The sequence below is a fragment of the Hibiscus syriacus genome, unplaced genomic scaffold (genome assembly GCF_006381635.1).
Source record: "Hibiscus syriacus cultivar Baekdansim isolate YM2019G1 unplaced genomic scaffold, ASM638163v2 tig00112856_pilon, whole genome shotgun sequence".
NCBI lineage: Eukaryota > Viridiplantae > Streptophyta > Magnoliopsida > Malvales > Malvaceae > Hibiscus > Hibiscus syriacus.
The window spans coordinates 1-143187 of NW_024063411.1; the positions used below are offsets into that span (position 1 = coordinate 1).

A 143187-nucleotide genomic window follows, 5' to 3' on the forward strand; every position below is an offset into this window, starting at 1 on the left:
GCCATCGTCATATAAATTCATCTTGGCCATTAAAGACCTCAACTCCGATACCGTCTTTCGACTCAAAGCATCTGCTACAATGTTAGCTTTACCAGGGTGGTAATCAATCACGCAATCATAATCCTTTAGAAGCTCTAACCAGCGACGCTGTCTCAAATTAAGTTCCTTCTGGGTCAGAAGATACTTTAAGCTCTTATGATCTGTGAAAATGTAACACTTTCTCCTCCATAAAGATAGTGTATCCATATCTTCAAGGCAAAATTACTGCTGCCAACTCTAAATCGTGAGTAGGATAATTACACTCATGCGGCGCAGCTGACGGATGCATAAGCCACCACCTTACTTTCCTGCATTAAAACACAACCAAGTCCTGAATGTGAAGCATCACTATACACTGTAAAATCCTTCCCGGACTGTGGTTGAATCAACACCGGTGCTTGAGTCAAAACCGCCTTTAATTTCTCAAAGCTCTCCTGTTGTGCCTCGCCCCAGTCAAACGACACTCTTCCTTAACACTTTGTCAAAGGAGAAGCAATGATCGAAAAGCCCTCAACAAAACGTCGATAATAACCAGCCAAGCCCAAGAAACTGCGGATTTCAGACACGTTCTTAGGTCGTTTTCCAATTCATAATAGCCTCTATCTGCTGGGATTAACTGAACACCTCGCGCAGAAATAATATGCCCCAGAAATGACACTTCTTGAAGCCAAAACTCACACTTGCTTAGTTTGGCATATAGACGATGCTCTCTCAAAGTCCGCAGAACGATCTTCAAATGCTCGTCATGCTCTGCCTCCGTACGAGAATAGATCAGAATATCGTCAATGAAGACCACCACAAATTGATCCAAATATGGTCGGAACACCCATTCATCAAATCCCTAAAAGCTGCAGGAGCGTTCGTCAAACCAAAAGCATCACTAAAAATTCATAATGACCATATCTAGTGCAAATGGCCGTTTTTGCAACATCGGGTCCTTTAACTTTCAATTGATAATACCCCGAACGAAGATCAATCTTAGAGAATACAGTAGCTCCTCGCAATTGATCAAATAAGTCTCAATCCTGGGTAATGGGTATTTATTCTTGACCGTCATCTTGTTCAATTTCCGATAGTCAATACATAATTTAGCGACCCATCCTTCTTTTTCACGAATAGAACTGGAGCTCCCCATGGTGAAGTACTATGTCGGATAATCCTCGATCGAATAATTCTTGCAATTGGACTTTCAACTCCTTAAGTTCCTTTGGAGCCATACGATAAGGTGCCATAGAAATAGGTGAAGATCCTGGATAAGTCTCATCTCGAACTCTACCTCTCTATCAGGAGGTAACCCAGGCAACTCCTCCGGAAAAACATCAGGAAACTCGCTAACTGTACGAATTTCCTCGATCGTGGACAATGCACCTTTGGTGTTCAAAATACAAGCAATGAAGGTCTCATATCCCTTTCGGATCATACGATCAATTTCCATCGCTGAAACTATATTGGAGAGATAGCTACGCCGTTCCCCAATTAACACAACAGTCCGACCATCGAAGTCTTCAGAGTAGCCCGCTTGTATTCGCAATCCAGCTTTACCTTGTGTTTATTCAACTAATCCATTCCAAGAATTAGATCAAACTCCTCTAGAGGAAGCTCCATAAGATCAGCGAGAAAAATTTCTCCCTGAACCTCGAGAGGGCAACGCCGAATACTTTATTCACTAATACTGCTTGTCCTACTGGACTCGTAACTGTAACAGTATTTTCAGTGTTCTCTATCGGAATCTAAAGGTTTCGAGATACTGAGCTCGATACATAGGAGTGAGTGGAGCCATTGTCCAGTAATGCAAAGTATGGGATAGAATAAATAGTAAATGTACCTGCAATAACCTCAGGCTCATCTCTGTCATCACAACGTCTAGTTGCATAAACCAAAGCTGGCTGTCTAGCCTCAGAAGCTGTTGGCCCTCTATTTTGCTGAGGTCGGGCTCTACTGTCTGTCCTGGACGCTGATCCTCGAGTCTTTCCTTGACTACGATCTCTAATTGGGGTCTGTATTGTAGTCTGAAACGCACAGAGTTTGGGTATGGTCTGCTCAAACGAAACTAACTGAGGACAATCCCTCCGATAATGACACTAGATCCACACTGATAGCAAGACCCATCTTCTTACGACACTCTCCTGAGTGTTGTTTACCACAATACCACAAAGGGGCCCATTATAATACGACGAGGAACCGCCTCGACTGACAGTTAAAGGTGAGGATGCTGCAGGCCTGAAACGTGTATTGCTTCTCTGAGGAGCTGAAGTACGAGTCCTCTTTCCGGACTGTGCTGATGACTCCATCGGGCCTGAAAATTTCTTAGATCGATCTTGATCAACACGCTCTCTACCAAGCTAAAAACTCCACATCTTCCGCATCTTTGGCTCTGCCCACCAGCACATCAAATATCTCATCCTGATGGGTTACAACTTGCCTACGCAGCTCGTATCTGAGTCCAAGGGCAAATTTACGACATCGATCTCTCTCCGTAGGTACCATACTGAATCCATACTTCAGCAATTTCAGGAACTCGATCTCATATTCAGAAACAGTCATGTCTCCCTGAACCAGGTCTTGAAACTGTTGTCGTCTCTGAGCTAAGTAGCGCTCTCCCAGAAAACGCTCCGAAAGCGATCCTTAAAGAAATTCCAGGTCAAACGATCGGTAGGAACACTACTGGTCACTGACTCCCACCAAGTGTAGGCATTGCCATCTAACATCGCCACAGCACCCTGATATCTCTTAATTGAGTCCAAACCCAACTGATCCATGCGTCTCTGTATCCTGGAGCCAATCCTCAGCTTCAGTAGGAGCTCCACCTATCTGTCCCCCAAAAGTTCTAACTCCATTGGCAATCAAAGTCTGCGAAATAGGAACCTCAGATACAACACCAGTAGCTCTGACTGCTCCCTGTATTAACTGCAGAAATTGTCTACCAAAATTCTCATCCAAAGCAACTCCGGTAGACTCTAACTCAATATCGGTCGCTCCTATTATCGGTGTAGTCATGCCAATACCAGCGGCAGGAGGCAGATCCGTTGGGGTCGTAGGAGCATGATCACCTATCGGAGGTGGGGGATCTACCCGTATCTCATCGATCGGATCTGCGAATCTAGCCACTCGACCTCGTCCACGGCTAGTTCGACGACTACGTCTAGCACTCATTTTGATGGATCTCAAGTTTACTACAGAAGATAAAACTTAGGGTTAGATAAGCACTTGGAGTCTCAAACATAGTTAAAATCTTGATAACTTTGTGACATGGCCTTAGTAACTCGTTTTGTAAAATATTTCAAAACCGTATTTTCAATGTGGACTCATACACAGTCCGAGGGTTTAAAACCAAAAGCTCTGATACCAATAAATGTAACCCCCTAGACCCGGCCTATGCGTTTCGACTAAGTCTAGTGGATCACATTATAATAACATGAAATTATAAACAATTTATACTATCAAAAATCCAACTTGTAAATATAGTACAAATAAATAATAATTTAATTTAAAACATGTCTTCAAATTCAAAATCACAATAAACCGAGCAGTAGTAGCAAAAGTGTTATCATTATAAAATCCGATATTTTAAAATAAGGTCCATGTCACCAAAATAAAGTAACTTGCCAGATAAAAACATTACAATCTGATTTACTTCAAGAGATATGTTGATCCTCCAAGTGCTCGAACCAAGGTATCTACCCAACATATCTGAAAGGGGAAAACATTTTCAAAAGGTGAGCTAGGCTCAGTGTGTCCCAACATTTCCATAAAATCACAATAGGTACAAATCATATTCCAGTAATCTCACAAATTCGTAAAAGAGTTTAACTTTTTGAAAATCATAGTTTAAACCCTTTTCTGGTACACCATCAGTAGTTCCCAAAATTATTTTCCATATAGCTTAATTTATGCACATAGCAAAAAGAAAGCCGACTTAAGGATAGGCTCTGAAGCTTGTATCCTTAAGCCCAAGTCATAAGTCCATATAGCTTACCCTAAGCACACAGCAAAGGAAAGCCGACCTAATGAAACATCTTGGGGCCCTCAAGAGTCACATTAGGCCCAGTTAGCTTGATCAGAGCTATCCATCGTATTTCAATTCCAAAATTCAATTGCACCGTGACATAAACTCCATAAATCCAAAAACATGGTAATCATATACCATTTCAAAACAAAAATTAGATAGCAGCCATATTCCATAAATTGTCACATTAAATTGGTGCATCCATAAAACAATAGCCAATGAATTCGGTGTACCACGTATTAAAACCAATAAAACAGTTCAATACAAGTAGGGAACACACCTCGACAATAGATTCAAATAACAAATCTACTGATTGCTGGTTTCACCACGCTCTGCTACAGTTTTTGAACGGGTAAATACTGGCACACGTGGTTTAACTGATCTAGAAGAGCTGGGTCGAGCTGTCGAACGATCCGGAGAGTCTCTTGTACCTTCAAACAATAATATTTATCAGTCTCAAATCCTATTAATTGTTCAAAGCTAAACTTCTTAAGTATATACGCATTTTTTCGGGTTTGACTATCATTGAGGTATTCGAGTCTGAATTTGGCCAAACGGATTACGGAATCGGAATCAGGGCGTCGAAAACATAAAGTATGACTTTTCGAAAATTCAAATTCTTGGTCAAAGTCAAAGTCAACCACTTTGACCGTAGATTTGGAGACCTTCGGATTCGAATTTGACAAAACGGACCACGGAAACGGATTCGGCACGTCGAAAACTATCAGGATAGGTATACTCGGAAAGATTAACGGTCGTTAATGCTCGGTCAAAGCCATTTTAAGTTTTGGTCAAAGAAGTCAACGGTCAACGGTCAACGGTCAACGGTCGGGTCGGGTCGGTCAACGGTCGGGTCGGTCGGTCAACGGTCGGGTCGGGTCAGACCGGTCAAACCGTTCAGACCGGTCAAACCGGTTCGAACCGGTTGAAACCGGTCAAACCGGTCAGAACCGGTTGAAAACCGGTTAAACCGGTTTCCAGCAGCCACTCGCCCTGCGGCGGCGCGTGTGGCGCGTGAGGCGTCCTCCGGGCCCTAAAAATCCCGAAAAAATTTCTAAAAATTATTTTGAGCGATTTCAAGATACTTACAACGATCGGTTCAAATTTTTGAACGGCGGAGAGCTCGATTTCAAATCGGCCGAATCTTTGACTGCACCACCTCCTCACGCGCCGCCGTCTACGGCGGACAAGGTTGACACCGGTGAACTCGGAACGGCACAAGGAACACGATGGTGCGGGAGGTGTCGTAAACGGAGCAACGATCAGCGGTGAATTTAAGATTTCCTCGGCGATAGAGCTAACAAAACCGTCGCTACTTTGACTGGAAATTCCCGACGTTTGGCCGCGTTTCGCTTCAATTAATTTGAAGGGTTTGTTCCTCGCTCGATGATGAACACAACGGTGGTTTCAAAACAACGATCGGAATTCGGACGGCGTCGGAATCGGCTTTGAAGTAGAGTGCGGGAGGAGGAATTTCACAATTGTTTTCTGTTTTGAAAACAGAAAACCATTCATACCCTTAAATGAAATTTTCTGCCGACACTAAAAGGAGTAATGCAGGGCTTGGTCCCTGAATTTCCTTTAACTTCTAAAATGGCCTATAATTTTGAAAACTTTCGATTTAATCCTCAAATTTTGCCAAATTACTTAATTAAATTTTTTTTTCTCTAAATTTTATTCCGGGTTGTTACATAAAAGTTCCATCGCTTCTTGCGAGAGGATTCCCAAATGCCCAATCCGTCTTCGAGCGAATACTTCCGCTAAATCAACATTTCTCACGAGTCTGTCTCTCGACTCAGCCATTGCTTAAGGATTCAAACCCACAAAAAAAATGCAGAAACAAGCAAATGGGTATCAAAGAACTTGCAATGAAATGTAGGAAAACAAGCAGAAAAGTAAAACGGGTACCAGAAAATTCCCAAGAAAATGAAGAAAAAAAAGAACGAAGAAGAAACAGATCGAGAAAATGGATTCTGCTAGTTCAAATTTACAAAAAAAACTACTAACCTTAGAAGAAATGGGCGATTGCTTCAAAAGGGTTCAACGGTGATTAAGGGATGTACCGGAGGCAGCAAATGATAAAAGAGAAGCCTTTGGCACTTCGTATTCGAAGATGGCGAATTTGGCAAAATTTTCAAACTGAAGAAATGGGCGGTCTTATTGGGTGCTGGTTTCATGTCAGTAGAATGTTTGACACGTGTCACTCAGGGTTCCATGGCCATGCTTTCAAATTTTAGGCTTAGGCGCTCAATGTTTATTTCTACAGTTTTAGGTAGAATTACAGTTTCAGTCCTTTATCATATTAAACTTTAGTTTAAACTTCTAATTTCTATAACTGAACCCAATTTAATTTTTATATTACTGTCTCATTCCATCAACCAATCACGTGAATAACTTTTTTTTCTTCATGCAAAAATAATGATAAATACATTTATCCGAGAAAATAAAAAATGGATAGGACTAATGTCACATTTTTTATAAATTATTTAATGTTTTATATTTTTATTTGTATTTTAAAATACTTGCTATGATATATATATATATATATATATATATATATTAATAAAATATTTAACATGATATATTTACTCAATATACATTGGGGTTTTAAACAATATCAAGCCTCATGGGCCTTTGGTGAAGCCCATAAGGTGGTAAATTTCTAACCCATGTTTTGACCCAACTTAAAACAGTCCCATAACTTACCCAAATTCAACCCGACCCGTTTTTGTCCTTATCGGTTTTACATTTAGTTGAGGATTCAAATATAGTGTAGTATTTATGCTATATTTATGTTTAAGATGTTTTCTTTACGACATGAATCAAGCTTACTCAGTGGTTAAATATATTGTTGTTATCTCTAGAGGTTCTGGGTTTGAACACCAGCGACTGTAGGGTATTTGAGTGTTCATTGTTAAATCATTCAACTAATTTACAATGAACGTTCATACCTTTGCTAGTCCCAATATTTGATACGGTGTATTTTTTGGATTCAGGGTTTGGGGTTTAATTGGTTCGACCAAAAATCAAGATGATCAACTTAATAGAGTAAATTAGGTTTAAATCTCGATCGAAGAGAATCAACATTACCTAATTGAATAACTTAATTCTTGGTAGGGTCTTTTGCTGAATTGGACCCCAAATGTGATTATCAAGTCTCATTGAGATCTAGGTAGAGGTGAACCAGTTGGAGAAAGATGAATGAATTGAATCCACAGACCCCACATGGAATCATTTGCAGCATAGTCCATATTTAGCCTTCAATTATAAAAGCTATGCCATGCCATGAACCACATAAATCATAGGGGTTTCACAAAATATTTTTGGACCGACTCGAATTTCACATCTTTGGCTAATTTAAGGCTAACCCACCATGTCAGTGAGAGTGCCCAACTGAATAGGGTTTCACTCTGTCTTTACAAATATCTCATCATTGCCTTTTATGTTGTACAACTTATTCTTTAACCCTAATTTCTTCTTTGTCATGTTTTCCTTTCTCAATCCTAGCCGTTCATTTTTTTACAAGATTTAAATGATTATCGTAATTCAAAATTATAATAATATTCAAAGATAAATCTAAGAGCAAATATAAAGAGGAGTTAAATTGTTAAACTTTCAAAAATAAGGGTCTATAAAGACACGAACGAAAGATTTTATGTTGGTAGGGCAAATTTAATTTTTTAAAATTTCAATGGATAAATTTGAATTTATAAAATTTTATGAGAGACGAAAACATATTTTTAATAAATAAATAAATAAAAAATAATTTTAGTACAGAATTAAGCAACCCAAGAGAGAGAAAGGGCAGAGGGAGCACAAATGGAAGTTGAAACATAAGTTGAGGTTATGTCAAGGGAATTGGCCACAAATGGAATCCATTGATAAGGTGGGGATTTTGTGCTGTGAGAGTCACTGCAAACTGATTCATCTCTGCAAATGTTGCCTATACTTGATTAATTGGTCTGCTACATCACTTTAATGCCAAAAAAAAACCCTAATGTCTTTAATGACAATAGCTAAATGTAGGGTACTGGAGGGCACTTTCTGTGCCTTGCTGAATCCTAAAGGAAGGTCATGGTTTAATTTAAGGTACCCCAAAGATGTAAGGCTCCATTAATGGATATCTACACTCAACTACTATGGGACAATGTTAAGAAAAGAGGGGTGTGTGTATAATATGATTATAAATATGTTCATAAATTTTAATAGACTATTGATAACGATATACACACTCTGTAGACATAACTGATCAAATTTGAAACAGAATAATATTTTTTTTATCACTGAGGTCAATAAAAGAATTTAGGATAAATTATGTGTTTAGTGCCTAAACTATCAGTTTTGGTCCCTTTTTACCTAAACTTTCAATTTGTTTTTCAAAATCATACCTAAAATATAGTTTTTGTTTTATTTTAGTACCTAGTTCAAAATTTAACGTTAAGTTTTGAAAAAATTAAAAGTTCAGGTACTAAAACAGACCAAAACTGATAGTTTAGGTACTAAACACGTTAAGTTTTTAACATCGGGGTACTAAAATGAAATAAAAACTAAATGTTAGGTATGCTTTTGAAAATAATAGAAAGTCTAAATACTAAATTGAATAAAAACTGATAGTTTAGGTACTAAATACGTAACTTACCCATGAAATTTAAGATGCTCTATGGGACCCTACCCTTTGCTAGGTCTTCTACAATGAGCATATGTATCAAGGGTTAAAAAGAGAAGTGGAAAAGGAGCCCCCCACCAATTATGAACCATTCATGGTGACAATTGATAACGATGCCATATGTCAACCACCAGTCCATCATGCATTGATATTCAGTCAAACTTTTTAACCCTTTTAGTAACCCACTTTACATTTCTTTTCTTCACCATTACATCCACTTTGATTATTCTTCTAAATCCGAAGATTTATTCGATGATGTTTTTAAAAAAATGAGTAAATTACGGGTTTAGTATCTAAACTATTATTTTTGGTGTGTTTTAGTATTTAAACTTTCAATTTTTTAAACCATACGAAAAGTTTAATTTATGTTTCATTTTAGTATTCACCGTTAAAAAACTTTGGTTTTTGTTTCATTTCAGTATCCCGTTCAAAATTTAACGTTAATTTTTTAAAAAAAATTGAGAGTTTTGGTACTAAAACGGGCCAAAACTGATAATTTAGGTACTAAACACGTTAAGTTTTTTAACGACAGGTACTAAAATGAAAACTAAACGTTAGTTATGGTGTTGAAAAAAATTAAAAGTTTAGATACTAAAACAAACAAAAACCAACATTTTAAGTACTAAATGCATAACTTACCCTTAAAATATTGAAAAAAATAGTTCATTTTAAGAATGAGTTTAAATTTAGAAAATGAGTTATATTATTCAAATTTATATTAATGTAAAATTAAATCAGTTTTAATGAGTTCATAACCTTTAATACGATCAATATTTTAATAATTCAACAGTTATATTTCATATTATATTTAAGATAGATTATGCACTTAATTTTTTTTATCTCATTTAATAGTAAAACTACCAACGGTAAAATATTTATTTATAAACCCAATAATTCGATGATATGATAAAAATATCTGTTTGATTAAAAAAATACGTGTATATAAATATAAAGGTAAATTACGCATTTAGTACCTAAAGTATTGTTTTGATCCGTTTTAGTACCTCAATTTTTAATCTTTTCAAAATCATACCTAACATTTAGTTTTTGTTTTATTTTAGTATCTCGCCGTTAAAAACGACACTGCATTTTTTATGGGTAACTTATATCATTTATCTCTCAACTATCTTCTCCCTCCTATTTTGGTATTAAAGTTTAAAAATTTTCAATTTAACTACTAAACTTTCATATTGCTCCTATTTTAATCACTCTAGTTTATTTTATTAAATTTTTGTAAAATAACATTTATTATTATTATTATTTATTAATATATCATTAAAAAATAAAAAAAATTAAAGCTAGAGTGATTAAATTAGGAGTAATTTGAAATTTACGTAATAAAATTAAAAAAACAAACTTTAGTGATCAAAATAGAAGTAAAAAGATAGTTGAGTAATAAATGATATAATTTACCCATAAAAAAGGTGTCACATGCAAACCACCCGTTAAATTTTTAACAACGAGGTTCTAAAACAAAACAAAAAACTAAATGTTAGATATAGTTTTAAAAAATTAAAAGTTTAGGTATTGAAATATACCAAAACTGATAGTTTAGGTACTAAACATGTAATTTATCCTATATATAATTATATTTACCAATTTAACAGTCGGATCATTAAAATAACTAAAGGTATGATATATATATGGGTAAAGTACACAAATGGTCCCTAACTATAGGGTATCTATAGGGTATTGTTTTTCAAGTCCCTCAACTTTTAAAAATTATAAAATGGTCACCTGACTATTCATTATGTTCGAAACTTGTCCTTTTCTGTTAAAATTTAATGATTTTTTGAGCTGAATGTTAACATGTTGACTGTGATATGATAAGATTTCATCCTAGAATCTCACCCGACTATCATGTTAATGTCCAACTTAGACAGAGTATTGCTTTGTTGAGTCCCTCGACTACTAAAAGTTACAAAATAGTCACCTGACCATTCATTATGTTCCAAACTCGTCATTTTCTGTTAAAAAATGATGGTATTTTGAGTTGAACGTTAACATGTTGACTGTGATATGATAAAATATGATCCTAGACCCAATTATCATGTTAACGTCCAACTTAGACAACTGTCAATTTTTAACAAAAAATAATGAGTTTGGAACATAATGAATAACCAAATGATCATTTTGTAACTTTTAATAGTCGAGGGACTTAATAAAGTAATATTTTAGAGGATCAATTTGTAACTTTTAATAATCGAAGGACTTAATAAAATAATACTCTGTAGTCAGAGGATCATTTGTGTACTTTGTATATAAATGGAAAATGGTTATAAATAAATGTAAGAAAATGATGGGTCATGAAAAACAGTGTAGAGCTTGGTTTGTGGGCGGTCCCCGCCGTTTGGGACCGAGTCAGTGTCTTAAGGCCTACGGTTCGTCTTTCCGGTTCCCCCACTTCACTTTCACATTTTTATATTAATTAATTTATTATAAAGAATTATATTTTTATATATTTTTATACTATACAATATTAAAATTTTCACTTTAAAATTTTGAAAATATTTAAAATTTTAATATGTTATATTTGTTTAATTAAAAATTATATTATCGGTTATACATAATATATATTTCAATTAATTTTATTAAAAGAATTAAGGTCTATCTTATTTTAGAGATTTTCTTGGAGTTTGTGAGGTAAATAGAGGAGTGAATGTATAAGAATATATTTGTATTTTTATTACCAACATAAGATGCATTCATTAATTAAAACAAATAACAAATAGAAAGAATATTTAAAACGGTAAAAAGGCATCAGAGGTCCCTACACTTTCTAAAAAACTAATGTGGTCATCATATTATTTTTTCTCTAAATGTGACCCTCTTACTTGAAAAACAAACACAATGTGGCATGTTGACCATCATTTTTCGTCATTGACCGTTACAATACTAGCGTGTCAGTTCATAGTAATGACGTGGTGGTCCACGATGTGATGTGGCAGTCCCTCTGCCATTTTAGAATTATCAATTTAGTTCATCTATGATATCATCCGCCATGTTAATCTGTTGCCTTTGACTGCCATGTCAGCATCATGAACTGTCACGTTAGCACCATAATAGTTAATGACGAAATTTTTTTGATAAACTTAACTAGTAACGAGACAAGCAACGAGGTGAGTAACAAGCATAACCGCGATTTACTCTCTCAATAAGCATCCCTACACTTAAATATAAAATAGATATACTTAAGACATATTTTATAGGATAAAGTACATAAATGGACTCAGATTATAGAGACGTTGTTTTGTTGAGTTTTCTAAATATTAAAAATTACAAAAATGATCTTCTAACTATAAGTTTTGTTTTGTTGGGTACATAGACTATTAAAAGTTACAAAATGATCATTCGTTTATTCATACATTCCAAATTCATTTCTTTTGTTAGAATGACGATCATCTAGGCTATACATATTATTATTAACATGTTGACAGATATATGATAGTCATTTGAGATTTTGAGATCAAATTTTATTATATCCTAATCAATAGGTTAACGTCTAACACAGACTCATTAATTTTTTTAACGAAAAAGGATGAATTTGAAACACATAAATAGTCAGATAATCATTTTATAACTTTTAATAGTCGAAAGACAAAATAAAACAATACCTTATAATCAAAATATCATTATTGTATTATACTCTTTTTTTATATTAAGCTTATATAATTATTTTATCATCATGTTAAATCGAACCGTACCCCCCCCCCCTATAAACTTTCTTTCACTCTCAACGAACTGTACAGTTGAGGCTGTACGATTTTAATAATGTAGTTCGAGACTGAGACCCCACTTTCACCTCTCTCTTTCAATCTCTCTTAATGTAGAAATTAAGAGACAAACATCATGAAATCTTTTCCCCTGTTTATTATTAAACCAGACAATCCCTGCTACGTTGCTTTCCTTATACTTCAAATGCCCCAGAGCTTCATCTCTCAATGACAATTAACTCTTTTTTATTAGCTTGACCTTACCGCCATTGATGAAGCTTATTGAAGCTTAAAAATCTTTTGAAGACGCTGTTGAGACTTAAATTTGGGTTGAATTAACCAAGTGGGTGCTTTCTATTTTCGAGGAATCGAAGTGGTTGTTTTTCAGAATTTCGAATTTGGGTATTTTTGGTTTTCTTCTTCTTCTTTATTCTGCCATGGAGTTAAACGAGGGGATGGCTGGAACTGGATCTCATAAAACGGCGTCGGAGAGGGATGAAGTGGCGGCACTCGAATCGCTGCAATTTACCGACGAAATCCGCCGTTTGATGTCGGCTCCGGCGACCGACAATGCGAGTTCCTTCACGGCTCTGCTTGAACTTCCGGCTCCCCAGGCCGTTCAGCTCATTCACTCTCCGGAATCGGCTAAGCTTATTGCTGCTCCAGCTCCGTCTCCGAACGTTGATGATTTTAAAGGCAGCTTTCATTTTCCTTTTAACAGTGAGTTAATCGAACGAGCGACGAGGTTCTCTGTGTTCACCGGAGATGGTAACATCAACGACAATAACAAAACCAACTCACCTGAACCGACGTCGTACAATTCAAGCGCCAGTCTCCAGAAACCGGTGAAGAGTGAGCCGACGGAGACCGAGTCATCTCAGCCGTTAGTTTCCGGTCCAACGGTGGAGAACCGGAGTATCAAGAGAAAAGACCGAGAAAAGGTGAAAATTTCTGATATCGGCTCTTTCGGGTGTTTCCATTTTTTGTAAAATTTGATCAAGTCAGCTGATAAATTCGTTTTTTGAGCTTTTCAGGTGAAAGGGTCGACAAAGAAAAGCAAAACCAAGGCGAAAGAGAGCTCCGACGATGCCGATAAGCTGCCTTACGTTCACGTTAGAGCTCGCCGGGGACAAGCCACGGATAGCCATAGCTTAGCTGAGAGAGTAATTCACTAATTTTGATGATTGGATCCTTAATCAGTCTGCTTGTTATTATTAGTTAATTTGTCTTTATTAAGCTAATAATATTTGTTTTTAGGCAAGGAGAGAGAAGATTAATGCACGTATGAAGCTCCTACAGGAGTTGGTACCAGGATGCAGTAAGGTCAGTTCATTTGGATTATTAGGTCGATTAATGATTTGATTATGATAATGACTATGATTATGTGATTAAGCTAAGAATATCTGTTTAAATGGGTACACAAAAAGTGGGATTACATCTTTAGATTATATTTCTTTAGTAACGGTTTATGTACTTCGTCACCTTTTTGCACAAAAGTGGGTTACTTTTTGCAACAACAAAAAAACTCAGCTGGTGTGCCATGGCACTTTGATAGTTTTAATGTTTTAGCCCTTCTTCCTTTGTTGGGTGAGTTTGTTAGGAGATAGGAGTCCTTTGTGAGGTTAACATCGTCTTTCCGAATGGAAAACACGATTTTATTTGCTGTTTTAGATTTCATAGTTCTGATCTAATCTTCCCAATTGATGTCTCGGGCGTTGAATTATCTTCGGACAAGATAGTTATGTGGAATGCTAGCTGGATATTACCGTGAAGTGCTCTACGAACTTGTCTAGTGGTTTGCTTTATTAGATATTTTTATGGGGTCCCATTTCGTTGATGTACAATGGTTGCCAACTTCTCTTGCAAGTTAGGCATCCATACTCTTATGGGATAACAAGATAAAAGATAACAAAAGAAAATGCCTTTTATACACCAAATGGCTGCCTAACCATACGAGTACACGATGTGATAGTGCATGGGAAATAAGTTTAATCGTGCGAAACTTAATCTTGATCGTACCTTAATAGTTGAGAAGACGTTTTCGACAATTGAAAGGGGGGTTTGAGTCATTTTCTTCAAGATGTGACCACAATTCAGTGTAAATTAGATGGCCAGAGCTGTAGATAACCTTTCTTTTCTAGGACCACTGTCATGATCTCCTCATAATTTGAAAGGATGGCGATGCCTAACCGTTAAAAGGAATATTGTTGACATTAATGACTCACAGTCAATCCCTTGGGAGACTGGAAATCTGTTGCTTCTGGATAGGTTAATGTTTCTGTTTCGAGAAAATCACTTTGGAGCTCATCTATCTGCATGCCATGAATATGCATTCAAGTTAAACTTATATGAGTGTCGGGAAAGTTCAACTTTTCAAACAATCAGATGTTGACTTGTAGTTTGAGTTTCATTTATAGAATCATTGGATTGACATAGGACCTTTCCTGATTTGCGAAATACCATGTGCTGCAGATCTCGGGCACGGCGTTAGTGTTGGATGAAATCATCAATCATGTGCAGTCCCTACAGCGTCAAGTGGAGGTGAGATGTTGCTCTGTAGTAAGGGTCTTGTTATTGAAGATTTTCCATCTTCTGCAACCCTCACATCGTTGATTTTATCTCAGTTCTCATTGTGAACATCCCAATAGGCTGGCATGTTTCATTTTGCGCTTTATTCTTAGGTTTCGACGCAGTATCTTCCACTCCACTCGGTCTGAATCTAGTTATCATGTTTCTTTGGTTTCAGTTCTTATCAATGAGACTTGCTGCAGTTAACCCGGGAATTGATTTCAACCTCGATAGCGTATTCACAGCAGACGTAAGTATCGTACACCTTTTGTCATGTGACAAATGGCTCTGCAAAGCTTGTTGCTCTAACTCTTCATTTTCTTGAATTGATTATGTGGTTGTCCATTGAGTTTCTCTTCCGAGGGCAACACAATAATTATTGGATTCATTGCTTGAAGACTTGAACTGACATGTTTGATCATCTTTAATATGTGTAGAGTGGATCTTTAATGGACAGTAACTTCTCCGGCATCGTCATGCCTACGATGTGGCCCGAGGTTCAACTCAACGGAAACAGACAACAGTATCCACAGCAACTGCATTTTGATGCATTGCAACAGCCTGCTTGGGGGAAAGAGGAAGTCTGCAACAATTACATCACTCCCGAGAACTCGCTTCTAAGCTACGACTCGGGAAATTCTGGTAGAAAAGAAACAAACTCTTTTGCTTCATAAACTATCATCATTCTTATAATTACTTGTGAAAGGGACTTAGTTTTATAGCACGATTTTGTTGCAGCATCGTTGCAGTCGAATCAATTGAAAATGGAGCTATGAAGTGCTAAAGAAGTTCGAAACGGTTAGATTTACGAAAAACATCGTTCTACTAATAGCTACCATTGTATATATATTATATTAAATCAAATATTAGAAATTAGTAGGGAGTAAAGGAGAGGCCTCACCACATAATCTTTTGGTTTCCATGTGGTTTGTTTAGACGAGTCAGATGCAAACCTCCGATATATCACAGGACCGGAGACGATAAACGTCGGTATGCTGTCGTTAAATATATATTATATACTAACTTGGAGTCATTCAATCGAATACTTGGCCTGAGGTTGATTGATTCATATTGTAAAATCATAGAACCAACTATGATGATTCAAACTATTATGGAAAATCTGCCTTCTTTTGCTCTATATTTTGCTGTCATCTTCTTTCATTGATAGTTCCACTTGTTGGCTTGGTACCCAAGTTGATTTGTTAGCTTGATATTGATAGGGGTTAAGGTCTAATTTGTATAATTTTGGAATTGATAGGGATCTAAGAAGTATTTAAACCGAGCAAATACCAGACCAGATCAAAACTTAATTTGCCTAGTTTCTAAATTAAGGAGGACCTAAAAAGCTGCCCAAGATTATGAGGGACCTAAAAACAATTTGACCCCAGATTTAATCTTTTTATTTATTATATCTTAATATTCAAATTATCAAGATAATGACACTAAAAGCTGCCCAAAATTTAAAAAAGACGACCATTATTATATTAATATAATAATTAAAAAATGTAATGTCACAAAATTTTTTAATAAAATAAATTATTATTTTTTTGATTAATTTGGGTCAAGTACAAGACAATATATGTTCAAAGATAACTCTCAACCATTTGACATTGAACGTTAACACCCTTGACATTCCTGGTGCTCGAATCAGGGACCTCAAGGAATAACAATAATTCCTTTACCATCAAAGTCGCTTGGTTCGTACTAATAAAATCAATTATAGCTATTAAAATAGGAGCACTTTGAAAGTTGAGTAGTTAAATTGAAAAAACTTTAGTATCAAAATAAGAGTGAAAAGATAGTTAATGGATGAATGATGATAATCTACCCATAAAAGATACCGTGCTTTTAACGGCAAGTACTAAAATAAAACAAAAATTAAATGTTAGTTATGATTTTATAAATATTAAAAATTTAAGTATTAAAACGGACCAAAACTAATAGCGTAAATACTAAGTGCATAATTTACCCAGAAAGACTATTACCCCGGGAGGAAACCTTTAAAAATAAACGTAAAATATAATTTATTTTTTAAAAATATTATTTTTTGTAATAACTTTTCGTGAACTAAACATTGGAAAGATAACGACCCTATAGGTACAGTCCCAACCATGATCTGTCTTGATACAGTTTCAGACTCCATTCATAAGCTGAAACATTTGAGGTACCTTGATCTGTCTTGTAATGACCAACTTCAGGTCCTCCCAAAGAGTATTTGCAAGATACAAAATTTGCAAGTGCTGAAACTTGATTATTGTTTTCAATTTAATCCTTACACTTTAGATGTAAAATTAATATAACCATGAATTCGATAAAAGTCCCCTCCCGCTAGTCGCTTTTCACCACCATCGTCGATCACTGTCCACTGCCGTCATTGACGACTATTGGATCCCAAATATTACTCATTTCTACTTACTAAAAGCGAATCTGATCATTTTACGAAAAAAAATCTTAAACTCCACAAATCTATCACACAACTCTTACTTTTCTCTAAAATTAAATAACAATAATAAAAAAATTACCAATTTTCAAAAAAAAAAAATCTAGATTTATATGAATAACAAATCCATATTTCTTTTTTGCTTATGATGATATAGATTTAGATAATTATAATTCATAAAATCTGTACAAAATGAAACCAGGATCAGTGGTTTGCTAAAGCATTACAAACTCATCAATAAATAACTTCAAAAACACAACAACTAAATTAATTTCTTCAATTTCTAGGTGCCCTTTCCCCCTAAGCAATCATAATTCATAAAAACTTAGGGGCCGTTTGTTTACTGCTGAATGAAGCCATCCAACGTGTTTGATTCTCACATCTGAATGAAGAGTATGCTGAATAAAATAGCAAAACACTGTTGAATGATTCAACATTAAAGTTCATTCTGAATCATTAAGCACCCGATATTTTACCATAATACATTTTTTCACATGTTGTCTTATTAAATAATCATATCTTATAATATAATAAATCAATATGAAGGTAAAAATGAAAATATTCATAATTCAGATTGTACATTCAGAACCATTATCAAACAACATGTCACATTCAGAGTCAATTCATACAGAGCTTTTGAATCATTCAGACGATTGAATCATTCAGCGCTTAATCATTTTATTTTATCAAACAACCCCTTAATAAAACGAAATAAGAAATTAGTGCATTACGTGGAAGATCCGATTGTAGATCTCCATTGTTATTCGGGATATCTAATTTTTTTAATAAAATTAGCGGCTTTTATTAAAAAAAAATTAGTGCATTACCTGGAAGATTAGATTGCAGACTCGAAGAAATTTCGACAATGTCAAGAGAACATGCCACGAGCTAACCCACAGAAATTTACAGCAACTTGGTCGGTATGAAGACAGCTGCTTTGGCCTCCAATTCCGACCCTTTAACTTGTCAAATGTCTGCATGAAAATATAATCTAGCCAAAAACATGCTTAAAATATATTTTATTAGATGTGCAGACCAAAATTGGAAAATTTGCACAACTTGTTCTTTTTTTATTATTTATTTTTAAATCCAAAAATTCCACAAAGAATACAAAATAGTACAAAGCCAACCAGAATTGAAAAACTGTTCTAGTCCTTTCGTTTTCCTATCTTTTATTTTCTTTTTATTATATATGCTTTAGGTCTAAAATTCTATAAAAATAAAGAATACAAACATTAAGGACTAAATTTATTATTATACCAATTGTTTAACTGATCTGGGTAGAAACTTTTGGCTTTGTTTTTTTAGTGTTAAGCTGTTTTGTACTTTCATGTGACCATTTGTGTTCAATGGTTTACTGTTATTAGTAAAAATATTAATTTTTTGCTGTGAAAAGAAATTAATTATTTAACGATCATGTCATCGTTTTGTTAAAAATTAACGGTTCAACGGCTGAAATAATAATAAAAAACGATTCGTTAAATGACGGAAACACATTGTTTTAAAGTTGAATGCAAAAAGCGTAATTTTGTTATTAGTCTAGTGAGTGTGGGTGTAGTTATCCAAAATAAAATAACGATTCTATGTGCTTAAGTAATACTAATGGCTTACCATTGAAAGCTTTTAAGTCGTCTTCTAAGGCCAAAGGGCCTACTTTGCTGCAACTATTGCTAGTGGGAGAACCGGGAAGCACCCCACGAAGGTGATGAGTCTTTCAATGGAATATATATATATAAATATTCTATGTACGTATGGACACAAACACTTCATCTTCTTCTAATCGCTTCCAAAAACTTCGCCTTTAGTTTCAGTTTGAAGCAACGATTTCATCTTCTTCTATGGCGGAATCAATTATTTATGACATCATCACTAAGCTGAGCTCCCCTCTTGTGCAGCAACTTGGCTTGTGGTGGAATTTCAAAGACGACCTCGTCGACCTCGAAAGCATCGTCTCCGCGATCAGAGCCGTGCTCCTCAACGCCGAAGAGCGATCCGAAAGCAACAATGCTGTCAAACACTTTCTTGAAAAGCTTAAAGTTGCACTTTATGACGCGGATGACCTTTTGGATGATATCCATACCGAAGCCTTGAGGAAAGATAGGATGAGTGGGAGCAAGCTCACTAAAGAGGTACGCCTTTTCTTCTCGAGCTCAAACAAGGTTGCTTATGGTCTCAAAATGGGAAGTAAAATTAAGGCCATTAAGGCCAGTTTAAGTTCCATTCAAAGTGAGACCAAGTTGTTGAAATTAGTACAACGTGAGTATCCTAGGGAAACACCTTTCATGGCCAAAAGGAGGCAGGAGGCGCACTCTTTTGTGGCTAAAGATAAAATAATAGGGAGGGACGATGATAAAGCAGCTCTTCTAAAACTCTTGTTGGAGTTTGACAGTGAAGAGAATGTTTATATCATTCCAATTGTGGGGTTCGGAGGGTTAGGCAAGACTGCATTGGCACAGTTGGTCTATAATGATGAAGTGGTCAAAGATCACTTTGACTTGATGATGTGGGTATGTGTCTCGGATGTTTTCGATGTGAAAACGATAGTCGAAAACATTATTAAATCCGTGACTAACCATTCACCCGATCAAAATCTCGAAATGGATCAACTGCAGAAACAACTTCGAGATGAGCTTAATAAGAAGAAATATTTGCTTGTCCTGGATGACATTTGGAATGAGGACAGGGAACGATGGGATAGCTTAAAGGATTTACTGATGGGTGGGGCTAAAGGAAGTAGGATCATAGTAACTACTCGCTATCACACGGTAGCAAAGATAACTAGTTTATGTCAGCCCTATGTTTTGAAAGGCTTGTCTGACGATGATGCTTGGTCTTTGTTCAAAGAGATAGCGTTTGAGCGAAGACCTGCAGACTCGACAAATTCAGCCTTTGTGGAGACAGGAAAGCAGATTTCAGAAATGTGTCGTGGGGTTCCTTTAGTCATTAGGACAATAGCTGGTACCTTATCTTATATAGAAACCGAACATGAGTGGCTTTCTTTTAAGGATAATGAACTTGCTAGAATACCCCAAAAAGATGATAAAATCTTGCCTACACTTAAGTTGAGTTACGATCATCTCCCATCCCATATGAAGCATTGCTTTGCTTATTGTAGGTTGTACCCAAAAGATCATAAAATCGATGTAAAAACACTTGTTCAGCTTTGGATTGCACAAGGCTTTGTAAACCAATCGAATTCGAGTCAATCACTTGAAGAGATTGGGTTTGGGTATTTTAAAGGTCTAGTCGAAAGAAATTTGTTTCAAGAGATAGAAGAAGATGAATTCCGGGGAATAGTGTGTAAAATGCATGATTTCATGCATGATCTAGCCGAATCAGTAGCGGGTAGAGAAAGCAGCCTTTTAAATTCAAATTCAGGTGCAAGTGAACTCGATGAAAATTGTCGTCACTTATCTGTCGATTTTTCATTAATTCCTCTGCAAAAGGGGAAGAAGTTGCGAACTTTGTTTGTCGCAAACAAGAAAGTTCATAACATGAGTTATGCAAACTGGGATTGGATAGTTTCGGATTGTAGATGCTTGCGTGTGTTGGAGTTGTGCGATTTAAATATTTTTGGAGTCTCAAGCTCCATTAAAAAGTTGAAACATTTGAGGTACCTTGATCTCTCTTGGAATCCCAATCTTCATCTCATCCCCAATAATATTTGCAAGATACAAAATTTGCAAGTGCTGAAAGTTGAGTATTGTTATCAGCTTAAAGAATTGCCAAAGAAGATTGAAAAATTGGTGAATCTTACCCATCTTTCGTGTGCTGGTTGTTGGGGGTTAACTCATATGCCTCGTGGAATCGGGAAGCTGACTTCGCTCCAGACGTTAAGCATGTTCGTTGTGGACAAAGACGGTTCCCATGGAGCTGCTGCTGCAGATCTAAGTGAATTGGGTGGCCTTAACAGACTAAGGGGAGAGCTAATAATAAAAAATTTGGGATTCGTGAAAAATGCAGGGGACAAGTTCAAAGCTGCAAATTTGAAAGAGAAGCAACATCTGCAATCATTGGTTTTAGAATGGAGAGGTGATATGAATAGTGCTGGCAATGAAGAAGAAGATGATGATGAAGAGAAGTCACTTGAAGACCTCAAGCCCCATCCTAATCTGACGAAGCTCCATGTGAGAGGATGGAGGGGCAAAGCCAAGTTCCCAAGTTGGTTTTCTTTGCTCACAAATCTGGTGGATATTCGAATAAAGGGTCCAAGCAAATTCAAGCATCTCCCTTCCTTTGCTCGATTGTCTCATCTTCAACGGTTGAAGATTTCCAAGTTAATTGAGCTGGAGTACATGGAAGATAATGGCCACAATGGAGGACAAGGAGATTCAGAACCATTCTTCCCGTCGCTCAAGCTTCTTCACCTCAAGGGATGCCCAAATATGAAGAGTTGGTGGAGGGAGAGCCCGATCGAAGATGATGGTGATAAGGATGACGACAAGGATAGAACAGCATCAACCGTGGCATTTCCTTGTCTTTCCACTTTATGCATTAAAAATTGCCCTTTGAGTTCAATGCCACTGTATCCATCAGTCGACGATGAGCTAATCTTGATGAATACCAGTTCAAGACCATTAAAGCATACCATTCAGATGAGCACCACTACAACATCAACTTCTTCTCTTCTGTTCAAGACCAGTTCAACCTCTTCTGTTCCCCTCTCCAAATTGAAATCTTTCGAAGTGGAGAATATCGAAGAACTGGACCGCGACATGCTAGATGAGTGCCTGAAAAATATGACTTCCCTTAAAAGGTGGGGTATTGGTTCTTGCAGTTGGCTCAAGTCATTATCAGAGTTTCTGCAGCAGATGACTGGTCTCACAAGTTTAAAGATAAAAGATTGCAAGGAGCTTGATTTAGAGGGCATGCAGTGGGAACCCCTTAAGAATCTCTCTCATTTGGTGATCGATAATATTCCGCAGCTCGAGTCTCTCCCCCTTTGGCTTCAACATCTGGATCAACTGAAAACATTAGAGATCGAGAATTGCAGTGGATTGAAGTCACTTTCTCCTGGCTTCCAATATCTCACTTCCCTCGAAAAGCTTCGAATAATCAACTGCACGGAGCTGGAGTTTTCTGCAGATGGCACCCAAATATTCCAAGATTATATGAGCCTACGTCATATACGCCTGGAAAATATTCAGTGTCAGCATCTTCCGGAGTGGCTGCAACATGTAACGAATCTGAAAGAGCTTTTACTCGTATTTTTGCCCAATTTAACATCGTTTCCGGACGAGCTGCAATGCCTAACCAGTGTGGAACAGTTACATCTGATATACATTTCCCAGTTGCCCAATTGGCATCAGGTCGCTCACATTCCACGCATTTGGCTGAATTGTGTGGGTGCTCTCTTATCCTTTGAATCATTCATCTATCCACTTTTACAACAACACATTGTTTTTTCTATTTTCAAGCTGTGACTACATCTCTTGTTTTCTATCTTCAGGTTCAGGTGCAATAGCTACCGGAGCGCATCCGAGTATTTCAGGAATCTATATGCAGAAAAGAGGAGGTATTTTATCTAATTGCTTCACACTTTGAATTCATAATAATCTCAGAAGTAACTGCTATCATCTAATAATGAATGTTCCTTTTTGTCAGCATGAGCTCAATGGAAGACATACATTCTTAAAGAGTTGATCATTTCCTCAACGGAGGACTTCGAGATTTCCCAAGGAGGGGGTTATCCGAGCAAGGAATTCGAGTTGTCCATGTTGGACGTACATGGGAAGAAGAGCATATATGTCATTTCATGACCAGGGACATCATTATGTCTGCAATATGCAGATTGTTAATCAGGGTGATAGTGAGTGAAACACTTTCATTTGGAAAGGTGTTGAGGGAGATAGTTCATACTAGGGCTGCAACGATTATGAGATCGGTTGGGATTTAATCATTCTTTGTACTATGATCTTAATATTGGAATTTTTCTCTGGGCAAGGCCCCGCAGACGTAGGTGTCACACCGAACTGCGTAACCAATGTGTTTGTGTTCTTGAGCATTTTCATGCACTTTCAATTCTGTTTAGTAACGGTAAGTGTTTCTGTATTTTGATCCTGCTCAATCTCATAAGGATAATACTTAGAGAGTGAGCGCAATAAAACAGGGGAGCCAGGTTCTAATACAACATCCACCGATGAAGTATCATTATCTCCCAACTAATCAGGGAGAGCGAACCGTGCTGGTTGATCATCATCACTACCACTCAGACCACCATAGCAGATACCATCAACTTTTAACGAATCGATGCAGATTAAGTATTCACCATATATGGTTTCAGTTCTTGCGAGCCCGATACAAAGTTATTATGCACCAATACCACCGGACACGACGATATCAGCTTCATATGCATCATTCTTAACATCTTGTTCGATTGAAATCGTGAGTTATTAACAATTGCAGTGGATTGAGGTCACTCTTTCCTGTATTCCAACATCTCATTTCCCTGGAAGAGTTAAGCATATAGAACTTCAAGGAGCTGGAGTTTTCTGCAGATGGCATCCAAATATTCCAAGGTTTTACGAGACTACGCTATCTACGGCTGGATCTGACTTCTCTAGATCATCTGATCATCAGAAATCTTCCACGAATGGTGTCTCTCCCCCTCTCGCTTCAACATCTTGTTCGATTGAAATCGTTAGATATCAAGAATTGCAGGGGATTGAGGTCACTCTTTCCTGTGTTCCAACATCTCACTTCCTTGAAAGTCTTCTTACAAGTGACTGCCAGGAGCTAGAGTTATCCACTGATGGCATCCAAATGTTTCAAGATTATACAAGCTTACGTCTTCTACATCTCACAAACATTCCCAAGTGTCGGCATCGTCCGGAGTGGCTTCAACATCTAACAGATCTAAGAATCTTTGTTCTCTCCGATTTTTCGAATTTAACATCATTTCCAGACGAGATGCGTAGCCTAACCAGTTTGAAACAGTTTTGTATATTTCAAATGCCCAAGTTGGAGAAAAGATGCCGGAAAGACATCGGCGCCGATTGGCATAAGATTTAGGGATGGTAACGGGTCGGATCAAATTGGAGTTTTGACCCATCGAAATCCGACCCAAAAATTGAAATCCTTCTTATGCATCATACTCAATTTTTTTAGGTTAAAACTCACACTACCTAATATATATTCATTTATTATTGGGTAAAATAAGGACCTTCGAAAAAATTTAGAAAGATGTATTACAATATTATGTTGGGTTGGTTCATGCTTTTTCACCATAAATTCGAACCCGATCTAAACACACTCTAAAAAAACTAGACCTGACTCGATCCTGAATTTTTAAAATAAAAATATCGATTCAACCAAATAATTTTGGGTCAGGTCAGAATCCGTCGGATTCGAGTGAAATGATCTGCCCTAGACGTATTTAAAGGAGCTCCATCTAGCCCAATTTTTAGGGTAAAAATTGGCATCTGACTTGACACAAATATATATAATTCTCATCTTCATTAGGTAAAATAAATACTTAATTGAATTTTTTTAGAGAAAGATATTATAAAATTATCCCTCAAAACACATCATATTCAAGTTAAATATTTTTTTTTGGTTTCCTTTCCGGTTTTCAAGGCTTTGTCCCGAGTAATTCGGATCGACCCATATCATACACCTGCTTTGGTAGGGTTAATCTCCCAATGGAGAATTTTTGCATACACAAAGATTTGAACTTAAAATATATTTAAACGATATCAAATTGATTATCACTTGAACCAACACGGTTGATAGATTTAAGTTAAATATTAATCCCAAATTGGAGATATTTTGCCAATAGTAATAAATTATTAGTTCTAATTTATATTCATATTTAATTTATGATCATTAATTGAATAATTTTTTATAAATACATCCTACTACACAAATCTTTACCAACACTTTGAAGTGATCTAAAATTTATTCAACTATAATGGGATTAAAAACACCGAGAAACACAAATGTCGACAAATATTCATCCATTATCGACACTAATGGTCAACCCGTCGGGAAGTTTTTTGTCTGGCATCCGCCTAGCCAGTTCGTCCGACGGTTCTGACTATCAGTAAAGCTTTTACCGGCGGTTTTTCCCTTTTACCGACGCTCATAAACGCCGGTAAAAATGAATTACTTTATAGCACGTACTGACAAATATGTAAAACTAATAACCCGACGAAGGAATATCGTCAATGGCATACAAATGTAAGCATGCAGCAGATTCCACAGTAGAAACGATTGGGCAAGGTCTTACAGTACAGTTTTTACACGTAGTAATTCATGATTAGGCTTAAACTGTAACGTAAGTTGACAAACCTGGGGGAATCCCCCCCCCCCCCAGAACAACATTTACATTCATGTGCTCAATACACACACTCTTTTCCTCTTGTGTCCTCTGAAATGTTGAAAAGGGAAAAAAATTTCTCCTGTTGGTAAAACTCTGCAGGAAAAAAATTCTTAGTTTTTGGAGATTTTAAGGTTAATCTTCACTTTCAGACATAATCAGGTCAGTTTGGATATTTTCATGTTTCTTTTGTGCCAACATGTTACGATTTGAGGGGAAATCATCAACTAGGTGCTTTCAATTCTGTTGGTTTGGTTAGAGTTGGTCATGCATGTTTATAGAATGTTCGATCCCTAAACGACAACCTTCATAAAAATTCGAGCGACACATATTATCTTTTGATTTGTCGTTTTCGTGAATGTTTGATCCTTAAATTTAAATCTCGTAAGATTTGAATGCCACGTACTATCATTTGATTTTTCGTTTTTAAGGTGTGTATATAGACCATCTTATTTGTGATGATATTTTTCTATATTAAGATACATTAAGAAACTTGATTATACAAATCTTAGGTTAGGTATTTGAGGTGAAGTCATCTCTTTCATTTCTATATTAAAATAGATTTAGGTCTTTTTCTAGGTGATCGTCTTTGTAAAATTTGAATGTCACGTATTATCATTTGATTTATCGTTTTTTTATAAAAGAAATGACACGTGTTCAGTTTATTATATTGAATACGAACACTTTATATGTCTATGTATTTGATAAGCTTGTTTCATTAATTTTACTCAAATCCTCCTACGATAATATTCATATTTATTACATTAAAAAAATTCTCTTATTATTGTTGATTTTTTATATTTTGTAGCCATGAGTTCACCAAACTTTGATGAAAGCCTTTATTTTCCCTTGAGTCCATTAATGTCCTTTCCTTTGTCACCTCTATTGGACCCTCACCTTGAAGAACCAAGTGCAACATCCATCAATGGTGGCTTAGATGCTTTGAGCATCAACGGTGATGAAATTTGCATTGGTTTTCTTAGTAATGATGCACAAATGAACCGAATCGAGGATCCCACATCGACAATTCCGAATCCAATTGAGACCCCTTATAATGTGACTCAAGAGATGGTTGATACTTTCTTTCCATTGGAGACAAATGGTGAAGGTGACACAAGCATGGATAAATCCAAATGTGTCAAAAGGAAGCCTTCAAATAAGCAACGTCAAGGTGATGGAGAGAGGTTAGAGTCTCTATCACATTATCCACTCTTTTATTTAATTATAATCGGTCGTACTTGATATAAAGAAACGACTACTTATGTTAAGATTCGAATATTGAAAATGAAATATGGTAAATAAAATTATACTATTTGAAATTTGATTGGTGGAAATAATGAAAATAGGAGTAAAAGTAAGAGAAGGCGTCAACCGAGGCAAGAGCCAAAGGTTTTTGGTGTAAGAAGCTCTATATACCGAGGCGTAAGCAGGTCTCATCCTATCCCATCTTTTTTTAAGTCGATCTACACTTGTTTGCAAATACATTGTATCCTTTGATCTCGGAGTGCTTCAGTATCGAGTTTTAGTTCGATTGATATCGTTATTATTATAGTAATTTGAAGGCTTTGGTTCGAGGCTTCGAGTATGCTTAAACGTGTAACAAATCGAACTTGTTGCAGACACAATGAGCGGTATGAGGCGTTTTTGTGGGATAACGACCAAGGACAAAAGCCAAGGACAGGTTTCATAGTTGTGTTTTTGTTCTGTTTTTCTAATATTATGAATATTGGTTATCATCAGCTCATTCATGAACTAACCCTTATGTTCTTATTTTTGTTGTTGTTTTCTTCAATTCATGCAGTTTATATAGGTAAGTGAATGGTCATTCATTGCCATTTTTTTCACTGATTTAATCAACATTGCAGTAATTTCAATTACGATGAATATCGATGATAAAGAGAATCGAAAATGGAAAAGAGCTTACGATTTTTCGGAACTTTATTTGGTCTGATAGGTGGATATGATGATGAAGAATCTGCAGCAAGGGCTTATGATTTAGCTGCTCTGAAACTATGGGGCGAATCTGCACCCCTAAACTTCCCAGTAATGTTTCCTTTAACAGCACACATGTTATATACATTGGATGTCCCCGGATTATCATTCTGATTTTAAATTGATCTCTAAACTTCAAAACGGTTATCGAGTCCTCTTGGTACTGCTATTGAGCTAAGTCCAGAAGGTCTAGTATTACACGTTTGATTAATCAATGAAAGCTTAATTAGCAGCTAAATGTTGTTCATGTATGTCTGCAGATGAACAACTACGAAAAAGAATTGGAAGAGATGAAGTATTATTCGAAAAATGAGTATTTTCGGACCATCAGAAGGCAAGTTTATAATTACTTGAAGAATTTATTCCAATTTTCCATTGTGAATTCAAACTGCTAAAGGTTTTCATTTCATGGCTTCAAACATCACAAAATTTCAGAAAGAGTAGAGCATTTGCAAAGGGTGCTTCAACCTATCGTGGAGTCTCCAGGTAATATATATATATATATATATATATATATATATATATATATGTCGAAATTCGGATTTGATAAACTCTAATGAAAAATAATGGAACAGGAATTCGGATTACAAGAAATGGCAAGCAAGAATTGGAAAAGGAAAAGATATCAAAGGAATCTACCTTGGAACATTTGGTAAGCATTAACCTTAGCTTAATTATGATTTTTGTTCTTCTTCTATACGAATTTTTCGGATTTATATGGTTTTTGTACTTTGATTTGTCATGATGCTTTGATTTAAACAAAAAATCAGATACAGAAGAGGAAGCAGCTAGGGCTTATGATGTAGCAGCAATAAGGCTGAAAGGTGCAAATGCAGTTACAAACTTTGATATGAATGAGTATGATTTGATGACCATTCTTCAAAGTTCAAAGCTACCAATTGGAAAAGGAGTTTCCAAGTTACTGATGCAATCTTCGATCGATGATGTCATTAGACAGAGAAGCAATCTCAGTGAGAAAAACAGATTTGTTCCTTTCGAAGACGATGAACTAGAGTTGCCATTATCGTCCCCTCGAGAGTTTCAGGCAAATCCTAGTCTGGTCCAAGGATTTAGCACCTTTGGAACTGATATGAACATTGATGGGAATCTAGACTTTGATTTTAATGCGATTCAAGCCATGGATAACCAGCATCAAAACCCGAGTTTTTCGGCGAGCAATGACTTTCAGACGCTGTTAGGTCTCCAAGGACAAGATTGTCTTAACTTGAACCAGGTTGAGGATGTTGTTGCAGACCAGAACCTGAAAGAAAATCCTAATGTTTTTCAGACAAAATCCGTACCGGCCGGTCAATCGAGTGACGGCTACAATGGAGATGGGATTTTGCAGGGGGTCCCGAACTCGATGGAGATTGTGGATGATGCTAATGGAGGCTGCAATGGAAGTGGCAATGTCTTGGACAATGGAGCAGCCACGGTTGAAAACACAATCCTGGGAAATGCAAAAAATGGAGTGAATTTGTCTGAAGATGATGACATGGACCTTCTTTCAAGGTGCTTGGAACTGTTTAATGAACTTGGACCATTGTGCTTGTAAGTATGGTGTATATAAACGGGACGGCTTCCAGTACAGCTTCCAGTGCAGGATCGGGACAAAACTCATCCGGAGTAAAGTTGCAGAGAATATCACTCAGGGCATTAAGAAAAACAAACACTTCACGTTCATCTCGATTTTGTCCGGAATCATCTCGACTGTAATGCTGGTTTTCTTTTAAAGCCTTGTTACTATCAATGCCAAATTTATCAATCAGACATCTAAACCGATTTCCAACCTGCAGAAATAAGCATCCCTCCATATGACTTTGCATATGATATTTTGCATATAGAAAACTACAGTGACATAATATGTACAGAAATTTTTAGCGGAGCACTTGATCCGAAGCTAAGATCTCCGGCTGGAATTGGGAGAACCGTTGAATATACGATAGGATCAGGATCTGCTGGGATCACATTGGCTGATTCCCAAAAAATAGCATTGAACATTGCAGTTTAACATCGCTACCTCAGATTAGGATGGGGCTTCAACTTCGCTTCCGGACAAGCTGCATTGCCTAACCAGTTTAGGATGGGGCTGGAGGTCTTCAAGTGACTTCTCTTCATCTTCATTATCACCGCTCCATGCAAAAACCAAACTTCGCAAGTGTTGCTTCCCTTTCAAATAGGCAGCTTTAAACATGTCTTTTGCATTTTTTTACAAATCCCAAATTTCTTATTATTAGCTCTCCCCTTAAGCTGTTGAGGCCACCCAATTCACCTAGGTCTGCAGCACCAGCACCATGGGAACCGTCTTTATCCACAACAAACATGCTTAACGTCTGAAGCGAAGTCAACTTCCCTATTCGACGTGGCATATGAGTTAACCCCCAACAAACAACACACGGAAGATGGGTAAGATTCACCAATTTTTCAATCTTCTTTGGCAATTCTTCAAGTCGGCGACAATAATCAAGTTTCAGCACTTGCAAATTTTGCATCTTGCAAATACTCTTTGGAAGGATCTTAAGAAGATAATTGAATGACAGATCAAGGTACCTCAAATGTTTCAGCTTATGAATGGAGTCTGGAACTGTATTAAGATTTAACATACCCAATTCTAAAACACGCAAGCATCTACTATTTGAAGTTATCCAATCCCAAGTTGTATCACTCGTATTTTTAAACCTACTCTTTGGAGAAGGTAACAAACTCCGCGATTTCTTTCCCTTGAACAAATGAATTAATGAAAAATCAATCGATATGTGACGACATTTCTCATCGCAAGATCATGCATTTTACATTTTACACTCCAACTTTCATCTTCTTCCACCTCTTGAAAGAAACTTCTTTCAACTAAACTTCTGAAATACCCAAACCCGATCTCTTCAAGAGATTGCTTTGGATTTAATATCTCTATCCAAAAGATAATAAATTTGATGTGCAAACACTTGTGCTTGAATTTGAATCTAGAACACCCCTTTTATTTTTGAAGACTTTAGACTTTGGCTAGGTTTGATAAAAAGGAATTCAAGAAGGAAAAATCGAAGTAGAAAAGTTGTTCAACGTTGGCTGGCATTATACCGATCAGCCTCAATAGAGTCGTTATCTTTCAAACTTACCTCCGAACCCGAATAACAGAAGCCCAAATTATGAACATAGCTTTCGAACTCGTAGGCATCTTAAATTAGAAAGAAATGCATACCACAAAGAAGCATTACAATGTGATCGTATCGATGTCCATCCAACCAGCACAAATAAAGACTTACACAAACTGGGGAAATCCAAACTTACACTTCAATCGTGTCCCATCGTATGATGGACCCCAACATGTAATATCGAACAAGGGGACAACTGACGAGACAAACAACCGACCTACTTAAAACCTTCACACTTATCTTGATCCGGATCTCTCAGATCTTATCGAGCTTCTCCGCTCGGACCACAGGGTTGGCTTTTGCAATAGCATCACGACCAGCAGCTCTGTAATCGAAAGGGCATTCATGTTTGTCAGAGTAGCGGTGAGCAGCACAGAAGAGGTTCCCACACTTGCAGTTAAATCCTGTCAAACCAACACGTTTGCAGCATTTGGTACACCTATTAGGACCCTCTTTCGGCTTCATCCCACTTGAAGTCATTCCGGATGGATCAACAATTAGTTCCGCCGAGACTATCTTTGAGTCAGCATTTCCGGATTGAACATCTAAAGCAGCAGCCACAGCTGGTTCCTTACCATTCCCGGTTGAGCAGCCGTTCACAATGCTTCCAATGGATGCTGCTGCGAGTTGCGCCTGTTCCTGCTTCAGGATCATCTCCTTGTGACATTTGGAGCACATATTCATGGTAGCCGCACTCCCGAAGAAGCCACAGTTGTTGATGCAAAGGATGGGGCCTTCAGGGGCTTTGCACCCTGTCTCATCATGAGATTCCATATTCTCCAATCCCCAGCAAGGATGCTACCTTACTATGAGTAATCTGAAACAAAAGGAGGAGCCTAAAACAAAATATAAGAAAGAGATGAATGAATGGCCAGAAGTGATTCAACTCTTCAAGATGGATATGAATAAACCTCAGTCAGAAACAGGGAGACCGATTTAGGTACCTAAAGGACACATATACTAAACATGTAATCATCAATTTGCACGATACAACATTATATCAGAATCAAGCATAAATATCATTGCTAGGAGTAGAGACATTAGGTGATGAGGATAAGTAGTTTATTTACAATCGAGCCTTAAAAGAGGCAATACCGAGTCATCTGACAATAAAAGCAAACAAGAGAAAAAAACTGATTAAAAGAACAGGTATGAACATCAATGTGCCAAGGGAGCAGGAGAAAGAGATAACATCAAGAGGAGGCCAACACCGATATTGCATAGATATGTCTAACATACACGAACCTTGCACTAGTTTAGCAAGGTAACATGCTGGTGTCATTGGGAAGACAGGTTCCCCATTGACCAAACGTTCCAGGCAAAAATCCAATAGACTATACTCTGAAAATCACGTCCGTTGCATCTATTTTACACAGTTCACATGCTGAACAATCAGTGGATTGGATAGCGCTTTGTTATTAGTTTCCCGTCGAGTCGTGGAATAGAAGCATCTTTGTCATTGTTAAAAGGCAATAATTTTCCACTACAATGAAAATTAGTTCATTTAAAGCAGAAAAAGTAATTTAGGGCTCTTCCCTATATCTTCTGTATCAAATATTTCCCCCCTTTTTTTTCATTTTTATGAATATTATTAGCGTCAGAAGCTAGCATATAATCCAATGTACCTTCTAGCTCATAATTAACAGCTAACATCAACAGCAAACCAAATTTAGAACAAAAACCCTAAAAATCCAATTGACCCCAAAACTCCAAAGCGCAAATCAAATTATAATCAGCACAAAAGCAACCTAAATCAACAAAATGAAGAGAAAAAACTAATCGGAGAATTAAATTTCTTTAAACGAAGGGAGGAAACAATTAATTAACAAAACCCCTTACCTGAAATTTTATTTGGCCGATCTTGTCCAACAAAATCGAACCTAGAGGTTCCTATTTCATACAAATTAATGGGAAAAAATCAAAATTTAAGAAGAAAATATTAATAAATTCATCCCTTTCTCATATCTGATTTCCACCAAACTTTATTCAAAAAATCAACCAACCAACCCCCCCAAAAAAAGTTAAAGTACAGCATCATCTAAATAAACAAAGAAAGATAATAATTAAAAAAAATAAAACCCATACCTTTATCGAAGAGGTTATGTATAATAATCGGAGAAATCTAGACGAGGAAGACGATCTTTGATCGTATGATTTTTATTTTTTATTTTTTGAATTTCGATTTTTTCCTATTTTTCTTTTTTGCTTTTATTTATAAAGACTACAACTTTTTCGCTGCCAGCGAATGCTTTCCCACTGAGTTATTGGTGCTTGACTCACTGCCCTTGAAATGTTTTATATTTACAATTTATGTCATCAATTTTTAATAGGGTAAAGTATATAAATGGTCACTGAACCTTTCAGATTATTGCATTTAGGTCCATAAACTTTTAAAACTTGCAATACAATCACTAAACATTTGGTTCATTTGCAATATGATCCCTAACGTAACGGCCATTTCATTGTTGTTAGGGTAAATTATATAAATCTGAACTTTTCAGGCTCTTGCATTTAGGTCCCCTAACTTTTAAAACTTACAACACAGTCATCAATTATATTCTAAACCCCAAAATCCAAAATACTTCAATTACATTCTAAACCTCAAATTCCAAAATACTTCAATTACATGCCCAACCCCAAATTCATATCCATTATCAAAATCTACCATAACAAGCTGAACTTGATGCAACGTCTCTAAATTTGCCACAACATCCTATAATCGAAAAACCATTTATATATTTTACCGTTACAATTATATTAAAATTGAATATTTAGGGATTTTTTTAACTATAAGTATAGATGTATGAGCAACAGCGGGAGGCAAGAGGGTGGGCATCCCCCCATTTAAAAAAAATATAATATAGACTCATAAAATTTTCAAAAAAAAAATTGATTCCTTCAATCTTTTTTTAAAAATTTAGTTTAAATTTTTTGAATGTTCTTGATTAAACTCCTCATAATTTTTTAAAAACTCTCAATAAGTCTCTCATATTTTTAAAAATTTTAGTTAGACCCTAATTTTTTTAAAAATATAAACCAAACCCTTCAACCTTTAAAAAAATTAATTTAAACTTTTGAATTTTTTAAATTTATAAATTGATCCCAAACTCTATCACAATGTTCCGCCACTGCATATGAGTTCCAATAGATGAATTTATGTAATTTGAGTGTTGAGTTTCTTTTATTTAAAACTGTTATACTATTATAGTTTGTTCAAATATATTTCAATTTTTTATTTGATTGTATAATATAATGTTTGATTTTAATCATAATGTTATGCTCAAAAATAAAAGCCAGAAACATAAATTATTCTAGAAAGTTGACATTATAAACACCAGCGAAATGCTCCAATTGAACACCAAGTGATAATAGATAGTTCATATTAAAAATTAAAGCTCCATTTTCTCCTTCTTCAACATCCGCTCGTCCTTAATCATGCATGTATCAGTAGTTTACTGCAGAACATAAGAAAACAAAGAAACAATCGAAGCCCCAACGATGGATCCAAGCACGGGCAAAGTGGCGGCGGCGGCGCTAGCAGCGGGGCCCGGGGCGGGTGCCGAGACCGAGGCGGAAGCGGCGCTTGCATCTAATCCACCGGCAGAAGGGGCGGGAGATGGGGCAACGCTGGCGGCCATGACTGCGCTCATGGAGGCGGCGGCGGCAACAATGATGGCGCGGGAAACCTTCTTCATGTCCATGACTCACCGTAAAAGGAAATTTAGACCTGCCCTTTTATCGGTGACGGATTTTCGTTGGTGTTCTGTTTATTATTTGCTTTGCTATTGCAGGTCGGAGGAGAAAGGCGATGGGAAGGGTGATTTTATTGGTGACATTTGTGGCTATTTTGGGTGACGGTTTTTGATTTCGTCGGTAAAAATGTTTACGTGTTTAGTTTTTTTTTTTGCATGGTTTGCGGGGATCAGCAAGGCAAAATTTTGAATGAGTTTTTAAGATTTGATCGATAAAGGATAACGGATAAAGGATTTTAAATTTTAAAATTAAAAGATAATTTTTTTAAAAAAAATAATAATATCAATTAAATTATATTAAATATTAATTTTATTAAATATTTTTTCAAAATGATAGAAAAATCAATCTCAATTCGAATTTAGGCATGACATTTTTAAAATTATTGTTTAGTATATCAGTAATGAAAAAAATAACTGTAAAACAAGATTACTATAATGGGTTTTTTTTAACTTTTGTTGAGAGTTGAACTCAAGACCTCCCGCTTACTAAACAAGTACTCTAACCAACTAAGCTGCAAGAGTTAATTCATAAACTTATCATGAGTTAGATTGTCAAAATATATTTAAGATGAGAGGTGGAGTAGCTATTTTATGGATTCAAATAAATTTATTCTTTGAATTTCTTTATCTAAAATACTTTTTAAAATTTGTTGTGTGGTATATCGTTTGAAAGATGTTTAAGTTAACGAAGTACCGATTTGCTCTTGTTGAGAGTTGAACTCAAGACCTCCCGCTTACTAAACAGGTGCTCTAGCCAGCTGAGCTACAAGAGCTAATTCATAAATTTAACACGTGTTAGAGTCTAAGAAATATATTTAAGATGAGAGATGAGGTATTTATTTCATGGATTATTCAAATAAATTTATTCTTTGAATTTCTTTATCTAAAATACTTTTTAAAATTTGTTGTGTGGTATATCGTTTGAAAGATGTTTAAGTTAACGAAGTACCAATTTGCTCTTGTTGAGAGTTGAACTCAAGACCTCCCGCTTACTAAACAGGTGCTCTAGCCAGCTGAGCTACAAGAGCTAATTCATAAATTTAACACGTGTTAGAGTCTAAGAAATATATTTAAGATGAGAGATGAGGTATTTATTTCATGGATTATTCAAATAAATTAATTCTTTGAAAATTTTCATCTAAAATACTCTTTAAAAATACTGTGTGGTATATTGTTTGAAAGATGTTTAAGATAAAAGAGTAACACTTTGATTTTGTTAAGAGTAACACCTTGCTCTTGTTGAGAGCTGAACTCAAGACCTCTCGCTAACTAAATAGGTACTCTAACCAATTGAGCTACAAGAGCTAATTCATAAACTTATCATGAGTTAGTGTCCAAGAAATATATCTAAGATGAGAGACGAGGTAGATAAAAGAGTAACACCTTGCTCTGTTGAGAGTTGAACTCAAGATCTCCCGCTTACTAAACGGGTGCTATAACCAACTAAGCTACAAAAGCTAATTAGTAAATTTATTATGAATTGCAGTCTAAAAAAAGATATTTAAAATGAGGAAGGATGTAATTTGTTCATATATTCAAATAAAATTATTCTTTGGAACTCTTTATTCAAAATGCTCTTTAAAAGTATTATGTGGTACACTATTGTTTGAAAGATAATTAAAATGAGAGAGTAACACTTTGCTCTTGTTGATAGTTGAACTCAAGACCTCCCGCTTACTAAACGAGTGCTCTTTACATGTATTATGTGGTACACTATTATTTGAAAGACATTTAAGTTGAGAAAGTAATAATTTGTTGATGTTAAGAGTTGAATTAATTCTTAAATTTAACGGGAGTTAAAGCCTAAGAAAGATATTTAATATAAGATTTAGTTCTTTATCTAAACTAATTTTAAAAAAATTACACGGTATATATTTTTATTTGAAAAAGATGTGATAGTAACGCTTTACCCTTGCTTAGAGTTGAATTCAAGATTTTATTTTTTTTAGTTGCCCTCCGGTTTTAAGGGGCTTTGCCCTTACTAATTTAGACCAACCCATGTCGTAAACCTGATTTTGGTGGGTGAGTTTCACAGCGGGGATTTGCATACACAAGGACTCGAACCTGAGACATTGCTTAAACAATATCAAGTTGTTTATCACTTGAATCAACCCCGTTAGTTAATTCAAGATCTTCTTACTAAACTCGTGTTCTAATCAATTAAATTACAAAAGTTTATTTATAAATTTAACACAAATTAGAGTCTAAAAAAAGATATATTATTTTTTTGACTAAGTTAAGACGATTATATGTAGTATATATTTTAAATACTTTCAAATATTTGACAATGAAAATTCAATCATCATTGCATTCGCCAGTCCTCAAACCCGTGACTTCTATGAACAATAACAATTGCTTTAACCAATAAGGTAAATTATTGATTTTGGGTTTTAGATTATTTCCACACACACAAAAACCCACTCCAGTGAAGTAGGTTTGAGCTTGGGAAAACTACCAATAAGGTAAATTGGTTCGTACTAAAAAGAGATATTTGAGATGTAAAAGGTAGACTTATATCATAGAGTGTTCCTTTTTTTATATTAAGGTAAGATGATTATAAAGTAGTATTTGTTCTAAATACTCTTAACCATTTGACAATTAACTCTTAATCACCCTGCTACAGTTATTGGTGCTTGAACGAATGACCTCTAAGAACAACACCAATTCTTTTAACCACTAAGATAAGTTGATTCGTGCTATCATAAATTGTTCTTTTTTTATATTAAGCTAAGGTGATTATTAAGTAATATTTGTACTAAATACTCTTCATCATTTGATAACTGACACTCAATCACCCTGCTATAGTTGTTGATGCTTGAACCAATGACCTCTAAGAATAACATCAATTCTTTTAACCACTAAGGTAAATTAATTCGTGCTATCATATAGTGTTATTATGTACTAAATATTAGAGTAACCTAACAAAAAACAATTTAATGTAGACAAAACTTTATATATAGCATTACAATATACAACCAGCTCAAAACATTTCTAAAACTAGCATCGATCAAATCTTTATATTCCAACCTCATGTGTCGAGTCAACAAATGATTTGATGAACATTTAAAACTATTTTAAAAGTTCCAAATAGAAGTAGGAAAAGCTAGCTCTTCTTCATAAGTGTGATCATCATGAACTTGGAAGCTGGACTCAACTCCTCCATGCATGTCAATCATGGCGTCCCAATTGAAATTATTCTCCGCGAAAGCTGCAAAATCATCGTAATCTTTCATTGATGAATCCGTTGGTGTTGAACTTTCCACATTGTCGTTATCATCAGCTGATTCTCCAGATTTCTTTTCTTCCTTCTTTATCCCTAGCTGCTGAAGAAACTCATGCAGATCGATCTGCGGCTTCTCCGACGAAACTTCGACGCCTTTCTCCATCCGATGATCTTCCGATGAAGATGAGCTAGGTCTCGAAATCCCATTTTGCTTGAGTTCTTGGAGCCGCTGGTGAATAACATGAACGCTGGGTTGAGCGTTGATGTTGAGCAAACCGGGAGAAGAAGAAGGAAACATTGAGATGAAGTTCTTGGAAGGGATCCACTTGAACTTGTGCAATCTGTTGGAAGGGTTATTAACCGGAACTTGTTGAAGGTGTGGGAGGTTAAGGTAAGCTTCGGGGCCGTAGAGTCGCCTCGCGGCCTCGTCGTACGCCATGGCGGCTTCCTCGGCAGTGGCGAAAGAGCCCAACCAGAGCCTGGTTCGTTTCTTGGGCTCTCGTATTTCGGCCACCCATTTTCCCCAGGTGCGTTGGCGGACGCCTCGGTACTGGCAGGAAGCGTTTTGAGGGCCGCCTTTGCCTCGAGTTGGACCTTTCTTCCATGGCTTCAAAGGCGATCGTTTGTAGGTGTCCATCGGAAGGAAGAAGATAAGAGTGGAGTCGAGTGAGTGAATCATGGGAGTGAATGGCGCGGGATTTGTATGCAATGGGAGAAAGGTGTAGTTTGGTTTAAATGTTTTCACGTTCATTCAAGCTCTTGTGACCGTTAGCAGGAGCCAGAAATATTTTCAATATTTCTCAATGGAAACCCCATATTAACTCATTTTATAGTTTGAAATATGTTGAGTTTAGAATTATTTAACTTAAGGTTCAAGTATTTTTGAAGTTTAGTTTTAGAAGGATGTAAATTTATATAATTTTAAGCGATTAAAACATATTTTCAATGAAAAATATTAAAAATTAAAATAAATAATAATTTAAAATTTTCAAAAGAGTGATTATCCCGATCATCCCCTTGAGTCCATTCCTATATATAACAATTATGAAATTATTTATGGATGGATAGGGATGGGCACGAGACTTGAACCTGACGGGTTCGGGTTCAATCTTATCGGGTCAGATTTTTTTTTTTAAAAAAAGTTTAGATTCTAGTCGATTCAAGTTAGGTTTTTTAGAGATTATGTTCAGGTCGCGTTATGTTCGGGTTTAGGGTGAAAAATATTCGACCCGAAAAATGTAATTTTACCTTATATTTAGGGATAATTACAATAAGACTCCTCTCTCTATATATTTTTTAATAAATCCCTATTTTTTATTGAATAAAATTAATATTTTTTATAAATACATTATTCGGGTTGGGCTGGATCATGTTGAATTTAGGTTTTATATCAAAAAGATGAGTCGAGTTCAAATCGAACGGAAGGTGTATAATTTTTTAGTCATATAAAAGATGTATAATTTTCGAATCAAGTCAGATTTACTAAAAATTCAACTCAACCGACTCATGTAATGTGCCTAGGATTCTATGAGGAATTTGTAATGTAGTAAATAAGTGAAAGATGAGAATGAGAAGTGCGTGTAGGAAATCCACCTCACAAACATTGGAGACATTCACGAGCCAACCATCACATGTTTTACTGCCATTCTCCACCTGATTCCCACCATTCACCTCTCTCTCTCTCTCTCTCTCTCTCTCTCTCTCTCTCTCTCTCTCTCTCTCTCTCTCTCTCTCTCTCAACGTCTTCATATTCCTAAAGATTTTAACATGCTGAATTGGTAGTTACTACCACTCTTCATGCACTACTACTTTTGACTGCATCCCTATGCATACATACATAAATATATATATATATATATATATATATTAATTTAGGATATACAACACATTATATATTTAAAGATAAATTCTTAACCTTTCGACATTGATCGTTCACACTCTTAACATTTATGGTGCTCGAACCGAAGTTCTCAGGAATAACAATAATTCTTTTACCACGGAGGCCACTTGGTTCTTGCCCTGTGCATATTTATAAATAAACATTATTGTAAGAAGATAAACACCAACATTAATATGATAATAGAATAGGTCAATGTTAAAATTAGCTATTTTTATTTGTATTTTTTTTTAATATTTGGGCCCGAATGTTTTATGACAAAAAGATTCTTAACATTCAATTGAATATGATTTTGACATTTTTCTTTTTTCAAAACATTTTGGCTTTTAATATTTTATTTTAGGATACATAAACTCATATACTATTGTATTAATCATTGTTAACTAATGATTTCTATCCATAGAGGGATCATTATGTCCTAAAATAAAATTGGGTAAATTATACGTTAGAACCTAAACTTTCATTTTTTTCAAAACCATACCCAAAGGTTAGTTTTTCTGTTTCAATTTAGTACCCGCCGTTAAAAACTTTAGTTTTTGTTTCATTTTAGTACCCCGTTCAAAATTTAACATTAAGTTTTGAAAAAAATGTTTAGGTACTAAAACGGGCTAAAACTGATAGTTTAGGTATTAAACGCGCTAAGTTTTTAACGGTGAGGTACTAAAATGAAATAAAAACTAAATGTTAGGCATGATTTTGAAAAAATTGAAAGTTTAGGTAAATAAACATACAAAAACTGATAGTTTAGATACTGAATGTATAATTTAGTTTAACTAATAAAATTTTGTGAGTCAAAATACTAAAAAATTAAAATGATTATTTTAATAAACATTCGAGCTAATTTTATCATTATATTAATAGAATATAGTAATACGTTAATAGTTGATTTTCCACAACTCAAACGCTTTGTATTTAAGATGATTGCGAGCATTTTTTTTTTGCTCGGTAAAATATAGATTTATTAATAAAAAAGTTTGAGTCAATAGTATCGTTAAAAACCTCCCTAAACTTAAGTGAAGGAAAATAGTACTCTTGACTAGGATCAAAATACAACTCCAAATGATACAAATGAAACAAAACACAAAACACTGATGCCCTTAAAATTTTGAAGCCCCTAGACCAAAGACAAGGCTGAGAACATGTCAACGTTAGACAAAACAACAGCCTTTGTGCAACAGCAACACCTTCAACTGACACTCTAAAAGACTTTACACATACATAAACTGCAAGAACCAACACATACAAACCGAGCATAACAAAATAAGATTACTAAAATAAGAAAAATTAATAAGATTACTAAATGACAGATTCTACATTTCTACTCGGTCTGAATCCCTCAACTCATAATGTCACGTGTCCCCCACCATGCCAAGAGTTAAATTTGGTCATGGATTGCTTGCTTGGGGTTTGGTTGCTTTGGGCCCAACAAATTCACAAGCTAAGCTTGGGAAAATGGCAGAAGATAGACCTGTAAATAAACTTAACTTTCAACGAACCGTTCATGAACTGTGCGGTGAGAAGTTCATTTATGTCCGTTTATTTATTAAATGAACGAACATGAACAAGATTTTGCGTTCGTTTAATTAAATGAACGAACATGAACAAAGGGCTCGTTCGTTCATTTACGTTCGTGAACGTTCGATTATATGTGTTATTTTGTTCATTTATGTTCGAACAGAGGGCAAGTTGAATATGTTACGAAGATTATTGAAGTTGTTTGAATTTCAAGAAGATTGTTTTGTTGAACAAATTAACTTTAATACTTTATTATGTTCATATAGCTTATTTATGATTTATATATGTTTGTCGTATTCGAACAGAGGGCAAGTTGAATATGTTACGAAGATTATTGAAGTTGTTTGGATTTCAAGAAGATTGTTTTGTTGAACAAATTAACTTTAATACTTTATTATGTTCATATAGCTTATTTATGATTTATATATGTTTGTCGTATTCGAACAAATTAACTCTAAAGTTGCATGTTATATTAATGACTTTTAAGTTTTTATTCTTGTTGTTTACTTTTATTTACATTCGTTTGTTGTGTTCGAGTAAGTTTTTTGTGTGTTTGTGTTGTTCGTTTATGTTCGTTTATTGTGTTCGTTTATGTTCGTTCGTTCGTGTTCGTTTATTTATTAAATGAACTAGCATGAACAAGCTATATTCCTTAATGAACGAACATGAACAAAAAATTTTTTGTTCGTTTATGTTCGTTTATTTATTAAATGAACGAACATGAACATACATCCATTCGTGTGCGTTCGGTTCGTTTACAGGCCTAGCAGAAGATATTGCCCAAAGTTTAAGTTGACTTATTTATAGCTGATACTATTTGATGTGGACCAAAACAACAATTAACTAAGGGCCTAAGCCCTTTTTCACAATACTCATATAAAGATCATGCTCGAACTTAGAACTTCTAGAGATAACAATTATTTTTTATCTATTAAAGTCGTTCAACTCGTGCATGATTGAGTTTACATTTAATAATGATGAAATAAAAAATAATGGATAGGAGCTTGATCCTAATTTGATGCTAAAAGGTATTATTTTAATAAGTTCCTCGATTTTTAAAAATTATAAAATAGTTTTCCGATTATAGGGAGTTTTTTTTATCAGCAAGAGATTTTATTAAAAGTTGAAAAACGATTGGATGCATGCCTCGTTAAAAAAACCCTAACTTAGATGGGGAAAGAGTACAACACCAAGCACAACAACAAGAAACATCCAGCTAACAACCGGGAACATCAATCGACATGGGGAGTGAATACACAATGGTCCAACACCTTAAACAACCTTTGAAAGAAATAAGAAAACAACACCGACTCGGCAACAAAACATACTAAATTGAGATGTGATAAAATTTTATCTCATAATCTCAAACGACAGTCATTTCTCAGTCAACATGTTAACATACAACTCAGATGATAGTTAATTTTTTAACGAAAAAGGACTAGTTTTGAACGTAAGTCGAGTGACCGTTTTATAACTTTTAATAATCAAAGAACTCAATAAAGCAACTCTCTACAGTTGAGGGAAAATTTTGTAACTTTTAATAATCAAGGGACTCAAAAAGCAGTATCCTATAGTCGAGAGACCATTTGTGTGTACTTTATCCTATATTTTAAGACAAATGTCGGAATTCGAACCCATGCAAAATGAGACAATATGAACATCATTGATCATTCGATCAATTAATGAATCTCAACCGTTATTCAATCTTATCTACCTCACGTACTGCTTAACATGGAACTATTACAAAGTTTGCAAAAGTCGGGCACCTCAGGCTTTATCCGTATGTTGACATTGATGCATTCATCAATCTCCGCAAAAACGTGTTCCATCCTTATCATGATTCGGTAGAGGTTAGGAATAAACATTTAATTTCTTCTCAGTGGTAGTAGTTAATTGCTGCTGTAAGATTTCATTGGATTTTACTTGACAAAAATTGTTTAAAACCCTAGCAACATTCCTTGTTCATACACAATCCATCACCATTACCAGCCTCATCCAGTTAGCAATACCTATCCCATTCTAAGTTCCTCGAAAATGACCCAAACCACGACGAGAAATCCGAGAAGACGTTATCGACAACGTAGGCAGGAGGTCGGAGGAGATAGCAATATGGGATCGTCGGCGGTTAACGATGGTGTTCATTCTTTGCAGAGTGACAAGGGATCATGTTGTACTCCAAAGGGGAAAGGGTTCAAAATACCGGAGATTTTGGCTTGTCCGCCGGCTCCGATGAAACCCAAAGTTGCTCAGAAGCTATTGTCGAGTACTAGGAACTTCATTGCTTCCCAAGATGTGGAGATCTTCTTCTTCCTTGCATTTCAAAAATGTCATTAGTTCTTTGTCTTGTTTAAGTATCTCGTATCGATGAACTACTACTTCTGCTTGTTAAAAAGGTCTAAATCTTTAATGTAATGGCAATGGATGATGCATTTTCCTCTATGCTCAACTAACATTAGCATTCTCAATTCTAAAACTCGAGCATGAAATTTTAAACCCTAAACTCTAAATATTATGTTCCGATATCTTAATACTAACCGAAACCCTAAAGTTTTGAATTCTAAACCCTAATCCGACCCTAAATGTTGAATCTTATTTTATCATTGTTGCTTTTTATTTATTATTGAATTAGTATATGATACACTAATGATGTTTTGTTAATCAGATGATGATGTGTTATAAAAAATTAATGTTCGTACGACGCGTTTTATCATCTAGTTTATTGATGATACATAAAATCATACACCACCAGTGCATCTAATATTAATCTTTAATTAAATATAAAATAATTATAAAATATTGTTATATATAGAATTGATTTGGCGATACAAATTTTAAAATAAATGAAGCCTCATTTATTTAACAAAGGCTTAAAAATCGACATTTTAGAATCATAATTAGGTAAGGACGCAAGAAACCACATCAATAGTACAAACTTTTAAGAAGTTAAATTAGAAATTTAATAGGTTTAAGTTATATTTTTTTTATTAATATGTCGTAAGTACAAAGTAACATCTATTTAAAGATAATTTCTAATCATTTGAATTTGAACGTTCACATTCCTGACATTCATAGTGCTTGAAACCGGGACTTCAAGGAATAACACAATGATAGTTTTATTACCGAGGTTGCTTGGTTCGTGCAAATCGAGACTATAAAATAACAATATCTAAATAATCAATAATGCTTATGCTTCAAATATTATGAGAAAAAAATGAAAACCGCATGCTAACGATGCCATCTCGTAAAATTCAAAAAAGAAAAGTAGTTGTTAGCTGTTGCTTTCTGTTTATAAAATTAGAGAACAAAATTTAAATTATAGATTTTTAGTTGGGGTCAACTCCTTAAAGAAATATGTGGACAAAAGTTACTTTTGAATGAGAGTTTTTATATTCATTCAATATTCTTCAGCTTTCTCACACTTTCCTTCATAAACTTTTCCCTCTTGATAGGGACATTATGACCTTAATGACTAATCGGAACATATGATTTTATATTAGGGGTGAGCATAAACTTTTAAAATTCTGGGATAAACTTAAACTTATATAAAATTTCAGGGGCGAAAACATATCTTTAATAGAAAATACATAGAAAAAAATCTAAAACGCAAAACAAAATTCTTAACACCCAAGTAAGCAATACAAGATTGTATAATTTATCATTCGTAGGAGTTTGGAAGCTTTCTCGGATTTGATGGGTTTAGTATTCGTTCGAAAATTGGACAACGGGAATAAATCTTTCGAGAAGACAAATAACAACATATTTTGGAATTAGTCTCATCAGACGATCATCGAATGAGATCAGAGCATTAAAAATTAGGTCTTTAGATGGATTTAATGAGGAGGAAAATATGAGTTTAAAGTGTTTTAGTAGTTAACTTTGTTGAGGAAGTGGCAAGGGAATCCAATGTAATGAATAAACCTTCAAGTGAACATATTGGTTAATCATGCGTTAGGTAAATTATAGAAATAAATTATGTAATTTCAAATTATCTAATGATAATAAAATAATGAAAAAAAAACAGCACATAAATTCAGAATAATTAATAACATTACTTAATTATATTGAATATACAAAATAATTTACCAAAAACCATACTTCAAATATTATAACAATTCTTGAGACAATCAAGTCATATATGAATAGCTGCAACACCTCCCATCTTCAAACTATAAACCCAGAGCTCCAATCATCTGTTAAACAAGCAAACAAAGATACTGTTTTAATTAACATATAGTTTTAATTAATGAAGGATTATTCTTTTTAATTTATTTTCATGCAGTGTTTGATCTGTTAGTGCAGCACCTTCCTCTCGTGGCTGATTGAATGATCACCTGCCCGACGCCTTCTCCGATCCCTTCGATCAGCCCGCCGATGAACTCGATCACCACTTGCGAAGCGACCCTCGCGGCGGTCGCGACCCTGCTCGGTTTGTCCAACCCTTTGATCCCATTGGCTTCGAGTCCATTCACCATGTTCTTGGCACACACCGCGTGGAGATGGTAATCGCAGACGGTGCAGTGGTACACCCGACCCGACCTGCGACGGTTGCACTCGCCGCACGCGATGCCGGTGGGATCCGAGCTCGGCGAGAGGCCCGGCAAGAGCCGGAGCGTGTGCGGGTGGACCGAGATGTTGATTTGGGTTGACAACATGGCGCAGCATGGGTGCATTTGGAATGTGCAGGCATTGCATTTGAAAACGCAGCCTTTGGTGGGCTTGGCACAGATATCGCACCGAGATTTCAATATTCCACCTTTGACTGAAATTTCAATATTTCATCATAAAATTATATCAATAATATTAATATTATTTTAATCTTTTACTTTTAATTCAAAAAAACATGTTTTATTTATTTCAAAATTTATCAAAAATGTCATATGTAATTCTATTACGCGGTACAGCGGTTACATGAAAATAAATTAAAATAAGCTTTAAAATATGAAAATAAATTGTCAAAATTTATATTACAAAAATTATTACGTTATAAAAATATATATAATATCTTAAATATTATCATATATAAAATATACTAATACAAATACATGAATTATTAAAATAAATTAATATCTTTCGATATTTAATGATGATTCTATCCTTGTATATATGTATGTATTGGAATCTAATTCCCTTTATTAGCTAGGTATGCTATTGTATTATTTTTTAAATATATTTTTTTAAACGTCCATTGCATCTATATTTTTATGTATGATATAGGGATGAATTCGAGTAGAATGTTGGGAGTAGTCATATATTTTTTTTTGAAAATTTAAATTCTTTTATAATTTATTTTTTTTATTTTTTTTATTTTTTTTCATTGGTGATCTAATTTGTTTCTCTTGTAATTTTATATTCCTTAAATTTATAATATAACTTCTTAAACGTTCATCCTAGTAGTGGTACCTAACATAAATTTTGTATTTATTCTTTTATATATACAAATATATTTGTGTTTATGTGTATTGAAATCTAATTTCCTTTTATATATATATATTCTTTCATAAACCCATTGCTTGTATATCTTATGTGTGTAAGTATAGATGAACAATCTCTCACACCCCCAATAATTAGAGCTCAAATTAAATTGTTTTAATTTTCATTCGAGGGATCAAATTGTAAAGTTTTGTCAAATCTTGAGTTGTTTTGTAGACATCTGAACAATTTAGGGACTTGAAGCTTGATTTTTCCATTGTTATTTGGCTAAGAAATGAATGAATGAAAAAAGGTTGTTGGATTTTGAACACACATGGATAAGCATGCCTCTACCATTAGGATAGGTCAATGTTTGATATAAAAATATTCAAAATACCTTTTAAGTTTTTAGATTAGTTTTTTTTATGCCCAAAACCCATTTTTTCCACTAGAAAAATCACCTCAATGTTTTAACCTTTGCAAAATCGTCCCCCAAACTTGTTCTTCACCTACGAGCACCAACACCGTTCAGTTACCTCTGGCCAACAGTGGAGTACACCGCCACCTCCAGCTGCATGGCCACCGTCTCGTGACCCTGTACCTGACCATTAAACACCCAGATCAATAGTCGTTCTTTGCAAAACAAGAAAGGGAAGCTCAAAGGACCTATCGTCGATCTCGACCATGACTCACCGGTGATCGGTATTGCCCTTAACCGTGAAAGTGTCTCCCTTGTCCAGTTATAACCCAATGACCCACTCACCGAGCCTCACCGTCTTTCGTCGTGGAGAGCTCATTGAAGGTTTGACGGAAATCCAAATCTCTCATTCGATTTTTGTCGATTTTTGACGATTTCTGACCACACCGACTGTCTGTTCGCCTCATCGCCTATTTCGTTGAACTCCTTGTGTTTTTCGAGAAAAACCCAACTAATGGGTCGTTCCATCATCGTCGGTTTCTTCGTATGTCACCGGGGTAAGCTTTCGATCATTTGTCAGTTATTTCGACGTGGATTTGGCTCATTGTTTACGTTGTTTTGGGTTGTTTGTAGTGTAGTAATGCATTTGGAGTGATTGTATCATCGAAACTGACCCCGTCATTACCATCACACGCCGCTATGCACCGCTGTGTGCGCGTGGAGCTCATTTCCTAACTTGGAACCTCCTTGAATCGGTTTGAATCAACTCGAACCGACCTGATTCAACCCGAACCAGCCTGAGTCAACCTGAACCAATCTAACCCATTGACTTTTACCATTTACTTTGACCAAAAAGTCAAAATTTTTGAAAAGTCATATTTTATGTTTTTCGACGTCCGGAGTACGAATATGAAGTCCATTTTGCCAAATTCAAACTTGGTAAGCTATTTTTCGGCATTTTATCTCCCAATTCAATACGATTTTTCACGTTAAGTTATGTTTCTAATGTAATTGGTTTTTCCATGTATCCGAGACATTATGGGACGTGGACTTAAAGTTCTAGGGTGATCAAACGAAGTTTAATTGGTTAACCAATATGTCTCATAAATCGAGGTAATTCTCTAATACCTTTTGTATGCTTTTTGGAACTCATTGATAATTAGTAAATGCATGAATGAAAATGATTGGTCAATTAGGTGTATTTAATTATCATTGAAAACAAAATGAATATGGAATAAAGGTAGAACATTGTATAAGACTCAGTCGACTCACAAAAGAAATTGGAAGACCGATCGAAAACAATTCTAAGTTCAGTGATTAGTTAGTAAATAAATTGACCTCAGGATCCAAAATTCTGATTTATTTCTTTAAAGGTTAAATAGCGGGAATACTTGGTTAAGAAATTACAAAAATAGCTCTATGGAGTAAAATTACAAAAATGCCTTTGTAATGTAAAAAGACCAATATTGCTCCTAAAAGTGAAAAAATAACCCAGAAAGGACATACTTGACCAATTACCATAAAAAAATGCCTATGTTTGGATTGAAAAGAATTACCGAAATATAATTGAGCTGCGAAATAACTAAAATAACCTCTAATATTCAAATGATTGAAATACCCCTAAACCCTAAAAAAATTGAAATACCTTGAACTCTAAGATGACCGAAGTAACCTCGAGTGTTGAAGTGACCTAAATATCCTAATGACTTGGAATAAGTGAATATTTTTGGATAAATTTTAGAAATATCAATAAACGTAAATCTTGTATCATCCCTAAAGGTTGTGGGAGCACGACCTAGGCATGCCTAGCATTCTTGATATTGATACAATACAGAAATAAATAATACCATCAGAATACTTATTTGTCTCTTTGAGAACTGATCTATGATGATTCTAAAGGTGATCAGTTCAGCTAGTGCAATTAGTATTAAGAAGAGAATATTGTGAAGGGTCTCGGTCTGAATTATTGGTATGTATTGTATTGTTGGGGATCTGATTAGTCTGATCTGACTCAAAATTTAGATAATTCAATATAAATCCTGGATATCATAAATCATCATTTACCATTATTAGATTAAGTTACCAAAAATTCTTCAGGAATTAAAATGTTAAAAATGACCTGATCAGACCGAGCAATGGAATTCCTCTTGATATATTTATATGAATGCTAACTTTTTCCAAATATATTTAAACCTTAAATAATTTTGATATAAGGTTTTCGAATAGCTTTCTAATGCACGTAAAGTCCTAAATGTTCATGAAGTATCAATTCATGAATGTCTGGTTAGATCCATTAGTAATACAATCTTTTTTATAGGGACCACATAAATGAAATTCGATCAATCTACAGAAATTCTACGTTTTCCCTTCTTGATAACGATCAAGTACCTTTGAAAAAAATAACTGAATCTTCTAGTGTGTTCCTTATGTGCTATATGAATGTTTTATTTGTATTAAAATTATAAATTGATATATGTTTGATTTACGATTGTTTTTACTGATTGATACACTGATTTACTGGTTACTTGTTTTACTGGAAAATAAAATATGTCTGATGTATGGATCATGGAACTACTACTTGCTACTTGAATTATTTTATTGGGACACCATTTGGGTAGGTTGGAGTATGGAGGTTCAGCTCTGATCAAGCTAGTAAATCCTTAAGGAGCTAAGGTGACCCTTGGGTAGGCTTTTAGGCCTCGAGATGTTCCATTGGGTAGGTTATGAGACCCCCAAGGTATTCCTTGGGTAGGCTCTAAGGCCACAAGGTATTCCCTTAGGTAGGCTAGCACTTTTGGGGAACTGCATATCGGTGTTCGGGTAGAGGATACTACATTGGTTTTAAAAACATGTTTACTGAAATAAACTACTGTTTTGTTTAATCTATGATTACATTTTATTTTGGTTTTGAGGGAACACACTAGACGTCTATTTTCAATCTCCTGAACCTGGTCTCATCACAAAAACATGTAGAAGCCTCGATCAATAATGAAATTTTATGCTTGTCATTTATCTGGATGTCCTTCAGCATCATCGGATAGTTTTGTATTACTGAGCTTCCCAAAGCTCACTCTTTACTCACCATTTCAGGTTAAAAGAATCGATCTAGTGCAGCTAACAACTTCAGTATTGAGAGTTCCTTCGGCTTTGCTTACAGAGTACGATACAATGTGCAATTAGGGGGCATGTAGGTCAGATTTGATTTTTTTATATATTGAGTCTGTAATTTATATGATTTTAATTTTGTTTGTAATATATGAATGATTTTCTGAACTTGTATTTTATTTATAAATTATTTTATGATTTTACACGTTTTAACAAAAAAAAATATTTTTTCCTAGATTTTTATTGTGGATCGCTTTGGTGGCCCTAATGTGACACATCGGATCGGATAGGGTCATCAACATCGGTCTGAGGGTGTTACACAATCACTCCTGAGAATTTTAAATTCTCATATAAATTTCGTTATTTTTTATATTTTTATTGATAATTTATTTTTATCTCTAAAATTTTATAAGTTTTTCCCTCTTAACATAAAATCTTACGTTTTTAGTACCCAAACTATTCTGAAGTGTAAAGTTCATTTGACTCACTCTTTGTAAGCTTGGTGGGTTTAGGTCTTTTTTGTTAGGGTAAATTATGATTTTAGTACCCAAACTATCAGAATTTAGTCTGTTTTAATATCTAAACTTTCATTTTTTAAAAACTATACTTAAAGTTAGTTTTGTTTCATTTTAGTACCCCGCTGTTAAAAACTTTAGTTTTTGTTTCATTTTAGTACCCTGTTCAAATTTTAAAGTTAAGTTTTGAATTTTTTTTTGAAAGTTTAGATGCTAAAACGGACCAAAGAAGATAGTTTAGGTACTAAACGAGTTAAATTTTTAACTGAAGATTACTAATAGTGAAATGAAAACTAAATGTTGGGTATGGTTTTGAAAAAATTGAAAGTTTAGATACTAAAATGGGCCAAAACTGATAGTTTAGGTATTAAATATGTAGTTTACCCTTTTTGTTAATGGAAGTTTGCCTTAGCTTGAGAATATCAAAATATATAACTTTGAAAATGAGACTCATTATGGATAATATTTTCTCTCTCTAAGTATTGTGGATATTTATTATGCAAAGAAATGAATATGTTAATTTTAAAATAAATTATCGAAGGTATCAATTATTTTTGAAGTGGTATTAATTTTTTAATAATTTTCATATAAAACTTGCAAAATATTTTTAATAAATGAAATGTACACCGACACCCTGATCTTACATATAACTCTATTAGTGATTTGATTTGAAAGTATTTTTCTAATAATTAAATAAAAAATTCAAAATTTATTTATTATGAAAAGAAAAGTAATTCAAAACATATCGAAAATGTTGATATAATTACCCTAAATGTAAAATATTAAATTAATTTTGTGTTGATAATTTGTATTTATAATTACATATAAAGTCATGTTTCCTTGTTTTTTTTTTCCTTTCATGTTTACACTTAATATATGCTACTTAATTACATCTTTACGATGGAAAGATAAAGCAAAGAGGAAGTAAATACCAGATTTAGTGATGAAAACGATGTTGTGAAGAGGGTGAATGGGATGTCTCCTAAGAGTTGCAGGAGCCAGAGCACAAAAATCATGGAGCTGATAGTCACACTTGGTGCATGAGAACCGTTCGCCAGCACCGTACTCCTTGCATGCGCCGCATGTGAAGAGGTCCGGCAAGCTGGTCTGCATGATCGGGTGCTGGGGGTGAGTCAAATGGAAGATCCCATCCTCCATAGGAGGAACCTCGGGCGACGTCGGGAATAACTCCGCCGTATGAGGCGATCTCCGGCTCGTCCTGCGACCGAGGAAACCCGTGCTTTGCTGACGAGGAAGATGATGGTGTTGATCCATGGAAGGATGGGACTGGTTTTTTGAGAGAAGTGAAGTGGTTTTTCTCAAAGGAGATTTGGTACCACTCAACATCATCATGTAGGTGAGCGTGTGAGTGAGTGGTGCAATTTTTTTCAACGATTGATGGGGGAATATTTATGATGGGAATTAAAGTATTGGTGCCATTAGACGCTATGGGTAAAAGGCATTAAGAAAAGAATTTCTAGCAAAAGCTTGAAGTATTCTTTGTTTTGTTCCATTTTTAGGGTTATGATTTAGGGTTTAATTGCCAATCACTAATTCTCTTGAGAGATAAGAATCATTTAGGGATTCAAACTTTCTAAGGTGTTAAATCTTGTTAGTAGGAAAGATCAATCATAGACAATTCCAATTGTTTCTATCATAAACAATGTCTCGAGTTCAAGCCCTTGTGTATTAAGAAAATCTCTGTTGGAAGACTCACCCATCAAAACCAGGCGTGCGATAATCAAAGAAATCACCGTTAATGTATTTTCCTACAAAATATCGGATTTTTAGTTCAATTAATAAATTTTAAAGGTTATAAATTCAAATATGATCAAATTTGGATTAGGAAATATTATTTTTTTTTTCTAAAAAAAACTTGTTAGGTTATATCCCCTAAAAGCTAACATGAAAACTTTCATAATCACCAATCCCTTGAAACAGTTTGATTCTTGATGACAAGGACTATTCTGGAATTGAAAAGACTGCAATTTTTAGTTTTGCATGTCGACCCCAATCAGACTTTATTTTTATTTTTCAAAAATAAGATTAAATAGGATACGATTTATAATTTATAAAAATGTTTATTTATAATTTATTAATTATATTTTTTAAAAAATTAATTTTTTAATATATTAATAATATTATGATAAAACTAATAGTAATTTTAAAATCAAACGTCAAGATCTACTACCAATAGTAGTAGTAATAATAATCTGTATAAATCTAACTGTTTATTGAGATACCATTGGCAAATAAGTCAAAAGGTTTTCCTTTTCTTTTAGCACTTAATTATTATAAACACGGATACACTCTATATTTATAAGGACGGATATATGATTTTATGCTAAAAATATAAATATTTTTAGAAATTATATTAGAAATGTAGCTGGTGCAAATTAAATCATCAATAAAAGTTCAAAAAGTACTTACATAATATAATAATTTAGGGTAAAGTGCACATATGGTCCTCGATTTTTTTTAAATTTTCCTACTATTAAAAGTTACAAAATGGTCTTTTGACTATAAGATACTATTTTGTTGATTCCGGACTATTAAAAGTTATAAAATGGTCAACTTACTATTCATAAGTTTCAAACTGGACGTTAACATGTTGATTGGAATATGATAAGATCTGATATCATAACTGTTTGAGTGTGGATCGACTCTCTGTTTACATAATGACATCCAGTCTGTGCTTAAAATATTATGTCGTCGAGCCAATGCTTGAAAGCAACGGCGATGCCAGTAGATAACTTTAAAATATAATTTTATCATATCTCAATTAGTAGATTAACGTCCATCTCAGACGACCATCAATTTTTTTAATGAAAATGAACGAATTTGGAACATATAAATAGTCGACGAATTATTTTGTAACATTTAATAATCAGTGGACCTAACAAAATAAAACCTATAATTGAGGAATCATTTTATATCCTTTAATAATCAACGACTCAACAAAACAATATCGTATAATCAATAATTTTTTTTACATATTTGCACATGCATGTAATTCAAAGATTTCTTCACTTTACGTGCCCCATACGACCATATATATATATATAAAAGAAAGGGAATCAAAATCTTTTTAAGAGTTGTAAATATTCGATATGTGTAAAAGCAAGCAAATTAAATGAAGAAAACATGGCAGCCTTTTAGTTTATTTGACAGTATTTCTTTTGAAATGAAATGGTAATAAATGGCTGCAGCATCATGGAAAATTTGAGATGTGATGGTCCCATATCTTGTAAATAGAGAATCATTGTACATTAAACATAATAGGTTACCTTTCTCCATCACATTGACTAAGTGTCACCTTTGATTCCCCAATTATTTGTTTCTCTTTTGTGTTTTCTAAGTTATTCTTCATCTTATCATCCCTAATGGTTGATGCAATATTTAGATAATTTTATAAAATGTGCAATAGTTCAATACTTAATAAAATAGGTAAAAATACATAAAAGGTCTATATACTTTTGATAAAAAAAATTAATGTGACCCTCCAACTCAGAAAATAAATTCAATATGGCTCTTTGATTAACGTTTTTTCATCGTTGATAGTTACAAAACTGATGTGACAGTTCTCTGTGCTGACATGACGGTCTAGGGTGACATATTAACATGACAAATGACATGGTTAATTGGCTAAATTTGTAACTTAAACATGGCAGATGAATTGTCACATCAGTACTGTGGACTGACATGCCACAACTGTAACAGTCAATGACAAAAAACTTTGGTCAAAGGATCACATTGGATTTGTTTTCTGAATTTAAGGGTCAAATAGAGAGAAAAAAATAATATGAGGGTCACATTGATTCTTTTTAAAAGTATAGGGACCTCTTATGCCTTTTGCCAAATATTGTTTATAGGCATCATTTACCCAGGGGCGGATGTACATATTCTTTAGGTTGATCCTTTCATCTTGATAGATGTTTGCATTCATTTCAAATATGTCATGTTTGAGTTGTGACAAAGTTAGTTGTTATTTATTATTATTTTTCTATTAGTATTATTGATGTTTATCTTTAACACCGACACTAACATTTGACTATATTTTTATTTTTCTTCAAATATTTTATTAAATTTTTAATTATTTCTTTGTATGATTATATTTTAAATAATCTTTAACTCTTTGATTAACGTTTTTTCATCGTTGATCGTTACAAAACTGATGTGACAGTTCTCTGTGCTGACATGACGGTCTAGGGTGACATATTAACATGACAAATGACATGGTTAATTGGCTAAATTTGTAACTTAAACATGGCAGATGAATTGTCACATCAGTACCGTGGACTGACATGCCACAACTGTAACAGTCAATGACAAAAAACTTTGGTCAAAGGGTCAATTGGATTTGTTTTCTGAATTGAAGGGTCAAATAGAGAGAAAAAAATAATATGAGGGTCACATTGATTCTTTTTAAAAGTAGGGTAAAGTATAGTAATAGTCACTGAACATTTCCGAAACTTGCATTTAGGTCCCTCAACTTTTAAAACTTTCAATACAGTCCCCAAACATTTAATCTGTTTGCAATATGGTCCCAGCACCTATGAATATTAGGGTAAATTATATAAATGGTCACTAAACTTTTCAAGCACTTAAATTTAGGTCCCCCAACTTTTAAAAATTACAAAACAATTCTCATTTTCATTCTAAACCACAAATTCCAAAGTAATTCAATTTCATTCTAAACCCTAAATTCCAAAATAATTCAATTACATTCTAAAACCCAAATTCTAAATACTTCAATTTCTGTCTTTTTAAACGACGCCAATGTCCTAAATTATTAATTAATTACTTTTATATTTAAAAACATGATAATTTTTTATTATTAATTTAAAGACATGAAAATTTTTTCAATAGTAAGAATATGATAATAATTCATTTATTTAAAATAATATATTTCTGATTATTTGTGTATGTTTTTATATCTAATCATACGTGTTATATTTTATATCTTTCACATAAATATTAAGACTACATAAATAACATAGTCAAAATTTATATACGAGTTATGTTAATTATAGTAATGATGTATAAATATTTTTTATTTTTATACTATTTCTATATAATTAAAATATAAATATTACCATGATAATTAAATATTATTTACTTATTACTCGGATGTTTTTTGTAGAAAAATTATTTAATAAATCATAAAAAACACAATAAAAAATAAACACTGAAGTTGACTACTTCAAAAATAAAATAAAAAATTAATAATTTAATATAATATACCCTAATGATGATAACAATCAACTCAAAAGAGATGGGTTTGTGCCATGTTTTCGTAACATACGTAAACTTTCTATTTCATGGTCACGTATTCTTTTAGTTCTAGCATGATCTATTTTTTTAATTTCTAATATAAGTAAAAAAATGTTATTTCTTTAAAAGTTTTAAATTCAAACAATTGTGTTTGTAGGGTATATCTATATTGTTAATAAATTAATTTTTTTGAATAAATACTATCTTATAATTTCTACACAAAAGTAAAAAAATAAAAACGCTATCACGTTCTTAAAGATAATCTATTATATTTCTCCTTAAATTGAAGTATTTTAGAATTTAGGGTTTAGAATGTAATTGAATTATTTTGGAATTTAGGGTTTAGAATGAAATTGAATTACTTTGAAATTTGGGATTTATAATGAAATTGAGGAATGTTTTGTAAGTTTTAAAAGTTGGGGGACCTAAATTCAAGTGCCTAAAAAGTTCAATGACCATTTATATGATTTACCCTAATTTTCATAGGTGCGGGGACCATATTGCAAACGGATTAAATGTTTGGGGACTGTATTGCAAGTTTTAAAAGTTAGGGGACCTAAATGCAAGCTTTAGAAATATTCAGTGACCATTACTATACTTTACCCTTAAAAGTATAGAGACCTCTTATGCCTTTTGCCAAATATTGTTTATAGGCATCATTTACCCAGGGGCGGATGTACATATTCTTTAGGTTGATCCTTTCATCTTGATAGATGTTTGCATTCATTTCAAATATGTCATGTTTGAGTTGTGACAAAGTTAGTTGTTATTTATTATTATTTTTCTATTAGTATTATTGATGTTTCTTTAACACCGACACTAACATTTGACTGTATTTTTATTTTTCTTCAAATATTTTATTAAATTTTTAATTATTTTTTTGTATGATTATATTTTAAATCTATCAATAATCAGTCGGTCTAGTGGGATGAGACACTAGATCATTAAGTAAGGTCAAAAGTTCGAATTGTGGTGATTGCGTATGGAGTAAACCGATATTATAATTCTATCAATCAGAGTGCATCATTCTGAGCAATTAACTTTAATGAAATGAGTAAATGACGTATTAAGTAATTCAAGTTTTATTTTTGTTCATTTTAGTTCTAAAAATTATTTAATCTAAAATTGAACTCTATTTATATTTTATTTTATAACTTAATTCAACATGATTTTATAGTTTTATTTTTATTTAATATATTAATACCATCTAATAAAAAAGGGCATGCTATATCACATTATTTATTGAAGGAAAAAAAAACCAAAAATACAAGTTAAGAGAATCAAACCACTAAAACAAACCCAAAAGCTTTTATAAATCTAAATTTGTTACACAAGTTCATTATACTCTCTCTTAAGTCCTTATAAATAATTAGGGTAAAGTATATAAATAGTCCCCAAACTTTTAAGACGCTTGTATTTTGGTCACCCAACTTTTGAAACTTACAATACAATCATTGAACTTTTAGTTCGTTTTAAAATGGTCCCTACAGTTACCTCTAGTCCGTTTTTGCTGACGTGACACGTTAACTCCATTAAAACAACACCCCCAGGTCTTCTTCTTCCTTCTTCTTCTTCTTCTTCTTGGAAAACGGTTTCCTTTTTCATTCTTTCATTCCATTATCCACCAACACATTATTTAAATTAAAAGGATTTAAATTATATTCTATTTAAATAATTGAATAATTTTATGATATTTTCTACGGTGGTGTCCCCACAGATAATGTAGACAAGACAATGATAAGTACTAGTGAAGCAAGTTGTGGTGACAATCTGAATGTAAAGTCTTCCTGCTTGTCTTAATATTCAACCTTCAATTTTCGCAATCACTGTGTTAAGCAAAGACAATAATCGCACATGGCTCCGAATTCAAACCAAAGACAATTCAACCGCATCGTATTATCGGTAATAATATCTAAACTTTCAGACCACAAATCCAAAAATCCTGTGTGAGGCAAAAGATGAGTCACACTGGACAAGAAGCTGAGGATGATGTTCAACCAAGAGCCTACTGGAGATGGAGCAAAGATGATTTCTTGCCCGAAGAATCGTTCCGAAATCGGAGCACCTATGTGTCCGCGCTGTCGCAGACGTGTTCCCGGTTCAAGGACCGCCTCGTGAGTCGCTCGGACGATGCGAACGAGATCAACGAGCTTCGTAAACAAAGCGAGAACGACATGAAACGTTGTCTCACCTGGTGGGATCTCACATGGTTCGGGTTCGGTGCGGTCATAGGCGCGGGCATCTTTGTGTTAACCGGTCAAGAGGCTCATCGTCATGCAGGACCGGCCATCGTCTTGTCCTATGTGGCTTCGGGAATTTCGGCAATGCTTTCCGTGTTCTGCTATACAGAGTTCTCGGTAGAGATCCCGGTTGCAGGCGGATCGTTTGCTTATTTACGAATCGAATTAGGAGACTTTGCGGCGTTTATCGCAGCCGGGAACATACTTCTCGAAGGCATCGTCGGAGGCGCCGCGGTCGCGAGAGCATGGACTTCTTACTTCGCCACTCTCATAAATCGTCAACCGAACTCGCTTCGTATCGATACGATGAATTTTCTCTTGGACCCTATTGCAGTTGCAGTTTTGGCCATTGCTTCAACCATTGCAATGATCAGCACAAAGAGAACTTCACAATTGAATTGGATAGCAACGGCATTGAATGGTTTAGTGATCGTGTTTGTGCTGATTGCCGGGTTTTTTCATGCCGATCCGTCAAATTTGAAGCCTTTTTTACCAAATGGAGCCAGAGGGGTCTTCCAAGCAGCCGCGGTCGTTTACTTCGCTTACGGTGGATTTGATAGCATCGCTACCATGGCTGAAGAAACAAAGAATCCGTCAAGAGACATACCATTAGGATTACTGGGATCGATGTCGATCATCACGGTCGTATACTGCTTGATGGCACTTTCCCTAACTATGATGCAGAGGTACACCGAGATAGACCCGAACGCGGCCTATTCGATGGCGTTCCAGAGTGTCGGAATGAAATGGGGCAAGTATCTAGTCGCTCTCGGTGCTCTTAAGGGTATGACCACTGTCCTCCTAGTAGGTGCACTCGGGCAAGCACGATACACTACTCATATCGCACGAGCACACATGATCCCACCCTGGTTCGCACTAGTCCACCCGAAGACCGGAACACCGATAAACGCAACGCTTTTGACAACCATTCTGAGCGGTCTCATCGCGTTATTTTCGAGCCTCGATGAATTGGCGAGCTTGCTATCCGTGAGCACTCTATTCATATTCATGATGATGGCCGTAGCACTACTTGTGAGGAGATACTACGTGAGGGAAGTCACGCCGAGAATGAACCTCATGAAGCTTATAATATGCTTGTTGATTATCATCGCTTCCTCGATGGGAACTTCGGCTTACTGGGGACTAAGGCCGAATGGATGGGTCGGGTACGTCATAACGATACCCCTATGGTTCGCGGGGACGATCGGAATAGCGGTATTCGTGCAACAACAGAGGACACCGAAAGTTTGGGGGGTGCCGTTGGTTCCGTGGCTTCCGTCGTTGTCGATTGCGGTAAATATCTTCTTGATGGGGTCTTTGGCACCTCAAGCTTTTATAAGGTTTGGGATTTGTACAATGGCAATGATGGTTTACTACATTTTTATTGGTCTGCATGCAACTTATGACATGGCACATCGACAACAAAAATTAGACGACCTCGAGGTTAAGAATAAAGATGAAGAGGAGAAACCTAATGTTTAGATTTATGTTCAGATTTTAAGTTCGTATTTAAAATCCGTGAATGTTTCTTTTAATGTTTATCTTTAAAGTTCGAATAAGAATTTTCGTCCGGACCGGGATGGGGTTTACATGTAAGAAATTTACGCTTGAATGGAAGAGAATATGAAAGTCTCTCGTTAGGGTATCTTACGGTTTTTTGTCGATGTTTTCATTTATCTTTTTATCTCAATGTTGAATTTGATATTGCCATGACTGATCAAGATGACTCTTATTTGTTATCATGACGATCTTCCCTACTTTGCACTCTCGGATTGATTTGGATATGCGTTTTGCATTCGTAGATAGTTTTTTCACGTTGCTTTACTCTGATTTGTGATTTGTCGGTAGCCTTCAGTAGATTCATCCCCTTTTTCTGTTCGTTTGCCGATGTAGTCAGATTTATTCGTATTTTTATTTTGTTCGAGTTTTTTTATTAGGTTTTTTTAACCTTTTTCTTATTTGGTACTTATGTGATCTAGGTGGCTAGTTTTTGTGTCAATGGTTATAGGAAAATATCCTAATTATAATTTTTTTACGGTATACTTATAAATCTTAATTGTAATTCTATATATTTTCTGTTTTTAATAAAATTAGTGATTTTCTGTTAAAAAATTGGTTTAATTCGATTTAAATTCATGCCATAAATTGAATCTATAGAGTGTTTTTAATGTCAAAATATGTTATATTATGTTAAATTATTGAGTTAGAATAATTTAATTTATAAAGTGTGTGTTGAGTTTCATCCGTACTATAAATAAGATAAGTATTATGGGAAGTTTTATCTCAACTGAAAAAAAATAGATATTATCATAAGATAAGATTATAGTACTAAAATGATTAATCTTTAAAATTTTGAATATTTCAATTCATTCTTAAATTATGAATCTCGTATTAAATTGGTCTTCAAATTTTTAAATATTTCAATTTCAACCCTTAACTATGACCCTCATTCTAAATTCATCGCCAAACTTTTTGAATCTTCCAATTTCAACCCCAAATTCATCCAAATATGTATTTAGTTTCAGCCATAGTTTAACCTAAATTTTATTTTTATCAAACATATAATAATATAGCTTGACCTAGTGATTATATTAACATGGGATGTGATTAGCTATACTGATAGTTTGGGATGAAACTAAACTCCTTAAAATTTTGGGGACTAATTTAGAATAAGAGTCATACATTGGGGATGGAATTAATTCAAATTTTTTAAGATTAATTTAAAATAAAATTCATAATTTAAGGATAAAATCAAAACGTTCAAAAATTTAATGACCAATTTAAAAAAAATATAATTTGAAAATGTATGATACAATTAACTCATAATTAATTTTGCAACCATATACAATTAACTCATAATTAATTGTACATCAATTTTAGGTAAACTAAGTATTTAGTACCTAAACTATCAATTTTGATCCATTTAGTACCTAAATTTTCAATTTTTTAAAATCATACCTAATGTTTAGTTTTCGTTTCATTTAGTACCCAACCGTTTAACACGTTTAGTACCTAAACTATCAGTTTTGGTCCGTTAGTACCTAACTTTCAATTCAATATTGATGTTAATTTGAACATGAATACTAAAAAACAAAAAACTAAAGGTATGATGATAAATGTAATTAAATGATTTTGATATAACAAAGGACTAAATTGAAAATTTTGTAAAGTTAATATTTATTCGATTCAAGAATTTTAAGTTTGTAAAAATAAGTTTTAATGTTCAAATGTCAAAAACAAATTTAAAGTGTTCATGAATTTTATAAAGGTTTTAAAATACTTTTTTAAAATATGAAACAAGACTATTTTAAGCAGTTTTTGGGTCTGGTTTCGAAACCCCCTCTTGAAGGTTTCGAAACCCCTAAGGCAGTAGCCAAAAATACCATAAAGGTTTTGAAACCCTTGCTGCAACAATCAAAAAAAATTTAAGGCAAGTTTCGAAACTCCTCTTACAGGTTTCGAAACCTTTGTGTAGGATTGTATTCAATGCGCGAATTTATTGTTCCAAACGACTCCAAACTCCTTCCAATAACCCCAAAAGGCTAGAAATCAATGAGGACATATAAAAGGGGTCTTCAAACAACCAAGAAAAGACAAGAAAGCTATTCTAACAATCAAAGAGCATTTAAAGTCAAATTTGTAATCAATTTTGTCTTTCTTACATAGAACACTATTCCATTCTTTGTAATTTTCATTATAGTTTTCTTGGGTGTGTGAGAGCTTCAATTTGCAAATATTCTATCTTGTGAGGATATTCGAAAGTTTGCTTCTTTGTAATTTCTTCTTAGGAAGGGTTGTACACTTGAGACTTTGGGGTATAAGTCTAAGTGTGTTGTAAGGTTACACCTTGTCCTAAAAGGTTAGAACAAATTAGTAGATTTGTTGAAATCCTTAGTGTGGAAGCTAAGGTAGTGGACGTAGACTTCATTGAAGAAGTTGAACCACTCTAAAATTGCTTGTGCCAATTTTTTATTTTCTTGCAAAAAACTTCCATCATTTTTCTAATTGTCAATTCACCCCTCTTGGCCATTCCATTGATTAAATTGACTCAACAATTGGCATCAGTGCTAGACTCATTGGAAGGTTTTACCACTTCTTGAGGAGATCTTAAAAGATTCAAATCATTATTCAAGTCATACATGGCCTCTACACCAAGCTTCGACGACATCAATGATTCCCAACCTATCAACAAGTCTCATTTCTTCAATGGAGCCAACTATGCCTATTAGAAGAATATGATATGATCTTCATCCAAGCTAGTGATTTGGGAGCTTGGAGCATAATTTTGAGTGGGCATTCTACTCCAACAAGATCGATAATGGAATAGAGTGAAGAAGAAGAGAGGAGATTGTTCCAACTCAATGTAAAGGCAATGCACATTCTATTTTGTGTAGTTGGCCCCAATGAATATGTGAGAGTTCATCTTGTTCCAATGACAAAGAGATTTGGGACAAACTTGAAGTTACTCATGAAAGAACTAATGAGGGAAGAGAAACTAAGATTAGTCTTCTCAATCACAATTATGAAAAATTCAAGATGAGACCAGATAAGGATATTAAAAGCATGACCGATCGATATTCGGTTATTGTAAATGGTCTCAAAGGCTTTGAAGAAGTCATTCCTAATAATAAGTGTGTTAGGAAATGATCTATAATGTAACACCCTAGTCTAGTTAGACCCGGAAATCCATGGATTACAATGTTATATGGGACTATCGAAATAGTGACCCAAAATTTTTCTTTTAAAACTGCTTGTAAATCTCTGAAATTTAGACATTAATAAAGTAATATAAAAACATAATAATAATACGAGTTTACAAATAATAGGGAGCTCCCAAAATACATCCGCTAAAAAATAAAAAATACAGAGTTTCAAAAGAGTTATGACTGAATACATAACAAGATCCATAACAGTACATGCCCTCTAAAGATTATTCAAGACGTACTCTGAAAGGTCTCTGGAAATCTGCTTTGCTACACTAGAATATCTGATGACGATAGCTCCCCACTGACAACTATCGTTTTCGATGTCAAAATAAATTCTTTTTTCTCAATTAATAAATAAGGAAATACATAGTACAGAGAAATAAGGGTCGAATCCTTAGGGACTTAGAAAATCTCAAATTTATGTTTGAATGGTTTTAACCAGGCGAAAAATAGTAAAATGGGGGGTTTGTAATATGAGATTTAAATATTAATAAAAACGATTAAATAAATAAAAGCAATTAAAGTAAAAATAAGAGAATAAAGATTGTGAATGAATACTGTAAAAATAGCCTCAAACCTTGCTTTGACTCAATTTCCTTTAAACCATTGAATAAGATTTTCTCTCCGGAATTCACGTCGGTTACTTTGTCTACTAGGGCAATCCCTGTGACTCTATCTTGTATACCGAATACCCAAGGCAGTCTTTGATTCCGGCTTCGGTAATTAATTCTAACAACATCAATTGTCGTAGATTAATACCGTTTAAGTTCGTGGCGACCGACTCGGATTGTTGCTTCAATAACCGTCAATTCCGATCTCAATTCCCTTTCAACGAAGCCATCTCGCCAAGTGTGTTCACAGGAAGTCGAATTGCTTTCTATAAGCTGAATCTTCCTCCCACACATTTAATCGCAACAACCTCTTGACCAAAGTCAATCTTTGATTTTGAAAACTGTTTTGATTTTGAAAAATAAGTGCAGAGATTAAAAGAGATATTCTGAAGATATTAAGGGCCTGTTTCAATTCTCCCGTTGGAATTGAGTCATCGCGTCAGCTCTCGGCTTATGAAAAATTTAGCTAAGCATGACAAAAATCATACTTAGCATATTGAAAACTGTGTTGACAAAAGTCAACACTATCCTCAGATGACCATTTGTGTAATTCCCTAAAATCTTAGATATTCCAGGAACGTGCCTAGCGCCAACTTCTGCCATGGAAATTTATTGCCTTATTAAGTCTCCATCACGGGGCCTACAAAGCATATGCCAATTGCCAGCTATTTCCATCTTGGTACCTTCAATCGAAAATTCGATCTTCTAGTTGATTTTCTCATTCAATTTTGGCCATAAAACTCTAAGGATGCGTTTAATTCACAGAATGTAAGATTATTTTTTAGAATAAAATTATCAGAATGTAACGTTATTTTGGAAATATTATATTATCATGCTTAGTTTGCTTAGCGGGAATGTAATATTACAGTGTTTGGTTAGATAAATATAAGATTACTTGGATGCATATTTTACCAATTTATCATTGTGATATATATTTTTTAACAATTAAAACTTTAATATTAAGTTATAAATATTTGAATAAAAATTTATAATAATATTTTATTTATTACACCATCTAAGTTTAAAAAAAATACATTTAACATATAATTAATACATTTTAGTATATCAAACTTATAATTTTAAATAATTTTCATAAGTGTCATATTTATTTATATAAAATATAATATAATATAAAATATAATATCGTGATCTCGAGTGGACAAATATATTAGTTTTTAATGTATAAGTTTTATTTTCTAATAACTCAGAATTAAATATTATTTTAAATAATTACATTTTTACAATAATAATATTTTCATCTCATAAAATTATAAAATAATTAATATACTAACTATTAAAAATATAAAATAATTTTAACTACTCAAATTTATTAATAATTTATTAATCTTCGTTGCACTTTGAATAATCTTTGTTCTGGTTGTAATAGAATCGCATTTGATTGCTGCACGAATGACAAATTCTCTCGTATTGGCCTTGTGGGAACACTAAAATGTTACCTTCTTCGTTGTTAAACAAGCCAAAATAATTGAGTAGGGAAAGAAGGGGGATGAAATCGCATGCAAATGATCTTTAAAACACCAGCAGCTAGGCATCGTATGGTGTTGCAGTCGTTAGCTCGGTTTATGAAGCCCGTTTATGCGATCCGAACACGAGTCAATGGCATAAACGTTCAGTCCTCTGGTCCGACCAGGTGCACCGCCTTTAAGCGAGGATATATCAAGAACGATCCTAGATAAACAACTGCAAATTCTCAGTTAAGAACCCCAAGTAAGTTGTGAGATCTTAATACTACGAACTTACGAGTTCTTTGTTGCATTTCCCGATTCCGGAGCCTCACGCTTAATAAGGATCTTATTATCGATCTTTGACACCGAATAGTTCGGAGGCAGATCGATCCCTTCGGGTGCTGCATTTGAGTTTGATATAAATTGTTAGTGCATATGCATTGAAGGAAAATTGGGAAAATAGTAGTCACAATCTTACATGGTTTAGTGTTGGTTGGTACACTTCCGTCCAGTCCGAGCAGTTTCTATAACAGAAATCAAACTCATCAGATCGGGTTATACGAACAAACTGATCCGCTCGGAAACGAATTACGACAGAATTTTAAGATGAATGTGATAGTTCAAGGGGAACAGAAGTCACCTTAAGATTCTCGTAACACTTCTCAAGATTATCGTTACATAATATATGATCGAAGATGCCTGAGGATTTCCCTTGCTCGATTTCTGCCTCGGCGTTGCGGAGGCGCTTTTGGACTTGCTCCTCTGTTTCAGTCCCCCTGTTGACAACATTTCTACATTTAAAAAAGCTTGGAAAATAGCATAATGGTACAAAACATCGAATGGACGGTTCGGATTCACCTTAAGCGGAGCCGCTCTTCAAGTTCTCTCATCGAGGGTGGACTGATAAAGATGAAAACGGCATCGAGAGAACTGGCCCGTACCAACTTTGCTCCTTGAACATCGATGTCAAGAATGCACCTCTAGATTTAAACCGAGACAAAAAACTGAAAAACTATAATGTGGCAAAGAGATCATTTGGAAGCAGAAAATGCTACATTCACAAAGAAGTGCAATGTTCGGAATTGATTCGATAGTCCAGAATAGCAATTTTTCGATGTTCAACTCTCAGAGCATTATATAATCACGATTGATAGAACAGTAAAATGCATGACGTTTACCTTTCCCGAGTCCGCTACTGCCTCTACTTCTTCGATACTGGTTCCATAGAGATTTCCATGAACAGAAGCAAACTCAAGGAATTTACCATCTTTGATATCTTTCTCCATTATACTTCGCTCGGTAAAATGGTAGTGAACTCCATTCTTCTCCGTCCCCCTGGGTGCACGGGTTGTATGGCTGACAGAGAATCCAAACATGGATGGAAATTCCTTCATAAGCATATTGATTAATGTCCCCTTGCCAACTCCGGAAGGACCGCTGATAACAACCGGCTTCTCAGCATCACCTCTCACGCCCTTACTCCAGGCAACGACTTCAGTCCCCGACGCTCCTCTCTGCTGCCCAACATATTCAGTGTCCACCTAAAGATATTTCAATCAGATCAAGCACTTTCAGGCATCAAAAGAGAAATGAACTATTCCGACCACAGCTAACTTAGAACGATCTTAAGCTTTTCGAAATACCAACCTCGAGAAACCAAATGCAGTCATCGGGGTTGGAACCCTTTATGATAATCATTATTTGATCCTCATTCAAAAGAACGGCTGAATGGCCTTCATATGGCTTCGGTTTCGTTCCCAGAACAGCAGGAATCACCCTTAAAATATCACCACAAACATTTTAACTCAAAACACTAAACCAACACTCGGAAAAACAAGCTCAACGAGTCAAATTGCGATTGCGGTAAATATCGACTGTAAAAATCGACGGCCGAAGCTGTAAAAAAAGGTTCCCGGCATCAACTAACCATTCCCCTCTAGATTTGTCATAGATCTGAACCTCAAGGGATGATGCAGAATCATTGCCATTGCAACCAATCACAAACTGCCAAAGAGAAATCCAACACCAATCCTCAATCAGAAAAGAGATGATTGAAACATATCAACAAACACAATAAAGACACGCAAATCATAAAGCACTTTATGAGGACAAAAACACCAAATTTAGCCATTAAAACATCTTACTGTCTTGTCCCCAACATCAGTACATGTCTTGAAGCCTTTGGATCTTAAACCAAATCCATTTGAAAATCCTTCCTTTAGATCCTCAACAAACAATGCTGGGGCTTCTCCCTACAATGATCATAACATAACCACAAAACCCAAATCAAATCACCATACATGTATACATACATATATGTATGTATGTATGTGTGTGTATGTATGTATACGTATGATGATTTTAATGGCTCACCATGGAGAACCAATGCCTCCAATACAATATTCAGCCTGGTAAATAGACAAGGAGAGATAAGGGATCAAATCAAAATAACTCAAATTTCATGGATCTATCATATAAAATAAGCTATAAGATAAAAATGAAAACCCAGATTTCAATCTAAATCATCACAATGCAGGAAATCAAAAGTGTAACCAGACAAGAGAAAAGAAACAACAAAACAACCCAAATCTCAAAACCCAGAAAAAAAAAAGAAAAAATACCTAAGATAATCAATGTGTTTATCCAATATTACTAAAAAAAGAGGAAACAGATTGGCCAAACACCAAAGTTCATACCTTTGATACTATTTTTAGAAGGGTGAAAAAGAAAGAACCAGACTTTGTATTGGTTGGGGAGATTATGCAAGCAAAAAGGGGTAATTATAACAAAAAGAATACGAGGGAAAAAAAGGGGATTGCTTCAAATCTATGATCTTTTTTTATGATAAAGTCATTGATTAAGGCTAAAGGATTGGAATTTGGGGAGTGTCGTATCAAAACCATAACTTAGAATTGAAAAAGAAATTTTAAAATAAAATATAAAATGAAAGAGATGAAGAAGGGTAACAAGTGAAGTGAAATTTCCTTTCCTGGTTGCATTCAATTCACCAAAACCTATAAGCTGGCCCTTATTTTCTTGTAAATTGCCTAGAAACTTAGCTTTTCCAAAAAACAAAACAAAATAATAATATTATTCATCTAGATGAATTTGGAATAAATTACACTAGTTATCACGGAATATTATATGTTGATTCGTTTATATCATTGGGTATAAACGAGTCGAGCTTGAGTATTGTTGAGCTCCACTCGACTCGAAAATTCTAAAATGAAATTCAACTTGACTCGAAAATTCGTGAGCTTGAAATTTTCAAGTTCGACTCGAACTCGAAATCCTGAACTGAAGCTCGATAGCAGCTCGAAATGAGAAAAAAATTATTAAATTTAACTCGATTGAAGCCTCACACTCGAACTCGAACATGAACCTTAAATACATGAAAATCTTAATATATATTTTTAAAAAAAATCAATACATAAATATTAATATTATTGATAATTTATTTTTAAAAAAAATAAAATCTTAATATATTATATTTTCGAGCTGCTCGCGAGTTTTTCGAGTCGAATATCAAGTAGCTCGTTTCGGCTCGTTAAGAACTCGAGTCGAGCTCGAGTCGAGTCCATTCGATCCTAGTATTTATCGAGCCTTGATCGAGTCAATCTCGAGTAACTCGCGATCTGTCTCGTTTAATTTACACCCATATATATCATTGAATAATTATATGGTTATCGATTGTTGATGTGGTTTAGTACACTAAAATATTGTCATTTTGGTAATGATTATTAATGTTTAAAACAATATCCTTTTAGACATTAAGTTTTAGGAATATATTGATTTTTTCTGTCAATTTTTAAATAATTTATCTTTTTATCATTATACTTCTCGATAATCGTTGGTAATCAATCACCGTCTGTCACTGATCGTTTTTTACAGTAAGATCGATATTAAAATGTTTGTATTTCACTATTCTTTCTTCTCCTAGTATTAATTTTGTAACCCCCACAGACCGATACGGGTAACCAGATCCGATCTGGGGTGTCACATTTGGGCCATCGGAGCGACCCACTGTAAAAATAGCGGAAAATTTAAAACTTTTTATCAGCACATGTAAACTAATAAAATCAGTTGTCGCTATTTAAAAATAAAACAGATTTTCAGACTCATATATAAATCAAAATACAATTACATGCCCCCTAATCACATGTACCATACTCTGCAACAACGCCGGAAGAACTCCCTTACTGAAGTCGATAGATGCACTGATATAATTCTTTTAACCTGAAAAGGTGAGTAATAGAGTGAGCTTCGAAAAGCTCAGTAATACAGAACTACCAGATGATGCTGAAAAACGTGCAGATATAGATAAACATATTTTCCTTATTGGTTCAGATATTTACAGATCTTTATGTTGAGCTGAGGTCCATTGATATCGCATGTAGAACAAATAGTATTCATTTCAGATGGATATTTCGAATGTCTAGGTTCAGGAGATCAGAACAGGTTTTCTAGTGTGTTCCCATAAAACCAGTAAAAAGATACAGATCTTTTAAAACATATATATATATACCCCCATCCAACAAGTCCAAATTGTGTAGGTTCCCCAGAACCATACACCCACCATCAAGTCCAGTAGGCCCTGAGCACACAGCCGAGGAACCGGTAAATAAGGCCCTGAGCACACAGCCGAGGAGCCTCCAGGTATACTTCCTCCAACATTACCCCCCAAGTAAAACATGTTCCGTCCGTAAACGGATATATCAAAAATCATAAAATAATTCAGGTCAAGTATCAGATCAAAATCCAGGTCAAGTATTCAATCAGAATCCAGGTCAGGTATTATAATAGAAATCAAATCGGAAATCAGGTAAAATATCCAGGTGATTAGGGAACACACCAGAGTTTACAGAAATTATTCAGAGGTACTGGATAATCTTAGCAGGTAGAGGAACACAGATCTTCAGTATACCGATAGAATATCAGAATTCAGAATCACTATTGGAAGAGTTCAATAACTGACAAAATCATCAATTATTCAGAATATGACTTGAACTGGTAAGGAAGAATTGAAGGTTTCGGACATCTACAATTTATATCGATTGATCGGATTATCAAACAACTCTAGATAAATAGCCCCAAAAACTAATACTTATCAACTTGTCAATTCATTAACTTTCCAGGGTATTTACTCTTTAATATCAAATATTATTATCCATAGATCATCTTCTGAGTCATCACTGAACAGATCTTAAGGAGACTAACAGATATTCCAATGCTCTCAATTTCATGTTCACGCTTTCACAATATTATGAACTACTGACGTGTTTGATTTGTAGTTCATGACACATAAGAACATTACATCATGTATGTTCATTAACGTTTCCAGACTCATCCAAACCACTTACTTAATCCTTAGTCCTTGAGGTTACTTAATTCAATTAGTAGTCAAGTCCATTTCAGATACTTCGGGATTTTCCAGAGTAATTCCGGACGTTTCTGAATTTCAGATACATATTGTACTTCCGTTCAGTTCAGTTTGGTCTTCGTGGTTGATTTGTCGAACAAATATCCAATTCTTAGTACCGAATGCAATCTAGAGTTGAGCTGAATACTTCCAAAATTATCATTGAGCTAAACTTGAGTAGACGAACATGCATTCAAGTAATATCTATGTCATTCAGGTACTGACATATTATTAAGGTTGATTGGCTCATTTAAGTTATGTTCCATAACTTTTAAAGGTAGTCCAATACCTATGCTTATTTGGATTCCTTGATTAATCCAAGACATTTACTTAGTTTAGACCATAAGGTTATTTTGGTAATTTTGGTATTCAGTTTTATTCCATTCATTTCAGAGCTCGAGGATATCAAATCATTCCTGAGCTTGGTGATATTCTTGGGTCATTTCCATTACAGGGGTATTTTGGTCATTGTACAGATTCAGTGTACTTTAATCATTTCCTTCTGTCTGATCTTACTATTAAATTCAATCTTATCATTTATTTCAGTCATTTCGATCAATTCTGACAACAGAACACCCCCGACAAATTGTTCTTTAGGTATTTACTCATAACTCGGATATTTCCGGGTCAAGTGCCTTCTCAGATATTACAAACGAAATATCAGTAATTTTCCTGCACTAAGTCAGGATTTTAACAATCAAATACGTACTTAATCGAGTTAAGTACGAATCCTCTAAGTATTTTCTCATTCAGGGTTAACTCAGACTATTCTACCTCTTAAGGGCATTTCCGTAATTTCTTAACCAGATAATTTCGATATTAGCTCTTAACGAAAATAATATAATTTACAAATCCATGTCTGATTTCTTTATCACTATTCACAAACTTGTAATTTAATTATAACAATCTTTCAATCTCTTATATTAGTCATTCGATCCGTATTCAGTTACAGAATTTCTACCACATTCATATCGAGTGAATAAATTATTCAACTCCACAAAAGTGACCAACATTATCTCATGCATTTACCAATATCAACATGTTCCATAAAGCATAAAAAGGTAGTAAAGTATTACCTCGATTTCCGTGCAATATTGATCGACCATAAAAATTCCATTCGAACGCCTTTGATCTTCAATTCAACTTCCAATAATTCCTCAGATACATAACAACATAAATTATATCAGAAACGGAGCTTAATTGCGATAACGGATCGAATCGGGTGATAAATCAGTGAAAGACGGCTTACCGGGTTAGAATTTGGCGAAACGGACTTCGGATTCGAATTCAGGACTTCGAAAGCATAAAATATGACTTTTCGGAAATTTGGAATTTTGGTCAAAATCAAAGTCAACGGGTTTGACCGGCAATTTCGAGGCCTTTGGGTTCAAATTTCGAAAAAAGGACAGTGGAATCGGATTTGGAACGTTGAAAAATGTCAGGATAGGTATACTCGGTCGAAGTCAAAGGTCGTTTAATGTCCGGTCAAAGCCAGTCAACGCCGGTCAACGGGTCGGGTCGGGTCGAGTTATGATCGGTCAACTATGCACCAAAATCGGTCATTTGGACCATCCCCACGCGCAGTGGCGACGCGTGGGGCCCCTTCCGGCTGCCTAAAAATCACGGAAAAATTTTTAAAAATTATTTTGAGCGATTTCAAGATACTTACAAAGTTCGGTTCACAATTTTGAACAGCGGAGAGCTCGATTTCAACAAATCGGAAACTTAGACCGCTTCACCTCCTCACGCGCCGCCGTCTACGGAGACCAAGGATGACACCAGCGAACTCGGAACGATGCAACGAACACGATGGTGCGGGAGGTGTCGTAAACAGATGACTCGATCATCGTGAATCGATGAAAACCCAACTAAAACTGAGTTATTACCGACGATACTTCCGACTGAAATTCATGAAGAACGGCGACCATTCACGCCGAAAGGTTTGAGGGGTTTTGTTCCTCGCTCGACAACGAACACGATGGTGGTTTCGGCTCGTCGATCGAAGGTCGGACGACGAGTAGATCGGAGTTGGAAGTTGGGTTGTTGGGGAAGGGAAAACCGGAAATCTGCAGAAAAAAACATAAGGGAGGGGTTATCAATTTTCTCATAAAGAAAAATGGCTAAATTATGAGTTTAGTCACTGAACTTCCTGTACTTCTTAAAATGGTAAGCCAACTTTGAATAATTTCTTAAAATTTAGCCCATAAATTGGGGTGTTACAGATTTTTCATAAAACTCATTCAGAATCGATGAAAATCTATTTGAAAGTTCTACGTATTAATACTTGAGTCTCTTTCAATGATCGTTTATTTTCATTCATCTAATGATCTTAAATTATTGAGAAAAAAAATAATTTTATATTATCTAACTGAATGCTACCTCTTATTATATATATATATATATATATCTCTTTTAATGGGCTTGACTACTTTGATGCGTGTGTTTCTATTGTCCAAGTTCAACCTTACATCTCTATATGAACTGGGCACATGCCACGTAGATTTGACATGCAGGCTGCTATGTTTTTGGGCCAAACCTGTTTCTAGACTTGTAGTTTTGCTCTATTTTCTTCAAGTTCTCTTCAAATTCGTAGACTAAAAAGAATATTTGAGGTCAAATAAATTTTAATTAACATAATTTCATTCAATTGATTAAATATTAATTAACACTTGAACTCATTAATTAGTTTTAATGGTAAAAATGAAATGTTATTCTTTTTAAAGGATCTATGTTCATTATTTAAGTAATTATTATGTTTGCAAAGTGTATATGTATTGTCAACATGGTAAGAAAATCTGAATAAATCCTAAATTATAATTATCATGTATTATTTAAAAAATAGATTAAAGTACACAAATAATTCCCCGACTATATAATACTATTTTATTAAGTCCCTCGATTATTACGAGTTACAAAATAGTCTTCCAACTGTAGAATGTTGCTTTATTAAGTCCTTCGACTATGAAAAGTTACAAAATAGTCACCTGACTATTCATTATGTTCCAAAGTCATCTTTTTTTTTTTTGTAAAAAATGGTGGTTGTCTAAACTAGACGTTAGCATGATGCTTGAGATACGATAGTCGTTTGAGATTCCAGGATCATATTTTATCATATCACAGTCATCAAGTTAACGTTTATCACATAATACCATCAATTTTTTAACGGAAAAAAGGAGGAGTTTGGAACATACTAAATAATTGGGTGGCCATTTTGTAACTTTTAATGGTCTAGGGACTCAACAAAGTAACACTATATAGTCAGGTGATCAGTTTGTGACTTTTAACAATCGAGTGACTTAATAAAGGAATACCCTATAGTCGATGGACCATTTATGTACGTTACCCTAAAAATATTCCTTGACACCTTATTAAAAATTAAAGTTCAAACCTTGCTAACAACCTATTTGACATTTAAAAGAAATTATGATGCTATACATTATAATGCCCACTATAATCTTTTTAATTGTCACTAAATATATGCTTAAATTAAGGGATATATAAATAAATTTCTTATTCAAGTGAATTAGGTAGAAGTTTTGTAAAGCTTTAGTTTCATGTGCAAACCTCTTTAGATATGAGTTTAGTTTAATTATGTTAGTGTGTTGGTTAATGGCATTGATATGACTTGTTTGTTAGTTTATTGTTTCTTAATTTAATAAAGATAGAATTACTTTTTGGTCCCTTAACTTTATTAGTTTAACCATTTTGATCTTTAAACTTTGTGTTCTTTCTAGGCCTCAAATAAAAATAATTGACGTTAGTATAAATATGTTGCTATTGTTTCACCATACTTGATAAAAACAGAAACCGAAAGGCCAAATGGAACATATTAAAAGTTTAAAGACTAAAGTGGCTAAACGATAAAGTTGGTGTTAGGGTTTCGTCTTGACTAATTCAGATCGACCCGTATTGCACACATGACTTTGGTGAGTGAGTCTCCTAACGAGAATTTTCTGCATTCACAATGACTCGAACTTGAGACCTACTTAAGCGATATAAAACTGCTTATCACATGAATCAACCACGAAATTGACCCACGAATTCAAAAAGAAAAAGAAAAGTTAATTATATTAAGCTCCTATTTGTCACTATAATTGGATTAGGTTTGAAAGAAATATTATCTTAAATTTGAATGATTTATTTATCATTATTATAATAAAAGAAACTATTTCATCTATTTATTATCAATATTTTAAAAAAACATTATCTATTAATTGATTTAATATAATGCGACGTTGAATTATTTAAATAAAATCATAATTTAGATCTTATCATTATAGATAAAATAGATCGAATTATTGAAAATTTTGACCTATAATAGATATACAATAATATTTAATCTAAAAGAATCTATTCATAAATTGAATATTTATTATTATAAAAAACAATATTTAAAATACATATTTTAAAAAATATTAAAAAAGATATGATGTTCTTAAGAGTAAACTACAAATTTCATCACTAAACTTTAACTTCTCTCCTATTTTACCCACGTATCTTTAAAGTTTTCAATTTACTCATTGAAATTAATACATTAGGGTTTCTTGTCACTCCGTCGTTAAATAGTTAACGGTGCTAAAACAACACCGTTTTAAAAAAAATAAAATTTTCACCAAAACGACGTCGTTTTGCATCTATATAAAAGCCCATTTATAACGCTATTAGCAAGGAAACATTTGAGTAACTAAAAAAAACTTAACGTATTAAGTTCACTGAGAAAATTGAAAAGATTTAAAGTATAACGAGTGAAATATGAGAGAGTAAAATTCTATTGTGAAAATTGTAATTTACCCTATTTTAATTTTGATAATAAAAATTTTAAATTTTATTAGTTTTATCACGTGACACGTGGGCATCATGAAAACCTAAAAAATATATTTTTATAAAAAATAAAAAAGGGATGAACCGTACACGTGGAAATCACAACTGTAGAATGATTATTATGCGTGGCGCGCGTGTATTTTTTTCAATGGTCCACACGCCTTTACCTACTGTTGATGGGGATTCTCTTCAAACCCCTTTTGCCGACACTGATAGTAAAAAAACCTACATTTCTTTTTATTATATAATTATTATTTTTTGTATTTATTTTTTATTAAAATTATATTACTTGACTCCTTCTACCACCACAATAATAGTTTAATAATATTTTTTAAATAATATTAATTTTAATGTTGAAGTGTACATAAATCAGGCTCTGCATGGTTAAAGAATATGATAAAATACAATCATAACCACTTAATTATATGATGATTATGTACTAATCAACTTATCTCAATGGTTAAAGAAATCTTTATTATATTTACAGATCACGAGTTCGAACACCATTAACTGTAATAAAGTTATTAAACGTTCATTGTCAAATGATTGAGAGTGTTAAAAAAATTATAGGGTAATCATAATTTTATCATTCGCTTTTTAAATTTTATTAATCGTATTATTTAAATGTTTAAATGATGCCAGTTAATCATTTGTAGTTAATATTAGACGAAAAATTTGATATGTCATGTCACATTTTTTGAAGGGATTATATCACATGAATTAAGCAACTTCAGTAGTTAGGAGGACTTATTATTATTCTTAAAGATCTTGAGTTCGAGCACCAACAAAGATATGAGCATTCATTGTCAATTGTTTGAAAAAGATTTTAAACAGATACTATATTACATTTATCTCAAATTTATCAAAAAATATTAAAATATATATTAATTAATTAATTAATTATACTCCAATTGAGACAATTCATCATAATAAACTTGAATTAAATTTTAAATATATTAAAATCAACTATTATAATCACCTAATAATTAATTAATTTAATTTACACTAAACTAGTAAACTTACAACATCAAAGCCTTTTAGGGTGCGTTTGGTTCACGGAATGTAAGATTACCAGTGGGAATGTAAGATTACCAGGGAATAGGATTACTGAGAATGTTGTATTTTGTGTTTGGTTGGCTTAGCAGGAATGTAAGATTACCGTGTTTGGTTAAAGGAATAAAAGATTATTGGAATGTATATTTGACCAAATTGTCCTTATTATATATTTGTATAATATTACAAGTTAGAAAATATTTATATATTTTCTTTAAAAAAATTAAATTCATAATATTTATATATTTTTTTACAAAAGTACAAATAAAAAAAAATTAATGAAAGGGTAAAATTTTATTTTAACCCTTGAACTTCATATAAAATTTTAATTATAGATTTTTTTATAAATCTAAAATAATTTAAGGATAAATTTGTAATTTAACCTTCGTAGAATTTTTATTATTCAATGACAGAAGAAATATATTTTTGAAAAAAAATAAAATTTTAAGGGCATTTTAGTCCAAAACGCCGGTAATCCAACAATACTTAAAGAAAGGGAGGTAATGACATTCCCGGTAATATATCCCAAAAAATCTACTATTAGTAATCTTACATTACCGGGAATAGGATTCCCGGACTAACCAAACGGAAGAATGTTGATTTCATTCCCATGAGAATCTCACATTATCCCATCCAAACACCCCCTTATTGTCAATGATAATACTGGGTTCAAAGCATTAATTTAAAGTTAAAAGAATAAATAAAAGAAAACCCAAAACTACTTTTATGTCTAATTTATTTGAATAAAATCTATTTTAAAATTTTATTACGAAAATAATACTTAGCCATCAATATTTAAAAATTATATTATCTTCTACTACGTACGACAAAACACGTGTCAAAAATCTTAATTTTAATTGGTTGAAGAGAAAAGGTCCGCGTTACTCCTGACAGGACGTATCTTCGCCTTACATAGTCTAAAAGTGTATCAATCATAAAAAAGAAATGATATTTTTTTAAGGGCAGTTTGGTTGGGGAATGTGAGATTCTTCGGGAATGTAATTCACATTTTCTCGTTTCGTTGGTTGAAAATGTTATTATCGGTAATATTTTATTACTAACAGTGGATTTTTTTGGATATATTATCGAGAATGTAATTATCTTCTTCCCTTAGGTATTGTTGGATTACCGTCGTTTTGGACTAAAATGCCCTTAAATTTTTTTCTTTCAAAAATATCATTCTTCTGTCGTTGAATAATAAAAATTCTACGAATGTTAAATTAAAAATTTATCCTTATACTATTTTAGATTTACAAAAAAAATCTATAATTAAAATTTTAAATGAAGTTCAGGGGTTAAAATAAAATTTTACACTTTCATTAGACCTATTTATCTTTTCAATTTTGTAAAAAAAATTATATACATTTTATGAATTTAAATTTTTTAAAGAAAATATAAAAATTAATTATAGTAATATTATAGTAGAATTTAACTTATTAACAAAACAAATATATAATAAGGACAATTTGGTCAAATATAAATTCCAATAATATTTTATTCCTTTAACCAAAGACGGTAATCTTACATTCCTGCTAAACCAACCAAACACAAAATACAACATTCTCAATAATCCTATTATCTGGTAATCTTTTATTCCCACTGTAATCTTACATTCCGTGAACCAAACACACCCTTAGAGTGCTTATGTTTAAACAGTTGTGTTTATAACGTATATCTTAATAATTAAGAAATATTCTAAACTGATATCACTTTGTAATCGTTCAAGATTATTAGATGAAAATTATTGTATTCACAATTTTAGAATTCAAATCTCTAAACTATTTTTTCAATAGGATTTACTTGGAGTGATATTTCTAGGGAGGATAACGAGTCGGGTTGGATTTTTGGTTGACCCGACCCGAAAATATGTATCGTCCTCCCAAACCTGATCCAACCAGAGAATTATATATCATTCACCCAACTTGATTTGATCTGAAAAATATATATTATCCACTCGACTCCGATTTGACTTGAATTTTTAAAGTATAAATTCGACCCGTTCCGGTATAAAGTAAGAACTTAAGTAAAAAATAATAAAATTTTAAGGAAATTACATTATTATCCCTAAGTCGGGTCAGGTTGAAGTTTTTTATCCTCCACTCAAATCCTCTGACCTCATCCCCTTAAAAATCCGATCCGATCCTACTCGAACTCAACTTTTTTTTTATGAAATTCGATCCCGTTAGTTTAAGGTTAAATTGCCAACCCTAGCTATTCCCCATGTGGGGGATGATTATTCTTGAAGCCTCAATGATTTAGTGCCTCATGTTTCTTTCAAAACACAAGTCAAAAGCCTCAAGCAAAGCTGTAATAGCTACAAAAGATCATGTCAGAATCTCTCACAATTCTCCTCCTCCTTCCTAGCTAAAACCAAACCTACTATGTTAACCCTTCAAAGTGCCATCAACAATGGCGAAAACGACCGAAACCTCGACGATCATCACCACGGACACGACGATGAACACATCAGGGACATCCATGCTTTGACCCCGCCTCATCCTCCGAACGTAAACCGCCGCCGTTGGGACACCTCCAGCCGCGCCTCGTCGTCGAGCGAAGCCGCCTTGAGCGAGAACTTCACCACCATGAGTCGAGAGTTTAACGCTCTAGTCCTTGCTGGTTCCTCCATGGAAAACAATGATTCGGATTCCATACATACTTTGAACGATCATAATAATCACTTGACTAGGATCGGAGAGGACCATGAACTGCAAGAGGAAACTAATCCTCTAGCTATAGTGCCGGGTAATACCTACTCCGATCAGGGTTTGGATCAGCAAGGACGGGTCGGGTCAGGAGAGCCGTCGCATACCGTGACGGTGGGGAGTGGCGGCGGCGGCAGCCACGGCGAGGTTTCGGTGCTGAGAGTGAGGAAAGAGGAGGTGGAGTCGAAAATATGTGCTTGGCAAAACGCTAAGGTTGCAAAGATTAATAACAGGTTTAAGAGGGAGGATGCTGTGATCAATGGGTGGGAAAGTGAACAAGTCCAAAAGGCTACTACTTGGATGAAGAAAGTTGAGGTATGTTTGGATGGTGAGAAAATCTTTTTTTTTTCTTTCGTTCTCCTTTCTGTGCTTTGCTCAAATGGTTTAATTATGGGCTAATGATTTGATGTACTCCATAACCCTAAATTAGTTAAATCATTGATTATTTAATTGGTGATTCAAGTGTCTAGGAAACTTTCATGGTAGTTTAATAACTAAATTATCTTCATGTAATGATGATGATTTGTTCTTGATTTTAAGTCAAATTCTTCATTATGTGATTTGTTTTCTTTATGTTATTAGTGGAATATGATGATTCTTTTGACAGAGGAATATGATGATTTATATATACCTTAAATTATGAACTATATAGTTAGTGTCTAATAATGTCATGGGTAGGGATGAACATAGTATGTGTCCGATTTTTCAGTCGTCTCAATTTTGATATTAGAATTAATATCTTTCACTCGATTTCGTATGATACCTACTCTATTATTTACAAAACTTAAACATGAATTTAAAAGAAAAGTAACCTTATATAATTGAGTTAAGTTAAAACTCTTCATATTCGAATAATTTGATCATTTCTAATCATGTTCGAAAAACTTTAAGTTAGATATATATATATATATATATATATATATATATATATATATATATGTAACTAAATTATGAGTTATCATTGGTATCATAAATCAAATCGAGTCAAATCAAATTTACATAAAAACATTAATATGGTGTATGTGTGTATCTAGAGGAAGCTAGAGGAGAAAAGAGCAAAAGCCCTAGAAAAGATGCAAAACGACGTCGCAAAAGCACACAGGAAAGCAGAAGAGAGGAGGGCGTCAGCTGAGGCAAAGAGAGGGACAAAGGTCGCAAGGGTTCTTGAAATTGCCAATTTGATGAGAGCTGTAGGGCGACCACCCATAAAACGCTCCTTCTTTTGAGACCCTTACATTATCCAGTATTACATACATGTGTACTTTAATTGCTTCTTTAAGAGAGTCTACCTTCATCTTTTCAACTGTTGGGTACCCTATATCAGAGGGCATGCAATCAAGAGTTGCACCTAATCATATATACATTGCATCATGTATGTGTGTATGTTTTGGATCATGATTGAGCGCATGAAGTGTGGTGAGATATTTGAGGTTTTGTTAATGGTGAAAGGTGGTGAGGGTGGAACCACTTATTTTGGTGTTGTACAGTTGAAATATCAATGCTTCTTTTTGTCTGGTTTGGTGCTTTTGTTTAGTGGCCATTATTGCAGTTGTTTAAGCTTAATTACGGATATTTTAACTATGTATTATCATTTTTTATCGATTTACAATAATTGGTGGTGCGTCTCGATATTTAAATTGCCCGTCCAGCTCAGTTGGTAGAGCGCAAGACTCTTAGCCTTGTGGTCGTGGGATCAAGTCTTACGGTGGGCAATTCATAATTGTCGGAGGCCTTCTACGAAAGTTGTTCTCAACCTAACGTTGGGGACAGCCTACTATCATATCTCTCCCTTATCTCATTACATATGGAAATAGGGTCAATTAACTTTTATTTTATTTTATTTTATCGGTGTCAATCTTAAAATTTTATTTTGCTCATTTCATACGAAAATTTTGTATTATTAACATATATTACATACTTTCAAAGATTTTGGCAATCCTTGAAATATGTCTTCCCAGTTTACTATTTTGCTTTTGGAGTTTATAATATATATAGGATTTTATTACACTCGTGATTATTTAGTTACGGGAATTCTAATCTGATCATCGATATTTTAATTTTATCAATCAAATAACTTAATTATTTAAATAGTATTAATTAAGTTATCGGTCTTTAACAATTAATGAATGATGTGACGAGATAATTAAAATATTTAATCTCTATAACTTATATATTCTATCAATTTGATGTTAGTTTTAAAGAAATTTGGTCATAATTTTAATTTAATTAAATAAATTTAATATTTCAAATTGATAGAATATATATACATATTTATAATTTTTTAAAACCAATTATAATGCGCGTATACATTACAGATTCAATTATTCGAATTCAGGAGTTCAAAAGAGGATATTATTTTTTTTTACTATTTAATGAGTCAATTATTTGGTTTCTTTAGAGAAAACCTTATTAGTGGAGAAAGCAATTGATTTTATGTTTTGTTTTGGGTACTTTAAGAGACGTAATTTGCGCTGTCTGTCTCAAAATTTGTGCTTTAGTCACTGTCTTAGGAAGTATGATTTTCTTTTCGGGTAGTTCTGCTATGCCGGATAATAATAAAATACTAAAAAACGTTATCGAAAATATTAATATTTTTTTTAATATTTTTTATAGATCGTTATCTAAAATATTATTTTTTATATCGGAAATGTTAATTTCGTTATCTAAAGTGTATTTCTTATATTAACATTTCCGGTAAAAAAAATAACATTTTAGGTAGTGCTAATATTAATATTTTCGATAAAAATAATAATATTTTATGTAGTACTTTATCGAAAATATTAAAAAAATATTAATATTTTCGATAACAATTTTTCTTAACTTTATATTAAGCTGCATAAAACAGATCCGAACCGACTCTAACAATACAAGCCGCAAACCAACACTTATGGGAAGCAAAGCTCCCCAAGCCATAAACCAACAAACTGTGTGAATTATAGCCCCTCAAACCTAGAGAATAAGAGTTTACATTCGGTTGGTAGAGCACAAGGTTCTTAACCTTGAGGTCGTGGGATCGAGTCCCATGGAGGGCATTTCATAATTCGGAGGTCTCTTACGGAAGCTGCTCTCAACCTGGTGTTGGGGGTAGCCTACTATCTTACCTCTCCTTACCCCATACATATGGGAAAAAGGGATAGCCATTGTTTGTTGAAACGGGTTGTGTCCACATAATATATTTTAATAAAAATCATGTTTTATAAAATTAATTATGCATACATGACGAGTTCCTAATTAAATATATATGTCTAAATAATTTTCACTCACAACATATGCCAAAATAATTTTGAAGCTTGGATTATTCTACCAAATTTACCAAGAGATCAAATATCTAATTCCTTTTTGACGTTGGGCTGAATAAATAAGACCATAAGTCATATAAGGTAAAATTGGCCTAGCATTGTAGGCGGGTTAATTATTTAGACACGAAGTAAATTGTTTAGGGATTTACGATACTTATTATAGTCATTTAGAACTCGTCACATCAATTTTTTTATTCAAAATTTTCAAACTGATGAGATAAATCCTGATAAAAAAATTATATTTTATTGAAATTCGTCACGTCTATATAATGAGTTTGAATAAAAAAATATTATATGCGTAAACTCGTCATGTTCGACGTGACAAATTTGTCTTGCACGGTAACATCTGACGTAGATTATAAAATAAATTTAGAATTGGTCTATTGAGCCAATTAATTTTTTCGCCTATCCTAATGGGACAAAAAAACCATCATATATTTACAATTACTAAATAACCCATTAATCAAATTGGTTTTTGGTAAGTCCACCCTCATTTGTCATGTTTGAAAAATTATATCTTTATTTGAGTAGATTTAAAAACACTGGACCTTTATATGAACATTTTGAAAGATTATACCCTTAAGTTATGTTTTTAAAACAAAAACATAATAAATATGAAACAAAATTCAAGACCGAATCATGTCAAATTATCAAAAATAAAAATACTAAATTTTCGGAAGCATATTTGAAACCAATATTGGAGATTATCTAGAAGATTGAGATTTGAAGATTACCTTGAAGATTGAGATCTTTCAAGAAGATAGATTTCTCTTGAGTATAAACTCTGTGACGGGATATGAGAAAATATAAGTTGACATATTTCTTAGGGACCACTACTTCTTTAAACTGAATTAAGAATCAGTTATCGTATGTATTTATAACTCCGTCCCGCATCAAATTATAAATATGATTTTAATGGTATCTACATTTTTATTTCTATGATACTTCTTAGTACTTTATGAGATGTGTAACATAATTAGTCATTCAATTTTATGTCATATTTTATGATAATATTACACATATTTGTTCTTAATTATGCATTTTAATCCGACAATGTTATACTAAATTATATATTCTTTCACTAACCAAGTGACCTCATTGGTTAATAGATTTGTTGTTATCTCTCGAAGTCTCCGATTTAATCATCGCGTATTTTGAGATATGAATGTTTATTTTCAAATAATTAAAAATCTTTGAACAAATATTACGTACATTATATTCTCGACAGATTTATCATTTTTTTTCCTCAAAGACTTGGTTAAAATCTTATTCAAGTTGCCAATAACTTAATGACATGGGCAAATGCCACATTTTATGTTGCAATTGAATACTTTGTAACCATACTACCAAATTTTGGTCGAAAACAATTTGACAAAAACGATCAAGTAATGCTTCTTGTTCCTTTTCCCCTTTCGATGTAAGAAAAAGAAAAGCATAACGAGATGTGTTGTCATGAATTTAAGGTTGCAAGGAAGATGTGTTGCCACCAGAAATGCTTCCCAATTATGTTACTTATAACAGAAAACAAGAACTTCATCTTCTTCTTGGCATAAACTCGTTTGTTTTATAATTTTAGCACTGTTGATTAACTATGAAAGAGATAATGATTGTGGATATGGATAATGGTTTAATCCTTTTGAATTAAATGGAGACTCATCAATTATGATGATTAATCTAATTATTAAGTGTAAACTAGGAATTTAGTACCTAAATTATCAGTTTTGGTCCGTTTTAGTACCTAAACTTTTAATTTTTTCAAAACCATACCTAACGTTTAGTTTTTGTTTCATTTTAATACCACATCGTTAAAAACTTAAGCGTTTACTACCTATAAACTATCGGTTTTGGTCCGTTTTAGTACCTAAACTTTCATTTTTTTTTCAAAAATTAACGTTAAATTTTGAATTGGGGTACTAAAATGAAACAAAAACTAAAGTTTATGTATGATTTTAAAAAAGATTGAAAGTTTAAGTACTAAAATAGACAAAAACTGATAATTTGTGATGTAAGGTATTTCTACCTTGTTGATTGATTGTGGATCTAGAAAGGAAGCAAAACAACCTGCATAAGTAAATGGCTCAAATAGATGGTTTGGGTGGTAATTGTAAAGGTGAAATGGTAGGCTATTTATGATATGAGAAATGATAGCGGAAGTATGTTGTTATGGTTATGGTTTGGGTGAAGAAACAATGGAAGGTTGTGAGGATAGTATCTTAGAAATGACCAAGGAAGAACCAATGCTATAGAGAACAAAGACTCAACCTTACAAATCCTTTCTAAGGGGGGTGGTAACAAGGACTTGGACCCACTATCTATATAGAGATAGGAACCACATGTATCAAGGGAAAGGGATTGACGCCACAAGTAATAAATTACTTGATAAGTCGATAAAAGTCACAAGGACTTAAGCAAAGATAATAATCTCACTTTTAATTTATAAGAAAGGTGTGTACAAATGAAATAGTACTAGCCTATTTATAGTTTTTGAAGGGACTTGGTTGAATAGGTACATAATGGTTTGGCCAGCCCTTGTGTCTCCCTATAATGACATAAATTAATTAATAAATAACTTGAATAAAAAGGTGTTGGTTCGGTTGGAATGGAGGGGCATGTATCATGGTCGAATAGCACTTGAAACCCTTCAAGTTGGCGCCAAATTAGAGGAGAAATGATGCTTGGCCGAATGGATAGGTGACCATTCATCTTGGTGCCTAAATGGGGTCACACGCATAGCACATGGCTTGGCTGATCACAAGGCATGCACATGGCTCTCTAGGATGCTTGTGGTGCAACTTTATGCATAGGATGAAGGCCAAGCATGGGCAGTAGCCTTGGGCGTGACTTGAGCTACCTTCAAGCTTGCATGTGCTTAGCTAGCTAACAATGTTAATGCTGGTGGTGAACGAACTCCTTAGTCGTGGCCTCCCAAGCTTCATAGCATCACATTCAACTACAATTGATGTCACCTTTTGCAACCTATCTTCAAATAGTCCAACTAGCTAAGATTAGCTAGCCTTGAGCTCCTCCAGCTGAGTTGAGCTTTCCTTATTGTTCCATGAGCTGCCATGATGTTTGTAAGCTGATTGTGAGCTGCATATGGCTTCCAAATACTTTACCAAGCTATCCCAATGTGTTCCATGCTCTAATGAACCTACATGTGCAAGGAAAACAAGGTAATTCAATGACAATGAGCTTGTATGAGCTAATTACCTTGATGTCGTGCATGATCATGGTCTTGTGAGCTATGAATGCATGACATAAGCTAAGTATATCATCATATAAGATATGTAAGCTAATATATAAGGTCTAGGAGCTAAAATGAATGCATATGAGCTAATAAATGAATGATACACATGCTGCCATTTCATAAATGTAATGAATCATGCTTAATATGAATGCAATATTATTCTAATATGCTAAACATACTTAAATATCAATGTGTTTCAATTGTAAAGATGTGTACATGCTAAGTTATCTGTTAGCTACATAACTAGTAACCTTAACATGATATGTATTATAATAGCATATATGATCAAACTAATATAAAATAAATATAACATAGAAATGTTCAAGAATACTCCCTTTGTATGTGAAAACGTGCTTGCATCAATTTGGGTATTAAACATGTAATTTACCCAATTATTAATGTAAATGACTGTGTGTATTACTTGTAAATAAATTATACTATTAATTGGTTTATTAGTTTGAATTTTAACATTATGAACCAGAAGATTGATTTGAAAGAAATATATATATGTAGATATGGATAACAATTTAATCTTTTTGAAATTAAACGAAGAATCACTAATTATGATGATTAATCGAACTATTAATTTGCAAATAAGTATGTGTATTAACTGAAAATAAATTATCAACTATTAATTGGTCTATTAGTTTAGATCTTGACATTATGAATGAGGAAGATTGAGTTGAAAGAATCACTTTCAGAATATATCTATGCAATATCAAATATAAATTAATTGGTCAACATATGGTAAATTATACGTTTAATATCCAAACTATCAATTTTGGTTCGTTTTATTACCTGAACTTTTAGTTTTTTCAAAATCCTAAAGTTTAGTTTTTGTTCCATTTTAGTACACTCGTTTAAAATTTAACATTAAGTTTTGAAAAAAAAATATGAAATTTTAGGTATTAAAACGGATTAAAACTGATAGTTTAGGTATTAAACACGTTAAATTTTTGCCCCATTTTCGTTCGTGAATTCTATTTTTCCTAGTTGTGAATTCTCTTTTCATCCATTTAGGCTTAGGGAGGTTTTTAATAAGGCTTACGGTCTATGTAATTGCTATTTTAATAAAATTATCTTGCTGAGCAAAAAAAAAACTTTAGGCAGGGTTTTGAAAAAATTGAAAGTTTAAGTACTAAAACGGACCAAAACTGATAGTTTATATACTAAACGCGTAATTTATCCAAAATTATGTATATATGATTATACTGAAAAAAATTGAAAATATAAATCATATAAATAAATTTATGACATGAATATGATAATAAATTAGGTATTCTTGGTGAGTGCCCATCAAATTGAGATCAAAGAATTGGACTTTGTTGTTGTGCAATTCAAAGTTGCCAAGAACTTCATGGTATGGGCAAATGGCAGTTAGATATTCAAACCGAATATTTTGTACCATACTACCTTATTTTGGCCGAATACAATTTGACAAAACAATCAAGTAATGTGTCTTGTTCTTTTTCCCTTTTTGATGTAAGAAAAAAGAATAAAGACATTTATTATGCCTGTACCAGATTTGATTCCCAAATGTTGCTTAATAACTAAAACCTATCTTCTTCCTAAAATTCAAATTTTTTTTAGTCAATAACAATGCACATATATTTTACAGACACAACTGCTTGAACTCGAGACAAACAACATCCTTTAATCAATGAGCACTACAACAAAGTGGGTTTATAGCGGCATTTTTTTAATAAACGTTGGTAACTTTATTGTTATCGTGGCGTTTTTAAAACAAACACCACAAAATAACAAATTTCGCGGCGTTTTGATAGAAACTCCATTAATTTTATGCATATCACGGCGTTTTAAGCAAAAATACCGCTAAAGATTCGTACTTTAGTGGCGTTTGTATACAAACGCCGTTAAAGACTCGTACTTTAGTGGCGTTTTTATACAAACACCATTAAATACTCATACATTAGTGGTGTTTTTATATAAACGCTGTAATAGGACACATATATAATGCCCTTATCGTTTACGATTCTCCGCCATGAAGGAACTTTTTTGAGAACTTTTCGCGACTGAGTGACACGACTCTCCGTTCTTTGCACTTCATGCACCCATCGAGTTTGGCCACCATTAAGGTCCTCTACATTTTTCTTTGGGACTCCATAGTTTTCCAAGACAACTGAAACAATCTATGGGTTGATAATTGAAGACCCCTTCAATGCAAAATGGTACTAAACAACATTCCCTAAACTAAGATAAACCGTGCTTGCTTTTCCTTCTGGAATGCGGTTGAAGATTCTATCTTTTCTGTGTAAAAACAAGATATCTTGTGATGTCATGGTTCTATGATTCATAGGCTGATCCATTTTTGCGATTGGTGGACGACCGAAAGCTACGGTTGGTTAACACCATCCCCGACTAGCCGACTAATGTTTATGGATCTAAAGAAGATGATACTTTCGCTTTAAAAACTCTCTCGGAAATTCAGATAACCCCGGAACAAAGTAGGGAAATTCTTGCCTCTGAAATCATGAAAAGCTTGGGAGATTTGTTGGAGGTAAAACATTTTATCCCAAATTTTGACAATCTTTCACCCCAATGCATCATCAAAGAACTACTATTTTGTGTTGTAATTACCTTACTATAATGTTTGGTGAATTATATGGCAGCCTGAATTGTCCGTTATACGGGCGCAGCTGCTGAGCGAATTCTCGCCCGACAATGTGTGTCCACTTGGTGCTCAGTTGCCTATGGATGCTCAGCATAGAGTATATAAAGCTGGAACAGGAGAGAATAAGTCTATTGAGGTAAATATCCTTGCATCACCTTCTAAATTTTATCTTCCAATGCTTCGAACTCAAGCGATTTCTTCGGCAGGGAGCTTCAATTTTGTCAATAGATGATGATGACGACGAAGAAGAGGACGATACTTTTCTGGAACCATTTGAAGGTCAAGTCAAGGATAGTTCGGAGTTTTCTGGAGAAATTCCAAGACTTGAGGGTGTCAATCAACTCCTGGCATCGGTATGTCCACTATGACATTCAATTTTCTTTATCTGCACAGCTATTGGAGGCGGCATATCTAGGGATGGGGTCGGGTTGGGTCGGGTTTTTGGTCCATCCGACCCGACCCGAGAAGAAGGGGACCTCCACCCGTGACCTGATCCGACGAAATTAATTTTTCACCCGACCAAATAGATAGTTTAAAAAACCCGACCCGAAATAATAAAAAAATTTATTTTTATTCTATAAAAACAGTGACTAAATTGAAAAAAAATATATGGAGGAGTATTATTGTAATTATTCTTAAATATATAGGGTAAAATTATATATTTTTTCCGGGTCGGGTCGGGTCAGATTTTTTTCACCCTAAACCCGAACCCGACCCAACCCGAACACCACATTAAAAAAACCCGACCCGAACCAGATTTTTTTAAAGAAAAATCCGACCCGATCCGATCGGGTCGGGTCGGAACCCGTCGGGTTCGGGTTAGATGCCCATCCCTAGGCATATCAGTTCGGAAGAAGTCCAAGCTCCACCGGTCTGGACATGTCTTACAAAGAAATAGCCCGTCATTGAGAGACACCGGTGACGGGGAAGCAGCAAAAGATGTCTCCTTTGATGAGTACCCAACCGAGACAAGAAAGCTCGATTAGCTTCTCTTTTCAACATCCAGATAACATGGCAATACAGGTAAACATGTCATATACACCACGCACATGCCTCATTACTTCGAAATTGTGTTGCTTTCCACGCAAGAATAGTACGTGTTTTGAGACCCTAAGAACACGAATCGCTCTAAAAAGAATCTAACGTTCACAACCAAACTTAAAATGCAGTCGGAACTGGTCCTCGGGCAAATCAACAGTACCGATCCGTTCAAACAACTGATCGACCCTCTTCCGATGCCGTGTGCAACTGTGTACCATAATCATTCCCCATTCTTCTGTCTACCAGACTCGACTCCATATGATAACTTTCTAAATGCTGCTGGATGTTGATCCTCTAGAAGTATTTATAGAGTTAAGTTTTCGAGCACGAAATTCCGGGGTTACGTAGAATGTAGCTTTCTAAACGCCGCAAGTATCCAACTTTCTAAAAATTCTATCTAAGTTCTCCATAATGATTAATGTGTTGTTGACTATGTTTTATGTTTGAACTGATATTAGAATGGATACTCTTTTTCCCGTTTAAATTTGGAAGGTTTTTGATGAGACCTATACTAATATTTCCCTGTGTATGATCATTTCTTAATGGAGTCATACCTTTCACCAAAAAAATATTTTAAATAAAAATAAATTTAAATAATTTAACTCAAAATCAAATATAATCATAAAATATGTATTTTATTAAGTGAAGGAGCCTAATCAAACTGTTCATATTTCTATTTTAATAAATTTTTTGTATATGATTTTCTTTAAATAGTCTATGATGATTATAAGATAATATTTATGGATAACATATACATTTTTCTACAAATATACTTATTCAAACTTAGAATAATTTATCTTTAACCATTAAGGTTACGAGTTTGATATATATATATATATATATATAAGTGTATATCCTGAATGGTTACTAATATCATATGCATACGTCCATATTTACCGTTTACACCTTGCATTAATGTCCAAAACAAAATTAAGAAAAGAGTTAGCTAGCTCTATACTAATATATACGACAATATTTAGTAATTAATATATCAATACCTTTTAATGTGACGCTCTTGTTATGGTTCTTACCTATCGGTTCGACCAAAATTTTACCCGGATAGCTGGTGGAATTATTTGTTGACCGGTCTACAAATGCCACGTAATCCTAGCTACAGTCCTAGAAGCTGTTCTCATGCAATCTGCAATGAACAACGTGTGCCATACCAGAAACCAAATTTCTTATAATTAGTATATACATGGTGCATATAATAATAAGATGAATATGAGGTTGTATCAATTTAATTTAAGAGTTATGTCACATATATTTACTATTTTTAGAACTGGTTTGGTATTGAAATATGGAGAAGAGGTAAAGTTATATAATTTTAATTCATTTTTATGTATTTATTTATTGAGTCCCTTAACTATTAAAAATTACAAAATGTTCCCTCAACTATAGGAGTTGCTTTGCAGAGTCTCTCGACTATTAAAAGTTATAAAATGATCACTTGACTATTCATTATGTTCCAAATTCGTCTTTTTACGTTAAAAAATAAACGATAATCTGAGTTTGACGTTAACATGCTAACTGGGATATAATAGTTGTTTGAGATTATGAGATAATATTTTGTCATATCTCAGTTAGCAGGTTAACGTACAACTCAGATCACTGTCAAATTTTTAACGGAAAATGAAGGATTTGGAACATAATGAATAGTCTCAAGTGGCCCGTTTTGTAACTTTTAATAGTTAAGGGACTCAACAAAGCAACTCCCTATAGTCGGAGGATCATTTTGTAACTTTTAATTATCGGATGACTTAATAAAATAATATCCTATAATCATGGGACTATTTATGTACTTTACCCTTATTTATTTTCATTATATTAGATAACTAATCGCTAAGCCACTACTAAATATAAAATTATACATTTTTCAAAGCATATCAGAGTTAATAAATAGGTTTTTTTTTAAGAGTTAATAAATAGTTACCGTGTAAATATAAGGATCTTTTTGCCCTCCTGTTCCTGATCTCTTCACTTCTTCCTGCCTTAGCAACCTGCAGACAAATCATTTTTCTATTAGCATATCTTCCACCCTTAACTCGTCAAAGCTTTATGATCAATGACAAAATTTTGCCAAGTGGATCCATTGAATAAGTTTTCTAGATGCATTTCCAGCCGTTCAATCATACAACTTGGTTGCATTGATCATCTGTGCACCCTACGAACTTATAGAAATGGACACGTGGGTGAGATACTATGGTGACACGTATCAAAGAATAGAAAAGGAGAGTGACTGTACATTCGAAGGGCTTTGCTAGTGTCCGGACTGTCGCCAAGCACTCGACGAATGTTAACCTCAGAGAAGCAACCACCGGAGAGCAATTTCAAAATGGCTTCCGCTCGGCGGCACATGTGATTCGAGCCGCCGCTGTGCCTCTTCCTTTGTATTTTCTCAGCTTTGGCCGGTTTACGTTGGCTTCGCGCGCTTGAGATGCCGCTGGATGAGCTGCTCGACAAGCACGACGTCGTCTCATCCTTTGCAATATTCGATGAGATCAATGACCTGAAGGATGATATTTTCCGGTTATCGGAGCTCAGGTAGATCCTCGATCGCCTCTTCTTTACGACCTGCGTAAGTTTATCAAAGAAATTAAACTCCAAACATGAAAATGAAAATTGAAAAATTACAAAAAAACTTGAATCGAACTTTGAAATTCAAAATCCAAGAGAGAAAACATAAATCAAAGGCACATAATCAAATGTAATTCGAATAAGATTGCAATCAAAGAATTATAAAAGGAATCATCTACAAGGCTTGCTTCGATGCTCAGAGAAAAAAAATTAGAAGTAATTAATTGCTATGAAGCTATCTGGTTTGCAGATTGCATAAGGAGGAAAGTTAACGTAAACTTCGAAGAAAGTAAAGCAGCTCGAGTTTTGAATCGGAACAAGTTCGGAGAAGTCGGCGATCGATCCGACTTGGTTGAAATTTTGAATTATTAACTCAGAGTGAATGATCGTACCACAAAAATCCATGCTAAATCATTGCGTATTAGATGTAAGAAATAACAGTCAGATCCTGCATATCAAATATCATCCAAACACTATTCCAAACAGAGTGTTGATCAATTGAAGAAGGTAATAAACACTAACGAAATTGACGAAAAACAAACAAAACGCCGCGTAAAGAGGAGAAACAGAGTAAGGCAAGGGAACCTTGAGCTTGAACTCATGGCAGCGAGCCACAGCAGCGATGATCCTTAGCATCTTCCGCTGCTTCCGAGAGGACGACTGATGAGTAGTGAGAGAGGAACCGCAGGATTCGGATTCTGTCGAAGAGATCAATATGTTTGTTTTTCCTTTCGTCTCGCCATCACAACAACCGATCATCAACCTTTCAAAAAACGCAAAAGAACAGAAAAAGGCTATCATCAATTGAAATGAAATTCGAAAAACAATCGATCGATAATTTGAAATTTCTTTTTCTTTTGAACTTACTTGGGAGGCTGAGTGGAAAGGACGAGAAGAGCCGAAGCCACTGTTCGCTCTAGAGGAGATGGAAACGTAGCCATTGTTTGAAAATTGGCGGGCTGGCTTTAATGATTATTTGCGCTTCAGGCCACTTTGGGCTCGCCGTGTCAAAAAGAAAATTATGAGAAATTTTGACGTGTGACAGTCTTAATATACGATTAAGGAAAAACGTTATCGGTTTTGTTATTATTTTTTTAATAAAATTGGTAAAAAAATTACCGAAAATATTATTATTTTTACCAGTTTTGTTATTATTGGACGCTTTACCGGTTTTATTAACATATCCGGTAAAGCGCTACATAAAAATTATTTTTCTATCAGTTTTGTTATTATTGGACACTTTACCGGAAATATTAAAAAATATTAATGTTTTAGGTAGAAATAATAATGTTTTAGGTAATTTTTACTGATTTTTTTAAAAAATAATAACAAAACAAATAACGTCTTTCCTTAACCGTATATTAAAACTGTCGCACTGTAGAACTTCCCGAATATTATAGGTTATAAAATCTAGTAGAGTTAGATTCTTAAATGAGAATTGAATTTTCTCGATATTTTTTTCATTTATAATACTTGCAAAAAAATTTAAAAGATATTAAATTATTTTTTATATTAATTATTCAATTATTTTTTAAATCATATATAAAATTACGTTTTGTTTCTATGTTCATACTCCTATGTTAAATTTTATCGTTGACTTCACCTAAATGGAGACATGACATGATACAAAACATTTTAAATCCTTAAAATTTAAACACTTTATCAAATTGAATATGAACTATTAAGTTGTTAATAATTCGCTTAATTATTAAGAAATTAAATATTAAAATAAATAGTAAAGTGTATAAATGGTCCCTTACTAAAAGATGTTACTTTGTTGAGTCTTTTGGCAATTAAAAATTATAAAATAGTCTTTCGAGCATAGGACGTTATTTTGTTGAGTCCATCGACTATTAAAATTCACCTAACTATTCATATGTTCCAAACGCATTCTTTTTCGTTAAAAGATTAATGACGGACTGAGCTAAACATTAACCTATTGATTAAGATATGATAATTTGTTAAGATTTTGGGATCAGATTTTATCATATTATAATCAACAGGTTAAAATCCAGCTTAGATTACCGTTAATTTTTAATAGAAAATGATGAGTTTAAAACATATTAATAGCTACGTAAAAATTTTGTAACTTTTAATAGATAAAGAACTCAACAAAACAATGTTTTATAATCAAATGATCATTTCATAACATTTAATAGTCCAATGACTTAACAAAACAAAAGCATATAATCGAAATCATTTATATACTTTACTCTAAAATAAATCTAAACTTATATTAGAATAAATTTAGCTCCATCATAAGACAAGCATAAACTATAAAAGGACTAGTGTCATCGTCGCATGACATTTGTTTTTGCCTAAAATAGCGGCTTTGCCTCTGCCTCTCAAAGTATTTTCCCACCATCCAAACGGTAACCCAAGTTACTCGTTACCTGTCTTAACCATCATAGTCCATTCAATCATTTTTCCGTTTCCTAATTCAATAATCTCGGGAAAAACTCCAAAAAAAGCAATAATAATTAGATAACAGTTAGAAAGAGAAGCACTCACCCGACATTAACCAGTGCTATATAATCCACGTTTATTTTTCGAAGTTTATTTCCTTTTCGTTCCCACCTTTTAATTTGCCAGCTCTGTTTGGTTCTTTCCCTTCTCTTCCTCAAACCCAAAGATCTTTCTCATTTTTTCATAAGCTTCGGAGGAGGTGTCAGTGGTATGATATTTTTGTTTTTCAATTTATTATTCATTCGGTTCTTCATGTTGTTCATGTTTGATTTGATGTTTGTTGTTCTGGGTATGCTTGATTTTGCCTTCATTTTAATGTGATTTACTTTTTTTCTTGATTTTAATTCCCGTGATTGATCATGTTAAATGATGCTAAGACGAATGGCTCTATGGGGCCAGCTCTAAAAATCCTTTGTTGCCTTGCAAACTTCAATTTATTTGTGTGATCAAATCGAACAGTACATTGCTTCACTCGGAGCGTTCATTACGAGTTTTTATAGGATGCCCCCGTGTTTTGAGAAAGATTGAAGTGGTTATTCTCTAAGGGCTTGGAACAATTGCAAGCAAACTTTTGAGACTAGGCCATTTTGGGGTAAGTTGTCCTTTCTTATTTTAGATTTTTAGTATGAAAATGATGGATGATTGTTTAAAGAACAGGAGTTTGTTTTATTTTTTGGCATGAGGAATATGACTATAGGATCATGTAGCGTCGGAAAATCTGTGCATATAGGGTAAGATGATTATTTTTGCTTTAATGAAGAATGCTGATTAGATTGTTGATTATGGGAACATCATCTTGATGTTTTGGATTCTGCATTGTTAGACGCATGGACATAATACATTGCTCACCTTCATTCAAGCTGAAAAGCTGCAATTTATATTTGCAATTTGTTTTCTCACCTTCATGCAATGCACTCATTAATAACTTTAGAAAGTCCATGGTTCTAATGAAATTATCGTGCGGTTTGTGTGAAATTTCTTTTGCTGAAGATTGTTAAAGCCGGGACTTCTTTTTGAATTGATGCTGTTATTGAAAGCCAAACTATTTTTTTTTTCTTTTTTACTGAGTACTAGACTCACATCTTTCGTTTTCTGCTTATATAACGATTTTCGAAAATAGGAACATATTTTTAGGCATTGTCCTCTAAATTAATTGTCCTTGCATGACCTGGTACCTGTATTATCTCTTGTAAGTTTTTTACTTCCATAATGCCAAAGGTTGGATTCTAAAGTTGAGTTTTTGCTTAAGAAACAGTGACAAGGAAAACTCCAAGAAATGTCTAGCTCTGTAAAACTTCTGGATCCTGCATTTCATGGAGCGGGTCAGAAACCGTATCCTTAAAATAAAGGGCATATAAGTTGTGATGTTATTAACCTTTTTTCCTTTTAACTTTTTCATTATATAGGTGTATTGGATTTTTTTTATCGAAAAGAGAGACTGGAATCAGTCACTAAGTTTTGTCCAATCACAGAAAGAAAAAGGATAATGCAAATGCTCTTGTTTCATTTTAAGATGTGTGCTTATGTTGCATATATGTCCTAATAATTTTTTTTCACTTTAAGGCTGTTTTCCTTGACATCTTCTAGTGGGACTGAAATTTGGCGTATTGAGAATTTGCAGCCAGTTCCTTTGCCAAAGTCTGACTATGGAAAATTCTACATGGGCGATTCTTACATTGTCTTACAGGTGCCACTCTTGTATGGATTCACATTTTATTTTTAATTTGCATCTATATATACAAATATATATATTTATATATTTGTAGACAACAGCGGGCAAAGGCGGTTCAAATCTGTATGATATACACTTCTGGATCGGTAAAGATACCAGTCAGGTGTGCTTTTGCTTCATTTTCTTCTACTTTAACTTTTTTGAGGATTTAAATTTTCTTCCAAATGAACTATAAAATCATTTGAGATGGTGTTGGAACATGCAGGATGAAGCTGGAACAGCTGCTATTAAAGCCATTGAGCTAGATGCAGTATTAGGAGGGCGTGCCGTGCAGCACAGGGAACTTCAAGGTCATGAATCTGACCAATTTTTGTCCTACTTTAAACCTTGCCTTATACCACTGGAGGGTGGCATTGCTTCTGGAATTAAAGAACCCGAAGAAGGAGAGTTAGAGACACGTTTATACGTCTGCAGAGGAAAGCGAGTTGTGAAATTGAAACAGGTAGATGAAGCTCTTTACTAAGTTTGAAACACATTTATATGTAACTATTGTACATCTGGGGAAATACCATTTTCTATTATGATGTTTCAGGTTCGGTTTGATCGGTCTTCACTGAATCATGACGATGTATTTATCCTGGACACTCAAAACAAGATTTATCAGTTCAATGGTGCAAATTCTGATATCCAGGAAAGGGCAAAGGCATTAGAAGTTACTCGGTTTTTAAAGGAAAAGTATCACGATGAAAAGTGTGATGTTTCAATTGTTGGTGAGGATCCATGCATTCACAATATAAACAATGTTGTTTCTTCAGCTTTTCTACTTCTCACTTCTATGTGCATAAATATAATCACCTTGCCAGATGATGGGAAATTGGGCTCCGAATCCAACTCTGATGAGTTCTGGGTCTTCTTTGGTGGTTTTGCTCCATTAGGCAAGAAGGTTACCAGTGAAGATGATAATATTCCTGGTACTGCTCCTGCTAAACTTTATAGGTAATTCCATAAGTGTGTCTTTTGTTTTCTTTACTAGTAGGGACATGACGATTTTGTCATGTCTAAAAAGGTATATGTCTTTATTAATTGCTAAACTGGAATCATGGGTTCCTTTAGCATAACTGACGGTGAGCTGAAGCCTGTTGAAGGCAAACTATTAAAAGACCTTTTGGAGAACAAAAAATGCTATCTACTAGACTGTGGTGCTGAGGTTTTTGTTTGGGTTGGACGGGCGACACACATAGACGACAGGAAAACTGCCAGTCAAGTTGTTGAGGTAGAACTAGAGCCTAGAGGCTTCGATTTCTTCATGATTTATGTATTTAAAGAATGTTAATTCTCGTTTCTTAACTTTTATCTCCAGGATTTTGTCACTAGGGAGAATAGAGTACAAACAGCTCGTATAACCCGTGTCATCCAAGGATATGAAAGTAATTCATTCAAGTCAAATTTTGATTCATGGCCGGTAGGGTCAAAACCTCCTAGTGTTGAGGAGGGAAGAGGAAAAGTAGCCGGTATGAGTTATGGCCACTTAATAAGTTACAGATAACATGTTTTTATGGCTAACTTCATTGAATGGTATGTTTTTTTTCCTACTCCTTAGCTTTTCTGAAGAAACAAGGAGTTGGTGCCAAGGGAATGAGCAAAATCACTCCTGTTCCTGTGAATGTAGAAGTTCCTCCTTTGCTCGAAGGCAGTGGAAAGATGGAGGTTGAGTGCACAGTGTTCTTTTAGTTGGTTTTTAGGTATTGGACTTGAAGGCACTAACAATTTATATGGCTATGGTGGTGTTGCTTGTTTTTCAGGTATGGTGCATTAATGACAGTCTCAAGACGCCGTTGCCGAACGATGATATCGGTAAATTCTACAGCGGAGACTGTTACATTGTGCTTTATAACTACCACTCAGATGAGAGGAAAGAAGATTACTTCCTGTGCTGTTGGATTGGGAACGACAGCATTGAGGTAATCATGTTCTTAGTCTTGATGTACTTGATTCTAGTGATGATCATTTTCACTAAAAAAGTTTTACTTGATGTACTTGATTCTAGTGATGATCATTTTCACTAAAAAAGTTTTACTGTCTAAAAGTATATGCATTTCTCGATTCAGGAGGACCAACAGACGGCTTATAAGTACGCTACTACGTTTTGTAACTCGTTAAAGGGGAGGCCTGTTCAGGTATCATATTAAATTTGACTGTGTATTATGATTCCAATGCTTTTGTTTCTAATAGATGCTTCTCACAGGGTCGAGTGTTTGAAGGTAAAGAGCCACCCCAATTCATTGCACTTTTTCAACCTATGGTGGTCCTTAAGGTATTAGATTCTACCTCGAAGTTTAAGAATCTTGTTTTTCAATTGCTCAGAAATTTTCGGTTTGAATTGGTTGGTTATCAAGTGATCTTCTTGTGGATTTCTGTTTAGGGTGGTCAAAGCAGTGGTTATAAAAAGAGTTTAGCCGACAAAGGCTTGACAGATGAAACCTACACAGCAGATTCTTCTGCACTATTTCGTATATCAGGAACTGACGTGCACAATAATAAAGTACTGCAAGTCAATGCGGTATGTTTGGTCGGTCACTCGGTTTTAAACGTCGAATGCTCGAATGTGTTTTTCCTAGAAACTTACATGGAAATGAAGAATTGATTTTGTTTTGCATGCCAGTACTTTTTAGACCTCCAATCACCATCATTAAATGTATGATATTGTTTGATATAAATTGTCTTATGAATAATGAGATACAAGCTACTATATTGTTATGATGCCTGCAGCATGATTACCTATTCCTTTTGTATCCGAATGCCAATTCCACCTTGTTATTTACAATTAATTTTCAGCTGACAACGCTGTTGAACTCGACCGAGTGTTTCCTCCTGCAATCTGAACAGACGATTTTCTTATGGCAAGGAAACGAAAGCACCAATGAACAGAAGCAATTAGCTGCAAAAATTGCCGCATTTTTTAAGGTAGATACTTTATAGAAAGTTGTTTACTTGTAGGATTTTCTGTTAAAAATCCATATCAATTAATGTAATAATCTTGTTTGCATTTAGCCTGGAGTTTCTGTTAAAAACGCTAGAGAAGGAAAAGAGAGCAATTCCTTCTGGCTCGCACTCGGGGGGAAACGAAGTTATACCTGCGAAAAAGCATCTTTTGGGAGTGCCAGGGATCCCCACTTGTTCACTTTCACCTTTAAAAAGGGTTTGTTTTTTATTCATAAATGAAGTTATTAATGAATCTTTTAGCATTCTAACTATTCTTCTTTCGATGATCGTCTGTTTCCTCGTGGACGCCTCAGGAAAGTTCGAGGTGAGTCGGTGTAATTGATATTGTTCCTACAGGTATCGAGCGTATTCAATGTGTAAGTTTACATTTTTTTTGCAGGTGGAGGAGATCTATAATTTCTCACAGGATGATCTCTTGACAGAAGATATCTTGATACTTGACACACATGCAGAAGTGTTTGTCTGGGTTGGTCAGCGCGTAGATGTACTAGAAAAGCAAAGCGTTTTCGAAATCGGTCAGGTGAAGAACGATTATTGATTCCTTTGTCTTGTTATTGTTCCAATATGCATTATTCATTCTAGAAGTTCTTTGCAGAAATATATCGACAGGGCTGCATGTCTGGATGGTTTATCTCCGATTGTTCCACTTTACAAGGTTACTGAAGGAAATGAACCCTGCTTCTTCACAGCATTCTTTTCATGGGATCCCCATCGAGCTACTGTATGTGCTAAGAAATCATTAATCACGGTACCTATGTCGTTGCTTGAGGGTTAGGAAATCTTCAATTGACATTGCTCTTTGGAGAACAGGTGCAAGGAAACTCATACCAGAAGAAGATGGCATTGCTCTTTGGAGCTAGCCTGACATTGCTCTTAGGAGCTAGCCATGCTGCAGAGGTAAACTCTTTCTTTAATTCACATGAAGTTAAAATTTTGGTTTAATCAGTTCGATTTAACTGGTTAATTTGATTTAATTGTTCCCTGAATGATGGAATTTATTCTCTCGAGACAGGACACGTCCATGGGGCTCCAAGGGGGTAAGACTCAAAGGGCTGCGGCTTTAGCTGCCTTATCTTCTGCATTCAATCCATCTCCGGCCAAATCGACCCCTTCGGTAATAAACTGCTTATGCCTCTATACTCATTTCTGAAGTTTTTCAGTGTATGTTTGTATGTATCGGTGGTTCGACATAGATGTGCCTTATTATTGTTTCCTTTGGCTTTTGCAGCCAGTTCCTTGTGCTACACGCAAAACAAAATATTGTTTTCTTACATAATGATTATGACCGAAGTTCGTTGTGTCTGTTTCTTTAGAATCCAAACCATTCATTACATTGCTTACAAATTAACTTGTTCGACATGCACTGTTATTTAAGCCCAGGATCGCTGCCATGAAGGACCGACACAAAGATCTGCAGCTTTAGCAGCTTTAATGACTGCATTAAATCCATCAGCAGAACCCAAAACCTCATCTCCAAAGCCTCCCAGTTCTAGTCAGGGATCGCAAAGAGCTTCAGCTTTGGCAGCTTTAGAGTTTGCATTCAATCCTTCATCGGAAACCAAAACCTCAGCTCCAAAGCATATCAGTTTTCGTCAAGCATCGCAAAGAGCGGCCGCAATAGCGGCTCTTTCCTCTGTTCTCACTGCTGAATGTAAGAAACAACCGCCTGCCTTGTCACCTAAGAAACACTCTAGGAGCACCTCCCCAATAACCAGCCCACCTCGTAAGAACACTTGTACTCTGTCGACCATTAAATTCGGTACATTTCATATGATTCTGAAACTATATCTAATGCATTGAAATCATACAGCCGTGGCAAAGAGTCCAGCAGACCCTTGTGAAGGAAAGGATTCTGCAGAGGTTGCTAAAACCAACGACGATCATTCGGAACCAAAGGAACAGATAGATCAGGACCAGGATGAGGTGCATACAGCCCTCTAAGCACATTCAAATACGATCAACCAATGACCAGTTCTGAAAACCCCGTGACAGATCGAATCCAATCGGAAGGAGGTTTGCTCTGTTGTTTTCTTTTCCCCACTGATGTTCGTGTTCATAGCTCATACTCTTTGATTCCCAGGCTTATTTATCAGATAAGGAGTTCTATACGGTATTCGGGACCGAGAAGAAGCATTATACAAATCGCCAAAGCGGTAGCGAGATGCCGAGAAGAAGCGAGTCGATCTATTCTACAACCATGGCTGCATTCATCACTACCTAACTCACAACCCAACTGCGTCGAAAATCGAGGTTTCGCCTGGTATATATATATACATTAGATGTTTGGATTGCTTTGTGTTACATCTTCTTTGGGGTTAAATGGACTGCTCAAACTTATATCATATGGTTTGCATTTGTATTTGTATTGATCTTCAATTGTAATCTACTGAATATCTGTTTCTATTTGCAAACCTTTAACAAGTTCCCCTATTTTTATTTCATTCATATTTTATTCAAATTATTTTCGAATCGAGTTTAGAAACATTAACTTATTTGATAAACTAATACATAAAAATTTTTTGCTCTCACCTATTCATTATAAAAGTTTAACTCGACTCAGATTCAAAAAACTGAAAAAACTTATTTGAGTCGATTTAAAAAATCTACTAACACGATTTAATTAACTTAAAATTTAGTATTTTCAAACAAAAATTAGATTCAAATCGAATTTTACTCGCTCTTAATTCGCACGACTGATAGCATTAAAAAATAAACAAGCAAATTATATTGTTGACTTGACAATAGATGATCAAAATATAATCAAAATTCTTATGATTACTAAACACTAGATGATCTCGTAGAAATAACCTTTCCTAAAACTTATAATTTGTTGACTTGACAATTCAATTATATTGTTTTCATTTTCCCTTTTTCTTATAAAATTTTGCTTTTAATAATTTGATGATGGATAATATTAATTTCTCCTAATTCTATAACTATATTTAGTTGATAAACCAGGTTGAATAAAATCCATTTCTAATGAATTTGAACACAGGTAATGTTAATAAATCCCAGAAAAATGTGAACCAAATCCAAAAAACAAGTGTTGTTTACATGGTTTCAAAGTTGAAACAAAATCCAGATTGCTTATACCCTTTCAACCATGACCCTTAAGTAGAGTTGTGCATTTTCGAATATCGGATACTATTCGATCCGAAATTTCATATATCTGAAAATTCAGATGACTAAGATTGTGATTCATATCCTATTCGGAAAAAAACCGTGAGCATCGAAGGAAAATTGCCTCCCTGATCCTATGTCAGAAGTCCAAAGAAAAGTTATGATATAAAGTATCTACTCATGTATGCAAACGTATCATCAGAGGATGATCAGGCCAGCTTACCCAATGAGGATGATCCGGATTCGAAATCATCGCATCGACATCTAGGTTCAGACTAGAAAACGTTTTCAGAAAACGCCGTTATATACATGTTTTGTAGTGGAATAGAGCAGCACAGTACATGCATGCTCCACGTGAAACTCATCTTGCAATGGTCATGTCGAAACGATTTTTTTTCTTAAGGGTGAGAAAGTGAGATTTTAAAAACCACATTAATTCGTAATCATCCTCTTTTTAATTTAAAAACAAATACGATTTAAAAGACCTCTCGTTTCGAAAAATTTTGAATTTCCTTTACGATCGAAAAATACGGTTCGAAGAGTCGCCACCAATCTTTGATTAGGGTGTGATTGGGCACCCAAAAATGCTTTGTCATTTTAAATAAAAATTAATTTTAATTAAAACAACAAATTGAGGTCTGCGTTACCAAAACATGAGTTCGGGAGTCGGTTACGTGTGGGGAAGGATTAGCACCCCCACAACGCCCTAAATCGGTACCTAGTCGATTAATTAACGTCTTTGCAATGAACTTTACAAATTCGAATTTAATTTGGTTTTTGATCCCATAAAACAAAAATGTAAATTTTAAAAAATTCAAAAGCACTCAAATAAATTAAATTAAAATTACCGAGTCGCTTTAGAAAGATAAAGAATGTTCGATTATTTACAAATATCGAGACCAGATCTTAAAAGTTATAACAACCTTTTCTCGATAAATTTAAATAAACGAACATTTCCTTTTTTTCGTTCCCAAATTTTAGGCGACAAATCAATTTTTTTTGTTTTACTTTCGGGATACACTTTTAATTTAAAATAGTCAAAATGGCTCTCTAATCAGTTAAGACAAGCCACCCAAGATAATTTTAAATTAAAAGGGTATTACCCTTAGTCCGATTATGTAATAGGCCGAGTTATGCACGTGAAGATATCATACAAATTCATGCAACAAATGCCGTCATACACTTCGTAAATAGATCACTCACATACTTCCACACATAAACTTATCACACACAAAACAAATATAATTAAAGATAACCCTAACAATGGACCTAAATTAAAGAAACTTAGATTTAAGGAATTAATCTAAAAATAAAATAAAATAAAGTGATCTAAATCTAAAGGTTGAGCTTACGGTTAAAGCTCTAAGATTGAATTTAAGTTAAAAAAAGGACTAAACATAAACTAAAATTCTAATTAACCATAATTATTTTAAAAGAAAAGTTATCTAATCTAGGGATCAATTGTAAAATATAATAACCTAAAAAACATATTCAAATATCCACAACTATATTTATTTAAAAAATAAAACTAAAGAACTACAAACTAATCTAATTGATTAACATACCATAAAAATTTAGTTCTAAATAATATTCAATCAAATGAAATGATTAAGAGACTAAATAAGGAAACATAAAAGCAAACATGGATTAGATTCAAATTATTCGCAAACTTAACTAAGGGCTTATTTAGAATAACACAAAAGTCGGATACATAATCAAAAATTAAGACAATGATTAAAACAAAAAAAACATATACATTAAGGAGTTAAACATGAATAACCCGAAAATTGCAATTGAAACCTAAATTTGGAAAATAACGAAATTGAGACAAATGAAATAAATAATTAAAAAAACAAATTCATAAATTAACGCTTCAGATGACTGTTTTTTTAAAAGGATTTACCTTGAGGGACCAAAAGCTAATTTAACCAAAACCTAAACTAAAAAATAAGCCTACTTAACTACATACAGAACATCCCCAACCTCACGTCACTCTTCACTTTCCCTTACCCACACCCATCGTTGCTGTGAACCTTGATGGTTGCCTCCCAACACCACTGCTTCAATCCTCTAATTTATTTTACTATTTTCTGTTTTAATCTCTGATTAGATTTGTGACTCCAACCCCTAACTCATGTACAAGGTTTCCCGATCGACTATCAACATTTGAACACCGACTCCGGCGACATTGGCTCCAGCGAGAGACCACCAACAAACGGTAACCTCAAACGACCCATTTTTCTTTGTTTTTACTAATTACTTCGAAACAAATCACACACCACAATCACTAAAAATTGAAAATGGATTAAAAAATACCTCAAGAAAATGATTACTGCTTTCTGTTAATCCCGTTGAATTGCTCTCTATTCTCGCTTATGATGAATGATTGATGGTGGTTTTTTTTTTTGTTTATTCCACTGCCTGAGACCTTGCTAGTTTAGATGGCCTTTTTTGCTTTTGTTTTTGAATGAGTTTCCCTTCACTTCTTGTTCTCTTTGTTTCTCGTCTATTTTTTTGTCCTCCTTTTCCAGTGGTTAATCCTAAAAACTAAACTCTTTACAGTTTATTTCCCCCAAAATACTCTTCAAGTCGTGCCCCCACTTACAAACTGTTTCCATCAGTTTTTACCCTCTTTTTCCATAACCGTTTGCCTCATTGCTTCTTACTTGGCTCCCAAAAAATCTGACTTGGTTATTTGCTGCAGTTATAGGCGAAACGGTTGAAGAGAGACAATTGGGTGTTACAAACTGTTATATTTATTTTAGTCCTGCAATCCATTTTGAATCTTGTATTGGACCCTGGACAAAAACGAGCATCTACAGCTGCCCCTCTTTGTTCATTGTCGTGTAACGAGAATAGAGCAAAGATCAATAGATGATCAAGTTTGTCCGGCCATTAGAACTTCAAAAGATTAATCCGCTTCTCTGTTACTTCAGGATAAGCAAGACTTGAAAAATCTTCGAATGACGGGTCTGCTCCCTATTCTTTCAGGGAGTATAAGACTCAAACAATCTTCGGCAAACGTGTCTGCTCCCTATTCAGTCGGGGAGTATAAGACTCGAATAATCTTCAATAAACGAGTTCGCTCTCTATTTCTTCAGAGAGTATAGAACACGAACAATTTTCATAAAATGGGTTCGCTCTCTATTCTTTCAGAGAGTATGTGACTCGAATAATCTTCTGTAATCAGGTTTGCTCCCTATTGCTTCAGAGAGTATGAGACTCGAACAATCTTCAATAATCGTGTCTGCTCCCTATTTCTTTAGAGAGTATAAGACTCGAACAATCTTCAATAAACGGGTTCGCTCCCTCTTTCTTTCAGGAAGTATAGAACTCGAATAATCTTCAACAATCGTGTCTGCTCCCTATTCCTTCAGAGAGTATAAGACTCGAACATATTCTCTTACAGGTTCGCTCACTCTTTCTCTAGGGAGTATGGAACTCGAACATCTTCTTCTTACGGGTTCGCTCCCTCTTTCTCTAGGGAGTATGTAACTCGAACATCTTCTTCTTACGGGTTCGCTCCCTCTTTCTCTAGGGAGTATGGAACTCGAACATCTTCTTCTTACGGGTTCGCTCCCTCTTTCTCTAGGGAGTATGGAACTCGAACATCTTCTTCTTACGGGTTCGCTCCCTCTTTCTCTAAGGAGTATGGAACTCGAACATCTTCTTCTTACGGGTTCGCTCCCTCTTTCTCTAGGGAGTATGGAACTCGAACATCTTCTTCTTACGGGTTCGCTCTCTCTTTCTCTAGGAAGTATGGAACTCGAACATCTTCTTCTTACGGGTTCGCTCTCTCTTTCTCTAGGGAGTATGAAACTCGAACATCTTCTTCTTACGGGTTCGCTCCCTCTTTCTCTAGGGAGTATGGAACTCGAACATTTTCTTCTGCTTTACTACTTTCTTGTGAAGACTTCAAGATTATTTGCTTCACTACTCTCTCGTGAAGACTTAAGTTTGATTTGCTTCGAAGGTCGAACCTGAAAATCAAACATTATCAATCATTAATGTGTGCTTGAAAATTTGAAAATCATTATACTCAAAAAATTAGAATTTAAGAGAAACTTTTCGAATTCATTTCTCTTGTGAGAGCTTGTCTCGCCGCAACTAAATGCGATAGTCTTCCTTGACTTGACTGTCATTTGAACCTCTCCCTTCCTGGGACATTGAATCGGTTAATAACTCCTCGCATGTTTCCTTTTCTTTGTACTCGAGAAATTTTGCTTTTTCTCCTACATCTGACAGTCTGATGGTTTGCTCAAACACTCTTCCGAGAAGGCTTAAAAAGGATATGCTTCACTACTCTTCGGTGAAGGCTTAAGATGGTTTGCTTCACTACTATTTGGTGAAGGCTCAAAATGGATTTGTTTCACTGCTCTTTGGTGAAGACTTGACTTTGCCCCAATCTCCTGATGGTTATCACTTCAGAGTAATGCTTCTTCTGTGGATTGGACCCCTTAATTCTTCAGGGTATGCCTCTCTAAACACGACTCCTTGCGTTTGATGTTTGAAATCTCCCTTTCAACTTACTGAGATTTTGGCATTCTGCATCTTCTCTTTTTACTGGAAGATCTGTCAAAATCATGTATTTATGCATGAAACACGAACACAAATGCAATTAAATGTATTAGTGTAATGCATTTTCTTTTATGCAAATGATGTTCTCATGAATGCATAAATGTCGATTTCATCTTTATTTGACTTCAAAGTGGTGAACTTAGTCTTCTTATACTTGATCATTCCTTTCCAGGGTCTGCTTTATATACCCGTGTAGCAACTCATAGTTTCCAACTTGTATTTTTGACGAGCCCTCTGATCTTCTTCTATCTCCTTGTCGTCTTTGTTATCTATCTTTATTTCGGAGAAAGTGTTTTCTCTCTCAACTTCTTGCTATGGTCAGAAGCATGATTGTGTTGCCCCATTTTTTGGAGACTATGTATATGACTGCGCCAAATTCCACAAAGATCAATGGGATAGTAGCATCTATTCTGCTTTAACTCATATCACAAGGAGGATTTATCCCAATTTTCCATGTCACCACATCATTTCTCATTTTAACCTTGAATTTGCGTATGACAACCTTCATCTCGGATAATGGAAACAACACATGATCGCAACCTTGATTCATCATCATATTTACTGGTTCACAAATTATTTGTCAACACATTCATCTTTTCTTGTGACTTCTGCCCATATCTTTTAACCAGAGAAGCTCTTTGCATAACGTCCAGAGTTTTTGTATGGGATTACAAGAATACCAAAACTCAATGAAGATTAAAGTGGGATGTTTCGGCTTGCCAATATTGATGCATGTGAAATCACCAGAATAATGCAACTGATGATGGACAAAATGATAATATATAGTAAACTCCACTATCACTGTTTCACCATTTTCATTCTTCATACATTTTTATCCCCTTGGAACCATTTTTCAATTCAATGATCGTTCCACAGGTCTTCATTGGCTTCTAAAGATGCCCCACAATAATACCTCTAGCTGGAATAAGCCTTCACTAATGCCGCAACATTATCTTATTCAGGTACGAGTCTTCAAAATGCCCCAACACCTCAAATTATAAGGCTCATTTTCAATGCCTTCTTGGTCTAAATCTTATCATCTCAACATGATGTGGGTTCAGTCGTGCCCCGACTTTATCTCATACTAGTACGGTCCTTCAAAATGCCCCATCACCTCAATTTGTAAGGCTCATTCTTCATGAATCCTTGGTCCAAATCTTGTCATCTCAACATTATGTGGGTTTAGTCATGCCCCAATATGGGTATTCATGGCTCCTTTCGTACCAAAATCTCTTGACTTTGAATGCTCAAATTCTCATGCCGCTACAGTATTGTCAAATAGCTTGAGAGCTTTTCTTCACGCTGTCATTGACACTTAAGAAGTGATCAACCCTTCTAACGTAATGTCTTTCTTTTTGTTATGAGCTGGGATATGCGTGCCCTTCTCTTCAAATAAAGTGATCATCTTATTCTTGACTGGTCACACTCTTGCGTTTTTACTATGCACTGGGATATATGCCCCTTTCCCATATGGTGATCATTTGCTTGACTGGTTACTGACAACGTCACAAAGGAGTATTACAAACTCCATTCCTCAGTCCTTCTGATTTCTCGGACTATTTGCTTTCAACACTGTGGAATGCTTCATGTTCTGGCATCGCTTATTCTTTCTTCAATGGAGGCAAAAAGAGCCTCGACACCTTTCACATTTGAGACCATCCTGTTTAAAAATATTTTTCCCCTTTCTCTTATTTTAGGGATCAAAGAATGAAATAATTTTGTAAAACACTGCCCCTTAATTTAGGCTCATAATTGAATCAAATCATAAACAAGAGTTCACGAAATATCAAAAGAAATCAATAGTTCTTTAATATTTTTAGGGTTATAGCTCTTTGACAAGTGTCAAAATTGAGGGGTTGGCTTCAGGTTGGCTTCCTATTTTCTAATGTTTCAACCACCGAAATATCATTTCTTTCTCGGTCATCGTGACTATTACAACATGCCCTTCTTTCTTGGCTTGGTATTTTAATCGGATGCGGACAAAATGATGCAACTAGCATAATCCATTACTATACTTTCTAGAACACTTCCATTTCAGTTCTCTGAAATCTTTCATTTGTTCAAGCCTCGTAGACTTCTCTAACCAAGGCAGTGCAGAAATATTGATCTAAAAATGAAATTTCTGAGTGCACGTGTGAAATTGACTATAACAGGTGTTCCTTATCTCCCTTAGTCCATTTTTTGCCGCAACTCCTTATTTATAAAATTGATTTAATTTTTCATTTTCTGGCTAGCTGAAATCAGCTTTATTGTAAATTGCCTTTATCGGGCTAACTGAAGGATTCATCTCATCACAAAGTCTTTGACTTGACAATCACAGTGCAGCATACACCGAATTGCCAAGTACCCGATCAAGGTCATGGTTTGAATATAATCTATTCATAAAGCCAGGGCTTTCGAGTTTCCTCCATAACCAATTGCCTTAGTGGAATAGCTCAGCTTTATTGTATAAACATATATTATATATTTATATATTTGGGTATACGGATTCCATTTCTTAAGCTTGTCAAGGAGAACCTGTTATAGTCTCGGTGTTTGTTGAAGGTCAGAAAATCTCATCGTTAGAGTTCAATTACCAAGCAACTGACCCAAACTAGACTCGTCTACTCGACTATTCCATCTGTAAAGATCATAATCATCATTAAACGTCATCAACAAAAGCGAAGTCTAGTCAGTTTTGTAACGTCATACACGAGAGATGCCCCATATTGTCCGCTCCTGTGCATACCTGAATACCAAGCCTATTGTTCATCCCCTTATGAAAGAAGAATGCTATATCAATCCCTGTAAAAAAAAGGGTATGGTGTTCGAGTACATCTTATGGGGTTAAGGTCAAGGTCCTTGTTTTATCAGGTTTCAACCTTGTCATTTTGTCAAAGATTTATAACTCTAATCATTAAAGAGCTTTTAATTCAGTTGATATTCAAAGAATTTCAAGTCGTAAATTCGATTCAATGCTCACCATCCATAAAGTAACATGAATTTTTTTAAAGAATTTTTTTAAATATCATTATAAAAAAACTGAGAAAGGATGAAAAACAAGTTCAAACATGATGTTGCAAATGGAAAATACGATTGTGGTGGAGCACAACCTTCACTTGTTCAACCAAAAGGCCCTACTTTCCCTATAATGGCGGGTGCCCCGTTAGATTAGGGTTTTTACCCTCACTTACTCCCCATTTCTCGATCATTTCTCTTGTCAGGACTCCCTTGTCAACGAGCCTTTCTATCTCTTCCATCAATGGTATGCACTTGTCAGTGTGATGGCCCAATGCCCCTAGATGAAAATCGCAAGCACTATTCGGGTCATAGCCATAAGCGGATGGGCTAGTCTTCATTCTTAATGGCCTTGGAGTGAGGTACTGATTCTTGATTAAAGGGGATAACAAGTCAGAAATGGGCACTTGAAAAACCTTGAGGGTCGTATTTTCCCAAGACATCTTCTGCGGCCAGTCTCGGACTACCTCTCCTTTAACTTTCTTCTTGTCACTTCCCACTTCTATCTTCTTTTTTAGTGTCAGAGAGGTCTCAAGAGTTGAGTCATTTATCTCTGCTTCACATATCTCGCTTTCCTTGATTTTATTTTTCTCATTTTCAACACTCTCTGTGGCATGTACTTCACTTGTTTCAACCCCATCAACTTCATTATGGCGATTGACTTTCAACTGCTGAGCATCCACCTCTATAACTCCATGAGCCAAAAGATCTCAAACCTGTCGCTTGAAGTTGTTACAATTCTCGATGGAGTGTCCTCGGGCTCCAGTATGATATTCACAAGTAACATCCTCATTATACCAACTCGGATAAGGGGGCAGCAAAGGCTTGGCCAGACGTGGGACAATCAGTTGGGCTTGGAGCAACTTTGGATATATCTGGCTATATGAAAACTCTTTTGATCCCACTTTCTCCTTGCCGTTATTATGATCATATTGAAGGCATTGTGACTGACCATTGGAACATTCGCTTTGAAGGTTTAACGTTTGACTAACATCTTGGGAGAGACATTGATTTGCATATCTCCCTTCATCGACAAGTTTTGAGCTTCCGGGGAGCTTCGGTTTTCCATTTTCAAAGCATAACAGCCCTTCCGTGATGAAGTTTTGAACTTTAAATCTCAGGATTGTACAATCTTCTGTAGAGTGGCTAAACTCTTGAGAATGATAACCGCATGATCTTTTGACACCTTGACAGTCTGGATGCAAATAAGTGTTGTACCTCGGAGGAAAAGGCTTTAAGAGCCCACTTTCAAAGAGAAAGGGTAACAAGTCTGAATATGAGATCGGAATCGGAATCAAAGGTGTCATCTTCTTCCTTTTTCTATTCTTTTTGGCCTTCTTTACTGGCATTTGAGCCTCCTCTATGCCTCTTTTCTTTGAGTCTGGCTCCACTTTCGTATTAGAAGTCTCACCCTTAACTTCTACTTTTCCCAGTATGATCTCCGTAGCATCTTCTGGAATCTTACTTGATTTTTGGAGTTGACTTGAATTACCACATCCCCTAACAGGTTCTTGATTAGTTGCTATCATCACATTGGCTGCACCACTAACATTCAGATTCTCACCCGAAGTCTTCATATTTTCTTGTGTAATAGGGTCATCTGATGATTTCTCCCCATATATCACTGTAATCATCATGCTCATCAACTTGGACATCTGTCCCCTGGATTCAACTTGGAACTTCCTTGCTTCATCAATCATTTCTTGTTGGGTCCTTACGAGCTGTTCTTGAATTCTCTCGATCTTACTAACTCGTGCTAAGATCTCATTCATTGTTGTCTATCTTTCTAGAAACACGTCTCAGGGTAACTTCAATTTTCTTCCAGAGCTTCTGTCACAGTATCTTTCATGAGTTACTCTCACGTTTTCATGATTGATGCGTGTAAAAGTGCTTAAATTAAAGCGATGCGAATGCAAATGTGGATGCAAAATGCAAATGCAAAAGTTGTTAATCCCAAAAGTGACCACTATAGAACAACCTTCATTTAGAAAACAAGATTTCATTACACCATGTAGTCAAAATACAATTATGATTCTTCATTTCTTCATTTCCTCGAACTGTACTCTTTATGGAATCTAACATTACACCCTAAAGTTGTCGGCGTATTTTATCACATTTGACGACGTCGGATGCCCCTATCTTTACTTTTAATGCAAAGTGTTCTTCATGTCTTTGTGAAGGGTCTTCTCGTCCTTGGTATGATTGTATCTATCTCCTGAGGGAACATCTTCAGGATGTCTTTCTTTGTGGATCGGTCTTCAATTAGTTTCAAATTTCTTCATTCATCGAATGTCCTTCTTCATGAATCATCTGAACGCCTCTGGAGCTCCCGATTTTGACTACATGGTTAAGAATTTCTTGTCTCATTATGACCAGCCTTCTTATTAGTCAATCACTTGTGAATTAACACCTTTGGATGAAGATGCAAATGCGATAAATTCAAAATAAAATATACATAAAACCAAAAATGGGTTAGTTCACAAAATATAAACAACAAATTAATAAGTATCAAAGTCATTAAATAAAACCTACCCTCACATGCTGGCTACCCAATCATGTTTTAGCAAATCCTACCCAACATGATATCTACCCCCATGCCTTATCATTCACAAAAAATCCTAACCGCATGATATCTAATTCGTATGCTTGTTTGATAAAAATAAACCTAACCACATGATTTCTAGTTCGCATGTATTTATTCGAAAAACGAAATTAAATGACTCAAAAGCTTTTCATTGTGTTCCCTCCTCACGGGACTCTTAAGGTTCGGGTTAGGCTCGACCTAAATTTGGGCTCTATGTTCACTATATGCTGAGTTCAGTTCTAAAGTAATAGGTTCTCGAATTGTCCTTGCCGGTGCCCCCTTGGGCTGTCGAACCCTCAATCCTGGCACAGGCTTTAGGGGATCAAGTTCAATTTCGAGGGAACACACCTCCTTATGTCCATGCGGAGGTGAATACCATCACGAGGACCATAAGGCGTGAGCTCCAGGAGCGATCCACTATCCCATGCGGAGGTGAAAACCACACGAGGGCATAGTCTCTCACTCCTACTTAAATAGGACGGAGCGAGATTTTAGCTCATGTTATGATAATGCAGCTGTGCAGTGTGTGAGGAAAAGCGAAAAAACACACAATAAAAAACACTCAAAAATCAATTCTCAATTCACAAATAATCTGAAACCATTAGCAAACAAATCAGTACAACTATTTAATGGTTAATCAAATTACGAATCAATATGCAAACCATATTTAAAACCAAACAATGGATCAAAAACCAAATTAAAACGAATTTATAATTTTCAATTGTAAAGACAATTAATTAATCAACTATCGGCCTGACTCTCTAAAAAAAAAAGTCCCCAGCAGAGTCGCCAAGCTGTCGAAACGATTTTTTTTCTTAAGGGTGAGAAAGTGAGATTTTAAAAACCACATTAATTCGTAATTATCCTCTTTTTAATTTAAAAACAAATGCGATTTAAAAGACCTCTCGTTTCGAAAAATTTTGAATTTCCTTTACGATCGAAAAATACGGTTCGAAGAGTCGCCACCAATCTTTGATTAGGGTGTGATTGGGCACCCAAAAATGCTTTGTCATTTTAAATAAAAATTAATTTTAATTAAAACAACAAATTGAGGTCTGCGTTACCAAAACATGAGTTCGGGAGTCGGTTACGTGTGGGGAAGGATTAGCACCCCCACAACGCCCTAAATCGGTACCTAGTCGATTAATTAACGTCTTTGCAATGAACTTTACAAATTCGAATTTAATTTGGTTTTTGATCCCATAAAACAAAAATGTAAATTTAAAAAAATTCAAAAGCACTCAAATAAATTAAATTAAAATTACCGAGTCGTTTTAGAAAGATAAAGAATGTTCGATTATTTACAAATATCGAGACCAGATCTTAAAAGTTATAACAACCTTTTCTCGATAAATTTAAATAAACGAACATTTCCTTTTTTTCGTTCCCAAATTATAGGCGACAAATCAATTTTTTTTGTTTCACTTTCGGGATACACTTTTAATTTAAAATAGTCAAAATGGCTCTCTAATCAGTTAAGACAAGCCACCCAAGATAATTTTAAATTAGAAGGGTATTACCCTTAGTCCGATTATGTAATAGGCCGAGTTATGCACGTGAAGATATCATACAAATTCATGCAACAAATGCCGTCATACACTTCGTAAATAGATCACTCACATACTTCCACACATAAACTTATCACATACAAAACAAATATAATTAAAGATAACCCTAACAATGGACCTAAATTAAAGAAACTTAGATTTAAGGAATTAATCTAAAAATAAAATAAAATAAAGTGATCTAAATCTAAAGGTTGAGCTTAAGGTTAAAGCTCTAAGATTGAATTTAAGTTAAAAAAAGGACTAAACATAAACTAAAATTCTAATTAACCATAATTATTTTAAAAGAAAAGTTATCTAATCTAGGGATCAATTGTAAAATATAATAACCTAAAAAACATATTCAAATATCCACAACTATATTTATTTAAAAAATAAAACTAAAGAACTACAAACTAATCTAATTGATTAACATACCATAAAAATTTAGTTCTAAATAATATTCAATCAAATGAAATGATTAAGAGACTAAATAAGGAAACATAAAAGCAAACATGGATTAGATTCAAATTATTCGCAAACTTAACTAAGGGCTTATTTAGAATAACACAAAAGTCGGATACATAATCAAAAATTAAGACAATGATTAAAACAAAAAAAAACATATACATTAAGGAGTTAAACATGAATAACCCGAAAATTACAATTGAAACCTAAATTTGGAAAATAACGAAATTGAGACAAATGAAATAAATAATTAAAAAAAACAAATTCATAAATTAACGCTTCAGATGACTGTTTTTTTAAAAGGATTTACCTTGAGGGACCAAAAGCTAATTTAACCAAAACCTAAACTAAAAAATAAGCCTACTTAACTACATACAGAACATCCCCAACCTCACGTCACTCTTCACTTTCCCTTACCCACACCCATCGTTGCTATGAACCTTGATGGTTGCCTCCCAACACCACTGCTTCAATCCTCTAATTTATTTTACTATTTTCTGTTTTAATCTCTGATTGGATTTGTGACTCTAACCCCTAACTCATGTACAAGGTTTCCCGATCGACTATCAATATTTGAACACCGACTCCGGCGACATTGGCTCCAGTGAGAGACCACCAACAAATGGTAACCTCAAACGACCCATTTTTCTTTGTTTTTACTAATTATTTCGAAACAAATCACACACCACAATCACTAAAAATCGAAAATGGATTAAAAAAATACCTCAAGGAAATGATTACTGCTTTCTGTTAATCCCGTTGAATTGCTCTCTATTCTCACTTATGATGAATGATTGATGGTGGTTTTTTTTTGTTTATTCCACTGCCTGAGACCTTGCTAGTTTAGATGGCCTTTTTTGCTTTTGTTTTTGAATGAGTTTCCCTTCACTTCTTGTTCTCTTTGTTTCTCGTCTATTTTTTTTGTCCTCCTTTTCCAGTGGTTAATCCTAAAAACTAAACTCTTTACAGTTTATTTCCCCCAAAATACTCTTCAAGTCGTGCCCCACTTACAAACTGTTTCCATAAGTTTTTACCCTCTTTTTCCATAACCGTTTGCCTCATTGCTTCTTACTTGGCTCCCAAAAAATCTGACTTGGTTATTTGCTGCAGTTATAGGTGAAACGGTTGAAGAGAGACAACTGGGTGTTGCAAACTGTTATATTTATTTTAGTCCTGCAATCCATTTTGAATCTTGTATTGGACCCTGGACAAAAACGAGCATCTACAGGTCAAACATAAACTTCGGTACTTAGTTGACACTTTGGATTATGGATTAACGTTTATGCCGGTTGCTGGAGCGTCTGTAAGTGTTACAGTTTTGCTGATGCAGATTGGGGAGGAAGTACTGATGATCGACATTCGGTGTCAAGACTTACTGTGTTTGTGGGCAAATGTCCGGTGATTTGGAGCTCCAGGAAGCAAAAAATCTAAGAAGCACGGGACGACAAAGTAGGTCCGTTTCAAGTACCCGATACGTTTCTGGTATGAGGATGACTGAGGTACGTATTGGGGACGTGCCACGATAGCATAATACAACTGACTGAATTGGGGGACGATCAAAGTTTATCCGGGGACGGTGATTTTGACTGCAACACGACCCACGACGGCGATGGATGAGAGCCAGTCGACGGAAGAAGAATGAAGGTAGAATAAAGGTAGGTATTTATGATTATAATAAAATGGAATAATCTCATAGATTCCTCAAATATTATATGTTTACTAAAAAAGTTACATAATTTACAATAATTACAATTTTAGTCAGAAAAATAATTTAAGGATTTTATTGTTCTAAATTTAATATTGTGGTTTGAGTCACTTTATTTATTATTTTTATATATATTTATAATTTAAAATTATTTTACATGTCATACTATTACTGTCTTCGTACCTTATAGTTTTAAAAATTACCATTTCATATCTCAGTCCCCCGTATCCGTCCGTATAAGTGCACCATAGCAAAAAATTGTCTCTAGATCTACGACGGCAGCCGAGTATAGGAGTGTGGCGGATGTTGCTGCAGAGGTTGCCTGGGTCTCTTCGGTGTCGAACAGCGTGGAGAACCTGTGGTTTGGTGTGATAACACCAACACAGTTGCTTTAAGTGAAAATCCGCTTTACCGTGCTTAGTCCAAGCACGTGGATATGGACGTTCATTTCGTACGAGAAAAGGTGGCAGCAAAGCAGCTTCAGGTCAACTATATCCCTGCGTGTCACCAGGTTGCAGATGACCTTACTAAGCCATTAACCAAGGCTGCATTTGAACTTTTCAGAGAAAGAGTTTGTGTGTTTGTCTGGCTGAAAAAATCGAGAAGGAAGAAGGAGCGGGGACAATGTTAAAGTGTGATGCACGTGTTGAAAGTAATTGTGCACGTGGTGTGAATGGTTGCTAGCTAGTGTGAATGGCTGCAAGCTGTTAGCACGGTTATCCATGCAGTTAGGTTAACTGCTGTGTAAAGAGTTATATGAAAACTGGTTTTGAGCTATCATGTAAAGAGTTATATAAAAACTTGATTTAACGAATTGAATGACATTGTAATGAAATTATTGTTAATCTTTAAGGTTTTAGATTCGAATATCAAGAATATCAACGGTGTGAACTATTAATTTTAAATGATTGAGAATTATTTTTGAATAAATATTGAGTTACCCAAATTAATTAAAAAAAACCCTAACAATAGTTTTGTTTAGAAGAGTATGTTGAAAGTTGATAAGTGTATAAAGCCGAAGTAGTATATTTAGGTAACTAAATTTTGATATATAAGTTCAATTGTTATGAAAATTGGAGTATATTTGATGCTTTGCCCTCCGTGATTGATGTTTGCTTTGCTTTCGTGTTCATTTGAATTTTATATTTTGTCATATTTTCAGTGTGAATCGAGCTCAGCCTAGAATGCCCACCATGTGTTTGTTAAAATGCCAACACAATCAAACAACTGAAAGATCACCTAAGCCATGGAATTTACATTTCCCCCCACCACATCATCCTCTATTGTCGCCGCCCTGTCTTCGCACTCTGCCATCCTCATGCGAAAATCGGCACAATCTTAGCCTCACTCGTCTTCACGAAAGCTGCGAAGGAAGCCAAGACGCTCCGTCAGGAGAATACCTCCCGTCGGTATGTCAAATGAAACCTCGACGAGTAACTCAGTGTTCTGATCCAAGCCTCAGCTCAGAACCACTTTACTCTTTTTATCTTATTAATCAATTTGTTGAACTAAGAAAGGGGAAGTTCAATCCGTATTTTAAAAGAATTGGAGTTTTTTATTAGTTTCTTTTTTGCGTTTATTAATTTCCAAATTGATTTCAAATGCTCATATTTTAGCTGTCCAGATAATGCACAAACGAAGAACATTGAGAAGAAAGAGTTATGCTCTTTTTTCCCCAGATTTAGAAATTTTGCTTGGTTTTTCCCTCATTTTTTCTTATCAGTTTTGGTCAATCACTTCCTTTGTATAATAATTTCCTAAGAAGCACGGAGACGTACTTCTTCCACGTTTCAAGTACCCGATACATCCCGGCAGGAGAACGACACGGGAACGTCCCAGGGACGTGCTATGGTGGTGGGATACGGCTCACCGAACTGGAGATGGCAAATGTTTATCAGGGGACGTTTCAAGGACGGCATGTGACTATCACATGCGTCCCAGGGGTTATTTTAGAATTTTGCATTAAAAAATTTTAAAAAACAAAACCTAATTTTGAGAAGCATTGGACGATAATATTAGCATTTGCGCCTCTTCTTCGCTTGAACAAGGTGGGTATTGGGCAAAGGAAAACAAGGTGGGCATTTGAGAAGCACATGACTATCACGGATTTGGAACAAGGTGGGCATTGGGCAATGGAGAACCGACTGACAAAGGGAGGAGGTAAGCAGCTTTGAAAAGCTTGAAAAACTTTTCATAAAATGGTTTTTCTGTGTTCTTTTTCTTATTTTATTGCTTGTTAGTTTTCCATCTCTTGGAACTTGAAAAATGCCCCAATGTAATTTCAGTCTTGAAGCTTAGTTCAAATTAGTATGTTTTTCAGTCTTGAAGCTTAATTCGGTTAAAAACAATGTGCTTAGTCCGATTAATTTTCAGTGTGCATAGTCCGGTTTAAATGTTGTTTTCCAATGTGTTTAGTTCAAATTAGCATGTTGAAGTGCTTATTTTGATTGAACTTTTTTTTTATCAAATCAATTCTCTTCATTGGAATTAAAAATGATTTTAAACTATCATTATCAATGTTTGATTTTTGTTGTTTAATATTGTTGTATGCTTAATATTGTGGTTCGAATCTTGAGATTTGATACTTTAATATTATGATTTATTTATGAATTTTATTGTTTTAGACTTAATATTATAGTTTATACATATATTTTATTGTTTTAGAGTTAATATTATGATCGAATCTTGAGATTTTACATTTATTTATAATTTTAATTTTATTTATATATAGTACATTTACTGTCTCCGCACCTTAAATTACCGTTTTCGGTCCTCGTCCCCTAATCCGTCCCTTTATCCGTGTAAGTACAGCATAATTTCTATCATTCAGTTAAGTCAATGGAAGCTTGTTGATGGTGATACCGTGTGGAGAGTTGACTTTGAATAATGATGTGTTTGTGGTTTAAATTAATAGACTTTTTAATAGAAAGTGTATGAAATGAGGATTTATATTATTTAAATCGATAAAGAGTTGCCATTGCAGTTTCCTGGTAATTTTCTTGCATCATCTTTGTTTGAATAAATCTCAGGTAATTCTCCTCTATTTCAGATCTCAGCTACTTTTACTCCTTTCCCTCCTGATTCACAAAATAAACCCTTTCATTACTTGACTTTTGAAAATGGAGATTACTACAGGCAGCGCCAGCAACGTTGTTACTGGTGTTGCCGGATTCGTGTTCCAGAAAATCAAAATTGGCTTCAGCTACGTGCGCAACTATAGAAAGACGGTCTCGGACTTCGAGGATAAAGTTGAGATGTTGAAAGGAAAGAGAGACAGAGTGCTGCTGGATGTTGATGCTGCCGAAAAGAACGGCGACGTTGTATACCCCGACGTCAAGAGCTGGCTGATTAAAGCCGGCGACGTTATCAATTCGAAGTATGACGAAGTTAAGGGTCTTGAAGACGAAGCAGCCAACAAGTGTTTCGTCGGCTTGTGCCCTAATTTCAAGGCTCGCTATCAGCTTTGCAAGAAAGCTATAGAAGAAGCTAGTGTTGTTGATGAACTCCTCCGGCAAGGTGGATTTGACAGAATATCATATCCCGGTGTCCCACGACCCATTGTGGATTTACCTAGAGATTTTGAGGACTTTGAATCAAGAAAGCAGTCGTTTAACTACATCATGGAGGCGGTGAAAGATCCTAATGTCAACATTGTAGGGGTGCACGGAATGCCTGGCGTTGGCAAGACCATGCTTGTTAAAGAAGTTATAAGACAAGTCAAAGAGGATAAGGTATTCGACTCGGTGGTTTTTGCTGTTGTGACTCATACCCCTGACATCCTGAAAATCCAAGACCAGATTGCAGATATGTTGAGATTGAAATTTGAGGAGCAGAGTGCGAGTGGAAGAGCAAGTCGATTGTGCCAAAGGTTGACGAAAGAGAAGAAGATTCTTGTTGTTTTAGATGATATTTGGGAAAGATTGGACCTGATGGAAATGGGGATTCCTTTGGGAGATGAGCATCAGGGATGCACCATACTGCTGACGTCCAGAAATCTTCGTGTTCTGTCCAAGGGTATGGATGCTAAAAAAAGCTTTGCGATCGGAGTTTTAGAAGACGAAGAAGCTTGGGCTTTCTTCAAGAAGATGGCAGGGGACGGTGTCGAAAGACCAGATTTGTCACCTGTAGCTACGGAGGTGGCTAAAAAATGTGGCGGTCTACCAATCGCCATTAGAACACTTGCACTGTCTTTGAGAGATGAGCCTTTGTTTGAATGGGTGGATGCTTTGCGCCAACTAAACAGGCCATCGTCAAGCAACTTCAGCGGAGTACCACGAGATGCATATTCAACTATAGAATTGAGCTATGATCGTTTACCAACTGAAGAACATAAACAGACTTTCTTGCTTTGCAGTCTAATGGGGCATGGTGCTTACTTGGATGAGTTGCTCATGTGTTCGATTGGGTTAGGGATATTTCGTGGTGTCAACACAATTGAAGAAACACGGAACAGAATGTTGACAGTGGTGAGTCATCTAAAAGCCTCTTGTCTGTTGATTGATAGCTATAGCGATCACCGCTTTGATATGCATGATCTTATTTGTGATGTGGCTGTGTCAATCGCTTCTAAATGCAACCATGCGTTTGTTTTAAAACACGGGGATGTTTTAAATGATTGGCCAGATGACGAAGCAATGAAAGAGTGCAACAAAATTAGTTTGCGGTATGCTAGTATCAGCATGCTTCCTGATCAGTTGAAATGTTCAAAGCTTACTCTTTTCTGTATGGGTAGCAAGGATCCTCGGGTGAAAATACCATCAAACTTCTTTAAGGATATGGAAAATCTTAAAGTCCTAATTTTGGCTGACATGAACTTCCCGTCCTTGCCTTCATCAATTTCCTTGCTAGCAAACCTTCGAACATTATGCTTGTTTTGTTGTGTGTTGGGAGATATTTCCCTTGTTGGGGAGCTCAAGAATCTGGAAATTCTATGCCTTGTGGGTTCTGATATTGAAATGCTGCCCGAAGAAATAGGGCAACTGACTAAGCTAAAGTGGTTAGATTTACGTGATTGTTCCAAACTCAAAAGAATTCCACTTGGGGTCTTCTGCAAATTGTATAGATTAGAAGAACTTTATATGCGCAACAGTTTCGTTGAATGGGGAGCAGAGGGACACTCTAGTCAACAAAGCAATTCTAGCCTTGCCGAATTAGAAGCTTTAACCTGTTTAACAGCTTTAGAAATTCATATCCCTAATGCAAACACTATTCCCAAAGATTTATTCTTTGGAAAGTTGCAAAGATACCTTATTTTCATGGTAGAAGCTAGTGACTGGGATTGGGTTTGGGATTGCAACTTTGTTTGTGAATATTCCAAGACAGTAAGGCTCAACCTACAGACACGCCTTAGCTTTCTGAATAACGGGATCAAAGTTCTAATAAAGAAAGCTGAGAATTTATATATAGATGAAGTGAAAGGTGTGGAGATGTTGTCTCATGATGAGTATAGGGATTATTTTCAACAGTTGAAGAATTTGCATATTGAAAATGGTGCGTTGATCCGATATATCCTGAAAGATAATGATGATGTTCACGGAATTGAATTTCTTCAACTCAAGTCTTTGACGCTTAAGGGTCTGCCTAACCTCATTAGCTTTTGCTCCAGAAATAAAGGTTCAACTTCCATATCTCCACAGCCACAGGAAATGACCCTTTTCAACCAAAAGGTATTTAATTCCTTTTCTTCTCCCAATGTTTGCATTTTTGTCTCATTTCTGCAAGTTCTCATTCCAAAAAAAAAAGATTTGATCTGGTAAGTTAACAAGTACATGTGTGCAGATATTGTTTCCAAAGTTGGAGAAGTTGAAACTATCCTCAATTAGCATGGAAAGAATATGGGCTCCCCAAGCGTTTTGTTCAACTCATAATTTGACGAGCTTGATCATCGAGGGCTGCACCAACTTAAAGCACGTGCTATCCGACTCTATGGCTGAATATCTGCAGCAGCTCAAATCCTTGGAAATAAGTGGATGTAAGTGCATACGGGAGATAATATCAATGAAAGAAGCATCTCGAAACAGAGCTCTCGTAATATGTTTCTCTCGATTGAAGTCCCTCAAATTGAAGGGTCTTGAGAAGCTCATCGGATTTTGCCATGAAGATTATACTGTTGAATTCCCAACCTTGACGATTATTGAGATAGAAAACTGTCCGGAGTTGAAGGGATTCATCCATAACTCCATGAGCAAAGATTTCCCAACTGATTGTGTTTTATTCAATAAAACGGTACTCGTTTCTACGCTATACATTTTCCCCTTTTATCTCTCTTTCAATTTAACTCTTCTAATGATTGTTTCCATTGGAATGAATTCTGCATTATAGGTTGCTTTTCCCAACCTGCGCAAAATCAAAATTTCTCATGTAGGAAATGTGAGGAGGATATGGTATGACCAACTTCGTTCGGATTCATTTTCAAATTTGAAAGAGTTGAAAGTTGAGTACTGCGATGCTTTGTCGAATATTTTCCCATTTCTTCTACGGAAAGTATTTCAAAAACTGGAAATACTCACAATAACTGATTGTGCTTCCTTAAAGGAAGTGTTCCAACTCCAAGTCCCTGGTTCAGATATTGAAGAAACAAATGTGGTGAGAAGTCAATTGAGAGAAGTGAATCTCTTTCGATTGCCAAAGTTGAAGCATGTCTGGAACAAGGATCTCAGTGAAAATCTTTCTTTTGAAAATTTACGAAAAGTATATGTTTGGAATTGCTGGAGTTTAAAAACTCTGTTTTCATTTTCAATAGCCAAGCGTCTTGTACAACTTGAAAACCTTATTGTTGATAACTGTGGAGTGGAGGAGATTGTTTCAAAGATTGATGGAGGAGTAGAACATGAAATTTGGTTTGAATTTAATCAGTTATCTTACCTTAAACTTTGGAAACTACCAAATCTCAAATGCTTATATCCAGGCGCACATAAAACATTATGGCCTGCGTTAAAGCAAATAAGGGCATATGCATGTCCGAAGATCAAGATATTTGGGCATGTTGAGTTCCAATTCCCAAAACCATTGTTCATCACTGAACAGGTATGACCCTTCACCATTTCCTTAAAGATAGTTCATCTGTTTTACTTGAACCATCTACTATCTCTCATAACTAATGCATTCAATTTAAATTTGAATAATTTTCTAATTAGAGTTAATTGGGTTGGAGAGGATTTGGTTATAGATGAGTGTATAATAATAATTTAATGCCTTTAAAAATGTATAACATGACATTATTTCATTGGTGCCTGGAAACTAATGTTTTTAGGATCATCCTAATATAAGTCAATCTGTTTATACATATATCATCTCATTGTTCTTTCTTGTTGATTCATTAGGTTATCCCCCAATTGGAGCAAGTTTCGTTTAACTTTGGTGATATTGCGATGATAAATCACCTTCAGCTTGAGGCAAACATGTTTTGCAATATAAAACATCTTCACGTTAGAAGCCTCTTCAATGAATGGGGTGTTATCTCAGTTCGTTTCCTTGAAAGATTTTACAATCTGGAGACCCTTAAGGTGGTGGGTTCTTGCAATTTCAAAGAGTTGTCTCCTTACAAAGGTAATGCAGGTGAGGACAAAGACGTGATTATCATGCTCCCAAATATTAAAAACTTGAAACTGGATTATGTTTGCAACCCACAACTTGTATGGACGCAAGAGGATCATGTTTCTGCAAGACTTGAAAGCCTTGAAGTTTGGCAATGTCACAGCTTGATCAATTTAGGATCATATTTTTCAAGTTTGCGAAATCTTACAACTCTAGATGTGTGGAAATGCAAAAAGATGACAGAGCTGATCACATCCTCCAAAGCCCAAAGTTTGGTGTGCCTTGTGACAATGAGGATAGAAGAATGTGAAACGATGAGGGAAGTGGTTGCAAGTAAAGGGGATGAAACAACATATGAGATTGTTTTCAGAAAGTTGAAACGTTTGGAGCTTCTTTGTTTACCAAGCCTCAAAAGCTTCTGTTCAGGAAATCATACATTTACGTTTCCTTCTTTGGAACAAGTCATTTTGAGCAAATGTCCTAAAATGAACACCTTTTATCAAGGAATGTTGAGCATGCCAAAACTGCAGAAAGTACAGCTAACAAAAACAGATGTCAAGGGACGGTGGGCTGGGGACCTGAATTCCACTGTGGAACAGTTATACAAAGAACAGGTACTGATGCAAAATTCATTGAAGAATATATACAGTTAATTATATTTTACATAATTTATTTGCATCATAGCTTTGTTGGGCACTTGGGCTCTTGTTAAACATGATGACAAGTTTAACTTTTTGATATGCTGCTACTTAGGTTGGATATCGTGACCTGAAGCATTTGAAGTTCTCAGAATTCCCGGAGCTGATAGACGTATGGAGTAGAAATCCTCAAGAAATTTTGGACTTTAAAAGTCTTGAAGTTTTAGAGGTTTGTGATTCTAACAACTTGAGATGCATTTTTAACCTCTCTATGGCCCTGAGCCTAGGACGACTTCAACAAGTAGAAATCAAGAGATGCAGTAATATGGAACAAGTCATCAAAGAAGAGGATTCAAATACAGTAGTGACCGAGGAAGCAATAATAGCAGATGGTAATAAAATCATTAGCATATTTCCTCATCTACAGTCCATTGTCTTGGAGTCCTGTTCAAATATTTCAAACTTTTACCTGGGAAGTTCAGCTCTTGAATGTCTATCCTTGAAAGAAATTATGGTATCTGACTGTCCAATCATGACTACCTTTGTTTCTACTTTTTCGAAAAACGAGGACAATAAAGCAATCGTTGGTAATGAAACCGATAATGACGCTACATTTTTCTCCATCGAGGTTAGTTTTCTTTTCATTTTGGGTTAAAGTACACCAGAGGTAATTGAACTTTTGAAAGTTACAAAATAGTCATTTAATTTATCGAAATTTTATAATTTATTATACCATTGCAGTGACTATTTTGTAACATTTCAATAAATTTAATGATAATTTTGCAACTTTTGAAAGTTCAACGACCTAAACGATCATTTGAGCATTGTTCAATGACCTGTAGGGTACTTTACCATGAAGACTATATTGTTGAATTTGTTGAAGATCAAAGCATAGTTCTATAATCATTTGAAAATGATAATGTATTATAGGTTGGTTTTCCCAATTTGGAGAAGATCAAAATCTCTCATCTGAGAAATGTGAAGAGGATATGGAATAATCAACTTCATGCGGGTTCTTTTTCTAAGCTAAAAGAGTTGAACGTTGAGTACTGCGATGGGTTGTTGAATATTTTTCCATTTCTTTTGCTGCAAGTATTTCAAAGACTGGAAATACTAACGGTAAATTCTTGTTCTTCACTAGAAGAAGTGTTCCAACTCCAAGTCCATGGCTTAGATATTGAAGAAACTAATGCAGGGGGGTGTCAATTAAGAGAAGTGAATCTCTTTCGCTTGCCAAAGTTGAAGCATATCTGGTACAAGGATCTTAGTGGATATCTTTATTTTGAAAATCTACGAAAAGTAGATGTTTGGGAGTGTTGGAGTTTGAAAACACTGTTTCCGTTTTCATTAGCAAAACATCTTCAACAACTCGAAAGCCTTATTGTTGATAACTGTGGCGTGGAGGAGATTGTTTCAAAGATTGATGGAGGAGTAGAACATGAAATTCGGTTTGAATTTAGTGAGTTATCTTTCCTTAAACTTTGGAATCTACCAAACCTTATCTGTTTCTACCCAGGAACGCATAAAACAGTATGGCCTGCATTAAAGAAGTTGAGCACGTATTGGTGTGGGAAGATTAAGATATTTGGGCATGTAGAGTCCCAACTCCCAAGACCATTGTTCATCATTGAACAGGTATGACCCTTCACCATTTATTTAATATATTTCATATGTTTTACTTGAATCATCTATGAAATAAAAAGAAAATTAAATAATCACTATCATATCATTGGTTTTTGGTTTGATGATTACTCAGATCATCCCTCAACTGGAAGAAGTTTCATTTACTAGTGACGACATTGCAATGATAAGTGATGGTCAGTTTGCGATAGAGTCGTTTTGCAATGTAAAATGTCTTCGTGTTACCGACTACCTAGATGAATCAGCAGTTTTTCCGTTTCATTTCCTCCAAAGATTTTCCAATTTGGAAATGCTTGAGATGGTTTCTTTCGATTTTGAAGAGTTTTCTCCTTACGAAGGTGCTGGTGCTGGTCAGGAAACAGACGTGATAATGATGCTGCCAAGAATTAAAGAGTTAAAATTGCAAGATTTTGACAATATAACACATCTATGGAACCAAGGCTCTCCCCTTGACCACATGTGTGTAAATCTTGAAACTCTGCAAGTTTATGAATGTGGCAGCTTAAGTAATTTATCATGTGCTTCCTCATCTTTTCAAAATCTTACAACTTTGGATGTTTGGGAATGCAAAGAGTTGGTAGAGTTGATTACATCTTCGAAAGCCCAAAGTTTGGAGCGGCTCGTTACACTAAAGATAACAGAATGTGAGTCAATGAGAGAAGTGATTGGAAGCGCTGGAGATGATGCAACATATCATGAGATTGTTTTCATGAAGTTGAAATGTTTGGAGCTTCATTATTTACAAAACCTCAAAAGCTTCTGTTCAGGATATAACGCTATGAGGTTCCCATCATTGCTTCAAGTAACAGTGAGTCAATGTCCCTCACTGAAGAGTTTTTGCCATGGAGCTTTAGACACACCAAAGCTACGTGGGGTTCAACATACAGGAAGAGGTTTTAGTAGGAGAGATTGGGTTGGTGACCTTAATGCCACCATTAAACAGTTATACACACAAGGTACAATGTAATTAAATTTATTTCATAGAAATATATATTTAATGATATGCGACTCTTTATTATTACAGAAGCAGATTTTAGGGCACGGTTGGCTGGGGACCGTAATGCCACTGTGGAGCCATTATACAAAAAACCGGTAATGATTGAAAATCTACTGAAGAACATATGCTTTTTATTATCTTTTGCAGAATCTATTTTCACCAGTCTTGTAGGGCTTCTGTTAAATATGTTGGTACCAAAGTTTAACTTTTTGATGTGTTGCTATTCAGGTCGAATATCGTGGCCTAAAAGCTTTAAAGTTCTCGGAATTTCCGGAGCTGATAGACATATGGGGCAGGAATCCGCAAGAAATGTTGGATTTTAGAAATCTTAGATTTCTGGAGGTCTGTGATTCCAACAGCTTGAGATATATCTTTGACCTCTCTATGGCCTTGAGCCTGAGACGACTCCAACAAATAGAAATCAAGAGATGCAGTAATATGGAGCAAGTCATTAGAGAAGAGAGTTCGATCACAGTGGTTGAGGAACCAATCATAACAGATGGTGATAAAATCGTTAGCATATTCCCTCGTCTACAGTCCATTCATGTGGAGGCATGTTCACATATGACTAGCTTTTACCTGGGAAGTGCAACTCTTGAATGTCCATCCTTGAAAGAAATTATGGTAGCCGACTGTCCGAACATGGCTACCTTTGTTTCTACATTCTTCAAAAACGGGGGAGAAGATGCAATATTTGGTGATGAAGATGATAATGTTGCTACATTTTTCTCCGACAAGGTTAGCTTTTTTTTCTTCCCCTAATGAAATATTTATATATTTGATTTGTAGTTCTTCACATTTCTCTCATATCATTATATAGAGAAGGGGTAGAATTCAGTTTCACTGTGTAGAACTCTTTAGTTTTACATTGTTTAATCCGTGTAAAACTCTTTAATTTCAATTATCCATTTACATTCATTTTTATGATCCTAAATCAGTGTAAAACTAAAGACTTTTACATACTGTCAGAATGACCTGATTCGATTGATTTTTACAATAGGAATTTTACACTTGATATATAGGCATAGTAAGCCTAAGTTAGGAAACTCTCAAACTAGGAAAGAGATTGATTCTAGGAATGTTTGACCTAAAGTAATCCCTTAAAGTTAGGGATTACAATCACTAAAATATTTACATAATCTTGGCTAATACAACCAGATTTCCCTATTTAGGAAACTGGAATCTGACACTCCCCCTCAAAATGGGAAGTGGATTTCATCCATTCTCAGCTTGCTTACTAACTTCTGAAAACACTTCCTAGACAACGCTTTGGTGAGTACATCTATCAGTTGGCCATCAATGGACACAAAAGGAGTGAAAATTAGGCCACTGTCAAGTTTCTCTTTTATGAAATGTATGTCAACTTCAATAAGCTTTGTACGGTCATGTTGCACTGGATTGTGTGCAATATTGATAGTAGACTTATTATCACAATATAGCTTCATTGGACCTTCCCATTTGATTTTTAGATCTTCTAAAATAATTTTTAGCTATAACAATTCACAAATCCCAAGTGTCATTTCCCTAAATTCAATCTTTGCACTGGATCTAGCCACGATATTTTGTCTTTTACTTTTCCAAGTCACAAGGTTGCCTCTTAGGAAAATGCAATAGCCTGAGGTTGATCTCCTATCAACTATAGACTCTACTTAACTGTATCAGTATATGCTTCAATAGTTAGCTTCTCCCATTTTTTAAATAAGATTCCTTTGTCTGGCATGCCCTTCAAGCACTGTAGGACCTGGTACACAACCCTAAGATGTGACTCATTGGGGTTGTGCATGAATTGACTTACCACACCAACTGCATAGGCAATATATGGCCTAGTATGTGACAAGTATATGAGCTTTCCCACTAGCCTCTGATAGGAACTTTTATCAACTGCTGCTTTTCCTAATGCATCTCCATGTCTATGGTTGACCTCTATAGGAGTCTCTGTTGGTTTGCATCCCAGCTTGCCCATTTCTGTCAACAGGTTAACAATGTATTTTTGCTGAGATATGAAGATTCCTTCCCGAGAATGTGCTACTTCGATGCCAAGGAAGTATTTCAACTTATCGAGTTCTTTGACTTCAAATTTCTTTACTAGGCATTTCTCCAAATCTTTCATTCCTTCCAAATCATCTCCTGTTACTATAATATCTTCTACATAGACTATCAATGTTGTTACTCCCCCTGAAGACGAGTGTTTTACAAACAGAGTATGATCACATTGACTCTGTTTATACCCAACTTAAGAATTGCCTTGGTAAACCTTCTAAACCAAGCTTTCGGAGACTGTTTCAGACCATATAAAGCCTTCTTTAGCCTGTATACCATATGTCCAGTATTTGGACTAAATCCTAGTGGGACATCCATGTAGACTTCCTCCTCAAGCTAGCCATGTAAAAAGACATTTTTAATGTCAAATTGCTGCAATTTCCATCCTCGATTAGTAACTAGTGACAACAACACTTTCATAGTATTCATCTTTGCAACGGAAGCAAATGTTTCGAGTTAGTCTATTCCATACGTTTGGGTATATCCTTTAGCAACTACCCTTGATTTGTACCTATCTAAAGAACCATCAAACTTGTACTTTACTTTGAACACCCATTGGCATCCCACTGATTTTTTTCCCTTTGGCAACTCCACCAAGTCTCATGTCTTATTCAAGTGCTTCCATTTCAACTTTCATAGCATTTTTCCAATTCTCATCTTTTAAAGCTTCGGATGTAGTTTTGGGAATGAAAATAGAGTTTAGATTAGCAAGAAAGGCTTTATGGTTGGAGGATAAGTTTTTGTATGACATGAATAAGTATAAAGGATGTTTTGTGCTAGCTCTGGTTCCTTTTCTAATAGCAATAGGAAAATCATTTAAATCATGATTTTCAGTGGCAGTAATATTATCATTATTAGGATTAGGTTCAATAGTAATTACCTCGGGTTGTGTAGGAGAGAATGATGATTGAACATGCTCTTGTACCTTTCTTCTTGAATAAACCAGTAGAGGGCAAGTAGTATCCTGAACCTTTTGCTTTGTTTTTGGGGTATAAGGTTCTGTCTCGGGTCGTATGGCTTCAACTTGGACTGGTGCATGTTGGTGTGTAATAAGGGGTTGCTTTTGGTTAGGTTCTGTCTCGGGTTGTATATCTGTAACTTGGACTGGTTCAGGTTGGCTGGTAGGATGGTGAGTAGTAAGGGGCTGGTGGTGGTTAGGTATTGTAGGTTCTGAAAAATTAAGAAGGAAGAGATTTTTGTCCTTATTTTCTATGAATGAGATCTCCCCCTAAAGATAACGATGGGTGAAGTAATTTTCTCCTTCGATAAAAGTAACATCAGTAGATACAAAGTATTTTTTGTGGGAGGATAGTAACACTTGTACCCTTTTTGGGTGGAAGAATAACCAAGAAATACACATTTGATTGCCCATGGATCAAGTTTCCCCCTATTTTAAGAATGTACATGGACAAGGTCACACAACCGAATATTTTGGGAATGAGATTATTTGAGGTATTGAAATTAGGAAAGAACATGGTTAAAGCTTGCATAGGGCTTTGAGACTCAAGGACCTTTGTAAGCAGTCTGTTTATCATGTAAGTGGCAGTAAAGACAACTTCCCCCAGTATTGTTTAGGAACATTTTTCTAGAACAAGAGAGCCTTTGTGGTGGCAAGAATATGACCATTTTTTCTCTCGGTGACACCATTATGTTGGGGTGTATTGACACAAGAAGACTCATGTATGACCCCCTTTTCTCGAAAATAAGGCGAGAGACTTGGTTGAAGTAATCTTTGGCATTGTCAGATCGGGCCCTTTTAATTTCAGTCCTAAATTAGGTTTTAATCATGTTGTAAAAGGTTTGGAAGGTAGAACTTACATCTGATTTTTGTTTTAGGAGGAATACCCAAGTCACACGGGTACAATCATTAATAAATGATACAAACCATCGAGCCCCAAAAATATTTGGAATAGAAGATGATCCCCATACATCACCATGAATAAGAGTGAAATGAAAGAAAATTCTTTTATTGCTTGCTGGAAAAGAAGTACATTTGTGTTTTGCGAGTTCACAAATATCACAATGAAAGTTTTTAACTTTTGACTCTTTGAACAATGAAGGAAACATGATTTTAAGGACCGTAAAAAATGGATGGCCAAAGCGAAGGTGGTGAAGCCAAATTTGCTCTTTATTTGTTTTAACATATTTGGGAAGGAAGGATAATGGTAAGGAATTCAGAACACTAACTTGCCCACTGGATTCTTCAAAATGGTATAGTTCATTTATTTCCTTAGCATGTTCAATCATCCTCCTTATACCCTGTTCCTGAAAAACACATCGAGTGGGGTAAAAAATCACGTTGCAGTTAGAATCTTTGATAATTTTCCAGATAGAGAGAAGATTAGTAAACAACTTTGGAACATGGAGGACATATTTAAGGGTAAGGTTTTGCTTACAACATCTCCTTGACCATCCACTGTAATTATCGAACCATCAACAACAATTATTTTTTTATTACTAGGACAAGGTGTATATGAAGTAAAGTTTTGTGAAGAGTGAGTCATATGGTAGGTGGCTCCTGAGTCAATGACCCAAGACCTCTTGGTGGGTATATCCGAAGCTTTAAAAGGTTGAGAAAACGATATACCTGAAAAAGCTAAATCGCAAGTACCCGTTGAAGATTGTTTTTTCAGTGATCTTAGCAGGCTCTTTAGCTTCTCAATCTCTTCTCTATTTAACTCAACAGGTGATTCTTGAGAATTGCTCTCTCCACTTTGTTGTTTTGCTATGTGTGCCTGCCCTTGTCCCTTTGGTTGCCCATTTAGTCTATAAACTAACTGAATATTTTACAAATCACTTGTTGAAATTGAGTGATTTCCTCTATTACTCGAGACTTCTGAAGTAGCCTCAATGTTATTGGTTTCAATGCCTTTAGCCATGTCCTTTTTTAACAAATTCTTATCGATTCAAAGGCAAATTGGGAGAGAAGAGACTGTCAATAAAACGAGTAAAAAATCTCCCAAAATTGAGCTAAAAAAGCTCTGATACCATGTCAAAATGACCTGATTCGATTGATTTTTACAATAGGAATTTTACATTTTATATAGACATAGTAATCCTAAGTTAGGAAACTCTTAAATAAGGAAAGAGACAAATTCTAGGAATGTTTGACCTAAAATAATCCCTTAAAGTTAGGGATTACAATCACTAACATATTTACATAATCTTAGCTAATACAACCAGATTTCCCTATTTAGAATATTGGAATCTGACACAGAGTTAAAGTGGTTCCTATCCATATATATATATATATATATATATTCCTGGTTCATGGCTTCAATTAGGGAATTCACTGAATTGGATTAGAACTTTAACCTAGATTGATAAACTTTTAATTTTGAATCCAATAAGTATTGAGTTTGAATGGTATAAAATATATGGTATTTACTCAAAATTTAGTGTTGAATATAAATATATTGTTCAAAAGGTATGCCTACAAGTATACAAGTATGAATGGGGTTTTTTAATGAGACCTCAAATTTTTATAAAAAAAATACTCAATTTTTTTAACCATCTCCAATCCAAACTAATAATAGAAGTAACAAGTTTAAATTCTTAGTTGTTTAAAGGATATAATGCTATATGAAACAAAGATTAATGATGATAATCTTTTCTCTGTTAAGTGATAAGTAACCCTTAACTGACTCGTCTTTATCAATGCATTTTATTGAAAAACAAAATTAATTAAATTTTTATAATGGATTGTTATGTAGGTTATTTTCCCAAAATTGGAGAAAATCGCTATTTCTTATTTGAGAAATGTGAAGAGGATATGGTGTAATCAACTTCATGCCGATTCTTTTTCTAAGCTAAAAGAGTTGAAAGTTGAGTGCTGCGATGCATTGTCCAACATCTTTCCATTTCTTGTGTCGCAAGTTTTTCGAAGGTTGGAAATACTAACAGTAACTGATTGTGCTTCACTAGAAGAAGTGTTCCAACCCCAAGTCCATGGTTCAGATATTGAAGAAACAAATGTGGTGGGCAGTCAATTAAGAGAAGTGAATCTCATTTGCTTGCCAAAGTTGAAGCATGTTTGGAACAAAGATCCCAATGGATGTGTTTCGTTCGGAAATCTTCGAAAAGCATTTGTTTGGGAGTGTTGGAGGTTGAAAACTCTGTTCCCATTTTCGATAGCCAAAGATCTTCAGCTACTTGAAAGCCTGCGGGTTGATAGCTGTGGGGTGGAGGAGATTGTTTCAAAGAAGGTTGAAGGTGAAGAACGGGAAATCTGGTTTGAATTTATTCAGTTGTCCTTCGTTGGGCTTTGGAATCTACCAAACCTCACATGTTTCTATCCAGGAACGCATAGAATCGCATCGCCGGTGCTAAAAAAGTTTATTACAAATTGCTGCAGAAAGACGGAGATATTCGGGCATTTAGTCTCCCAACCTGAAACATCACTGCTCTCTATTGAAAAGGTACGTACGGCCCTCACTCTTTCTTTAAAGATAGGACATTTGCTTGTAATGCTTTATCAGTTTACATTGGGAACTTTAGAATGTTCATAATGCTTTTGTTAATGTAGGGAAAATCCATTGAGTCACCGGTGGCTTCTGGAAAGGAGAGGAGTGATCCTCAAGAGGAATACCATGGTCACAATCATACAAGATCTTTCCTTCCCTTGGGGCCAAAAGTTGTGCGATGGTGCCCTCCAAGCTTCCCGGTGTTGAAGCTCAACGTGGATGGTGCATTCCGGGTCGAGGATCGTTGTGGGGCTGTCGGCTTTGTTCTTCGTAATAATGCAGGTTTTTTGCAGGGTGGGGGAGCACATTTTATACGAGAAGCCCACTCGGCCGAGTTTGTAGAAGCACAGGCCGTGATCCACGCATTACGGTTTGCTAGTTCGAACGGATTCAAGAAAGTCATTATTGAATCCGATGAACTCGCCGTGGTCAATAAATTGAAGAGCAAATTGCCAGATTTCTCCATACTGGGCTTAGTTCTTGAAGAGGCAAAACAGTTGATGAATTCTTTTGAAGATGTGCAAGTTCGCTACGTTCATAGGTTGTGCAATAGAGTTGCCCATGCTTTAGCTTCTTTCGGCTTCGACTGTAATGAACCGTTCACTTTCCGTTACATTTGTCCAGAATTTATCCGTGAACTTGTAAGGGACGACATAACTAAGTTCGATTATTAATAAAAAATATCACATCTTTTTCAAAACCGATCATTTTTTTATCGCTCCGGTCCGAAATTTAAGAGTCCCCATCCGTCTTGATTCAACCTTAATTTCGATATAATATAATCATGAACCTGAACTGAAAGGTAAAAAGTCCACATTTATCTGAATATATTGTTATATTCTTAAAGCCAAAATTCAAATATCTTAGAAAGGTAAGTAAAACAACATGCTAATCATATTTAACCTAATGGGCATTAGAGATGATATTTGAGACACATAAGATTACCCCATAGAAATCCAGGGGAGATGCATCTCTGGCTAGAATGACACAAATAACAGTACCGCATTACTGCCTCGATCTCGATTCAGCCCGTCGAGCTTCGTCCGGTGTTGAAGGAAACAATTCCACATACCGAGACCCTATTGTCATCTTATCCTTGCGCATTGCTCTTTTTGCCTCTTCAACTGAGGCAAACTCCACATATGCCTCTCCAGTAGCTTTCCCATCGGGGCGGCATGCAATATGAATACGATCCTCGACGATCTTGAAATCTCCAAAGAATTCGACGATTTCTGATTTCTTCACCGCAAAGGGAAGACCACGCAACTTGAGTATCTCGGTGTATTCCATTTGATCCTTATCGTTGAATCTCTTTGCTCGAGATGGTGGGGGGCTTCCATGGAAGTCATTATCATAGATTCCTTCATAATTCACCTCCGCAGCCACGGCATGATAATAGTCTTGCCTCTTGCACCGGAAAACTTCAACGTAGCGACGTCCCATGTTCTGCCGATCTCTTTGCAAAGCAAACTCCACCTGCATGGACCCAGCAAAGACGACAAAGGCCTCTCCAGAGAACCTTCCGTTCTTGTTGACCAGCAAAACATCAACAATGTCCAGTCCAGCGAAGAATTTGAAGATGTCGATGTCAGTGCAGTTGAAAGGAAGACCCCTCAGACGGACTACAGGAAAGACAGGTGGCTGGTAACCACCACCATAACCAAAAGGTCGATAGCCGCCCATACTGCTGTTCACTGCGAAGTAGGGAGTTGATTCCATCATTCTTTGTCTCTTTGAGCCGACCTCGTACCCGTCCGAAACCCCCCCGCTTCCCAACATTGCCCTTCAATTATCCATACCCAAAACAAGCAAAAAAAGAAAATCCCCCACTAAACCTGTTAATAAATCCAAACCCAACCCACACTCCCCAAATACCTAATTTCTTAAATTCCTAAGTTCATGTATTCTAAAAACATTTTCCATATTCACAACCCTCCTTCAAACAGTAAACATAAAAGAAATCATGCATATAATTCAAACCATGGGGCATAATCTCTTTTTATTATATTCACAAGAACCAAAATCATGCCTTTTTACATCTTATACAAACGATTTCGTTAACGCATTAAGATTCATATCATGATACAAAATAACGCAAGTATAATCCCAATTATTATGTTTCATTTCATAAAGTAAAAGGAAATTCATCATACAGAAAGGCAAATAACATCAAATTCACCCATGAAATAAGGTCTTAACAGAAATTTTGAAAACCCGAAAATCTCCTGTTTTATCTTCAATTTAATTCAATTATTTTCTCAAAGCCCAACACAAAATCAGAGCATAGAAAACCCTAATTCCACTAAAAAACGAACGAAAAGCGAATTCACCCCTGATATTAGCTCTCGGAACAAAGCTTCTTTAAAAAGTGGAATCTAATCCTAAATATAATTTGGAGATATGTATTTTTCCCGTTTTATATTCAATTATTTATTCAAATTCCAATAAAAAATCAGTTCCAATCAAGAACACCAACCCAAAATTAAATAAACTAAAAAGAAATTGGGGTTTCACGAACTTACCCTCTGGGTCCGTACATGGCGTCGTCTGAGGTGGTTTAAGATCTTCGATTTGCTAGAAGGACTCGCAGAAAATTTCACAGCTAATTAAAGAACGATTCGTACACAAAATAAGAACCCTAGAAAAGGGGAAGGAAGGTAAAAAAAAATCTATTTTAGGGAAATACATAAATACCCTTTTGAACACTTGGGCTTTAATGGGGCCTAAGCTCAAATTGAAGGTAATCGTTTTACTATTTGGGGGAAATTACAAATTCAGGCTTTTGTGCTAAGAATATATTTTAGTACTCAATGTTCTATTTTTTCTAAAATAGTCCCTTTTTTTGGATGAACAAAGCAATTATGTGATATATATATATATACGTTGCCTACTTGACACTTCACCTCTAAAGTTAAAACAACGAAAGAATTATTTTTTTGGAGCAAGTTTAGAATCAGTAAATTACTTTTTAATTAAAACCAAAACACAACTTTACTTTATTAAAAAAATATAAAATAATTAATTATTAGTTGATTTAATAAAATGAAATCTTAATTTTTAAAAAAATAAAATCGGAGATTTAAATCTTTACATTATAAATTAAACAAATTAGATTAGAAAGATGATCTAAAATATATCTCTTTGAGGTCTCGAGTTCGAGCACTAGGAACGTCAGTGGTAAGAACATTCAATGTCAAATAACTGAGAGTTATCTTTAAATAGATATCACCTTATACTTACCTTCAATTAATATATATATATATATATATATATATTATTCAAATTAATCGATCGATATATTAGAAACCGATTATTATAAAAAAATATAAAATAAAGTCGTGACAATGGCTTCTTAAGGAATGAAAGCAGAAAAAAAAGGGGAAAAGTAAGAACAAATTCCAAACTTGGAGACTTTGCAAAGTTTGAACATTATAGTTATTATTAGGTTTAATTGGCAAGTTGATGCCTAAATTGTATATTTTTTCTATTTTGGTATCTATTATTTTGTCAAATATTTAAATTTCAAATTTTTCATTAAACTCGTCATTTTTATTAAAAAAAACGACGACCGTCTAAGCTAGACGCTAATTTATTCGATGAGATAAGATAAAATTTGATTCATAAAATACAACTTAAACGATTATAAGATTAGATTTTATCATATCTGAGTTAGTAGGTTAACGTCCAACTCAGACTTTCGTTAATTTTTTAACAGAAAATGACGAGTTTGGAACATATATAATGAATAGTCAAGTGACCATTTTATAGCTTTTAATAATTAAGGGACTTAAAAATAATATTCTATAGTCAAGGGATTATTTGTGTACTTTACCCTAGTTTTAAATAAAAGATAACAAAAGTGAATCTAGCTATGATAAGTGGATTCCTAAATTAATTTCTAAAAATAGCAAAACAAAAATATTTTCTGATTTCCCTATATATTCTGCCCATTTGCTAGTTTTATCCAACATCACTCGGTCAGCCAAAACCAGTTGCAAAACCACCTTGTTAAATCAGCTTGAAAATGTCGTCACAGGATGAACGAGTCGCCGCCGCCACCGTCCCCGACGGAGCGGTTTCAACCGGTCAAACCAATACCAAAAGCGAAAAGTTCCACGAGATAGCCATTGCAGTAGAACAGAGGGACTTCATTCTCAGCAACGACGACATAGAGAGACTCAATTCAATCGACAAAGCTTTCGACGGCGAGCAGAAACCGACGGCCAAACCGTTGATCCAAAGGGTTCCAGCAACCCTCTGCATCCCCAAAGATTTTGCCAAGTATTTCAAGCCGAGGGTGATCTCCATCGGACCGATCCACCACGATAATCCCGCCCTCCAGGGTTCCGAGCAGCTCAAGCTCCGATTAGCAGCGCATTTCGAGAAGAACATTGGGGTCGGAAAGGAAATATTGTTCAACACGATCAAGACGGAGATTGGTAGCTTGAAGAACTGCTACGATCCGAAGGTGGTGGAGCCGTACGACGAGGATAAGCTGGCATGGATGTTCTTCCTCGACGGATGCGCAATTTTACAAGCTATTCTACAAGACGACGATGAACAGAAATTTTTGAAGAGCAAAATGAATATTAAGAATGATTTGCTCACGTTTGTGTACTTGGATCTGTTCTTGTTGGAGAATCAATTGCCTCACCTTGGATTGCTTACGAGCTCCGGAAACGGAAGAAGTTTCATGGATTCGGTCAAAAGGTTTATCGATAACAACGTCATTACTCCGGCGGAGATGAAAGAGCAACAACTACAGCAACCGCCGTCGACTGAACAACAGGAGGAGGAGGAAAGAGAGGCGGTTCATCTTCTCGATCGTTTACGGAAAAGGCTGAAATTGAAGAAGCAAAACCTTTTGGAGAAATTGGGGTTTCGATGCAATCGGATTTTCAGAACCGCGATGGGACCTTGTAACGACGGTGACAAGGGAAGGCATTATTCGCACACGTTCCGTAACGTGAAGGAGCTGAGAAACGCCGGGATTTGGTTGAAACCGAGCCCGTCAAGCTGTCTCACCGACGTGAGTTTCAGCCGCGTGTGCTGTAGGGGAAAGCTGAGGCTACCGCCGATCACGGTGGACGACACGACGGGGCCGAAATTCATGAACTTGATAGCCTACGAAATGTGCCCGGATTTCGAAAACGACTTGACCGTCACCTCCTACATTTGCTTCCTCGATTCGCTCATCGACGAAGCCGAAGATGTGAAGGAACTGAGAGACGCCGGAGTACTGTACAATGGGCTGGGAAGTGACGAAGAAGTGGCTAAACTGTTCAACAAGATGAACACTGATTTGGTTCCAAGCCCGACGATTTACTCCGACGTGAGACGGCAAATCCAGAATCATTGTGAGAACAAATGGATCAAGTATGCGGCTCAAGCTTATTACACACATTTTAACAGTCCTTGGACATTCTTAGCATTTGTCGGCGCCATTGCTGCACTTCTTCTCAGTGCTCTTCAGACATATTACACCATCAATCCTGTAAAGTAAGATTTCGTTTACTCATCTCTGCAAACCCTTTTTATTCGTCATAGACTTGAGGGTAAACTACAGGTTTAGCAGTTTTAATCTGTTTTAATATCTAAACTTTTAATTTTTTAAAATTATATCTAAAGTTTAGTTTTTGTTTCATTTTAGTACCTGTTAAAAACTTAACGTTAAATTTTTAAAAAAAAATATATTAAAAGTTTAAGTACTAAAACAGACAAAAACTGGTAGTTTAGGTACCAAACGCGTTAAGCTTTTAACAGTGAGATACTAAAATGAAGCAAAAACTAAACATTACTTATGATTTTGAAAAAAATCAAAAAAGTTTAGCTATTAAAACGAACTAAAGTTGATAGTTTAAGTACTTAATGCGTAGTTTACTATAGACTTTAAAGCATATATTTAAATGGGTAAAGTACAAAAATGGTATTTAATTATAGGCTGTTATTTTTTTGAGTCATTAACTATGAAAAATTATAAAACGGCCTCCCAAATATAAAACACTATTTTATTGAGTCCGCAACTATTAAAAGTTACATTATAGACACTATTTCGTTAAAAAATTGACGGTCTCCTGAGCTGGATGCTAATTTATTCACTAGGATAAGATAAAAATCTAATCACATAACTGTTTGAGCTGTATTTTGTGGATCGTATCTTTGTTTACACTATGTCGTTAAGTCAATGCTTGAAACATTATGTCATCGAGTCAGTGATTGAAAGCAAGGGCAATGTCAGTAAACATTATTAAAATATGATTTTGTCATATCCAATCAGTAGGTTAACATTCAGCTCAAGCAATCGTCAAATTTTAATAGGAAATTTTGAGTTTTGAACATATGAATAGTTGAGAGAACATTTTGTAACTTTTAATAGTTGAATGACTCAACAAGACAACTTCATATAATTAGAAGATCATTTTATAACTTTTATTACTATGTAGAAATTTTATATATCCCTTATTTGGTAGCTTTCGTTAATATTTTTTTTCTCTGCCTGTGGCAGGGATGATGATGCAAATTCTACAGCAAATTGTACCTGTTTGTTTCCGCCACCACCGGCGGCAAATATGACCGGAAAGTTATAAGATTTCAATTTAATTTCATAAGCAATAGTAAAATTATAAGTTAATATAAAATTAAAATATCTAAAAGAATTCAAATTTTGAATAAATCTACTATCTTTCATATTTTATTTCTTGTACTTTCAATTTTTCTAATTTATTCACTGAGTTTTCGAATCGTTCTTATTTTGATCATTCAGTATATGTTTAAAGATGATTCTTAACCTCTTAATATTGAACGTTCACATCTCTGACATTTATAATATTCGAATCCGAGTCCTGAATAACATAAATTCTTTCATCACGAATGTCATTTGGTGGGGTAAATTATGGATGCCAATTTCTTTTTAATATACGTCAATGAATTTTAAGACCGTGTTAATATTTATTTAAAGTAGTGTTGATTTTTTTCCCCAATATAATTCAGAGTTGTCATAAATATAAGCCATTAAATTTATAAAGAAAAATGACCATCCAGCTCAGTTGGTAAAGTACAATGCTCTTAATCTTAGGGTCACGGAAACTGCTCTCAACCTGGCGTTGGGAGTAGTCAAATATTTTGATTAACATATATTATGAATAGAGGTGTAAACGAGCCGAGTCGAGCTCGACTCGATTCGAAAACTCGTGAGCTTAAAATTTTTAAGCTCGACTCAAACTCGAAATCACGAACTGAAGCTCGTGAGCAGCTCGAAAAGGTTCGAAATGAAAAAAAAATTGTTAAACTTAACAAGATTGAATCCTAAAACTCGAACCTGAACCTTAAATACATGAAAGCTTATTGTATTTTTAAAAAAAATCAACATATAAATATTAATATTATTAATAATTTATTTTTTAAAAAAATAAAATCTTAATATATTATATTTTTGAGCTGTTCACGAGCTTTTCGAGTCGAGTATCAATTAGCTCATTTCGACTCGTTAAGAATTCGAGTCGAGCTCGAGTTCGAGTAGAGTCCATTCGATCCGAGTATTTATCGAGCCTTGACCGAGTCGATCTCGAGTAGCTCGCGAACTATCTCGTCTCATTTACAACCCTAATTATGAATGATGATTTTAACTAAAAAGTAATTTAAAATTTTTAAGTATGAAAATTTATAGTGCAATTTTTAGTCGTTTAAAAGTTTAATTATGACATCGTAAGTCTACCGTTTCAACGAATCGAAATTAGGGTGTTACATCTATAATATCTATTTTCATGTCATTTTCATCTCAATCATAATTAATGACATCCGGGGTAGAACATCACGGGGGCTAAGGGGAGCCTTAGCCACACCAATTGTTTTTTTAAGTATTAATTAATATTAAAAAATATATTTTTTAAAAATAAATAAAAAAAATTTACCATTCCCCCTCAACGGAAAAAACTGTATTTATCAAAAATGAAAAATACTTTGACCCTTCTATAATAAATTCTTAATTTCGTCCCTGATGACATCCCTACTTATTAGTCATAATCGAACTAAGTCTTAACTATTCATAATATCAAATCAGGAGTATATGTTCGTTATTATAAGAAGACTTGTTAAGAAATTTATTTCATATTTTAAAATTTGAATAAATTAAATATTAAAAAAGTAAAATGTGTTTCACATGTGATATATATTCGTTGCCTATTTGACACTTCACCCCCAAAGTTAAGACAAAGTAAGATTCATTTTTGTTTGGTGAATATAATAACTGACCTTTTAATTTAAAGTTATAAAAAGAAGATACCAAGGGAGAAAAGAAAGTAATAATTTTTTTTCATAATATATTAAAAAAATTATAATTAGATTCATGGTTGAGTAAAAAACGATTTTAATTCAAAATTTGAAATATTTAAATACCCAAAAATCATATAAATTAATATATATGACATTGGTTTTGATAAACCACTCGTCGATGATCATTTGTGTACTTTACTTATTTTGATACAACTAAAAATGATTTTCGATTCTCGGTTCAATTCAATTAAACTAGTTAATAAAATAAACATTCTTTCCTAGCATAAAAAGAGTAAGCTAAGTATCTAGTAATCTATTTATTCTCATGGTGTTGCATTCATCACACTAAATTTTTTTTCTTAAATTACGCTTAACGTCACGTTTTAATCACTTGTCTTTAAAAATTAGTGTTGATATTGAGATATCATCATAAGATAATGTTACATTATATTTAAAGTGTTTAAAAAATACCATATCGACATTTTTGTTTATTTTTTTTAGTAATATGCGACTAAAACAAAACCAGATTGAAACGTTAAATATAATTTAAAAAATAATTTATTGATAAAAATAAAATCATAAAAATAAAACAACGAACAAAAAGCGTAATTTACCTGAAAAATAAAAATTTAATATATTTCCAGCAAGGCACTAATTTAATGGTAATTTTATTACTTTGTAGAAATTCTATATATCTCTTATTTGGTACCTTTCGTTAATAAATTTTCTTCTGTCTGAAATTCCAATTTAATTTCATCAAAAATAGTAAAATTATAAGTTAATATAAAAGTAAAAAAAAAATCTAAAAAAATTGGATTACAACTAAAAACCCAATTATAATTGTAAACTAAATACGTAATTTGGACATTTTTCTATAACATTGTCATATAACAACTATACAAGGAAAATGTTAAAAACCCAATCAAAAGACTCGAACAAAAAATAGATACAAAAAAATCTGGTTGCATTAGCAAATGAATCACAAAAGGAGATTAAGCCATTGAAAGACTACCGAGAATTGCAAATCATAGCTGAACGTCGTGAGAAACTATCCACTAATGTGAAATTGTGTATCTAAATTTAATATGAGGTTTCATAGTATGGAAGATCAACAAGATTACAAACAAATGTCATCTTGATCAGTCGTGGCATCGTCAAATTCAAAACTGAGAGAATACAAATAAAAGAATGACTAAATGACCTAGAAAGAAACGAAAAATGTTCCACAATAAAAGAACAAATTCACAAATGTAGAATTATTTTTATTAAAAAATTAAAAAAAAAAGATAAAACCTACGGTTGACAACCAATGTCAAAATTCGCGTCGTCGTCAACTAAACAAAATCATTTTTTTTCAAAAGAACTAAGATGTTAATCAACACCTCTATTAAATGGGTGACTCTACCCATGATCTCAACAGTATCGATATTCCAAAACTCTATCATCTCCGTTCGTCTCCTACATCATACAATCATCTTTACCATCATCATCCATCACCACCATCCAACTCATAAATCCTCGAGAACGAATCGAAATTAGAGTGTTACGTCTACAATTTATTTCATATTTTAAAAATTGAATATTTTTTAAAAAAATAAGTATTAAAAAAGTAAAATGTGTTTCACATGTGATAACTATTCGTTGCCTAA

At 34.7% G+C, this 143187-nt stretch overlaps 16 protein-coding genes, 1 long non-coding RNA gene, 2 other non-coding genes and 1 pseudogene across 20 annotated transcripts; 12 read left to right on the forward strand and 8 right to left on the reverse strand.

Annotated features, from left to right (window-relative positions):
* The first annotated feature begins 12724 nt into the window (after nt 1–12724).
* LOC120183946 (transcription factor bHLH48-like) lies at nt 12725–16130 on the forward strand. The gene is made up of 7 exons (XM_039188536.1): nt 12725–13365; nt 13459–13587; nt 13682–13747; nt 14897–14965; nt 15171–15242; nt 15430–15634; nt 15731–16130. Exons 1-7 carry the CDS (start codon nt 12862–12864, stop codon nt 15766–15768), a joined length of 1083 nt encoding a protein of 360 aa, XP_039044467.1. The 5' UTR covers nt 12725–12861; the 3' UTR covers nt 15769–16130.
* A 3140-nt stretch (nt 16131–19270) lies between these two features.
* Nucleotides 19271–21182, forward strand: LOC120183950 (putative disease resistance protein RGA3). Its single transcript, XM_039188538.1, has 2 exons — nt 19271–21045; nt 21146–21182. Exons 1-2 carry the CDS (start codon nt 19271–19273, stop codon nt 21180–21182), a joined length of 1812 nt encoding a protein of 603 aa, XP_039044469.1.
* On the forward strand, nt 21064–24283 carry LOC120183947 (putative disease resistance protein RGA4). The gene is made up of 3 exons (XM_039188537.1): nt 21064–22434; nt 23847–23950; nt 24205–24283. The coding sequence occupies exons 1-2, from the start codon at nt 21227–21229 to the stop codon at nt 23899–23901; spliced, it is 1263 nt and encodes a 420-aa protein (XP_039044468.1). The 5' UTR covers nt 21064–21226; the 3' UTR covers nt 23902–23950; nt 24205–24283.
* Nucleotides 24284–26559: 2276 nt separating this feature from the next.
* Nucleotides 26560–27855, forward strand: LOC120183951 (AP2-like ethylene-responsive transcription factor SNZ). The gene is made up of 4 exons (XM_039188539.1): nt 26560–26933; nt 27369–27430; nt 27551–27559; nt 27704–27855. The coding sequence occupies exons 1-4, from the start codon at nt 26560–26562 to the stop codon at nt 27853–27855; spliced, it is 597 nt and encodes a 198-aa protein (XP_039044470.1).
* Nucleotides 27856–28164: 309 nt separating this feature from the next.
* Nucleotides 28165–28530, forward strand: LOC120183987. The gene is made up of 3 exons (XR_005521980.1): nt 28165–28227; nt 28317–28393; nt 28512–28530. It is a non-coding gene; the product is annotated as an uncharacterized LOC120183987 (long non-coding RNA).
* Nucleotides 28531–30850: 2320 nt separating this feature from the next.
* LOC120183942 (zinc finger A20 and AN1 domain-containing stress-associated protein 8-like) lies at nt 30851–33126 on the reverse strand. Its single transcript, XM_039188533.1, has 3 exons — nt 32976–33126; nt 32730–32780; nt 30851–31726 (listed from the first exon to the last, which is right to left on the reverse strand). The coding sequence occupies exon 3, from the start codon at nt 31662–31664 to the stop codon at nt 31146–31148; it is 519 nt and encodes a 172-aa protein (XP_039044464.1). The 5' UTR covers nt 31665–31726; nt 32730–32780; nt 32976–33126; the 3' UTR covers nt 30851–31145.
* Nucleotides 33127–35341: 2215 nt separating this feature from the next.
* Nucleotides 35342–35415, reverse strand: TRNAT-AGU. The gene has a single exon. It is a non-coding gene; the product is annotated as a tRNA-Thr (tRNA).
* A 181-nt stretch (nt 35416–35596) lies between these two features.
* On the reverse strand, nt 35597–35670 carry TRNAT-AGU. Its single transcript has one exon. It is a non-coding gene; the product is annotated as a tRNA-Thr (tRNA).
* Nucleotides 35671–37636: 1966 nt separating this feature from the next.
* Nucleotides 37637–38511, reverse strand: LOC120184012 (dehydration-responsive element-binding protein 2F-like). The gene has a single exon (XM_039188587.1). It carries the CDS (start codon nt 38500–38502, stop codon nt 37717–37719), a length of 786 nt encoding a protein of 261 aa, XP_039044518.1. The 5' UTR covers nt 38503–38511; the 3' UTR covers nt 37637–37716.
* Nucleotides 38512–43311: 4800 nt separating this feature from the next.
* On the forward strand, nt 43312–43611 carry LOC120183952 (cyclin-dependent protein kinase inhibitor SMR9-like). The gene has a single exon (XM_039188540.1). It carries the CDS (start codon nt 43312–43314, stop codon nt 43609–43611), a length of 300 nt encoding a protein of 99 aa, XP_039044471.1.
* A 1726-nt stretch (nt 43612–45337) lies between these two features.
* On the reverse strand, nt 45338–52094 carry LOC120184010. Its single transcript, XM_039188585.1, has 3 exons — nt 51657–52094; nt 45580–46036; nt 45338–45467 (listed from the first exon to the last, which is right to left on the reverse strand). Exons 1-3 carry the CDS (start codon nt 52075–52077, stop codon nt 45464–45466), a joined length of 882 nt encoding a protein of 293 aa, XP_039044516.1. The 5' UTR covers nt 52078–52094; the 3' UTR covers nt 45338–45463.
* A 5727-nt stretch (nt 52095–57821) lies between these two features.
* On the forward strand, nt 57822–59836 carry LOC120184007 (cationic amino acid transporter 5). Its single transcript, XM_039188583.1, has one exon. The coding sequence runs from the start codon at nt 57957–57959 to the stop codon at nt 59718–59720; it is 1764 nt and encodes a 587-aa protein (XP_039044514.1). The 5' UTR covers nt 57822–57956; the 3' UTR covers nt 59721–59836.
* A 5097-nt stretch (nt 59837–64933) lies between these two features.
* On the reverse strand, nt 64934–67894 carry LOC120184009 (guanylate kinase 2-like). Its single transcript, XM_039188584.1, has 11 exons — nt 67718–67894; nt 67395–67429; nt 67166–67273; nt 66949–67025; nt 66669–66798; nt 66200–66562; nt 65880–66001; nt 65662–65797; nt 65500–65545; nt 65317–65422; nt 64934–65244 (listed from the first exon to the last, which is right to left on the reverse strand). Exons 2-11 carry the CDS (start codon nt 67395–67397, stop codon nt 65127–65129), a joined length of 1209 nt encoding a protein of 402 aa, XP_039044515.1. The 5' UTR covers nt 67398–67429; nt 67718–67894; the 3' UTR covers nt 64934–65126.
* A 10637-nt stretch (nt 67895–78531) lies between these two features.
* Nucleotides 78532–80552, forward strand: LOC120184011 (remorin 4.2-like). The gene is made up of 2 exons (XM_039188586.1): nt 78532–79334; nt 80054–80552. The coding sequence occupies exons 1-2, from the start codon at nt 78696–78698 to the stop codon at nt 80243–80245; spliced, it is 831 nt and encodes a 276-aa protein (XP_039044517.1). The 5' UTR covers nt 78532–78695; the 3' UTR covers nt 80246–80552.
* Nucleotides 80553–87933: 7381 nt separating this feature from the next.
* LOC120183953 lies at nt 87934–89528 on the forward strand. Its single transcript, XM_039188542.1, has 4 exons — nt 87934–88083; nt 88196–88333; nt 88404–88550; nt 89367–89528. The coding sequence occupies exons 1-4, from the start codon at nt 88057–88059 to the stop codon at nt 89526–89528; spliced, it is 474 nt and encodes a 157-aa protein (XP_039044473.1). The 5' UTR covers nt 87934–88056.
* Nucleotides 89529–90370: 842 nt separating this feature from the next.
* Nucleotides 90371–92756, reverse strand: LOC120183954. Its single transcript, XM_039188543.1, has 5 exons — nt 92683–92756; nt 92338–92578; nt 91484–91812; nt 91172–91238; nt 90371–90379 (listed from the first exon to the last, which is right to left on the reverse strand). The coding sequence occupies exons 1-5, from the start codon at nt 92754–92756 to the stop codon at nt 90371–90373; spliced, it is 720 nt and encodes a 239-aa protein (XP_039044474.1).
* A 2031-nt stretch (nt 92757–94787) lies between these two features.
* On the forward strand, nt 94788–101297 carry LOC120183992 (annotated as a pseudogene).
* Nucleotides 101298–119051: 17754 nt separating this feature from the next.
* Nucleotides 119052–133954, forward strand: LOC120183939. Its single transcript, XM_039188528.1, has 11 exons — nt 119052–121618; nt 121731–122177; nt 122274–122978; nt 123275–124102; nt 124242–124754; nt 125057–125761; nt 125883–126723; nt 126792–126859; nt 126993–127502; nt 132518–133222; nt 133330–133954. The coding sequence occupies exons 1-11, from the start codon at nt 119072–119074 to the stop codon at nt 133939–133941; spliced, it is 8481 nt and encodes a 2826-aa protein (XP_039044459.1). The 5' UTR covers nt 119052–119071; the 3' UTR covers nt 133942–133954.
* A 205-nt stretch (nt 133955–134159) lies between these two features.
* LOC120184021 (heterogeneous nuclear ribonucleoprotein F-like) lies at nt 134160–135927 on the reverse strand. 2 transcript variants are annotated; one of them, XM_039188599.1, is made up of 2 exons: nt 135790–135927; nt 134160–135050 (listed from the first exon to the last, which is right to left on the reverse strand). In XM_039188599.1, exons 1-2 carry the CDS (start codon nt 135804–135806, stop codon nt 134273–134275), a joined length of 795 nt encoding a protein of 264 aa, XP_039044530.1. In that variant the 5' UTR covers nt 135807–135927; the 3' UTR covers nt 134160–134272. The 2 variants fall into 2 exon arrangements, with proteins under 2 accessions (XP_039044530.1, XP_039044531.1); XM_039188600.1 differs by having other exon boundaries at nt 134165–134961; nt 135790–135919.
* A 1362-nt stretch (nt 135928–137289) lies between these two features.
* LOC120183955 (UPF0481 protein At3g47200-like) lies at nt 137290–139854 on the forward strand. Its single transcript, XM_039188544.1, has 2 exons — nt 137290–138766; nt 139773–139854. Exons 1-2 carry the CDS (start codon nt 137292–137294, stop codon nt 139852–139854), a joined length of 1557 nt encoding a protein of 518 aa, XP_039044475.1. The 5' UTR covers nt 137290–137291.
* The last annotated feature ends 3333 nt before the right edge of the window (nt 139855–143187 follow it).

Bases quoted from the DNA above. Each gene is read 5' to 3' on its own strand.
- LOC120183946 (XM_039188536.1), top strand. From the start codon at position 12,862: ATGGAGTTAAACGAGGGGATGGCTGGAACTGGATCTCATAAAACGGCG. The intron at 13,366-13,458 runs GTGAAAATTTCT...TGAGCTTTTCAG, and splicing joins AGAGAAAAGACCGAGAAAAG to GTGAAAGGGTCGACAAAGAA. The intron at 15,635-15,730 runs GTAGAAAAGAAA...ATTTTGTTGCAG, and splicing joins CTACGACTCGGGAAATTCTG to CATCGTTGCAGTCGAATCAA.
- LOC120183955 (XM_039188544.1), top strand. From the start codon at position 137,292: ATGTCGTCACAGGATGAACGAGTCGCCGCCGCCACCGTCCCCGACGGA. The intron at 138,767-139,772 runs GTAAGATTTCGT...TGCCTGTGGCAG, and splicing joins TACACCATCAATCCTGTAAA to GGATGATGATGCAAATTCTA.
- LOC120183942 (XM_039188533.1), bottom strand. From the start codon at position 31,664: ATGGAATCTCATGATGAGACAGGGTGCAAAGCCCCTGAAGGCCCCATC.
- LOC120183947 (XM_039188537.1), top strand. From the start codon at position 21,227: ATGCCTCGTGGAATCGGGAAGCTGACTTCGCTCCAGACGTTAAGCATG. The intron at 22,435-23,846 runs GTCACTTTCTCC...CAGTGGATTGAG, and splicing joins GAGAATTGCAGTGGATTGAA to GTCACTCTTTCCTGTATTCC.
- LOC120184012 (XM_039188587.1), bottom strand. From the start codon at position 38,502: ATGGACACCTACAAACGATCGCCTTTGAAGCCATGGAAGAAAGGTCCA.
- LOC120183951 (XM_039188539.1), top strand. From the start codon at position 26,560: ATGAGTTCACCAAACTTTGATGAAAGCCTTTATTTTCCCTTGAGTCCA. The intron at 26,934-27,368 runs GTTAGAGTCTCT...AACTTGTTGCAG, and splicing joins CGTCAAGGTGATGGAGAGAG to ACACAATGAGCGGTATGAGG.
- LOC120184011 (XM_039188586.1), top strand. From the start codon at position 78,696: ATGTTAACCCTTCAAAGTGCCATCAACAATGGCGAAAACGACCGAAAC. The intron at 79,335-80,053 runs GTATGTTTGGAT...GTGTGTATCTAG, and splicing joins CTTGGATGAAGAAAGTTGAG to AGGAAGCTAGAGGAGAAAAG.
- LOC120183950 (XM_039188538.1), top strand. From the start codon at position 19,271: ATGGCGGAATCAATTATTTATGACATCATCACTAAGCTGAGCTCCCCT. The intron at 21,046-21,145 runs GTACCTTGATCT...TATTGTTATCAG, and splicing joins AAAAAGTTGAAACATTTGAG to CTTAAAGAATTGCCAAAGAA.
- LOC120184009 (XM_039188584.1), bottom strand. The intron at 65,798-65,879 runs GTGAATCCGAAC...TGTTGTCAACAG, and splicing joins GAAGAGCGGCTCCGCTTAAG to GGGGACTGAAACAGAGGAGC. The intron at 65,245-65,316 runs GTAAGTTCGTAG...TTGTTTATCTAG, and splicing joins GGAAATGCAACAAAGAACTC to GATCGTTCTTGATATATCCT.
- LOC120184010 (XM_039188585.1), bottom strand. From the start codon at position 52,077: ATGATGATGTTGAGTGGTACCAAATCTCCTTTGAGAAAAACCACTTCA. The intron at 46,037-51,656 runs GTATTTACTTCC...TTGAAATTTCAG, and splicing joins CGTTTTCATCACTAAATCTG to TCAAAGGTGGAATATTGAAA.
- LOC120183939 (XM_039188528.1), top strand. From the start codon at position 119,072: ATGGAGATTACTACAGGCAGCGCCAGCAACGTTGTTACTGGTGTTGCC. The intron at 124,103-124,241 runs GTACTGATGCAA...GCTGCTACTTAG, and splicing joins AACAGTTATACAAAGAACAG to GTTGGATATCGTGACCTGAA. The intron at 124,755-125,056 runs GTTAGTTTTCTT...AATGTATTATAG, and splicing joins CTACATTTTTCTCCATCGAG to GTTGGTTTTCCCAATTTGGA.
- LOC120184007 (XM_039188583.1), top strand. From the start codon at position 57,957: ATGAGTCACACTGGACAAGAAGCTGAGGATGATGTTCAACCAAGAGCC.
- LOC120183953 (XM_039188542.1), top strand. From the start codon at position 88,057: ATGAAAAGCTTGGGAGATTTGTTGGAG. The intron at 88,084-88,195 runs GTAAAACATTTT...ATTATATGGCAG, and splicing joins GCTTGGGAGATTTGTTGGAG to CCTGAATTGTCCGTTATACG. The intron at 88,334-88,403 runs GTAAATATCCTT...TTTCTTCGGCAG, and splicing joins GAGAGAATAAGTCTATTGAG to GGAGCTTCAATTTTGTCAAT.
- LOC120183954 (XM_039188543.1), bottom strand. From the start codon at position 92,756: ATGGCTACGTTTCCATCTCCTCTAGAGCGAACAGTGGCTTCGGCTCTT. The intron at 92,579-92,682 runs GTAAGTTCAAAA...GTTTTTTGAAAG, and splicing joins CTTTCCACTCAGCCTCCCAA to GTTGATGATCGGTTGTTGTG. The intron at 91,239-91,483 runs GTACAGTCACTC...ATTTGTCTGCAG, and splicing joins ACTAGCAAAGCCCTTCGAAT to GTTGCTAAGGCAGGAAGAAG.
- LOC120183952 (XM_039188540.1), top strand. From the start codon at position 43,312: ATGACCCAAACCACGACGAGAAATCCGAGAAGACGTTATCGACAACGT.